The sequence below is a fragment of the Gadus morhua genome, chromosome 16 (assembly GCF_902167405.1).
Source record: "Gadus morhua chromosome 16, gadMor3.0, whole genome shotgun sequence".
NCBI classification, from domain to species: Eukaryota; Metazoa; Chordata; class Actinopteri; order Gadiformes; family Gadidae; genus Gadus; species Gadus morhua.
This window is the reverse complement of record NC_044063.1, coordinates 1,150,298-1,291,083: the sequence shown is the minus strand read 5'-3', so window position 1 is coordinate 1,291,083 and position 140,786 is coordinate 1,150,298. Positions and strand designations below refer to the sequence as shown.

Below are 140,786 nucleotides of genomic sequence, written 5' to 3'. Positions count from 1 at the left end.
CCACAGAGAGGTGGGGTCTGTAAACGAGGAAGAGGAGGGTTCCACAGAGAGGTGGGGACTGTAAACGAGGAAGAGGAGGGTTCCACAGAGAGGTGGGGTCTGTAAACGAGGAAGAGGAGGGTTCCACAGAGAGGTGGGGGCTGTAAACGAGGAAGAGGAGGGTTCCACAGAGAGGTGGGGGCTGTAAACGAAGAAGAGGAGGGTTCCACAGAGAGGTGGGGGCAGTAAACGAGGAAGAGGAGGGTTCCACAGACAGAGCCCTAGGGAACGCCTCCATTGCATATTTATCTTTATAAGTTCAATATGAACAAGTCAATATTTACACCAAATATTTTTTCAGCACTATCAGATTCATTATAATTGTTGGGAATTGTCATAATTGTTAGAATTTAGAAAGACAAGGATCAAATAGAGCAATATTTAATCCTTGATGTTCCCCAGGCGTGAGATGTAGGTCATACTGTTTTACCACAACCAGCCACCAATGTGCACGTGTAAATGAATAGCCTGTTCCATTTGTTGATGATGTCAGAGGTCCTGCTCCCATGGTTCTTGGGGCTGAGAGAAGCTTTATAGGAGCAGAGGAGAGCCTTAGCTCAGTCTGATGGACTGGAGGTCCTGGTTAGACCAGAGGCCGCAATGTCTGCTACATCTGTGAGATGTGAGGTCATGTTCTAGGCTCAGAGAGGGATTGGTAAGTGTGTGGCAGTCAGGTGTGGGGATCACACCAAATGTTCTGATGGAAAGTGTCTATATAAGATATGGGTCTTGTTTGTAACTTGAAGTGATCGATGTAGGTATATTCTTCTAAAAGACAACAAGGCGAATAACTTTCCTAAAAAAGGAACGAAGGCTCAATAATCTCCTGTGATGAACTTCTTCTGAGAGTGAAAGGTATCATGGTCAATTCAAGCCAGATTCCATATTTCGTACTGACTGCCTACCTGGACATGGGCTATCTGAAGTACTTATATTTTGTGATTGTTTTGATGCTGTACATTGTGATTGTGGTTGCAAATGCTTTTCTCATTGTAACTATTTGTATGAAAAGAAGCCTACATGAGCCTATGTATGTGTTTCTGTGTAGCCTGTTGGTTAATGAACTGTATGGTAGCGCTGGTCTATTTCCATTCCTCCTGCTGCAGATCACCTCAGACACTCACACCATATCTAGATCCATGTGTTTCCTTCAGATCTACTGCTTGTACACCTATGCCACTGTGGAGTTTAGTAACCTGGCTGTGATGTCCTATGATAGGTACCTTGCTATCTGCTGTCCTCTGCATTATAAGGCTCGGCTGACCTCTTGCAAGGTGGCTCTGTTGATCGCTCTCGTATGGCTCTACTCTCTTATCAAGTTCCTAGTTTCTACTTTTCTGACTTTCCGTTTAAAACTCTGTGGGAATGTCATAGACCGGATGTACTGTCAAATCTACTATGTGACCAAACTCGCGTGTTCTGATACCACAGTAAACAATGTCTGGGGTCTTTTTGCATCATTTGTGACCATTGGGGTTCCATTGATCCCCATCATGTTCTCCTACACCAAGATCCTCAGGGTTTGTGTCAATGGTTCTAAAGAGACCAGACAGAAAGCAGTCAGTACCTGCACCCCCCACATCGCCTCCCTACTGATCTTCACCTTTGGGTGTGGATTTGAAATATTTCAGAGTAGATATAATATGACCAGTGTTCCCAGGATATTGCGTATTGTTTTATCGCTGTACTTTGTAACAATCCAAGGACTCTTTAACCCTATCATTTATGGACTGAGGTTATCTAAAATAAGACAGATTTGTCTAAATGTGTTTTTCTGTCAGAAGATATAGATATCAATTTTTGATGTCTTCATATATATTCGATGTGTAATACCTAATGTGAATCCTACATCATTTTGTAGGATAGGTCATTCTTTACTTTTATTCTTTGCAAATAGTCGCACATAACTTTATGTCTATGATTCCCCCTTTGAAGGTGTAGTAGGTTCAATTTAAGATTAGTAAAGACAATGTGATAGACAGGCAAGATGAAGAGATGCCTTGATTGTCAAAAATGAGCCAGGATCATTCTAAAATCGTAATGGTCTCATACAGAGGCCTTTGTGGTCAACTAGGAACAGATGTCCACACTTTCACCCACAAAGAGCTAATGGACGGCAATGGCATTCCTTAAATAGTCACGCTCAAATTGTATCATTTGCATCTGAACTACAACAACTTTAACCATGCATTAATAAAATAAATACAATATTGTTCATGTTGTCTTGTATTTGGCCTTCTTCCCCAGTAAACCAGTGGTTTCCAAAGCTGTAGAGACAAGTCAAACTTACTAAAGATCCACTTCAACTACTGACCCTTCTGTGGTCACTGGTTTAGAAACACAAACCATGATGTAAGCTGATTTCATCTAGTTGCCCGGATCCAAAACTATTCCCTGGTTTGTTTTTAAGAACTTCAAAATCCTGATTTGCAATTTTGGCAATGGGACATAATTGCATAAACGTGTTTCATTCTTATTAATCATCATCATCATCCTTTTATTATTAGACTCAAGGTCCATTTAAAAACATACAATACAAGAAATAGACAACACACACATAAATAAGAATAAAAACATAAGTATTATGTATTATATATTAATAAAGGTTGAACTGACCACAAAACTTTTTTAAGCATTCCTCTGATCAACAAATTAATCTCTTTCAAGCTTGGTGTGTCATTTAAAATGGCTTAGTGTTTCCACTGGCTTCATTTGCAATATCTTATTGATAAAGGTTGAACTGAACACAAAACATTTTGAAATATTCCTCTGGTTCATGCTGCCCTAATACCATTCAAATTGCATGGTTATTCCCATGGACCTATAGCATATTCAACACCAGGTCATGGACCTATAGCATGTTCAACACCAGGTCATGGACCTATTGCATGATCAACACCAGGTCATGGACCTATAGTATGCTCAACACCAGGTCATGGACCTATAGCATGTTCAACACCAGGTCATGGACCTATAGCATGTTCAACACCAGGTCATGGACCTATAGCATGATCAACACCAGGTCATGGACCTATAGTATGTTCAACACCAGGTCATGGACCTATAGCATGTTCAACACCGGGTCATGGACCTATAGCATGTTCAACACCAGGTCATGGACCTATAGTATGATCAACACCAGGTCATGGACCTATAGCATGATCAACACCAGGTCATGGACCTATAGCATGTTCAACAGCAGGTCTGAAGTATTATGAGCCTCAGCATAGGCGGGGGCCTGGGGTTAGGGTTAACGTTAGGGTTAGTTGGTTAGGGTGAATAGAGAATAGAATAAATAATGTATTAATGAATGCCTTAGTTACCATGAACACCACTGCCTCAGTTGACATGTACACCAAGAGTATACATGAACACCATTAGTAAATTATTACTGGACCATTTGTTAATTTTTAGTGATTGCTTCTGAACTGCATAATGTTATTTGATGGTTCAATCTACAATAAGTAACAAATGTAATGTACTGAATCATACAATTTGCTTAATATGTCATCAAAGATTTAGGATACGTGCATATATGGAAATACTGGCTTCTCTGACACCAACACTACAGCCAGTAACTCCTCCTTTGAGTTTCTGCGCTCGGTTTGAACTCTTAGTTGTGGCCTGTGTGTAATGATCCACTATTCTCAGAGTCACCCTGTGTGCTATGATCCACTATTCTCAGAGTCACCCTGTGATTTATCATCCACTATTCTCAGAGTCACCTGGGTTGCCAGATGTGAAACTATTTAGCAGACAAACACAGTGTGCTGCAGCCATGGAAGCAAGCAAACCAACCAGATCCACTGAGATCAGACCAGATTCGACCTTACCTAAAAGCCTCATCCTCTTGCTAAAGCTCTGTTACCAATCCGTGCTGAAACACAAATCTTGGAGTTGCATTAGAAAGATGGAGACAACTCAGCGCCCAGAAGAGTTTCAACATTGATGCAACATGAGCTGGTTTATAATACACAAACAATAAATGAATGAGTAATGTATATGAGCTGATAGACTTACAGTGTAGGACTCTCAAAGATGTGCTCTACTTCCCTTAGCGCCCATGGTTGGCAAATGGAAACCTTTTTTTTTCACATTGTGCACCAATATCTTGTAGCATTGGATGATTGGGATAAAAAAAAACCTGTTGAAATTTATTTCATTTCTCCAATCAACTTTTTTTTTTAATCACTGTGTATCACTGATGATCCACTGATGATATGTCAACAATTTGCTGTAAATAGGTCAAACAACTACTCAAAAGTCAGAATTCAAAATTGGTGAAAATCTGGTCCGGGCGTAAAGGGGGTTGAACAGCTAACTGCTGAATGCCAGCGTAAGCACGACAGAACAACTCCCTCATAGGGGAGCAGAAGTGTGGATCCACACCTCCAATGAGACGGACACAGGCTGAAACTACACATCCACAGCCTTCCATGAGAGAGTTCTGGAGCACGGGAGGAGACCTCGCCCCACTGCAGATAGACGGGGTCTGTGTGGAGAGGGTCTCCTGCTTCAAGTTTCTGGGGGTGCAGGTCAGTAAGGACCTCACCTGGCAAACCAACACGGCTGTGGTGGTCGGGAAGGCTCAGCAGAGGCTATATTTTCTAAGACTACTGAGAAAATGCCAGGTGGGGACAAAGCTGCTGCAGACCTTCTACCACTCTGCTGTCTAAAGTGTACTGATGTTTGGCATTACGGTGTGGTACGCAAACTGCACAGCCAGAGACAGGAAAACCCTGCAGGGGGATATTAAGACAGCAGGAAAAATCATCGGCTGCCCCCTGCCCTCCATGGAGGACATTGCAACCTCCCAGGGGCTGAATAGGGCAAGAAGAATGATGAGTGACCCATCACACCCCGGAAATGGCCTCTTCCAACTCCTCCCTTCCGGTAGGAGACACAGGTCCCTTGGGAGCCGGACATACAGGCTGAGGAATACCTGCTACCCCTGGGCAATTTGTCTACTAAACGCCTGACCCCCCCCCCCCCCCCCCTGGACATGTGAAATCCTCTACCGTATTTTTTTTTTTTTAAATGCACATATATTTTATGTCTGCATATTTATTGTGCCTATTGCTGTTGTTTGTGTTTGCATTTTTCTTTTTGCACTGCTTTATTTTGCACTGTGGGTGGTGAGCACCAACCCAATTTCGTTGTACAAGTGCACAATGCACAATGACAATAAAGTCTGAAATCTGAAATCTTCACCGATCCAACAGCCAATATGCCCAGAAGCTGGTCAGAGACCTCTGTGCTTGCATTCAAATGGAAGAAACACACATTTAATTGATATTCTTTCAATAAACATTTTCACATTTTATTGAACCGTTATACTATCAACCTTAAATCAGCAACATAGGGAGATTAAAAAGATAATCAGAATGATGAATGGCTTTGTAAAGGGGCAGGCTAGCTTATGTGCATCATATTAAGTAACGTCTGATCTAACCCTAGCCCTGAACATAACCCTGCCACCATGACTCGACTCCTATTAACCCTTATTCTACTAAACTTATCCCCGTTCAAAACCCCTACTGACCCTGAACCAGAACCCTGCCTTAACCAGAAGGCTAGGGAGTCGTGTAATGTGGCCTGTGAAGCATTTGAAGACTGAAACTGGGATTAAGGAAAATATTTCAGAAATGTACTTAACCTTACAATAAGTGTTTTAAGAGGTCACACTTACTATCGTTATGTAAGGGAACAATAAACAATTATCTCCTTGGCTTTACTTATTGCAGACAACAACATTTCTACACATCTGTCTTATTTTAGATAACCTCAGTCCATAAATGATAGGGTTAAAGAGTGGTTGGATGGTGAGAAAGTACAGTGATAAAACTATGCGCATTATCCCGGGAATGCCGCTCATATTGAATCTACTCTGAAATACTTCAAAACAACACCCAAAAGAGAAATTGATCAGGGAGGCGATGTGGGGGGTGCAGGTACTGACTGCTTTCTGTCTGGTCTCTTTAGAACCATTAAAACAAACCCTGAGGATCTTGGTGTAGGAGAACAGGATGGGGATCAATGGAACAAAAACAGTCAGAAACATTGCAAAAAGTCCATAGATATTGTTAACTGTGGTGTCAGAACACGCCAGTTTGGTCACATAGTAGTTTTGACAGTATAGTCGGTCCATAACATTCCCACAGAGTTTTAGACGGAGATTCAGACAAAGAATTATTAGGAACTCGATAAAAGAGTACAGCCATACGAGAGCGATCAACAGAGCCACCTTTTTAGAGGTCAGCCGAGCCTCATAATGCAGAGGACAGCAGATAGCAAGGTACCTATCATAGGACATCACAGCCAGGTTACAAAACTCCACAGTTGCATACGTGTAGATGCAGTAGATCTGAAGGAAACACATGGATGTAGATATGGTGTGACTGTCTGAGGTGATCTGCAGCAGGAGGAAAGGAAATAGACCAGCGCTACCGTACAGCTGATTAACCAACAGGCTACACAGAAACACATACATAGGCTCATGTAGGCTCCTCTTCATACAAATAGTTACAATGAGAAAAGCATTCGCAACCACAATCACGATGTACAGCATCAAAACAATCACAAAATATAAGTACTTCAGATAGCCCATGTCAAAGTAGGCAGTCAGTATGAAATATGGAATCTGGCTTGAATTGACCATGATAAATTTCACTCTCAGCCGAAGTTTATCACAGGAGATTGGCATCCACACACTTACCACTCCACCTCTGAGCCTAGAACATGACCTCACCTCTTTAAATCTGTTTCAAATGAAAGAGGAAAGATGTAGCAGACATTGTGGCCTCTGCTTCAACCAGGACCTCCAGTCCGTCAGACTGAGCTAAGGATCTCCTCTGCTCATTTAAAGCTTCTCTCAACACCGGGAACCATGGGAGCAGGACCTCTGACATCATCAACCAGGGACCAAATGGAACCAGAGACATCTTTTACACGTACACATTGGTGCATAACTTCTTTATTAACTTCTTTATTTGTGGTTTTCAGCTGTGAAAACCACTGGTTTACTAGGAGATATGGGCAAATATAAGACAACATTAACAATATTGTATTTCTTTTATTTATGCATGGTTAAAGATATTGTGGTTCAGATTCAATTTGTGCGTGATTTGTTAAGGAATGCCATAGCCGTCCATTAGCTATAAGTGGGTGAAAGTGTGAATATCTGTTCCTAGTTGACCACAAAGCCCTCTGTATGAGACCATTACGAATTAAGACTGATCCTGGCTCATTCCTGACTCATTTCTGACCAATCAGGGCATCTCTTTCCTGATTGGCTAGAGGAATTCTTCTTGACAATGTATGACATTATCTTTATGACTCTTAAATCAAATCCTGTTACAACTTTTGAGGAAAAATCATGGACATAAAGACACATCAGAAGACACTTTCCATCAGAACATTTAGTGTGATCCCCATACCTAACCTCCATACACTTACTCCTTCCTCTCTGCGCCTAGAACATGACCTCACATCTTCAAAACTGTTACAAATGACAGGGGGAAGATGAAGCAGACATTGTGGGCTCTTCTTCAACCAGGACCTTCAGTCCGTCAGACACCTGAGACATCTTTTACACGTACACATTGGTGCATAACTTCTTTATTAACTTCAGAGTCACAGCTATTACTTTTAAAACAGATTTTTAAACCAGCTGTAATTAACTATAAGTCTTATTCTTAATTCTTAGTTGTAATTATTATTTCATGATAAATATAGTGTTAAGGGACGGACAGGTCGAGGGGACCCAAACGCTGGACACAGGGAGGCAGAGACGGAGTGAAAGGAAGTGGGATTTATTGGGACAAGGGGTAGACGACAAGCTGGTGCTAGGCAAGCGGTAGAAAGGCAGGCGAGGGTTCGGTAACGGAGTCAGTCAGGCAGGCAAGGACTCGGCGACAGGCGGGTAGTCAGGCAGGCAGGGGTTCGGCAACAGGTAGGCAGAGTGACGGACGGAGAACTAGGAAGAGGGAAGAGGGTTACGAGGAGAACAGGGAAAATGAACTGATCTTAGTAAATGCTAGTAGGACCGATACGAACTGGGAAGTTGTAAACGACGAACTGGCGACGGCTGATTGGAGAACCCAGGCCGAAGTAGGGAATGGATATTGCAGATTACAGACAGGTGTGTCGGGAGAATGAGGACCAATGGCGTCAAGCGGCCACTAAGTGGAGGTGTTTGACCGTGTAGCAGGACACGGCGTAACATAGCTATACAGAGCTTTAATGGGTTTGCCTTTCCGCCCTCATTACATAAGGTTCTTCTATCTTGATATTTGTTCGCTGGACAAGCTCAGGAATATGGGACAAAGAAAAGTCTCGTACCACTATAGTATTATAGTAGTGTATAGTTTAGTACTTATTAACTACTTCATATGTGTTACGATTGGCGAAAGGTTGGTTAGGACCCAGGATGCAGAGACAGAGTCAGTACGGACAATCCACGGTTTATTGTCAGTAAAGAATAACTCAAGAGATAACCAGCGTGCAAGGCGAAGACAGGAGCGGGTGGGCGTAGCTGGCGGAGGCACCGGAGAGTGTTGCAGTCCGGGGATCATCCACTGGCGAGGAACGAATGAAAGGATAACACGACGTTAGGAATCAAAGGATTAGGTTAGGGAATCAATGTATACACGTCAGCCAAAATACCGAATGAGACGGAATAATCTGGCGCCGACGAGAAGTCCCCGCCAGGCTTAAGAAGGCGTGTGATTAGTTGATGAAGTCCAGGTGTCCCACGTTGCGGTGCCCCGCTCAGCTCGCCACGCCCCTCACCTGTCTAAGAACCAATGTCTGGGGAGCAAATCATAGAGCAATCGCGACAGTACCCCCCCCTCAACGGACGCCTCCTGGCGGCCCACCAGGCCTATCTGGAAAACGTTCATAAAATTCCCTGATAAGCTCAGGATCCAAAATAAAGGATCGGGAGACCCAGGATCGCTCCTCCGGCCCGTACCCCTCCCAGTCCACCAGAAACTGGAACCCCCTACCCCGTCTGCGTACATCCAACAGTTCCCGGACAGAATAGGCCGGGTGGTCATCGATGAGCCGAGGGGGTGGAGGGGGTTCGGACGGAGGATTGAGAATGCTGGCAGAAACAGGCTTTAGCAGTGAAACGTGGAAGACTGGATGAACGTTGAGCGCAGGGGGTAGCTTGAGCTTGATAGCACACGGATTAATGATACCCGAAATCACATACGGACCAATGTACTTGGGTGTCAGCTTCTTACACTCAGTCTGAAGGGGCAGGTCCCGAGAGGAGAGCCAGACGCTCTGCCCCACCTGGTAGTCGGGAGCAGGAGTGCGGTGACGGTCCGCCATCTGCCTGTTCCGGGCCGCCGTGCGCGTGAGTGCCTCCCTCGCCTCGCGCCACACCCGGCGGATGCGCCGGAGATGTTCCTGGACTGACGGGACCGCCACCACTGTCTCCTGCACCGGGAAGAGTGGAGGCTGGAAGCCCATAGACACATGGAAGGGAGACATACCTGTGGCGGAGCAGACCAGAGAGTTCCTGGCGTATTCGATCCACGGCAGGTGAGTGGACCAGGAGACAGGGTGTTCAGCGGCGACGCAACGTAATGCCGACCCGAGGTCCTGGTTAGCTCGCTCTGTCTGGCCGTTAGTCTGTGGGTGGTAGCCGGAGGAGAGACTGGCAGACGCCCCTAACGCCTGACAAAACGCCTTCCAAACCCGTGAGGAGAACTGCGGTCCCCGGTCCGACACAATGTCCTGGGGGATACCGTGGAGCCGGAACACGTGCAGGACCAGCAGGTTCGCCGTCTCCAGAGCTGAGGGGAGTTTTGAGAGCGGAACAAAATGCACAGCCTTGGAGAAACGATCGACAATAGTCAGTATGACCGTATTACCGTCTGAGGACGGCAGACCAGTCACGAAGTCCACCGCTATGTGCGACCACGGCCGGTGTGGAACAGGTAGAGGACGCAGAAGACCAGCCGGAGCACGGTGTGATGATTTGCCGCGGGCACAGACGGAACAGGCAGCCACGAAATCCTTGGTGTCGGCAGCCATGGAGGACCACCAAAACTGCTGTCGGAGAAGAGAGAGACAGCGGAGAAACCCTGGATGGCAGGCAACTCTGGACTCGTGCCCCCACTGGAGAACGGGCGTGCGGGCCGCCGGCGGAACAAACATCCGACCCGGAGGGCAACCCTCGGGGGTAGGTAGTCCTTGCTGGGCATCCAGCACCACCCGCTCAATCCCCCATCGGGCTGCCCCGATGACACAGGCGGGAGAGAGAATCCTTTCCTCCTCCGACTGCAACACCGGGGAGTCGTACTGGCGAGAAAGAGCGTCTGCCTTGCCGTTCCTGGAACCAGGACGGTAGGTGAGGGTAAAATGAAACCGACCCAGGAAGAGAGCCCAACGCGCCTGGCGGGAGTTCAGCCTACGGGCGGTCTGGATGTAGGCCAGGTTCCGATGGTCCGTCCACACGATAAATGGATGCGCCGCTCCCTCCAACCAGTGCCTCCACTCCTGCAATGCCAGCACCACTGCTAGCAGCTCCCTGTTACCAACGTCATAGTTAGTCTCAGCCGAGCTAAGACGACGGGAGAAAAAGGAACAGGGATGTAATTTGTTGTCCAGCGCCGAGCGCTGGGACAACACTGCTCCCACCCCAGAGTTGGAGGCATCCACCTCCACCACGAACTGGACAGCTGGATCGGGATGACACAGTACTGGAGCCGAGGAGAACAATTTCTTAAGCCGCAGAAACGCGGACTGAGCCGTCTGCGGCCAACCGAAAGGAACCTTAGTGGAGGTTAATTGGGTTAGGGGAGCAGCCACCCGACTATAATCCCTTATGAACCTCCTATAAAAGTTGGCAAATCCCAGGAACCTCTGTAGCTGTTTCCGAGTGGTAGGAACCGGCCACTCAGAAACCGCCCTCACCTTCTCAGGATCCGCCTGCAGTTGACCCTTCTGCACCACGAAGCCCAGGAAACTGACCGAGTCGGTGTGGAAGGAACATTTCTCCGCCTTGACGAACAGCTTGTTCTCCCATAACCGCCGTAACACCAACCGAACCTGCTGCTTGTGTTCAGCGAGGTCCCTAGAAAAAATCAAAATGTCATCAAGATAGACTACTACAAATCGGTGTAACATATCCCGGAGAACGTCATTGATTAGAGCCTGGAAAACGGCTGGTGCATTTGTGAGCCCGAAAGGCATAACGAGATATTCGAAGTGACCCAGTGGAGTGTTGAATGCCGTCTTCCATTCGTCCCCCTCCCGGACGCGAACCAGATGGTAGGCGTTCCGGAGATCCAGCTTAGTGAAGATGGTGGCCTGGTGAAGAGGAGCAAAGGCAGAGTCAAGAAGCGGAAGAGGGTACTTGTTCTTGACCGTGATGTCGTTTATTACCCTGTAGTCCACACAGGGGCACAGGGATTTGTCCTTCTACTCCACAAAGAAGAATCCTGCTCCCACGGGAGAGGAAGAAGGACGAATGAGACCGTTCGCCAGTGACTCGGATATATAGTTCCCCATGGACTCTCTCTCCGGCTTAGACAAGTTGAACAGTTTGCTGGAAGGCAGGGGGGCACCGGGCAACAAGTCAATAGAGCAGTCATAGGGACGGTGAGGGGGCAGGGACAGGGCCCTATCCTTACTAAATACCTCCTTGAGGTCATGGTAAGAGGAGGGAACTCCAGAGAGGTCTATGGGGTCAGGTGAGTGAGGGGGAACGGCACACTTACTAGGGGGCGTGGCCGACCGAAGGCAGTGAGAATGACAAAAAGTGCTCCAGCTGACTAAGGATGAGGTGGACCAGTCAATGTGGGGGTTATGCAATCTCAGCCAGGGAAGACCGAGCACAACGGGGGAAGTAGGGGAGGGAATAACAAAAAAACTAATTAATTCTTGATGGTTGCCCGAGAGCAGGAGTGAAACAGGAGTGGTCCGGTGAGCGACCCGAGCCAAGAGGCGGCCATCCAAGGCAAAGACCTCCTTGGGCTCAGGGAGTAGGTCCAGTCTCAGCTGGGCCTGAGAACAAAAATCAAAGTCAATAAAGTTCTCATCAGAACCCGAGTCAATAAAAACAAAAAAAGACTCGAAGTGCTGAAGACCAGGTAACTGACCCGGAACTAGGATCCGCTTGGGGGAACCCGGAGGACCGGCTACTCGGCTCACCAGCGGCCCCCTGGAAGCTGGTGAGCCTGCCCTTTTACTGTCTGTGGGCATGCGTCAAGAGAATGACCCCCCTCCCCACAGTAAAGACAGAGATTGTTCCTAGTACGACGGCGACGTTCTGCAGAGGGCAACCGCATTCTCCCCACCTGCATGGGCTCGGGCCCGAGTCCTACATCGGTGGAAGAAGCGTTGGGAGCAGAACGAGACATGGGGTTAGACCGAGCGACCGGCCAACCGGTAGATCCAGAACCAAGAGCGGCGGACGGAGTGTCGGGATGATTGCGTCTCTCCCTCTGTCTCTCTCTTAATCGATTGTCCAAGCGGGAGGCTAAGGCAATGAGTTCGTCTAACGAGTTGGTCTCGTCCCTAACCGCGAGCTCGTCTCTAACACGGTCGGTTAGTCCCCTCAAAAAACGCTCTGTAAAGCCGTCTCATCCCACCCACTCTCCGCTGCGAGAATACGGAAACTTAATGCAAACTGAGCGACAGAGTCCGAGCCCTGACGCAGGGAGAGAAGTCGGCTGCTGGCCTCCTTTCCCCGAACTGGGTGGTGAAATACCCTCCGCATCTCGTTAAACAAAATCGGCATAGGAAAGCGCGAGAGAGGGTCTGTTAATAGAGTTCGCTACCGCCCAATCGGCGGCCTGGTCTGATAACAGACTCATCATAAAAGCAGTCTTAGTCCTGTCGCTGGCGTAAGACAACGGCTGCTGTTCGAAGACTAGGGTGCACTGGTGTAGAAATTGCCTACAACGGCCTAACTCCCCCGAATACCTGACCGGAGTAGGAATAAACGGTTCGCGGAGCTGACTGGGTGAGGCGACGTGCGCCGCAGCATGGAAGTCCGACGCGGAGGAGACTGCCGGTCCATGGATCGAGCCGGGAGCGGCTAAGGAGGAGACCTGGGAGCCAATCTGCTCCATAGGAGCTCCCAGCTCCGTCATGCCGACGGAGAAACCTCGAAGAACCTCAGAAAACTCCTGTAATGCGGCGTCGTGTTGACCGATCCTCGTGCCCTGCGAGGATAGCGCCTGCCGAACCTTGTCTGACTCCGCGGGGTCCATGTTGGCCAGATTATTCTGTTACGGTTGGCGAAAGGTTGGTTAGGACCCAGGATGCAGAGACAGAGTCAGTACGGACAATCCACGGTTTATTGTCAGTAAAGAATAACTCAAGAGATAACCAGCGTGCAAGGCGAAGACAGGAGCGGGTGGGCGTAGCTGGCGGAGGCACCGGAGAGTGTTGCAGTCCGGGGATCATCCACTGGCGAGGAACGAATGAAAGGATAACACGACGTTAGGAATCAAAGGATTAGGTTAGGGAATCAATGTATACACGTCAGCCAAAATACCGAATGAGACGGAATAATCTGGCGCCGACGAGAAGTCCCCGTCAGGCTTAAGAAGGCGTGTGATTAGTTGATGAAGTCCAGGTGTCCCACGTTGCGGTGCCCCGCTCAGCTCGCCACGCCCCTCACCTGTCTAAGAACCAATGTCTGGGGAGCAAATCATAGAGCAATCGCGACAATATGGTCCCTAATAACTGCATCATGAAGTTCATAATTACTAAATAATATCCTCCAGATTCACTACTTTATATAGCACATAATAACTACATCATATCGATTATATTTACTAATTAAAATCCTTCGGATTCACTACATTATATAGCACATCATATAGTTTGTAATTAATAATCAATATACTTATCATAACTACTTCATATGGTACATAATAACTATATCATAGCGTTTATTGTAACTAATTAATACAGCACATATTAATTACTTAATCAGTACATAATAACTATTGTGGCAGACGCCAGGGAGGGGTGGTGATTGAGGGGAGGTATGTGGCAGCATGCTGGCTCCACCCCCAAGCTTTACAAGGACTGCCTCCCTTAACGATGCAAGCCTGAGGTGCATTAGGCAGGAGTACTTGGGGATAAAAGGGAGCATGCAACCACATGGAGGGAGCCCTACTATGGAGTGCCTCTGCGTGAGCCTCTGCGAACTGTGTGTGGCCAAAGAGAGCAGGAAACCTGAACATTTACAGATTATTTGTGTACTGACCGCTTTGTGTGAGAACCCTCCCGGCGACGACCCCTGGACTACGGACTACAGACTACAGACTCTGGATTACCCTTTTCCCCACCCTGGTGACATTTGTTCGTCTATTCTGAATAAACCACCTTATTGAACTGCTCTCGGTGTGTGTGTATCATTTGACTTGGTGGCGTGGAAACCCCACACCCACTGGCCCGCTACACTATATAACTACAAAAATAATATATAGAATATACTTTGTGCAATCCCTTCTCCCAACATCCCAAAAGATTGTCTGCCTCACTACCTTCCTGGCTGGATTACCGCGTCCACTGGGACCTCCTCCATGCGGTCAGAAAAAGAAACAGAGAAAACTCCAATGAACGGCCAGAAAGACGCACAGCCTTCGTAGCAAGAGAACTGCGAAGGTTCAATGTCGACATTGCAGCCTTATCCGAGACCAGACTGGCGGAAGAAGGGAAACTGAGAGAAGAAAAGATATACCTTCTTTTGGAAGGGCAGGTCTGCTGGTGAACCAAGGATACACAGGGCTGGCTTTGCCATCAAAAACAACCTGGTAAGACAACTCAATGAACTGCCCCAAGGCATCAGCGAGCGCCTTATGACAGTCCGGCTAAAGCTTGAAAGCAACCGGATGGCCACTGTCGTGTGTGCATATGCTCCCACTCTGGACTCACAAGATGACATCAAAGAAGCCTTCTATGCCAGCCTAGGTAACATCTTGCCAGTCATCCCAAAAGAAGACCAAATCATCCTCCTTGGGGACTTCAGTGCCAGAGTGGATCGGGATTCTACAACATGGAGTGGCACCATGGGAGAAGAGGGGGTAGGGAATATGAACTCCATGCACCCTCGATCCAAGCCTTGGCATCTGATCGACTACGTTATTGTTCGAGCCAGGGACAGACGTGATGTGCATCTCACAAGCGCAATGACCAGTACGGATGGATGTTGGACAGACCATTGTGTCATCCGCTCTTCCATGGCCATCAGACTAATGCCCAAAAGAAGAGGGAGGAAAAAGCATTGCCGTCCCACCATAAACATCAAGAATGTTGACATTCAAGAGCTCCTCCAAGCTGCTTTATTTGATAGCCCACCACCAGCGTACCCTGACGACATCGAAGTACATTGGAACCTGCTGAAATCCACCATCCTAACCCTGGACAGGCAGTGCTGGGTCTTAAATCTAAGAGGCACCAGGACTGGTTTGATGACAATGACCAGGAAATCGAACATCTTATTTCCAAAAAACGGAACGCCTTTTGTGCATGGCAGAAGGACATCACTTGCCAAACCAAAAGGAAAGCTCACTCAACCGCTAGGGTCATTGTTCAAGGCAGAATAAGGGAACTCAGAAATAAGTGGTTGACAGAAGAAGCACAAGTATTCCAACATCTGGCGGACAAAGGAGACACGAGGGGTTTTTCTTCAATGCCACCAAAGCAATATATGGACCCAGCGACCGGTCGAAAGACAGAAGGAACATCTTGAAAACAGAGGAGGAGATCAAGGCACGCTGGAAGGGACACTTCAAGGATCTGTTAAACCAGAGAACAACAATTGAGGAGGAGGTCCTTAACAGTGTCCCAAAATACCCAGGGAAGGAAGGCTGATCCACAGAGTCCGCTGGAGGTCTGCGATGCCGTCTCAGCGATACAACAACAAAGCCAACGGCCCTGTTGGGATTCCTGCAGAAATCCTGAAGTTCAGAGGAGCTAAACTCCATCAGCACATACATGCCCTCATTATGACGATCTGGGACCAGGAGGTGATACCATCAGACCTCAGGGATGCACTGATTGTCATCCTTTTCAAGAAAGGTGACAAAGCAGATTGTGGCAACTACAGGGGAATCTCACTCCTATCTATCAACGGGACGATCATCAGCCTCCCTGAAACACAGTGTGGCTTACGTTCTGCCTGTGGCACAACTGATATGATCTAAACAACCAGACAGTTACACGGAAAAACAAATCACTATACATGGCCTTCATAGATCTAACAAAAGCCTTTGATTCAGTAACCGCCAGGCCGTTTGGACAATCCAATCCAAGTGTGGATGCCCAGAAAAGTATATCAGGATCCTGATATACTGCTCCATGACAACACGTCAGCAGCTGTCCTCTGCAATGGCTCTGAGACTGAACCTTTCAAGTTTGAAACTGGAGTCAAACAAGGCTGCACTATTGCCCAAACCCTTTTCACAGTCTTTATAGCAACCATCCTCCACCTCAATGGTAACAATCTACCCCCTGGCGTCCAGTTTGTCTTCAGAACAGATGCCAAACTGTTCAACCTAAACAGATTTAAAGCCAAATCAAAGCTCTCCCACTCTTCCATCATGGAGCTGCAATATGCCTATGACAATGCTACTGTGGCCCACACAGAAGACGATCTACAGATCATATTGAATGCTTTTGCTAGGGCTTACAAGCTCCTTGGACTGACCCTGAACATCAAAAAGACCCCTTTCTCCATCAGCCTCCACCTTCGCACCTCCGCCAACAATAACAATTTCAAATGAATGCCTTCTGAATGTGGACCGCTTTCCATATCTGGGTAGCCACCTCTCCTAAAAAGCAGACATTGACAGTGAAATACAAAATAGAATCTACTGTGCAAGTGGAGCTTTTGCAAAGCTCTGCAAAAGGGTCTTTGAGAATCCAGATCGGCTTGCTAGGACTAATTTGTTTATATATGAAGCAGTCTCCCTCCCGCACTCCTGTTTGGAGCAAAGACATGGACAACATATAGCAGGCATCTAAGATCTTTGGAGTCCTACCATCAGAGACACCTCAGAAAAATCCTGCATGTCAGCTGGGATGAGAAGCGGACAAACATCAGCATCCTGGACGATGCAAACATACACAGCATCACCACCACTATCACAAAGCATCGGCTGCGATGGACAGGCCATGTCATATGGGTGCCCGATACTCGCCTCCCAAAGCAGATACTCTACTCCCAGCTTTCAATTGGCCACCGTGCACCTGGAGGCCAGAAAAACATCACAAGGACAACATTAGGACAAACCTCAAACTGCACTACACAGATCCACCTGGAGAAACGGCCTGAGAGGGAAGGTGCCACTTTCCCTGAGGACCAACTTCGACAGGCGGCAAAACTCAAGCAGCAGCAAAGGAAGGAGGGGTTCACCACAAAACAGGCCCCCCCAATCCCTCCCCCTTGCACCCCACATCCATGCCCACACTGCAGTAGAGCATGTGGCTCCAGAATTGGCCTGATTAGTCATCTGAGGACCCACAAGAAGGATACCCCAGGATGACCATCAATCTCGACTCCCCATGATGATTATAACTACCTCATGAAGTACATATGAACTACTTTATATGGTGCATATTAACTAGCTCATATAATACATTATATCATATATATGTATATTTATATATGTATATTAACTACTTGAAATTGTATATATTTACTACTTCAGATAGAATAGTGCATTACTGATTAACGACTTTTTATAGTTGATATAGTTTATAACAACTAAATCATAGGGCAGCATAACTACTTGGTATAGTTTGTTATAACTACTTTATCCAATTCATGAAAACAACTTTAGATATATTATAACAACTAGTTCCTAAAGTAACTAATAATTAATTCACGTACTATATATTAAGTACCTTATTTTCCGCACTATAAGCCGCACTGGACTATAAGCCGCGGGTGTTTTAATGTTTAATTACCATATGCAAGGTTTCGTGCACAGAGGGGATTGTCGGGAAAGAGATGGCTGCTTGAGGAAGCTCCCATTTATTAACATTTCAACAAAGTTGCATATTTGCATAACGTATTCAAGTGTTACCATTTAGTGCAATAGTGGCTACAGAACATATACTGTGCTGTGTAAACGGTACTGTATCACATAGCGTAACAGACACACACATTTTTCAACTTTCAAACTTAAACGGTGCGCTCAGAGAGGTGGGGTCTGTAAACGAGGAAGAGGAGGGTTCCACAGAGAGGTGGGGGCTGTAAACGAGGAAGAGGAGGGTTCCAAAGACAGAGCCCTGGGGAATGCCTCCATTGTTTCCTCCAAGAGCACATCAAGAAGAGCAACAAATGAAGTATATCTTTATAAATTAAATATGAAAAAGTCATTATTTACACCAAATATTTTTTTTCACCACTATCAGAAGTAATTATTATAATTGTTGGGAAAGTAGTTAAGAATTTAGAAAAACAAGGATCATAAAGAGCAATATTTCATCCTTGATGTTCCCCAGGCGTGAGATGTTAGTCATACTGATTTATCACAACAAGCCACCAATGTGCACGTGTAAAAGATGTACCAGGTTCCAGTTGGTCCCTGGTTGATGATGTCAGAGGTCCTGCTCCCATGGTTCCTGGGGCTGAGAGAAGCTTTATAGGAGCAGAGGAGAGCCTTAGCTCAGTCTGACGGACTGGAGGTCCTGGTTAAACCAGAGGCCACAATGTCTGCTACATCTTCCCTCTTTCATTTGAAACTGTTTTAAAGATGTGAGGTCATGTTCTCGGCTCAGAGAGGGAGTGGTAAGTGTGTGGCAGTCAGGTGTGGGGATAACACTAAATGATCTGATGGAAAGTGTCTTCAGATGTCCAAGATGAGAGACGTCATCAGATATGAGTCTTATTTTTAGTTTGAAATAATTTATGTCGGGACATTCTTCTAAAAGACAACACGATAATATTCCTAAAACAGGAACATAGACCAATCTCCTGTGATTAACTTCTTCTGAGAGTGAAAGGTATCATGGTCAATTCAAGCCAGTTTCCATATTTCATACTGACTGCCTACCTGGACATGGGCTATCTGAAGTACTTATATTTTGTGATTGTTTTGATGCTGTACATTGTGATTGTGGTTGCAAATGCTTTTCTCATTCTAACAATTTGTATGAAGAGGAGCCTACATGAGCCTATGTATGTGTTTCTGTGTAGCCTGTTGGTTAATGAACTGTATGGTAGCGCTGGTCTATTTCCATTCCTCCTGCTGCAGATCACCTCAGACACTCACACCATATCTAGATCCATGTGTTTCCTTCAGATCTACTGCTTGTACACCTATGCATCTGTGGAGTTTTGTAACCTGGCTGTGATGTCCTATGATAGGTACCTTGCTATCTGCTGTCCTCTGCATTATAAGGCTCGGCTGACCTCTAACAAGGTGGCTCTGTTCATCGCTCTCATTTGGCTGTACTCTCTTATCAAGTTCTTAATTACTCTTTGTCTGAATCTTCGTTTAACGCTGTGTGGGAACGTAATTGACCGGCTGTACTGTCATAACTACTATGTGGTCAAACTGGCGTGTACTGAAACAAGCCTTAATAATATCTATGGGTTCATCTCCGGAACCCTGACTATCCTGGTTCCCCTCATCCCCATCCTGTTCTCCTACGCCAAGATCCTCAGGGTGTGTCTTTCCAGTTCCAAAGAGACCAGGCAGAAAGCCCCCACATCGCCTCCCTGATCAACTTCACCTTCGGCTGTTGTTTTGAGACGCTGCAAAGTAGATTCGACACAACTGGTGTTCCCAATCTTCTGCGTGTATTTTTATCCTTGTACTTTCTGATCGGCCAGCCACTATTTAACCCAATTATGTACGGATTTAGGATGTCGGAAATCAGAAATGCTAAAGTGTTTTCACTCATTAAATCTTGTATGTTTAAAATGTATTAATAAATTAGGTGAATGCTTACATATCATCATGATCATTTAAAGGTTGGGTATGGAATTCGCTTTTTTGGCCATTTTTGCAAAATTACTTGAAATCCTTATCATAACCCACTTACAGCCACTGAGTTAGAAGTACTGACATGAAAATTAAACAAGTTAATCATCTGTGGAACGGGCAGGGCTCGAAAAACTCCAGCCAATGATTTCCAGAGCCACCAAGTTGCATTGGACAGTAAGTACGTCAATCAAACGGTCGTACTGCACTCCCCCTCCCCCGCGCGCGACCCCTTCGTGCAGTACTCGTGACCCAGAGCTCGTGACCCAGAGCAAGCTCCTGTTTGTTGTTATCCGGCGGTAGCTACTGGAACTAGTTAATCCACATTTGGACCTAGCAGTAGAAGACAATTCTATTCGCCATGTTGTTTAACGAAAACCTACGCTAGCCCGGCTCGCTCTCGCGCATCTGTGTTCGCGCTCGTGCATGATTGCGCGTCCAGGTACTTGGAATGGGTGGAGTCAGAGTCAGCGTTGAAGGAGAGGGGGTAGGACCATTTGAGTTGTGTATTTTCAGAATCTGCTGGCGTTTCGCAAATCCCATGCCCAACCTTTAAGGTTTCATGTTATTTGTACCATCTTCTTAACACAGAGATCCAACTACCAACAGCTTCTCCCAATACCGATGTCTCAGGGACCACTGTACCAAACTCAAGGATTAGTTCAGTAAGTTATAGGTCGAAGTGAACGAAGCGATGAATAGTAGTTCACAAAGTGGTTAATAGTAGTTCACTGAGTGATCAGACGTAGTTCACCAAGTGGTTAGTAGTAGTTCACTAGTAATGAATGGTAGAATTTAACAAAGTGATAGCTCACTACCTGAACTGCTACTGCTGCTTCCCTTTTCCAAAGGGGAGGTTTGTGTATGGTCAGGGCACTGTTGGTTGTCATGAAGCCGCTCAAAGCACTTCATGACGATAGGGGTCAGTGCTACGGGGTGGGAGTCATTCAGGCAGGTGATGGAAGGTTTCTTGGGTAGGGGGACAATAGTCGTCTGTTTGAAGCAGGAGGGACTGTAGACTGTTTCAGGTTGAATATGGAGATGAAACCCTCCGCTAGCTGGACGGCGAAACCTCTGAAGACACGGCCTGGAAGGCCGCCTGGCACTGACGACTTCAGAGGAGTAACTGTTTATTAAACCCTCCTCAGGTCAGCCGTAGTGGGGGACAGAGTGCAGTGGGGGACAGAGTGCACCCAGGGCTAAGGGCAGAGGTCATGCTCTGAGCTTATCCCTTACCATGTTTATCTTGTTTTAGGCGCTGTCTGCAGGTTGGGAGGAGGGGGAGGAGGGCCGGGGAGGGGTTTATAGCGTCACTTAGTTGAGAGGAATAATAGTCAAGAGTCTGATCACCCCGGGTGGGAAACTTAACTAGTTAACTTAGTGATCAATAGTAGTTCAGTAAGTGATTAGTAGTACTTCACTAAGTGATCAGTAGTAGTTCACAAAGTGATCAGAAGTAGTTCACAAAGTGATCAGTACACACTTTTTGCTGGTGACTACAAGTGATAACACACACACACACACACACACACACACACACACACACACACACACACACACACACACACACACACACACACACACACACACACACACACACACACACACACACACGCACACACACACACACTTGATTCAACCATTTCAAACTATCAGAACAGCTGAGCTATTCCATATTTTATCTCAAATGTATTCAAACTTGATCACTTTAGCTATTTCTTTAACTCCTACACTTTATTTGTTTACAACCATTTTACATTTTTTAAATGGTGTGCATGTTGACATTATTTACTGCATTTAGACCCTGGAACTCTTTTCCAATATATCTTCCTTGATTCAAGGCATTCAATATTTCTTTACGTCGTAAACTATGTGGCTTCACTGAAACATATTTTCAACCTCACTTTACACTACAGCACTCAACGCATTTTCTGCAGGAAATGCATTTTCTAGTTTACTTAGTTATTTGCAGTTATTCACTCGTGGCTATTATTCATTAAAAGGTCTATCTTTACATACAGGACCTTAATAAGATCCTTCAAACATTTAAAAAAAAATTACTTTCTGAAAATTGTATCAACCAATATCTTTCTCTCACAAGTCCGTCTTCTCCAGCCCTGAACCTGTAGCCCGGCAGGAGCCCCCCAGGGGCCACCCACTGGTTGGGAACCCATGAAATAAAACCAGACAGCGTATTGGACAACACTCCAGTATTATTTCTTGTCTTCGTTTTTATACTGATAAAATTGAAGGCATCAGACGTGCCATCAATATCTCCAATTCAAACAAAAATGTTGGACTACCACCCTGTCCAGGCAAAAGTAACGTGGCAAGGGTGGCATGTTTTAATGTTATAGGCTCTAAGGGTGCACTCACACTAGGCCATCTGGCCATGGCCGTTGGCCGTTTTCACACCTAACCGTGCTCAACTAGCCCCATTGTTCTCTAGCCTGCACTCACACTAGGCCATCTGGCCATGGCCGTTGGCCATCGCAACTGTGGCCTGGCCACGGTAGGCTTTTGTACATACGTCATCGCGTCGTTACACGTCATCACCAAGCGTCCGCTGCATGGACCATAATAAAGTCTGCCGCAAGTCAGAGTTTTAACAACAATGGACAACAACACAAAGAACACAGTTCGCACTTTGCTGAGTCTGTTGCTTATTTGGAGCCAAAATGCCCAAATGGCTAACAGACACTCGACTTCTCTATGGGACTAACGTGAACCAACAGTTGAACCGCTTGACGCCATGTTTACCGTTTAATTGGAAAGAAGGCTCGTCGCCTTTATTATGTCCATGGTCGTCGCATGGACTATACGTCATCCAGCTCAGGTTGCGTAGCCGTGCGTGTGCGCGGGTCGGCTCATTAGCATCTGTACCGTGGCGGCCCGTACTGTAGCAGCACACCTCTCCCAAGTGGCCAAGTTGGCCTGGCCTGGCCAGACTGGCCACACTCACACTGTCATTTTTGACACGGTTAGGTGTGAAAACGGCCAGGGCCACGGCCAGATGGCCTAGTGTGAGTGCACCCTAGAACTCTTGCGGAAACTGTGACACAACTAAAGCCATCCACCTGTTGCCTTGATACTTTACCTACCAACCTCTTTAAGAATGTTTTTGACTGCCTAGTAATAGACATATTGCAGATAGTTAACAACTCTCTCCAGTCAGGCAATTTTCCAAAAGCTTTGACTACTGCTGTTATTAAACCACTTTTAAAAAAGCGGAGCCTAGATGCCTCTATTATTAACAACTACAGACCAATATCAAGTCTACCCTTCATAAGTAAAATCATTGAGAAAGTTGTCCTCCAGCAACTTAATCACTTCCTGGCATCAACTGGTTGCTATGACACCTTCCCATCAGGGTTTCGACCCCAGCACAGCACCGAGACCGCCCTTATTAAAGTTGTAAACGACATCCGTCTTAACACAGACTCTGGAAAAACCTCAATACTAATGCTACTAGATCTCAGTGCTGCATTCGACACTGTAGACCATACAATACTTTTGGACAGGTTAGAAAACTGGGTGGGGCTTTCAGGCACAGTATTAAATTTGTTCAGGTCCTACCTACAAAATAGGAACTACTTTGTGTCCATTGGCGACTTTGTATCAGAATCAACCAATGTGACATGTGGAGTCCCACAAGGTTCGATCTTAGGACCCTCTTTATTCATCATCTACATGCTCCCACTAGGGTAAATCATGCAAAATAACAATATTGACCATCATTGCTATGCTGATGACACGCAAATCTATGTATCGCTATCAACAAATGACTATCGGCCCATAGATCTGCTGTGCCAGTGCATTGAGCAAGTGAAAGACTTGATGTGCCGAAATTTCCTTCACCTCAATGAAGACATAACAGAGATAATTGTATTTGGTTCTAAAACGGAAAGGCTTAAAGTAACCCAACACCTTCACTCTCTGGCCCTGAAAACCTCAATCAAAGCCAGAAATCTAGGGGTTATCATGGATTCAGATTTACATTTCACATCAAATCTTAAAAATGTAGCAAGACTTAGAGGGCTCATGTCCCCCGAAGATTTACAAAAACTTGTACATGCCTTTATCACTAGTAAGCTTGATTACTGCAATGGTCTCCTTACAGGTCTCCCAAAACAAACTCTAGGGAAGCTTCAGCTTGTTCAGAATGCTGCTGCTAGAGTTCTAACAAAGACCAAAAAATTTGAAGATATTACACCAATTCTTAAATCATTACATTGGCTTCCTTTAGGTCAGAGAATTGATTTTAAAGTCATGTTGCTAATCTATAAATCACTTCATGGTTTAGGCCCAAAATATTTAACTGATATGCCTTCCACTACATAAGCCTTCTAGACCACTAAGATCTTCTGAGACCAATCTGTTAATTATCCCCAGAGTAAACATGAAACATGGGAAAGCAGGATTTAGTTACTATGCAACAAATAGCTGGAATAAACTCCCTGAGGATTTAAGACTTGCCCCAACTCTGAGCACCTTTAAAACAAGACTGAAGACTTTCATGTTTGCTTTAGCTTTCTTCTAAATCTTAAATACATTGCACTTTCTAAAAAGTTTTTTAACTTTGCCTTTATTTTCTATTTTATTACTAAAATGCCTTTTTAACTTTCTATTTTACTGATTTCTTTGCATATGATTTATTTTACTTATTTATTATTATATTTTATTGTATTGTATGATATTGTTTATATGTGAAGCACTTTGAGTCTGCCTTGTGTATGAACAGTACTATATAAATAAAGTTGCCTTGCCTTTCCTTGCCTTGTCTGCTCTAATCTTGAGGAATACTCAGACATTATAATTCCGCCCACAGAATTAGCATTTCACCAAGTTTTCAAAAAACAAAGGAAGCAGATGAGGTTGACGGGTTTTGTCAATGTAGTGAGGGTAGAATAAACCATTCAGGCTTCTCCAAATTAAGATATTTCAGTGCTTTCACTCATCTCTGTGTGAAAAGTGAATTTAAGCACAAAAAATACATCTTTACGGTGTCAGATTAACAGTTAATGTCATCTGCTTCCATTTTGGCTAACTTGGTCGAAGGCTAAATCTATCACATGCTAACAAGGTCAAATCCGGGTTTTTTGACAGTGCTTCTCATTGGACTATAGAAAATAACCTTATTTCCCCAAAGGTTGGACTTTTGCTTTAAAGATAAAGATAACTGTAGTCAAGCATTCGTTTTCATAGGTTTAGGGAATAGGACTTGCTGCTCTGGTCAACAGTTAAGCAGCAGTTTAAGATAATTAAACAACAAGCACGAAAACAATGGATTATTTATGTATGAACGTCAACATTTGAATCCAGGTATCCGAGTCATTTTCTGCCTGATAATATCAAACTGCTTTGAAAACATCTCTGCCCCCCAGACTCTACGGGGGTCTTAAGCATTACACGACAATCAGAGCAGACTTCAGCACCGTTTTCCAGACGGACGGGCTGCTTGCCTATTGGGCAGGATGGAGCCTCTCTATGTGATGGTCCCTGTTGACCAGAGCAGAGGTCCTGCTCCCATGGTTTCTGGGGTTGAGAGAAGCTTTATAGGAGCAGAGGAGAGCCTTAGCTCAGTCTGACGGACTGGAGGTTCTGGTTAGACCAGAGGCCACAATGTCTGCTACATCTTCCCTCTGTCATTTGAAACTGTTTTAAAGATGTGAGGTCATGTTCTAGGCTCAGAGAGGGAGTGGTAAGTGTGTGGAGGTCAGGTGTGGGGATCACACTAAACGTTCTGATGGAAAGTGTCTTCCGATGTCCCAGATGAGAGACGTTATCTGATATGAGTCTTACTTTTAGTCTGAAGTAATTGATGCAGGGATATTCTTCTAAAAGACATTATAGTCCTAAAACAGGAACAAAGACCAATCTCCTGTGATGTATCTTCTTCTGAGAGTGAAAGGTATCATGGTCAATTCAAGCCAGTTTCCATATTTCATACTGACTGCCTACCTGGACATGGGCTATCTGAAGTACTTATATTTTGTGATTGTTTTGTTGCTGTACATAATGATTGTGGTTGCAAATTCTTTTCTCATAGTAACTATTTGTATGAAGAGGAGCCTACATGAGCCTATGTATGTGTTTCTGTGTAGCCTGTTGGTTAATCAGCTGTATGGTAGCGCTGGTATATTTCCATTCCTTCTGCTGCAGATCACCTCAGACACTCACACCATATCTAGATCCATGTGTTTCCTACAGATCTACTGCTTGAACACCTATGCATCGGTGGAGTTTTGTAACCTGGCTGTGATGTCCTATGATAGGTACCTTGCTATCTGCTGTCCCCTGCATTATAAGGCTCGGCTGACCTCTAACAAGGTGGCTCTGTTCATCACTCTCATTTGGCTGTACTCTCTTATCAAGTTCCTAATAACTCTTTCTCTGAATCTCCGTTTAACGCTGTGTGGGAACGTCATTGACCGGCTGTCCTGTCATAACTACTATGTGGTCAAACTTGCGTGTACTGAAACAAGCCTTAATAATATCTATGGGTTCATCTCCGGAACCCTGACTATCCTGGTTCCCCTCATCCCCATCCTGTTCTCCTACGCCAAGATCCTCAGGGTGTGTCTTTCCAGTTCCAAAGAGACCAGGCAGAAAGCAGTCAGAACCTGCAGCCCCCACATCGCCTCCCTGATCAACTTCACCTTCGGCTGTTGTTTTGAGACGCTGCAAAGTAGATTCGATACAACTGGTGTTTTAAATCTTCTGCGTATATTTTTATCCTTTTACTTTCTGATCGGCCAGCCACTATTTAACCCAATTATGTACGGATTTAGAATGTCGGAAATCAGAAATGCTAAAGTGTTTTCTGTCATTAGATTGTGTACGTTTAAAATGTATTAATAAATTAGGTGAATGCTTACATATCATCATAATCATTTAAGGTGCCATGTTTATTTGTACCATCTTCTTTGCGCAGAGACCCACCTAGCCTACCTACAGCTTCTCCCAATACCGATGTCTCAGTGAACGTATGCCCAGTGCACCGAACTCAGGGATCAGTAGTCATTCACTAAGTAATTAGTAGTAGTTCACTAAGTCATAGGTAGAAGTTAACTAAGTGATAAATAGTAGTTCACGAAGTGGTTTGTGGCAGTTCACTAAGGGATCAGACCAGTGGTGTAGTCTATTTTATTGTAGTGGGTATACTGTGATGATTCCCTCCCAGCCTCGTACAAACCCGTCCCACCGGTACGTGTACGTGTGTGGCGCTTATGGGGTGTCGCACCACACTCACCAACGCAAGGGTCTACAATCCGCTGATTTAAGAGTATAACGATTATCAACAATCATGGAAAGCTGAGTAGGTTTATCAGTTTTAATAACAGTATGAACAAATAGAACACAAAAATGACAAGTTGTCCGTTGTATATCTATAGTAGCAATAGCACAGGCTAAACAAGGACAAAATCTACTCAAAATAATTTAATGAACTGTTTACAACCATGGCTAACCAGTCCATGAGAAGGAGACGACAGGAGACTAATGTTTCACTCTTTCAATTGCTCTAATTTGAGCTCTTACTGTTGTTATCTAACATACCATACAGTAATTGAATTGTGTAAAAGTGTGAAATTACTGCACCTTAAAAATGACCATGAATTAGCTATACTCTCATTTGCATAGTGATTAACATTATGAATTTCAATTGTGTATACCAACTGTATGTTGGCTGACATTTAACTAACTTTTTTTCCCTCCACTCTAACCAAGGATGCCTGTTTTTAAATTCCCTAGCCTGACACCCAGTCTGAAAGGCTTGACAGGGGTTCTCATCTAAAAGTAACAAGGAGATATAAAGTGGGATTAAAACATTGTCTTCTGTTTACTACTTGTTATGTGGTTTACACATTCATATGGGAGGACTGGACACACATACGCGCACGCACGCACGCACGCACACGCGAGAAGGAGGGGCTCGGCCCGCCAACTAATGCTGCGTTCGAGTATTCTCTGCGAACCGACTCGGATCTCGGATCTGACGCCACGCCCACACTTCAAGCGTTTTATTATTTCGCTCGGTCGTTGGAGGAAAACATGGACGCCACCCGGAAAGCTGTTATCGCGGTAGCATTGGCAGAGGACCAGGCGATACAATATAAGTAGGCTATAGGCCATAGTCAAGTCAAGTCAAGTTTATTTATATAGCACATTTAAAACAACAGTAGTTGATCAAAGTGCTGCACACAAATACAATATATTTGTGTACATAGGCAGAGATAAGGACGCAGTAAGGTATTGCAGTAATACGAGTGATTGAAATGTGGTCCAAGCACAATGAAAACAGTTCATACTTCAAGTCACAATGGGCGCAGCCATCTTGAATTCTGTCTCGGAATTTCGCTCGGTCACCACTGAGTTCAACCGGGGTCATCCCTATGTTCCCCGGGTCCTATGTTCCCCGCTCGGGGAACATAGGACCCTTTTTTAAAAAAAAAGGTCATATGCTCCCCGTTTTTCCCAAAAAGGGTCCTATGTTCCCCTGTAGCCATACATACCGGGGAGCATTGTACCCTTTTTGGGAAAAGCGGGGAACATAGGACCTTTTTCTGGGAAAAGGGTCCTATGTTCCCCGCAATCTATCAATCTTTAAAAATATTTAAACTTTGACGAGACATTCGCGTGATGACAGCCAATCGGCATTCAACAGCCTGGCCACTGAGTGACATGTGTAACGTAACAGCCAATCAGCGTTCAACCGGCCAACTCATATTGGCCGGTATCATCATAATCATTTAAGGTTTCATGTTATTTGTACCATCTTCTTAACACAGAGATCCAACTACCAACAGCTTCTCCCAATACCGATGTCTCAGGGACCACTGTACCAAACTCAAGGATTAGTTCAGTAAGTTATAGGTCGAAGTGAACGAAGCGATGAATAGTAGTTCACAAAGTGGTTGATAGTAGTTCACTGAGTGATCAGACGTAGTTCACCAAGTGGTTAGTAGTAGTTCACTAGTAATGAATGGTAGGAGTTAACTATGTGATAGTTCACTACGTGAACGTCTACCACCGCGTCCCTTTTCCAGAGGGGAGGTTTGTGTGCGGTCAGGGCACTGTTGGGTGTCATGAAGCCGCTCAAAGCACCTCATGACGATAGGGGTCAGTGCTACGGGGTGGGAGTCATTCAGGCAGCTGATGGAAGGTTTCTGGGGTAGGGGGACAATAGTCGTCTGTTTGAAGCAGGAGGGACTGCAGACTGTTTCAGGTTGAATATGGAGATGAAAACCTCCGCTAGCTGGACGGCGAAACCTCTGAAGACACGGCCTGGAAGGCCGCCTGGCCCTGACGACTTCAGAGGAGTAACTGTTTATTAAACCCTCCTCAGGTCAGCCGTAGTGGGGGACAGAGTGCAGTCGTCCTGGTCCTCAGCCCATCTCACAGTAGGGAGGCTGTTGCTGGCCTCAAACTGAGCGTAGAAGCTATGAGCTCTCCTGGGTTCTCTACTTTAGCTCCCTAAAGTAGCTCCCACCCCACACCACATGCGTCTGGGGTGGGAGCTGTGGTAGTTAGACTCCAGTTTGTCTCCTCAGGCTCTTTGGGCGTCTCTCATGGCCTGCCGTAGGTCAAATCTGGACTTCCTCAAATCCCCCTTAATGCAGGGCTAAGGGCAGAGGACGTGCTCTGAGCTTATCCCTTACCATGTTTATCTTGTTTCAGGCGCTGTCTGCAGGTTGGGAGGAGGGGGAGGAGGGCCGGGGAGGGGTTTATAGCGTCACTTAGTTGAGAGGAATAATAGTCAAGAGTCATCAACCCGGGTGGGAAACTTAACTAGTTCACTTAGTGATCAGTAGTAGTTCAGTCAGTGATTAGTAGTACTTCACTAAGTGATCAGTAGTAGTTCACAAAGTGATCAGAAGTAGTTGACAAAGTGATCAGTACACACTTTTCCTGGTGACTACAAGTGATCACACACACACACACACACACACACACACACACACACACACACACACACACACACACACACACACACACACACACACACACACACACACACACACACAGACTTGATTCAACCATTTCATCAGAACAGCTGAGCTATTCCATATTTTATCTCAAATGAATTCAAACTTGATCACTTTAGCTATTTGTTTAACTCCTACACTTAATTTGTTTACAACCATTTCACATTTTTTAAATGGTGTGCATGTTGACATTATTTACTGCATTTAGACCCTGGAACTCTTTTCCAATATATCTCCCTTGATTCAAGGGATTCAACATTTCTTTATGTCGCAAACTATGTGGCTTCACTAAAACCTATTTTCAACCTCCCTTTACACTACAGCACTCAACGCATTTTCTGCAGGAAATGCATTTTCTAGTTTACTTAGTTATTTGCAGTTATTCACTCGTGGCTAATATTCATTAAAAGGTCTATCTTTACATACAGGACCTTAATGAGCTCCCTTCAAACATTTAAAAATGTTTTACTTTCTAAAAATTGTATCAACCAATATCTTTCTCACACAAGTCCGCCATCTCCAGCCCTGAACCTGTAGCCCGGCAGGAGCCCCCCAGGGGCCCCAACCCACTGGTTGGGAACCCATGAAATAAAACCAGACAGCTTACTGGACAACACTCGTAATATTTCTTGTCTTCGTTTTTATACTGATAAAATTGAAGGCATCAGACGCGCCATCAATATCTCCACTTCAAACAAAAATGTTGGACTACCACCCTGTTCAGGCAAAAGTAACGTGGCAAGGGTGGCATGTTTTAATGTTATAGACTCTAAGGGCCCTATTTTAACGGTCTGAAACGCAAGTGGGAAGCGCAAAGCGCAAGTAGCTTTGTGGGCGGAGTGCCAGCTCCCGTCCACTTTAAGAGCCATGAGCGCATTTGAATCGACGAGTTGATATTTTGACAGCGCGTCTGCAGTCTCAGATGCACATGAATTTCAAAATGCAAATGGCTCAGTTTATTGCCAAATAATATGGCCTAATTCACACATGGAATAAGGGGTTTTCTTCCACAACTTCAGAAATACTGGGTCCTCAAATAAATTTCGGCAAAGAAAACGTATATGATATAACATATGATATGCGGTAACTGTGGTTCTATTTAATGATATACGCAATACATTATAAACATTGTTTCTTATCAGTATTGTATGCTATCCTAATATGCATGTGTCCCCGCGGTAATAGACATTGCCATTGATTGTATTATGCGTTACGTGTTTAGTTTGTGTGTGTTTAAACAGAGCACACACGCGCGCCCGCATTCATTCATTCTTTTTAACACTCACTCGCGGTAAAACAATGTTTTTCACGATCAAATACTCATCAATCCTAAAAGTTATGGGCATGTAGGCCTATACACGATGTCTGTGTCAAGAAAATATGTGTTTATCTGTACGGTGTTTGCAGATGCATTGATTTAAAAGTACAACTTATTACCGCTGCATCAGCTGTTCATTCCCAAATAATTTACCAAGAATGTGTGGCTAGGTAGATGGGAGAAGCAAAGTGTATGCGCGAGGTGCACAAGCAATCCGTATGCATCGCATGCGCCCTTAAAATAGCATCTGAACAACGCGCCACTGACTTTAAACCAGGTATTTCCTGGTCAGTAGCGCAATGGTATTCAGAAACGGCAAAATACCGTTTGCGCCAGAACACGCCTCCTCCGCCGCTTTTCCACTGCATGGTACCAGCTCGACACGACTCGACTCGACTCGACTCGACTCGACTCAGCTCGCCTTTTTTGCGTTTCCACCGCGAAAACATGGTATCTGGTACCTGAAGTGGCTGCTTTTTCTAGTACCGCCTTGCTCTAGGTTCCAAGCGGCTGAGCCGATGCTAAAAGGTGACGTCGGCAGACGGCCGGCCACTGATTGGCCAGAGTGTGACGAAGTCACGAGAGCGACATGGCAACCATGCTGGTAACAGCCATAGCAGCGCCGCAGCCAACATATTCCACTTCTTCAACATGCCAGCTAATAATACGAACACGAATACCATCGCATCGATGTTCTCCATTGTTGTTATGTGGGTTCTGTCCATGTGTGGGTTACGTAGGTGTTGTTTGCGTCGCGTACAAAAATACGTCACGGCCCTTTCGCGCAGCCGACCCCGCCCACGTCCCGGATGTACTATTTGCGGTGGAAAAGGACCCGCGCTGCTACCGCGTCGAGTCGTGTCGAGTCGTGTCGTGTCGAGTCGAGCTACATGTGCGGTGGAAAAGCGGCATATGTCACTTGCGCCGGATGCAAGAAGGGCCCTAAGGGTGCACTCACACTAGGCCATCTGGCCGTGGCCGTTGGCCGTTTTCACACCTAACCGTGCTCAACTGGCCCCCTGTTCTCTGGCCTGCACTCACACTAGGCCATCAGGCCGTGGCCATTGGCCATCGCAACTGTGGCCTGGCCAAGGTAGGCTCTTGTGAAAAGCGATTCACTCCGCTCAAAAAGCGGAGTGAATGGCAGCATGTTGCTGCAGTAGTGAACTCTGTCAGTGGCACGTAGCGCACAGTCCCAGAATTAAAATAGAAGTGGTCTGACATAAGGATACATATTTTTATATACCAATAAATCCAATAAATCGTCATGGTCCCTGAAGACCCACTCTCTCCGAATCCTGCCATTTGCATGGTCCTCCAGCAGTGCCATGGTGCAGCATTACCAGAGCCGGACAGTAACGGAGTACAATTTTGAGGGATCTGTACTTTACTCAATATCATTTTTGGGGAGTACTCATGACTTTACTCAAGTAAATTTGAGAGGCAAATATTGTACTCTTTACTCCGCTACATTTCTATCCATAAACGTGAGTACCTGTTACTTCTTATAAAAAAATAATAATAAAAGGAGAAAAGAAAAATCTCGGAAACCCTAAATTTGTTGTTTCCCTCTCAAACGTGATTGGATTGTGCAGGCGCCAATGATTAGGACAGCCTTCAGCCTATCAGCAATCACCTTCGCTTTCTGACAAAGTCAACTCCATGGTCAGATTTAGATGAGACGATTGTTGATTTGATTGATGAAAAAACAGAGAAACTCACACATACATACAATTGTTAGCTGAATTTTCTTTTCTGATATTACATATTTAAGTAAGCTCAGCACTTGTTTTTATGTTCTTGAGTATACTGTTATTCTGTATACTATTGTGCTATTGCCTTGTGGGCAAGTGAGAAATGTTAAATTAAGCAACATGGTAAAAAGATGAAAATGACTTGTTTTTACTTTCAATTCCTTTTACATTCTCCAAGGTATTAACATTTTTCATAACTCCATGTAAGACGTTTCTAAACATAAATGTAATTACTGTGGCAGTATTAATGCAATATTTAGAAAATGTACTCTTGTACTCTTGATACTCAAGTACTTTTAAAAACAAGTACTTCAGTATTTTTACTTAAGTAGACATCTGACTGTAGTACTTTTACTTGTACTTGAGTAAACTTTAGCAAGGGGTATCTGTACTTTTACTCCAGTAAGGAAGCTGTGTACTCTGTCCGCCTCTGAGCATTACGCACGGGGCTCACCGCTGTATTTATAGGGTTACAGTAATAAGACTGGCCGAGAACACCTTGGATAATCAGTTTGTAATCACCCACGTAAAATGTTCTTGAACATAACCCCTTTTTAATGCTTGATTTGTCATGAAAAGCACCAAGAGGAACGGACAATAATATAACGATTGTGATGAGGAGTATGTTGCTTGGTTTTCCACACTTGGGATTTAATTGACATTTGATTATGTGTCTACAGTGTCACATACAAATAGAGAATTTTCATTTTTAATTTTCATTTAGATTCTAAGGAGATGTTTCTGGAGTTATAACTGAGAAATAACGCAGTTGACTTAAATTATTCTGATTACATAGATTTAATGCATGATACAGGTTGAAATTAAACTTATGAAGGGCGATGATAAACATAATCGTTCTTCTCACTCTACATTTCTTCAGTCTGACTTCAGTTCACCACCACACCGTCTGTGTCGCTAATTCTCCTTTTCCTCCAAACCACGCGTACGCATGGGTCAGAGTTTGCTTAGGGCTGCGCACATTCTCCCGTCAAGATAGTTTTTTATAGATCACAACCTTTGCGTAGAAAGTCACGTACGCCACTTTCATCCCCGTTTTGTGCGTACGCAACGGTTATGAATGAGACCCCAGATATGTAGCAAGAACCTAGCCTCTCGCCATATTTATGAGGGTCACCAAAACCCCCTTTTTAAAAAAATCTGTTTCGATATAAATGAAGATCGAAGTGTGTTGATTTGTTAAATGTTTGAATGAAGGTTAAGAGTTTAAAATTGACCAAGTTACAAAGTCTGAAGTAGTTGTGTCAGAGACTGCAATGAGACCAACTGAAAATATATGAAGCGTATACTTAAAATCCAACTGTTTATTCTGAAAAAAGTATTAGCCTCAACACAAAATAAACCAGATATGTGAAAGCACCTAGCCTGTAACAATATAAACGGGGGTCCTAACTCACAAATGCCCGATACTTAACAATCATATTCCAATCCATTAATCATTTTAGCTCCAGTGTAATATGAAAAACCTTAACAGTTTAACCTCTACATTGTGTTCATGGTTAAATATTGACGTTAGGTTTCAAGATGTCAAAAATGGTTAACTTTTAATGATAGCCACCTCACCGGAAGTCAATGAGACCAACTTGAAATACAAGAAGCGGCTTTAAAATTAAATAGTTGATTCTGAAAAAAGTATAAATGATATTGAAATTTGTTTAGTTATAAACAAAGATCTAAGTGTGTGATTGGTAAATGTTTGAACGAAGGTTAAGGGTTAGAAATTGACCAAGTTGCAAAGTCTGAAATAATTGAAGTGTCCGAGAATTGGCTGACGGCTTCGCCATCCTCTCATTGACTTCCATTATAAAAATTTAAGGAATTAAGAGTTGGATATTTAAAAAGCTCTAAGATATTTCATTTAGGAAAGTAGTAGCACAAGAATCAGAGGAAATATGAACATTGTAAAAGTCGATTGGAGTCTCTAGGTGAAAAGCTGTGGAAGGAGTAGGAAACCAAATGTTGTAGAGAATAATAAAAAAAGAAAGAAAGAAAGAAAGAATAAAGCCTAAGAATAAAAAAATGTTGAGTGCTGCTTGCAGCACTCAACTAGCTATGAGATCATAATAATTAATAATATTTTGGTCTATATATATATATGTATAGTGAATTTTATGCATTTATTTTTCGTTTCTAGAAATAAAAAAGAATAGGACACAATTTATGAGCATTACATATAGGCTTATCATGTACTCTGTAGTGTGTCTATGTGTCCTAATGTCATTTACGGTGTTATTGTTCCTAGCTCCTCCCTATGGAGGGGTTACCATGGTCACCTGGTGTTTAGAGAACATGATGATGATTTCATAGGAAGATGTCACCCCTGTAGCTGGCGTCTCTCCCTCATGTTTGTGAGACCACTCTCAGCCTGACGCCAAAACACAGAGCTCAGACTGTCGTGTTTAATGCGGTGCTTTCAGCAGCACTTCTGGACCAGTGGAGCAACACAGTGGTTCCAGCCAACACAACAAGAAACGTGCTGCACAGGAAGGGGATTCAGGTGTACAGGAAACAAGGGGGTCTGAACAACACAATCTGAATAAAACCCACACTACCAGCCACGATTGAAATAAACAAAATACTTCCATATAATAAACATTGTTTGTTCATTGATTGTTGTACAACAGCCAATAAAGGACCCTTGTGGAACAGAACCAGACGTCATTATAAGACTTGAGGTATGAACCAGGGTTCAGCTGATTGGTCAGCTCCCCAGCCGGCGTGAGGCCGGATGCGGACTCCGGTCGACAGGTACGACCCGTAGGTGAGGCAGCGCCGGGCCGGGGCGGGGCGGGGCGGCGAGGAGCAGCTTCTGGATGGAGCGCTGGATCTCCTTGGTCCTGAGACCATACACCAGGGGGTGGAAGAGGGGGGGCAGCAGGGCGAACAGGGTGGAGTTCAGGAAGTTCCCCAGCACCGACACGCTGTCCCTCCGGTTGTACAGCACAGAGTAGAAGATGATGGTGGAGAAGTTGATGAAGATGATGAGGTGAGGAGCACAGGTGCTCAGGGCTTTCCGCTGCGAGGCCTTGGAGGCCCTCCAGCTGACGGATAAGATCTGCATGTAGGAGAGCAGCACGCAGACAAAGGGGAACAGCACCAGGCTGCAGACGATGAACAGGCCGTACACGTTGTCCAGGTCTCTTCTGAAGCACGCCAGCTTCACCACCACCAGGTTGTCACAGAACATCTTGTTGACGGCGAAGCGGCAGAGGGGCAGCTGAGACGTGAGGTACACCTGCACCGCCGTCAGCCCCACGGGGAACAGGTAGGCGGCGGCCAGCAGCACCCGGACCCGGCCGGGGGTGATGATGGTGTGGTACTGCAGCGGCTTGCAGATGGAGATGTAGCGGTCGTAAGCCATCACCGCCAGGATGGCGTAGGCACACAATGTATACACATTGACGAAGAGCACCTGCAGCAGACAGCCCCCGTAGGACATGAAGGGATCGCGGGACAGCAGGCTCTGCATCACCTTGGGACACACAGCGCACGAGCCCACGATGCCATTGAGAGCCAGGTGCAGCAGGAAGGTGTACATGGGCTTGTGGAGGTGGGGGTCACTGAGGATCAGAGCAATCAGAAGAACATTAGCACACAGGGTCAACACATACAGGAGCAGGCAGAGCACGAAGAAGACATAGTTCAGCAGGCCTGGGGGGCTGTAGGCAGTCAGAGACAGCGCCGTATAGAGGAAGCTCTGGTTCATGCTGATGAGGAGTACAAACCAATCACTGCATCAGTAAAAGCCCTGAGTGTCCAACACCTGAGACTAATGCCATGCTGCTCTACGTGGGCAACATAAGAAACACTTTGGACATTTAAAGGAGTAGGAGCTGTCTGTCTGTCAGTCTGTCTGCTCACTGTCTGTCTGTATACTCTGTTTGTCTGTCTGTCTGTCCTGGGTTGTGTTGCATCATTTTCTCTTCTTATAGTTTGATCTTAATACACATTACTTGCCCTTAGCCAATAAGAGCTGGTCATGTGACATACCTAGACAAACAAATCCCTGATGCCTAAAGTGGCCCAGACCTCCTTTAGGACTAATGATGAAGTGAAGGCAAATCAACCCAATCAACCCAATCAATATCTGTAGGATAAAAGGATAAAATTGTACATATGAACACAGTGCACAGAACCGTTTTGGAGTTCTGCTAAATGGTATATACCATCAGATTCAGCTTTCATTGGCCAAATAGTTAATACATGCAAGGATTTGATTTAGTGATTTTAGAGAGTTCGGAGAGCTTGATTTGTGCTGTGCAATAGTTTATGCCCGACTAACATGTTGTTGGACGTAGTGTAGTTGAACCATGGCAACCATTTGTTGTCTTGATAACCAAACTACATGGGGTCTAGCAGAGGTTCTGGGATGTCCTTCAGGTGGGCAGCAGCCAGCCTCTCAGAGGACTAGAGGTTTTAGTCAGGGCTCTCTGGGTCAGGAGTCTGTAGGGTACCCTAGGGTGGGGAACCAGGGTTCTCTGATGAGGTGAACCAGGGTTCCCCGATCATTGAACCAGGGTTCTCTGATGAGGTGAACCAGGGTTCTCTAACGAGGGGAACCAGGGTTCTCCGATCATTGAACCAGGGTTATCTGATGAGGTGAACTAGGGTTCTCTGATGAGGTGAACCAGGGTTCTCCGATCATTGAACCAGGGTTCTCTAGGGTTCTCTGATGTAGTGGTGAACCAGGGTTCGCCGATGTAGTGAACCAGGGTTCTCTGAAGTAGTGAACCAGGGTTCCCTGATGTTGTGTGGTGATGATTGTAGATTCAAATAATTTATTACATTTTAAAGTTATGATTTTAAATGAGATATTTTAAGTTCATTGGTTTATGCAGAAATGCTATATTTTGAATACTTATAAACAGAGAATAGAACTAGAAAATGCATTTCCTGCAGAAAATGTGGTGAGTGCTGTAGTGCAAGGTAAGGTTGAAAATATGTTTTAGTAAGGCCACATAGTTTAAGACGCAATGTAATGTTGAATGGCTTGAATCAAGTGAAAAGATTCTAACAGAGTTCAAGAGTGGAAATTGACGCAACACGGTAAACATGCACATGATAAACGCAATATAAAATGGATGGAAACAAATAAAGTGAAGAATTAAACAAATACCTAAAGTGACAAAGTTTGAATACATTTGAGATAAACAATAACATAGCTGAGCAGTGTGTATTTGTGTGTGTGTGTGTGTGTGTGTGTGTGTGTGTGTGTGTGTGTGTGTGTGTGTGTGTGTGTGTGTGTGTGTGTGTGTGTGTGTGTGTGGTAGTAACTTGGAAAAGTACTGAAAACCTGATCTGTATCGACCTCACTCTGGCCGTCACTACGGTCTAAAAAGGAATGTGTACATCGTTCTGCCTATCACCGAAACCATATGTCAAAATCGTCATGCCCATCACCTCCGGAAGCAGAACGTCCCACGCTTGTAAATAGCATGGATTGCTACCGGTTCGCCCTCTTTACATTGATCGCCTCACCGGACCAGGTAAGACGTTGATCTATTTTTCAGAGCTATAGCACACAGCCACAAGATCATAACCCACGGGTACAGGCGCCGTTGGGTCCATGTGGATCAGTGTGGACTGTGTAGTTAACTCTCTTACGTTAACGTGCAGATCACTTAACGTTGGACTGTAAATTGTCTTTTTAGTTTGTTTGGTAGAGCACTAGCGCACCCTAGCCAGCTGTCCGCAGCTGTGTGGTTTGTGTGAGCCCGCTAGGTTGCGTCCGCGAACTGGTGCGGGCCACCGCTGTGCTTTTTAGTTGCTGACACAAGGCGAGCCTTCGCGACGCGTTCATGCGTGCCTGCAGGCCACCTTTGCACTACGGGCAGATTGTTTGTTGCCGGTAGTATATTGTTTGAGTTAAAAACTCCCAGAGTGAAGTCTCCCTTATTTAAATCTTTGCACTACTCCACCGCTGTTGCAGCTGGTGAGTTAGTTTAGTCAGCTGGTGCATCCGTGCACTGGCGTGAGCCACTATAATTTGTATTGTTGGAGGCACAATATCGTGTCACATACTTTTGATTTGTGGTTAGCTTCTCTACTGGCATTTATAGGTAAGTAGCCAGGAAGAGTGGAGATTATTGTTTAAAAACATATAATTATTTAGAATTTTGGTGTACTGAATTAGTGTATGCTTACTGAATTAGCAATAAGTGTGCATTGTCATTATTCAGCCAATTACTGTCTTCACCTGGGTAGTCAGTGTAGGTAAACAAACAGAACCCTAAAGCCGCTGTTCGCAGCCGCAGGGGGGAGTGTGAGCCGGGTCAGGTAAGTACGCGCGCCCTTGCCGGCCACCAAGATGTACTCCTGACTTTGCGTCTGTAGAAGTGCTTAATCCAACTGCGCCCTATAGCCGCTGTCTGCAGCCGCTGGGGTAAGTGTGAGCCGGGTCAGGTGTGTTCTCGCGCCCGTGCCGGCTACCAGAGCGTGCTGGTTATTCGGTGTTCGGGGAAGTGCAATTTGCCAGAATGGCCCCACACCACTGCAGATCTGCAGCACGGCGATGAGCGCTGACGATGGGCACAGGAAGCGCACTGATTGAGTGGGGGCCGTCCACGTGCTGCAGGACGTAGACAACCCCAGCAGCAGTTGACCTGTCCAGGGGGGAGCGACTTCGCCGTGCCGACCAGGTACGCAGTCACGCGCAGGAGGGCAAGGCGGCGAGGCGACGCTCACCCCGTCGGTTGCCCCGATCCCGTAAGCTTGGGCATGAGCACACGCGCAGACATTCAAGAGATCGGTAGTATGAGTCTCCCCGTAGATCTGACGAAGAAGAGACCCCGAGGCCGGGGAAGCACCCCGCCCCGGCTGAGGCACCATGGGGCGGTAGCGCAGAGTCACGTCATATCCTCACAGTCCTCCAAGCACTAACAGAGAGGCTAGGCAGGCTGGAAGAGCAAAGAGGTCCGCCATCCCTACCATCAGGCCAGGAGGGTTTACCCTGACGCAGGCCTGACAGCCAGGATGAGCGAGAGGACGAGGCCAATGATTTGTTATCTCTCCTGGCATCACAGGCCACGGAGGACACAACAGGTGGAGCTGGCCGAGTCCACAGGGGTGGGGGAGATGCCCGTTAGCTCTCTGAGGTCCAGGGTGCTGAGCGCCGCTAACATCCTGGGCCTCCAGCCCCCCACACCGGACCCAGTCTCTCAGGGTGGTGTTTGGGAGGGCGTCTCGCACACTAGCCCCCCACTTTCTATAGTGGGGGGGGACTACACCAGGATGCTCACGTCCAGTTGGGGCAGGGCCTCGAAGTGGCCCCAGTTTAATGCAGGCTGCAGTCGGCAGCTTGCTTGATCGAGACCCTGAGTCATTTTCGGGTGGGCAAGCTGGTTACCGCCAACAGAGCCAAGAGACTGCTGGGCTTGATGGCTGCAGCAGCTGTAGTAGCTCCACTTGGTCTGCTGAGGTCTCGGCCCTTCCAGTGCTGGTTCAATGCTTTCCAACTCCACCCAAGAGACGACAGGCAGGTCGTCTGCGTGTTTCTCGAGCTTGCATTCGGGCCCTGCGTCCTTGGAGGAACAGGGAGTTCCTGCTCAGAGGTGTCCCCCTGGGGGGTCTTCAACACAGGAGACAGGTCATCTCGACAGATGCATCCCTAACAGGGTGGGGGGCTGTCTGGGAAGGACGTTCGGTAAGGGGCATTTGGCAACCTCCATGGACGTCAGAGCATATAAATGTCCTCGAACTGAAGGCCATTCACCTCGCCCTTCAGCGATTCCTGCCAGCGATACAGCGCAACCACGTTCTGGTGAGATCGGACAACACCTCATCGGTGTATCATGTCAAACACCAGGGGGGGACAAAGTCCCAGAGATGCCTCCAGGTGGCGGAGGAACTACTGACGTGGGCATGGCCACGACTTGCCTCAATAAGGGCTGTGCACATTCCGGGCATAGCAAGCAGTGCGGCCGACATGCTCTCCAGGACGGGACCACTCCCGGGAGAGTGGAGACTGCACACAGACGTTGTCAAACAGACCTGGATACGCTACGAGGTTGCGCAAGTGGATCTGTTTTCAACAGCGGAAACAACCCACTGCCCAGAGTGCTCCTCTCTCAGGGGGCAGGGGGGCAGTTTGGGCCTGGATGCTCTATCGCAAGAGTGGCCGACAGGCTTGTTGTACGCTTTTCCTCCGATCCCTCTCATCCCTCAGGTTCTGCAGAGGATCAAGGAGGGCCAACACACAGTCCTGCTGATTGCCCCACGTTGGCCAGCGAAACCCTGGTTTTCAGATCTGCTCCAGCTACTGCAGGGTCAGCCATGGCAGTTGCCAAGCAGGGCAGACCTGCTGGCACAATTGTAATTGTAATTGTTGCCATGGCGGCGCGCACAGACGCAGCGACTCACAGCTCTCCCTACTTGTGCCTTTTTTGTGTTTTTTTTTCGTGTGTTGTTCGTTCATTTACTTTTTCTACTAAACGCTACAGTCGTCTGGACTTACTGATTATCGGTTTCTGGAGCGGACCTTTGCAGGGCGCCCGTCGGTTTGTCACATTTATCACATTTGTCTTTTCGGTTTTCGGTTAATCAGTTGCAAATTGTTGCAAATTGGTTGCCATGGCGGCGCACGCAGCGGTTACTTTCTCTACTAAACACTACAGTCGTCTGGATTTACTGGATATCGGTTTCCAACTGAAGTTTATGGAGAAGATGACCATCCCCAGTGACTTTCATCGCACTCACAACATTCCTGAAGAGATAGCGAGACCAGCGGGATCTCGGTGGATTGTTATCGGGTCTGGCAGGCGACGCAGACGGCGACGTGAGAGAAAACAAAGGTGGGGCTGCAGGGCTGGGCTACTGAATAGGCTAAGGAAACAGCCTCTCAAACCTCCACTGCCGAGCCTCTACCTTACAAACGCCAGATCCCTGGTAAACAAAACGGACGATTTGGAAATACAGCTGGCTGGAAATCGCTATGTCCGCGAATGCTGCATGCTCATCATCGCAGAGACATGGCTGCATACACAAATCCCTGATGCCACGGTGCAACTAGCAGGACGCGCGCTACACGGATGCGATAGGAACAGTGACTCCGGAAAGAACAGAGGAGGGCTCTGCATCTATGTGAATGAAGGTTGGTGTAACAACAGCACTATTCTGGACAAACACTGTTCTCCTGACCTGGAGTTCATGTCAGTGAGATGCAGACCCTTTTTTCTACCTAGAGAACTAGCGGCTGTTGTCGACACTGCAGTCTACATACCACCGGACGCTAATGTAAACACGGCCCTCTCTCTGCTGCATTATGCCATCAATAACCACCAGCGCGCCCACCCCAATGGTGCCCACATTATTGCAGGGGACTTCAATAAAGCAAATCTCAAGACTGTTCTATCAAAAAATTCTATAAATTTGTAAAATGCCCAACAAGAGGAGAAAACACTCTGGATCATGTGTATTCCAACATCAAGCGTGCATACAGAGCCGTACCCCTCCCCCACCTGGGCCGGTCAGACCACCTCTCACTGCTCCTCACCCCCGCATACACCCCCCTCTGTCGACAAACAAAGCCCACGGAGAAGACCATTACCACCTGGCCCGAGGATGCCCTCCCCCGACTGCAGGACTGCTTTGAACAAACACAGTGGGAAGCCTTCTACCATGAAGACCTGGCTACATTCGTAGACACAGTACTGTCTTACATCAAGTACTGCATTGGGAATGTAACTGTGGAAAAGTGCATCCGGGTGTTCCCAAACCAGAAACCATGGATGACAAGCCAGGTCCGCACGCTCCTCCGGGCCCGTGACTCATCCTTCAGATCAGGTGACAGAGCATTGTACAGCGCCGCTCGCGCCGACCTGAGGAGAGGCATTAGGTGGGCCAAAGTAGAATACAAGAGGAGGATAGAGGAACAGCTCAACAACCCCCGGCAGGTGTAGCAGAGCATACAGACCGTCACCAATTACAGAGGCTGTGCTGTGACACCCGGGGACTCAGATGCGGCATTGGCAGAGGAGCTGAACAGCTTCTTTGCCCGCTTTGAGTCTTCCACACAGCACTCAGCCACATCACTCCAACCACCACTACAACCCCCATCAGCCTCCAGCACCCCCCCACTCACTCTTGAGGTACAGGACGTGAGGCGGGTGCTCAGTGCAGTTAACCCCAGGAAGGCTGCAGGCCAGATGGAGTACCAGGGAAGGTGCTCAAGGCATGTGCCAACCAGCTATCACAGGTCTTCACTGACATTTTCAACCTGTCTCTGGAACAAGCTGTAATCCCATCCTGTTTGAAATCTGCCACAATCATCCCAATCCCTAAAAAGTCACCCACTACCAGTCTCAATGACTTCCGCCCCATAGCACTCACCCCAGTCATCACCAAGTGCTTTGGAGAAACTGGTTTTGAGACACATCAAAGCCTGTCTCCTCCCCACCCTGGGCACACACCAGTTTGCATACCGGACTAACAGATCCACCGACGACGCAATAGCCATCGCTCTCCACTCAGCGCTGAGTCACCTGGAGAAAGAGGGAAGCTATGTCAGGATGCTCTTCATTGATTTCAGCTCAGCTTTTAACACCATAATGGCAGACATTCTGATCCCCAAGTTAATCAACCTGGGGCTCCCACCACCCACCTGCTCCTGGATTAAAGACTTTCTGGTCAACCGACCCCAGCAGGTGAAACTGGGTCCTCACCTCTCCTCCTCCCGGACTCTCAGCACTGGCTCTCCCCAGGGCTGTGTGCTGAGCCCACTACTTTACTCCCTCTACACATCAGACTGCAGTCCCACCCACCCAGATAACATCTTTGTTAAATTTGCTTATGACACAACGGTGGTGGGCCTTATAACAGGGGGAAACGAGGCGGCCTACAGAGATGAGGTCCTGAAACTTGGTGAGTGGTGTGTTTCTAACAACCTGGCACTGAACATCACCAAGACCAAGGAACTCATCCTGGACTTCCGACGGAACAGAGCCCCCCCTGCCCCCCTGTACATCAACGGTGAATGTGTGGAGCGAGTGCAGTCATTCAAATTCCTCGGAGTCCATATCTCTGCTGATCTCTCCTGGTCGGTCAACACCTCAGTGCTGGTCAAGAAGGCCCAGCAGCGGCAACACTTTCTGAGGGTGCTCAGGAGAGAGCATCTAAACGCACAGCTGCTGATGACCTTCTACCGTTCCACCATCGAGAGCCTGCTGACCTACGCTGTGTCAGTGTGGCACTCCAGCTGCACGGAGGCCGACAGGAAGAGACTGCAGAGGGTGGCAAGCGTTGCGCAAAAAATCATTGGCTGCCCTCTGCCTTCCTTAAGCACCATCTACGGCTCCCGCTGTCTCAGCAGGGCCAGAGGCATCCTGAAGGACACCACCCACCCCGGCTACCATCTCTTCAACCTGTTGCCCTCTGGCAGGCGCTTCAGGTCCATATATGCCAGAACAAATAGACTCAGGAACAGCTTCTTTCCTAAAGCTGTCACCATACTGAACTCAGTTCTGCACTGATGTTTTTTTTTTGTCTGTTGGTAGTCTTTACTGTGTATTTAAGTTTTACTGTGTATTTTAAATTTTTATTTATTTATTTATTTATTTATATTATATATTGCTTTTGTAATTATTATATATTTATATTCGATTACATGTATGCATGTATGGAGCTGCTCATTGCATTTCGTTGTACTTGTACAATGACAATAAAGCTTTCTATTATATTCTCTATTCTACAAGCAGGTGGGCAGATATTGCATCAGAACCCGGTCGCCCTGCGCCTTTGGGTTTGGCCAGTACAGAGTCACTGAGCGTTTAGATGCGTCTGTTCGGGAGACACTCGACAACGCTAGGGCTCCATCTACTAGAGCCAGCTATGCGCTCAGATGGAGAATTTTCTCAGGCTGGTGCCAGAGTATGGATATTGAGCCAGCAGCGGCTTGCCCTGTGCCTCCCGTGCTGCGTTTCTTGCAGTCCCAGCTGGACCAAGGCAAGGCGGTTAGTACGGTGAAAGTCTACGCTTCACCATTTCTGCTTTCCACCAGGGCACGAACAACGGGCCTCTCGGGAGGCATCCCTTGGTGGGCCAGTTCTTGAAGGGAGCATGCCGTTTGCGCCCAGCCCGTACACTACGGGCACCAGGCTTGGACCTCCCGATGGTTTTAGCATCACTCACTGAAGCTCCGTACGAGCCTATTGCGGATGCCGATCTACGCTCTTCATCACTTAAAACAGCATTCCTTTTAGCCCTCTGCTCAGCAAGACGGTTGGGGAGCTGTGTGCCCTCTCTGTCAGTGACGATTGCCTCAGGTGGAGGGAAGGTGGCACCAGTGTTTCACTGTGGCCAAATCCGGCCTTTCTGCCAAAGGTTGTTAATAGGCAGTCCATCAATCAGGTTTTGGATGCGTTTCAGCCCGCCTCTGCCTCACAGGCAGAGCAGGAGAGGTTGCTCACTTTGTACCCAGTGAGGGCCTTGAGAGCTTACCTGACCCATACACAGCCACTAAGGGGAGCACACTCCCAACTTTTCGTCTGCTACGGGGCAGCAAAGAGGGGCATACCTCTTTCGAAGCAGAGGCCGTCCCATTGGTTGGTAGACGTTATTTCCCATGCCTACAGAGCAAGCGGGATGCATGTCCCGCCTAGTATAAGGGCTCATTCAACCAGAAGTATGGCAACGTCCTGGGCTGCCCTCAGGGGAGTGCCAGCTGACGACATCTGTGCAGCGGCCTCATGGTCTACGCCATGCACGTTCACAAGGTTTTATAGGGTGGATGTAACTCGCCCGGCTTCGGTCGGCAATGCCGCCCTCATGCCCATGACCGAGCGAGGTTTTAACAATTAATTTTTAACAATTTTAACAATAGGTTCCTCGCGACCATTTTGGTATTAGTCATTCCTTTTTAGACCGTCGTGACGGTCAGAGTGAGGTCGATACAGATCGTAAGTTACGGACGTAACTGTGGATCTGTGAGACCGAGGGATGACCGTCACTATCTCCTGTCGCTCAGAACAGCCTGAGGCGATCAAGGTAGGAGGACGAACCGGTAGCAATCCATGCTATTTACAAGCGCGGGACGTTCTGCTTCCGGAGGTGATGGGCATGACGATTTTGACATATTGTTTCGGTGACAGGCAGAACGATATACTCATTCCTTTTTAGACCGTAGTGACGGTCATCCCTCGGTCTCACAGATCCATGATTACATCAGTAACTTACGATTTCCTTCCTTCCATAAGTTGAAAAAGTATTCCTTCTCATCTATTCAATCAAGATCAGCTCACAAATTGATGAGTTCTACACCGTTTTACTCTGTGGAGCCTCAGCTGTCATATGGCATATCATTTTCGTAGATTGCATCACGTGAAAAACATAATTTTAAAGCATTGTTGATAGCAGTTAGCTTCTACCGGATATGCACCAGATATGTAGCGAGCACCTAGCCTCTCGCCATATTTATGAGGGTCATCAAAAGCCCCTTTTTAAAAAAATCTGTTTAGATATCATCTTAAGTCAATGAGACCAACTGAAAATATATGAAGCGTATTTAAAATCCTGCTGTTGATTCTGAAAAAAGTATTAGCCTCAACACAAAATAAACCAGATACAGTATGTAAAAGCACCTAGCCTGTAGCAATATAAACGGGGGTCCTAACTCACAAATGCCCGACACTTAACAATCATATTCCAATCCATTAATTATTTTAGCTCCAGTGTAATATGAAAAACCTTAACAGTTTAAACTCTACATTGTGTTCATGGTTAAATATTGACGTTAGGTTTCAAGATGTCAAAAATGGTTAACTTTTAATGATAGCCACCTCACCGGAAGTCAATGAGACCAACTGGAAATATGAGAAGCGGCTTTAAAACTAAATAGTTGATTCTGAAAAAAGTATAAATGACATTGAAATTTGTTTAGTTATAAACAAAGATCTAATTGTGTGATTGGTAAATGTTTGAACGAAGGTTAAGGGTTAGAAATTGACCAAGTTGCAAAGTCTGAAATAATTGAAGTGTCCGAGAATTGGCTGACGGCTTCGCCATCCTCTCATTGACTTCCATTATAAAAATGTAAGGTATTAGGAGTTGGATATTTAAAAAGCTCTAAGATATTTTATTTAGGAAAGTAGTAGCACAAGAATCAGAGGAAATATGAACATTGTAAAAGTCGAATGGAGTCTCTAGGTGAAAAGCTGTGGAAGGAGTAGGAAACCAAATTTTGTAGAGTAATAAAAAAGAAAAAGAAAGAAAGAAAGAATAAAGCCTAAGAATAAAAAAAATGTTGAGCGCTGCTTGCAGCACTCAACTAGCTATGAGATTATAATAATTAATAATATTTTGGTCTATATATATATATGTATAGTGAATTTTATGTATTTATTTTTCGTTTCTAGAAATAAAAAAGAATAGGCCACAATTCAAGAGCATTACATATAGGCTTATCATGTACTCTGTAGTGTGTGTATGTGTCCTAATGTCATTTACGGTGTTATTGTTCCTAGCTCCTCCCTATGGAGGGGTTACCATGGTCACCTGGTGTTTAGAGAACATGATGATGATTTCATAGGAAGATGTCACCCCTGTAGCTGGCGTCTCTCCCTCATGTTTGTGAGACCACTCTCAGCCTGACGCCACAACACAGAGCTCAGACTGTCGTGTTTAATGAGGTGCTTTCAGCAGCACTTCTGGACCAGTGCAGCAACACAGTGGTTCCAGCCAACACAACAAGAAACGTGCTGCACAGGAAGGGGTTTCAGGTGTACAGGAAACAGGGGGGTCTGAACAACACAATCTGAATAAAACCCACACTACCAGCCACGATTGAAATAAACAAAATACTTCCATATAATAAACAGATTATTGTACAACAGCCAATAAAGGGCCCTTGTGGAACAGAACCAGACGTCATTATAAGACTTGAGGTATGAACCAGGGTTCAGCTGATTGGTCAGCTCCCCAGCCGCCGTGAGGCCGGATGCGGACTCCGGTCGACAGGTACGACCCGTAGGTGAGGCAGCGCCGGGCCGGGGCGGGGCGGGGCGGCGAGGAGCAGCTTCTGGATGGAGCGCTGGATCTCCTTGGTCCTGAGACCATACACCAGGGGGTGGAAGAGGGGGGGCAGCAGGGCGAACAGGGTGGAGTTCAGGAAGTTCCCCAGCACCGACACGCTGTCCCTCCGGTTGTACAGCACAGAGTAGAAGATGATGGTGGAGAAGTTGATGAAGATGATGAGGTGAGGAGCACAGGTGCTCAGGGCTTTCCGCTGCGAGGCCTTGGAGGCCCTCCAGCTGACGGATAAGATCTGCATGTAGGAGAGCAGCACGCAGACCAAGGGGAACAGCACCAGGCTGCAGACGATGAACAGGCCGTACACGTTGTCCAGGTCTCTTCTGAAGCACGCCAGCTTCACCACCACCAGGTTGTCACAGAACATCTTGTTGACGGCGAAGCGGCAGAGGGGCAGCTGAGACGTGAGGTACACCTGCACCGCCGTCAGCCCCACGGGGAACAGGTAGGCGGCGGCCAGCAGCACCCGGACCCGGCCGGGGGTGATGATGGTGTGGTACTGCAGCGGCTTGCAGATGGAGATGTAGCGGTCGTAAGCCATCACCGCCAGGATGGCGTAGGCACAGGACCCATACACATTGACGAAGAGCACCTGCAGCAGACAGCCCCCGTAGGACATGAAGGGATCGCGGGACAGCAGGCTCTGCATCACCTTGGGACACACAGCGCACGAGCCCACGATGCCATTGAGAGCCAGGTGCAGCAGGAAGGTGTACATGGGCTTGAGGAGGTTGGGGTCACTGAGGATCAGAGCAATCAGAAGAACATTAGCACACAGGGTCAACACATACAGGAGCAGGCAGAGCACGAAGAAGACATAGTTCAGCAGGCCTGGGGGGCTGTAGGCAGTCAGAGACAGCGCCGTATAGAGGAAGCTCTGGTTCATGCTGATGAGGAGTACAAACCAATCACTGCATCAGTAAAAGCCCTGAGTGTCCAACACCTGAGACTAATGCCATGCTGCTCTACGTGGGCAACATAAGAAACACTTTGGACATTTAAAGGAGTAGGAGCTGTCTGTCTGTCAGTCTGTCTGCTCACTGTCTGTCTGTTTACTCTCTGCTTTTCTGTCTCTCTGTCTGTCCTGGGTTGAGTGGCATCATCTTCTCATCTTTTATTGTGATCCTAATGTCCCATGACTTGCCCATAGCCAATAAGAACTTGTCACGTGACATACCTAGCCAAACCAATCCCTAAGGTGGCCCAGACCTCCTTTAGGCCTCATGAGGAGGTGAAGGAGGAGGAGAGGCCAAGACCTCCTTTAGGCCTCATGAGGAGGTGAAGGAGGAAGAGGAGAGGCCAAGACCTCCTTTAGGCCTCATGAGGGAGTGAAGGAGGAGGAGAGGCCAAGACCTCCTTGAGGCCTCATGAGGAGGTGAAGGAGGAGGAGGAGAGGCCAAGACCTCCTTGAAGCCTCATGAGGAGGTGAAGGAGGAGGAGGAGAGGCCCAGATCTCCTTGAGGCCTCATGAGGAGGTGAAGGAGGAGGAGGAGAGGCCAAGACCTCCTTTAGGCCTCATGAGGAGGTGAAGGAGGAGGAGGAGAGGCCAAGACCTCCTTTAGGCCTCATGAGGAGGTGAAGGAGGAAGAGGAGAGGCCCAGATCTCCTTGAGGCCTCATGAGGAGGTGAAGGAGGAGGAGGAGAGGCCAAGACCTCCTTTAGGCCTCATGAGGAGGTGAAGGAGGAAGAGGAGAGGCCCAGACCTCCTTGAGGCCTCATGAGGAGGTGAAGGAGGAGGAGGAGAGGCCAAGACCTCCTTTAGGCCTCATGAGGAGGTGAAGGAGGAGGAGGAGAGGCCCAGATCTCCTTGAGGCCTCATGAGGAGGTGAAGGAGGAGGAGGAGAGGCCAAGACCTCCTTGAGGCATCATGAGGAGGTGATCGGAGGAGGAGGAGAGGCCCAGATCTCCTTGAGGCCTCATGAGGGAGTGAAGGAGGAGGAGAGGCCAAGACCTCCTTGTGGCCTCCCTACATCAGAGAACCAGGGTTCTCTGGTAATTGAACCAGGGTTCACCAGGGTTCTCTGATGTAGTGAACCAGGGTTCACCAGGGTTCTCTGATGTAGTGAACCAGGGTTCTCCAGGGTTCTCTGATGTAGTGAACCAGGGTTCTCCAGGGTTCTCTGATGTAGTGAACCAGGGTTCTCCAGGGTTCTCTGATGTAGTGAACCAGGGTTCTCCAGGGTTCCCTGATGTAGTGAACCAGGGTTCTCCAGGGTTCTCTGATGTAGTGAACCAGGGTTCTCCAGGGTTCTCTGATGTAGTGAACCAGGGTTCTCCAGGGTTCTCTGATGTAGTGAACCAGGGTTCTCCAGGGTTCTCTGATGTAGTGAACCAGTGTAATCCAGGGTTCTCTGATGTAGTGAACCAGGGTTCTCCAGGGTTCTCTGATGTCGTGCCTGAGGGGTTCTCCGGTGGAGCCTCTTCCTGGCCCCAGCTGTCCCGGGGAGCTCATGATGACTGCGGGGTCGTCAGGTCAAAGTTCTCCAGCAGGGACCTTGAAGCTCTTCTTACAGCCTGCGATGTACTGATCCTCGTAGTTCTAAACTCCTTTTTCTTTTCACTTCACTTTCATACTTTGACAATTTTTTAATGAATCCTGTAAATAAATAGATATTTAAGGGTACATAGAATAAAAAGTTCTTGTTTATTGTATAGGTTGTATGATAGGTAGATACCGTATGGCACGGTATCTATGGTATATAATGTATGCATGTAGATTATGAAATATTTATATTATATTCTTGATATATTATTATATATATATTATTATATTATTAATTTATATGTATATGTTATGATGTGATATTATGATATGCACATTATTACATTATAATATATCTATATTATGATGTTATTTTGTAATGATGAACCAGAGAAGGCTGTGAGGCTCTCAGGTCTGGCCCTAATACTGTTGTCTTCTCTAGAGACTGAATGTTTCAAACGTCTCATCCTCGCCGTCCGTTTGACCTCATTAACCTTTCACACCCAGAGTGTCCACAGAGTAACTGCTGGTTAAAGCAACATAACATGCATCCCCTTGCTGACGCTGTTGTTCCGCTGGTCACTCCTGAGGACGGTCATCCCCACCGTCGGCAAGGAGACGCTGAAGCCAAACCACTCCGGAGGTCCTCCTCCACACGTGGGAGCGCACCGGCTAATTGGCTTCCAGGTGTTGCCCCTCCAGGTGGCCCCCAGTCCGGTAGTCCGGCCCGCTGAGACCCTCCAGCCCGCTGGGACCCTCCGGCCCGCTAACACCACGCCTCGGGGACGACTCCTTGCATCATGCTAACGAGGTCATTACCCGGACGTTTACATCGGACTCATAACAAACCTCTCGTCCTGCTGCAATTAATACAGAACCAATAAAGTTGTTATTATTATATCATCTACAAGCTGCAACATATCTTCATCAGACAACGATATAAGTATATATATATATATATATATATATATATATATATATATATATATATATATATATATATATATAGGCCTACAAAGGTGCATCTCAATTAATTAGAATATTGTGGAAAAGTAAATTAATTTCAATATTGTATGTTCTATGTAGATTCATTCAACCAAAAGTGAAATAAATGCTTTCTTTTTCAATAGGGACAGTGCACATTAATGAACATTGATGTTCAAACATCTTTGTAAACAGGCCGGTTTATAGCAGAGCTGCTAATTTGCATCCGTATTCCCTAAATATTTCCAGCCTTTGTTTGTATTAATCTTGATACAGAGTTTTGGGTTTTCATGAGCTGTAAGCCATAATCATCAAGATTAAAATACATAAAGGCTTGAAGTATTTCACTTTGGGTGCAATGAATCTCTATAATATAAGTTTCCCTTTTTTAATTGCATTATTTAAATCAACATTTCCACAATATTATAATTCATTGAGATGCACCTGTGTGTGTATATATATATATATATATATATATATATATATATATATATATATATATATATATTAGAGCTGTCAGTTAAATGCGTTATTAACGGCGTTAACGCAAACCAATTTTAACGGCGTTAAAAAATATCGAGCGATTAACGCAATTATTTTATTTAGAAAAAAAAAAAGGTATATATATTTTTTTTCTTTGGCTCAAAACAAAGAAGCAGTAGTCTGACTGCTGTGTTCAAATGACATTTGTTCAAAGCAGTCGTTTAATTGCACTATAGGCTCTTTTTTTGTATCGTCCTGTTTTGATCAGTATGCCAATGTTGTTATCAATAAAAAATCATTTGCACAAGGCAATCCGATGCACTTCACCATGTTGATAAGAGAATTAAAATGAGAAGAATTATGGGACAAAAAAATCAAGGGATATTTAGCATAGAAAAATAATTTGCGATTAATCGTGAGTTAACTATGACATTAATGCGATTAATCACGATTAAATATTTTAATCGCTTGACAGCTCTAATATATATATATTTATGTATCATCATCATCATCAACTTGTATTATTAGACTCAAGGTCCACTTTAAAAGACAAAAAATAGACAACACACATATGCATTAGAATAAAAACATTCCCGCCTCTTATAAAAGGCATTTATACCAATGTCTCCAAAGGTATGATAGCATACTGCACTATAACTTGGGGTTCGCAGCAGCATTATAATTAAATTCTTTCAGTCATTCAAGCGACCGATAAATCTGTACATATGGTGTCTCAATGAAGCTTGTAAGGTGTTAACTCCTGCATTCACAAGTAGCTCACTCTCACTTCTCCATCTTGGCTCTTTAAGAAAGATCCTAAGGCAATCATTGTAAGCAACCTGATGTCTGTCATACTTGATTTTTTGAGCTTACCCCATAAGGGGGCAGTATAAAGGAGAGTGCAATAAGCTCTAGAGTAGAGACATATCCTTACATGATCAAAACACTTATGAAATGTTCTTGCCAACATATTAGCTTGCTTGGGCATATAATGTACGAGAAATGTTGTCATCGTCAGACATTTGATCTGTTATAAAGGGCCTGAGGTATTGGCTTTATAACAAACACAAAGCTCTTCCCCAGAAAGATAACATTGTGGAAAATGGAGGTCCTTATCTCCCTTCGCCCTACATATCATCACACTGCTCTTGTTTGAATTATAATGCACATAATGTTTGACACCTTATTCTGTACACGTATTTAACAACCCAGCACTACTGGGAGAGAAAATGGCCGAATCATCTGCATACATTAGATGGTATATCACAGTGCTGCAAATCATACAGCCAGTTCCACAGCCGTTGGTCAGATAAACCGTTTATATACAGGTTGATGAGGGCTGGTGACAGTAGACCCCCATATATATATATATACAATATAATAATAATGATGAACCAGGGACAAGTAGGACTTTTTTGAAAGAGGAAATATACAGAAAACATTGATATCTTGTAATTGGACCATAGACTATATAAAGTCTTGCCTATTTTAAGGTGCATGGTCCAACGTCTAAATGGTTCTTCTTTTTATGGTAAAATTATCGCTCAAATGATCTGTGGTAATAAAAAAGCCCCTGAGAAACTTGACCGGTAAAACTCAGAAGGCAGGTGTCAAGGTACTATCCACAGAGACTTGATTTTTATATTTATATGTTTTGTATTTGTTGTATTTATTCACGTATGCAGACTTTGGATTTGGCATGAGCAAAACGATTAGTAAGAATCTGATTCTAGACAGTCAACCCTCCTACCGGGTAATATAGTTTGAATTATCTGAGAGCTTCGGTCATGTAAAAATGTAAGCATTCTTGAATATGTGTACAGCATGAATATATAATCAAACATATACATATACAGAGAGCAATATTTTCTGCATCATATGACTTGATAAGACATCATGTTTATGCTGTGTTTAACGAACTTCCTGCGTGTAAGATCCCTCTTTAGAGATAGTAGAAATAGCTTATAATCGTTTTTACATTGCATTAGACAACATAGTACTCTTTACTTTTCAGAACAGAATGCAGCATGAGTTGGGCTTTTCAGTGTATAACAAATAAATACGTTCGTTGGTGAATGAATATTACACGGGAAGTGAAGGTACAAGTGACTTAGTCTTTTTTGCCCCTTGAAATGAAACATTTTATTCACAGACATAGTTCTAAAGTCCGCCAGAAGAGGGCGCCCCCCCCCCCCTCAGCCAGGGGGAGGTGGAGGGGTTCTGGTGCTTGTGACGTCACGACCAAAGTGTTCCGAGAAGGAGTCCAGCAGGCGGGGCAGCAACTCCTCCACCGTCACCGCTCGGCCCAGCTCCTCGCTCACAGACGTCACGCCTTTACCCACAATGCCGCAGGGAACAATGTGTTTGAACCACGACAGATCTGTATTGACGTTGAGGGCCAGGCCGTGGGATGTGATGTAGCGGCCACAATGGATCCCTGGAGCACAGAACACAGCGTTTACACCTGATTAGTAAGAGTTTAAACCAGATACACAGACCAGGAGCACAGAACACAGCATTTACACCTGATTAGTAAGAGTTTAAACCAGATACACAGACCAGGAGCACAGAACACAGCATTTACACCTGATTAGTAAGAGTTGAAACCAGATACACAGACCAGGAGCACAGAACACAGCGTTTACACCTGATTAGTAAGAGTTTAAACCAGATACACAGACCTGGAGCACAGAACACAGCGTTTACACCTGATTAGTAAGAGTTTAAACCAGATACACAGACCAGGAGCACAGAACACAGCATTTACACCTGATTAGTGAGAGTTGAAACCAGATACACAGACCAGGAGTACAGAACAGAGCCTTTAAACCTGATTAGTAAGAGTTTAAACCAGATACACAGACCAGGAGTACAAAACACAGCGTTTACACCTGACTATTGTGATCTGAAACCAGATTAACAGACCAGGAGTACAGAACACAGTGTTACACCTGATTAGTAACACCAGATTAACACTATATTAACACCTGATTAGTGACGACAGTTGAAACCAGATTAACAGAAACCTGGAGTGGAGAACCAGACTGCTAGTAACTAGCAGTTTGAACCTTTTCAGGCTTCTACCTTTTCTCCATATTTTTTTCTCAGGTTCCGGTGTTAAACCGAATTCTGCGACCCACCGAAAAGTGTGACCCCATGGGGCGCTGTTGCTTATTTTCTGCAATATGCACGAGTTTGAAGCGTAGAAAGGCTTGACAAAAACATACATGAAACATAAGATCTCCCCCCAACCATTTACCTTTTTATTAAAGTGCTTAATAAATTAATTTGATTGATTTGATTAGCATTTTACAGACCCATACAATGGATAGGGCGTTTAGTAGCCTACGGTCCTTCACCGTTGCTTCTTTACCCATAAAAAGCTACAGTGTTAAATTAAGCTGATTTACCTTTGAGCATTTCCTATTATAGGCAACTGTGTAAAATGCTGTTTAGAATTAATGTCAGTATCAAGAAAAGAAAGATCCACCGGAGATCTTATGTTTTATTTATGTTTTTGTTATACTGCACACGTGCATGTTGCAGAAAATGTGCAACAGCGCCCCCTGGGGTCACACATTTCAGTGGGTCGCAGAATTCTGTGTAACACCGGCGCCCCTGAGTTGAAACCAGTTAATTTGAGTAAACTATTGTCTCATTAGTTGAGACACGTTTAGACAGTGTGTAGTGAAATGTGCCATTAGCCTCCTGTCAAGCCAATGAATAGGCTTTCGGATCACTAAATAGTACATTAATAGCCCTATTTTTCTATTGATAGATTTATTGATTGTTTGGTGAACTATGAGGCGATGTGTCCGGTGGCCCTGAACCCAGCTGAGGGGTCGTCGTTACGCACCGATAGCGCAGATCTTGTTGTCCCCAACCCACACTCCGGTGTCCGGGGAGGTCGACGCCTCGATGCCCAGTTGACCGCACAGCCCGATGACGGTCTGCTCCAGCTGACCGACGTACCAGCGCAAACTCTTCCTGAAGCCCCGGAGGTCAAGGACCGGGTAGCAGACCAGCTGGCCCGGCCCATGGAAGGTGATCAACCCGCCTCGGTTCGTCCGGAAGAACTCGGCTCCCAGGAGGGCCAGCCTGCGCTCCTCCTCGGCGGGGTAAGGGGCCTGGCGGATCCCGATGGTGTAGACCGGCGGGTGTTCGCACACCAGCAGGGCGTCGGGGGCCGGGCGGCTGGGATCTCGGTTACGGTGTCGCTGGACGAAGCGCTGCTGCTCTAGGAGCGCCTGGGAGTAGGAGATCCGCCCGAGCTGGACGAGCTGCACCGCGGCTCTGGGGCTCTGCATTCCGGGCAGTCTGACCCGGTCCCCCGGTCGGTCCAACCCGCTCTGTGGGTCAACGTGGAGAGGTCAGCCGGTCTCACTCAGACTTCAGACTCCCCAAGTCCCGGTTGTTGCTTGTTTTTTCCTCGTTATGTCGGGAAAGTATTGTAGTATTGTGGTAATGTGTATTACCGCCCCCTGCTGGGCGGGAGCGTTTAAAGATTCGATTCAAAGATGATATGAATTGTCTTGTTTAGTCCCACTAAAACCGTGTGTTATCCTCCTCAACCAAGCTGAATCAAGAGGCCGTATGACAGAGTTTTACCTTTATACGATGTTTTAAGAGTGAGTTCGCCTGAACTCCTCTTCACCGAATGTGTTTTTAGGTCCAATATTTTTGTGGTGCTTGCCCTATAAACTATGAACAATAAAAAATATATGCAATACTTTTGTTAGTTTCAAATATCAGGTTTTCTTGACTGGAGTAAACCCGTCGTCTGTCTCCCCCTGGCGGCCGACCACCGCCGACACACCAACATCCCTGGATCAGCTAACACACCAACAACCAGACATCCCTTGAAACCACCAAAAGAGGATAGGACGATATTGGCCCTAACCCTTAACCTAACTTAAGTGATCATTTTAGTTAAAATAATCAGTTCAGACCTCCTGTCCTTTACATCCAAACTGTTGATACTGCGATATAAACAAACGGAGAGCTCATGTAGATCTTAACAGTTTTTATTTCCTTCTATAAGAGTAAACTGATCTCAGTAACAGAATAATGACGTCAGATTAAGTTAGAGGATCGACTTTTCTCGGTCTTTCGAGAGAAAACAGGTGACCCCACGCACACGCACGCACACACACACACACACACACACACACACACACACACACACACACACACACACACACACACACACACACACACACACACACACACACACACACACACACACACACACACACACACACACACACACACACACACACACACACACACACACACACACACACAGAGTAGGGAGGGGGGGGGGGGGGGCGACGAGCCGACGGGGGGCGGGGTTGTTTGTTTTCAAACTGAACCAGAAGGAAAAGAGCAGCGAAGATGGCGGCCGCGGCGTCCGCCGAGCGTCCCGCTGAAGCAAAGGAGATGTGCCCGGGGAGCGGGCCTCTGCTCCGGCTCAGATCCGCGTCCGACCCGCAGGCCCGGGCCCCCACGGGCGAGCTGAAGTGTCCGGCGGGGTGCGGGGGGGACCTTCCCGGTCCCGGGCCCGCCGCCCTGCCCCGCTGCGGACTCTCCGCCTGCCTCCGCTGCTTCCAGCGGCCAAGGAGCGGTCCCCGCTGCCGGCTGCGGGGTTCCTGCCGGCGGCCGGGCAGCGAGACGGGCCCGGCGGTGGAGCCGGAACCCTGGGAGCCGAGCAGGAGGAGCCGCCCGGAGCGCTGCAGGAGCAGACTCGACCGGAGAAAAGGTTGGTTTTAGATTATAATTCGTAACATTTGGCTCCGTTCACTTAATTTGTCGGTAGGTCCATTTAGTGTTTAACTCCTCATCATGGAAGAACTGCTCTTAAAACCAATAACCCCCTTGGGCTCAGTAAAGTTGGATGTTTTCAAAGGACCCCCTCGGGTCCAGAGGTAGACCCCCTGGACCCCTCGGGTCCAGCAGTAGACCCCCAGTCCCCCGCCCGGTCTGCTCTTTGGAGTCCGGGTTGAGGGTCTAGAGGAGGTCGGGGTCTACCGTCGGGATCCAGGTCTACCGTCGGGATCCAGGTCTACCGTCGGGATCCAGGTCTTGTGAACTTGTCCGGACTTGTTTCCTCGGCTCATCTCTTTATCTCTATCTGGAATCTGCTCTCAACTTACTCCATCAAATTAGTTTTTTACATTTCTACAATAATGTCACCTTATCAACGTCACATATTATTATAACATTTATATCGTAGATAAGAGCTATAAGTCTTCATATCGCCATGTTGCTGAAATATTAGCTCACAACCAAACCAACCTCCTTCACGCTACGTGAACTATATGGTGTGGTTGGAGGTGGTCATGGTGGCTGATGGTGTTGTAGCTGAAGGTGGTGTAGCTGAAGGTGGGGTTATGGTGATGTGGCTGAAGGTGGGGATATGGTGATGTGGCTGAAGGTGATGTAGCTGAAGTTTGGGTTATGGTGATGTAGCTGAAGGTGGTGTAGCTGAAGGTGGGGTTATGGTGATGTGGCTGAAGTTTGGGTTATGATGTTGTAGCTGAAGGTGGTGTAGCTGAAGGTGGGGTTATGGTGATGTGGCTGAAGGTGGGGATATGGTGATGTGGCTGAAGGTGGTGTAGCTGAAGGTGATGTAGCTGAAGTTTGGGTTATGGTGATGTAGCTGAAGGTGGTGTAGCTGAAGGTGGGGTTATGGTGATGTAGCTGAAGGTGGGGTTATGGTGATGTGGCTGAAGGTGGGGTTAAGGTGATGTGGCTGAAGGTGGTGTAGCTGAAGGTGATGTAGCTGAAGTTTGGGTTATGATGTTGTAGATGAAGGTGGTGTAGCTGAAGGTGGGGTTATGGTGATGCGGCTGAAGGTGGGGATAAGGTGATGTGGCTGAAGGTGGTGTAGCTGAAGGTGATGTAGCTGAAGTTTGGGTTATGGTGATGTAGCTGAAGGTGTTGTAGCTGAAGGTGTTAGTAGTTGGTAGTTGGGTTCCTCTCCAGACAGCTCCAGCCCGATCCTCATGTTAATACAGCAGGGCCTGGCTGTAGTCCAGGGTCTGGTAGTTGCTGTCTGTTGCATTGTGGGTGTTCTAGTGGACTGGTTGATACAGAGTGGTATGATGGCTGTGGTTCTGCCGGACTGGTTGGTACAGTATGATGGCTATGGTTCCAGTATGATGGCTGTGGTTCCAGTACAATGGCGGTGGTTCCAGTATGATGGCTGTGGTTCCAGTACGATGGCTGTGGTTCCAGTATGATGGCTGTGGTTCCAGTATGATGGCTGTGGTTCCAGTACGATGGCGGTGGTTCCAGTACGATGGCTGTGGTTCAGTACGATGGCTGTGGTTCCAGTACGATGGCTGTGGTTCCAGTACGATGGCTGTGGTTCCAGTACGATGGCTGTGGTTCCAGTACGATGGCTGTGGTTCCAGTACGATGGCTGTGGTTCCAGTACGATGGCGGTGGTTCCAGCTGACTGGTTGTGTCTCCCCCTCAGACAGCTCGGAGGCGGGGTCCCAGGGCTCGCGGTGCGGGGGGATGACCTCCGATCAGCAGTCCAAGGTCAAGGTGAGTGGGCTGGAGGGGGCCGGCCCTGAGGGGGTCCATCCGTCTGGTCCAGAGGGCCGCCCGAACCGGGACCAGGTCGCTGGTTGCGGAGCGGGTGTGCAACGTTCCTGAAGATATACAGTGAGCTGTCCGTCACCCAAACCCTAACCCAACCCGTCCAACAGCCTCACACCCCAGACTAACTCTAGACTAGGGCGGGGCGATATTGCAAAGATTATTGTCACGATTATTTTTTCGATATTAATCACGATGTATAATTTGATACTGCTGAAGCCTGAAGGAACCAGTGTTCGTTAGTTAAACCATACACTTTTGTTTATTACCATATTTGTGATAAGGGAGCATAATCACATTTAAATAAAAACATTTAAATAAAAACACAAACATGTTTTATCTGCCCAAAGCAGAACAATATAAGGTTGCTTCGTAAAGCTTGCCTTGCAACCTATTGAAAATAAAATTAAAATAAAAGCTCTGACTTTTTTCACATTAAACTCCTTTGGCAGGGCTTCAGAAAACATCTTAAATCTTGTGGATGAACAAAGGCCCTGGCACATGAACTGAACTTTATATTAATACATAAAATATGAACTACGTAGTGCTTACGTAAGTGCAAAATGTAAACATTGTAAAACCAGATATTATGCTACATAAAATAATGTGTTTAAAACTTTAAAACTAAAAGATCTGTGAGTCCCATCAAACTCCTTTGGCAGGGAGGCAACAATCTCAAATGTTTGTAGAGGTTTATTCTGCTGTGTGATTGGCTGTCAGGGTAAATCCATATCAGAACCTTTTTTTTTTATATCGAGCATTTATGACTAATGCTTATCAACGTGAGTTTTTTTCGCGATTAATAATCGTAATCGAATTATTGCCCAGCCCTACTTTAGACCTAAACGATGTTAAGGTCAGGTTAACGTTGACATGGTCCATGTCCAGACAATGATCTTTGTTTAACTCACTGCCGACTGCCCCGGCCAACTGGTTTATTCCAGTATTTCCCACTAACAATCCAATCCACCAGTTTAGATTGTGTCAACTCGCCACAGCGCAGGCTCCCAGGCGGTTAGGACGTCCTGGTCACCTACAGCCTTGTGACTTCCTGTCCCTAGCGACCGGCTCCGGAACACTTCCTGTCCCTAGCGACCGGCTCCTGAAGACTTCCTGTCCCTAGCGACCGGCTCCTGAAGACTTCCTGTCCCTAGTGACCGGCTCCTGAACACTTCCTGTCCCTAGCGACCGGCTCCTGAACACTTCCTGTCCCTAGCGACCGGCTCCTGAAGACTTCCTGTCCCCAGCGACCGGCTCCTGAAGTCTTCCTGCCCTAGCGACCGGCTCCTGAACACTTCCTGTCCCTAGCGACCGGCTCCTGAACACTTCCTGTCCCTAGCGACCGGCTCCTGACGACTTCCTGTCCCTAGCGACCGGCTCCTGACGACTTCCTGTGTGTTTCAGGTGAAGGCGGTCCTGTCGGACTCGGAGAACGAGGAGCCGGTCGGGAAGAGGACCCGGAACGTCTCGGGAGCGCTCAGGAAGAGCAAAACCCCGTCGGCCTTCAGAGAGTAACACATTTATATATAGTAGAACATGGGTTTAATAATATTCATGGATAGTAGAACACTTATAAAATGTTTATATATAGTTGACCATAGGGCTGCAACAACGAATCGATAAAATCGATAAAAATCGATGACTAAATGCGTTGGCAACGAATTTGGTCGTCGATTCGTTGTGTCGCGCGATTAATAAGTTACTCATAGGCGCAGCACTGTTTACAGCCAGCCGCCGACAGGTTGGTTCACGGTTCATGCACGCCCGCAGCGAGCTGTGTGAGCGACCACAGCATGTATTTTGGTCATATCTTAAAACTGCGCTGTAGGCCTACATAAAAGTGTTGTACCTTCACTGTCTTTGGGTAAAAAAACTCCCTCAACTCAGTATCCTTCTAGTCCAACCGAAATCTCTGTCAGCTGCTGCTGCTGCAGACGTTGTGCAGACGGGCTCGGAGTCGGCACCGCGTGCATCAACAGTCATTCAAAGCAGCGGTAGTAATCACACAACCGGACGGTGTAGAAAGTCCCGTCAGTTAAAAATAGTAATCGGCAGGATATAGAGCTAGTTAGCTTAAAAAAAACAACTAACCAATGGTCACAAACAGTGTCAAATGTGATGTGTTCAGATCGGCTCAGTAATATGATGGATGCGTTCAAATGCAGCAGTAAAGAAAAAAAAAAAAAGAGATTTTGGTAAAAACTTGTTTTCCCAGTAATATAAAATAGATAGTAAAGATAGAATTATGACCTGTTTAATGTCCTATCTTGAACCATCGTCATCTTATCAGCAATTAAAGCAATATTACAAGTTCTATTTCAAGGAGTCTCGAAAATGGTTTCAATAGGTTTGACCGGTTAACCACGGACATCCCTTATATACATATAAAAGTATATCATACATTGTATGTTTTTTTTTTGTGTTATCCCAGTTATATTTTTTTAATCTTTTTATTATTTAATATTAGCCTACTTTTAATAGTTCCGGGACGTTGGAGCATTAACCTGGTGTTTTTACACTTCAGTCTGCACTGTGAATTTGAAGTAATGTTCCGTTTTTGAATAAAGATGCGGCAATTACAATGTTTTTTTTTATTTTTTATATCCGATTCATCGATTAATCGAAAAAATAATCGACAGATTAATCGATTATTAAAATAATCGTTAGTTGCAGCCCTAGTTGACCATGTATTAAATAATAACCCTAACGATGTAAATACCGCTAGATAACATATTAATACCGCTACGTAACATGTTCATACCGCTACGTAACATGTCAATGCCGCTAGATAACATGTCAATGCCGCTAGGTAACATGTTAATCCTGACCCCACAGCGCCTCCCAGAGGAGTCAGAGCTGTACTGCGTCGGTGGAAGGAGGCGGGAAGCGGCGGTTCCTCCCGCAGTCGTCCGTGATGAACGCGGTGAGTCGGAGGGGTTGACTCCTCGCAGATGGAGCCTCCTCTGCTGGTTGCACTGGGCGGCCCCCAGTAGACCCAGCAGCAGGCCGGTCCGTTCACCCGGTGTGTGGTTTGCAGGCGGGGGCGAGACACAGCTGTGTGGCGGGGATCCTGCTGTCCTCCGAGAACAGCCCGGCCGTCTCCTCGCCCGTCAGCGGCGACCGCCGGTTGGCCTGGCGCGGCCCGGCGACCTCCTTCCCCCCCCCCGCCCGGCCGGAGCGCAGCGTCAGCCCCGAGAGCAACGACAGCATCTCGGAGGAGCTCAACCACTTCAAGCCCATCGTGTGCTCCCCCTGCACGCCGCCCCGGCGCCTGGCCGACGGCCGGCTGCTGGAGCCCGCCGTCGTCAAGTCCACGCCGCGGAACCTGCTGCGGGGGCTGCAGAGCCCCACCAGCTACCAGGCCAGCCCAGCCGTGCTGCTCAAGTGGCGGCAGATCGAGCTGGACCGCCAGAGCCTGAGGGTCACCTCCAAGGCCACGCTGACCTGCAGCCCGCCGGGGGCCCCGGAGGAGGGCCCCCCCGCCCAGGGAGCGTTCCCGCTGCGCGCGCGGCGCCGGGTGTTCGGGCCGGCGGCGGAACCGGGGGACCTCAAGAGGACGGCGGTGAAGGACCCGCCCGGCCCCTGGAGGAGCAGGACCCCGGGGCCCCCCCTCCCCAAAGAGACGGAGACGCAGGACCACCCGGACCCCAGGAGAGGCAAGCACACCCAGAAGACCCGGCACACGGAGCCGCCGCCGCCGGACGGGAAGAGGGCCCGGGTCCTGCTGCAGCCGGCCCCCCCCGGGGCCCCCGGGGGCCCCTTCCCCCGCGTCCCGCCGGACCTGCCGGGCCGCACCCTGGCCCTGCGTCGCCGCACGCCGCTGGCCTGTGAGCAGCAGCCGGGGGGGAAGGCCCGCGCCCCGCGCTACCTGCTGCGGCCTCGCGTGGCCAAGCAGAGCCAGCGTCGCCAGAGCCCCCGCAGACCCAAGCGGCTCTCCAGGAAGTACTGAGGCCCCGGATGACTTATACCCATGATGCATTGCTTCCCACAGACCCTTAACAGGAACGGGCGAATGGCTTGTGTGCTATCATGATTGCTAACACCACCTCGTGGCTAACTATGCTAGCATAGTACCACAGTGTCTACGGACGGACACACTACAAGCCCCCCCAGGCCCTAGCGCAGACCTAGCCAAACCAGTCCCAGCAGAGTCTAAGATAGGCCAGCCAAAGTCAGCCTAGCCTAGCAAAGCCAAAACTAGCCTCAGCTAAGCAGCAGATTGTGAAGCAAGTCTTATGCCGTGTTCGACTTGGTGCACTGACGCCCTACATGAGACCTCGTTCCCACTGAGGCCAAAGTAGAACAGATCTTGTATCTGCTCACATGTGACTCACGTTTCTGAACAGTGTAAACAGCACCGTCACATGGATTCTGTTCCATTCTGATCCCAAATCAGAATGGAACAGATCAGCCTCCATTTGACTTCCCTATGCGGTAGAAGTAGTAGTGTGTAGTGTAGCCTAGCCTAGCTCGACCAAGCCTAGCTTAGCCAGACCCAGTGTAGTGTAGCCTAGCCTAGCCGAAACTGACATATCCTAGCCAGACCCAGTGTAGCGTAGCCAGACCTAGCGTAGCCTAGCTAGACCCAGCTTAGATCACCCTAGCCAATCTGTCTCTGTGAGGAGCTGTCTGCTACCCTGTGCTGCTTATTGGCATGTAGCATATGTCATCAGTGTGTAAAATTGTATTTTATCTGTGAATATACTGGTATGTTATCAGTATATATTCTGATATACAAAATATACAAATGAACACGCACCTAGCAAATCGTATTTATTGGTTTAAAATTCAACATGTGATTCATTGTTCTTAATGAAACCGAATTGTGATGTTTTGTTAAATGAACTTAAGCAATAGGAGGATGTTTTTTGAAAAAGGGCTATTTTTTACTGTATAATCACATTATTTTGAATTATTGTTGAACTGTGTTCTTAAATTTATGCCAAACTAGCTTGACCTTGAAATCTTTCTGATGCAAAATCTATCGAGAATGTTGAGACACGGGATTGTGTGATACATTAATATTAATACTGGCACAATACGATCTGCACAGCGCTCTTTCATATCTATATAGCCGGCGGTCGTACCCGGACAATAAAGAAGAGCTGTCATCTTGAGTTTGCTTTGAGTAACGTTTTCGGTTAGGCGCCAAAATCAAATACTAGAACTAGACTGTTTATTATATCAGAATTACGCTGAATGATTACAAAATGAATCAATAAATCATATATATTAAGATAAGGTGACACTTTGGTATTTTGCAATAAAAATGGTGTATGCTATCTCTAAAATATGTATAACGAACAGGATATTTGTAATAAGGATCCCTTAGCTTTTGGAGATGTATAACAGCCTCTTCAAAGAGTAGGGTCCTTCCACGGAGCGCTGGCTGGGACCCGACCAGGATCCTGAAGCCACTTCCTACAGTCGTTTGATGCAGGGTTGACCTTTTATAACAGGCCCTTATTTTACCACCAGGTGTGAGTGTGATTAGCCATTGCACTCCGTTTCAGAGTCGGCCCTGCGCTACATCTACAGATCCATCCTACATTCAATGCTGCTAAACTGGGGTTAGTCATTCTTCACTTAACGGGAGGGGAATGATCAATGTGATGGCCGTGTGTGGGGCCTCAGGGCTCATACTGATCCCCTGTAGATGGAAAAGTCCTTCATCCATGTTTACATGCGCATTTGTTTCGGTACCTTAATAATTGTTTAACATAACTAATATGAATGCATTTGAATCGTAATATATTGCAGCAGATAGTCTTCATATATTTATAATTAGATTAAGAAAATACAATACATGCTCCTTTCAATTGTTACTGTTATCCCTGACGAGAGGTCTGAGGAGACGGGTCAATACACTCTCTGACCAGTGGGCGGCGATAATACTAATAACGTCCCGCTGCACAGCTCCAGGCTCTCGCTGCGGTCTGCAAAGATACGCTTCTCGCGATAACACGAGCCGTCGGTGCGAGAGGTTTCTTAATGACGTAACCGCGGATGAATATACGACATCTCGGTGATTCGGCATTACTGGCCTCTCACTGCAAAGGGTTCCGGACGTCTCCACCTCATCTCGTCCCGTTGTCAGACTGAACCGGTCCGGTATCACCAGCACTGAAACTACAACCACTCCGAGGCGCCGACCGTGCATACTGGTTACAGTAGTTGACAGGAGACTGACCACTCTGCGATACGATGGTGAGTGGGGAGTTCACTGGGGTGTTGACTGTGAAGTGTGGTGTTCAGTGTAGCATCTGTCTGCACAGCTCTCTATTTATAACCGGGCCCCGCATGGCGGCAGATTATCTCAGCGGGCTGTGGTCGGATCGATCGTGGGGAGGACGTCTGGGTTTGATTTGAGTCGAATAGTGTATGGAGAGGACTGTCCCCGGGAGCCAGGCGTTCTGCGGGACGAGTCTCACCTGGGCGCCGCGGGGGGCCGTGCAGCCTGCAGTCTCCAGGGGGTTGAGCCACACGCACACTCTGCGGTCTCCTTTAACGTGTATAATAAAGCGCAGTGTTCGACACACACTAAAGTGTGTGTGTGTGTGTGTGTGTGTGTGTGTGTGTGTGTGTGTGTGTGTGTTACTGGTTGGCCATGACTGTGGCTACTGGCGACCACCTGGCCTCTTGTCAGCAGCCTCTGGTCTGAGGGGTCCTTCGCAGTCCACGGGGGGGCTTGTGGAGCAACAAGCACACAGTCCGCACTCTCATTAGATCCGCCCTCTATCTGTATCGCCGGTGTGGCTGTCGGTCTGAGGTAGCGAGGAAAACATTAATACATTCCCCGTCGTTTCTTAATGTGAGTGTCGTTGTTCGCCACGGAGGACGGTCTCTGTTGCTCCGTACTGCACCACAACGCCGCACCGCATTCTGCTCTTCTAGAACGGTACCCCCGCCCCCCCCCCCCCCCCCAGGCTTGGTGCAGTAACCGCAGTGGAGGCTCAACCAATGGGATGAGAGCCCCTAATTTAAAACACTGAGTGATTGGTGAAGCGTATTAGCACTTTATCTGTTATTTATGTTCAGCAGGAATTGAAAACTGCTCTTGACTTTGATAGGATTGTACCAGGCATCGTCTTTGAGAACCAGGATCCTATTCCCCTGAACAAAGTCGTGGTCATCTCCCTCCTACAGCAGGTTCAGTCGAGTCATGGCGGAGTCCTGCGGGCTCTTGGCTGCACAGCCCCGTCTCTGTTGTTCAGAGGTGGTTTCAAAGCTGAATGAAAGCAGTCCTTGTTTTCCTACCCCAGAGCCTCCCGGTGCTGCCAGACACTGGAAGGCTCTGGCCAGCTACCGTAGACATGATGCCCTGCAGTCCCCCCCCGGATGGTGAGTCATGAGGCAGGAGCACACGGCCTCGCCCCCCCCGGACCAAAGAGAAGGTTCCTCTCCTCGGCTCTCCAGAAGCTGATCCGACCTGCCGCGGACGGACCTCCTCGGTCTCCGGTGAAGGCTGTGTTGATCTGTTGGTAGCTGTGTTAGTGCCTGGAGAGGCTGTGAGCAGTCCAGTCAAAAGAGATTCCAATCTGAGCTATAGATATATATCTGTGTATCTCTAGCTATAGAATACCAGTAGGCGGTGAGGGCTGTATTCCCATGGAACCAGATAAAGTCAGCTACTGGTGTGCTACATTAGCGACCCTGTTCATGTCTCACTAATTATAGCAGCGTGTGTATTTCGGGCGCTGAGTGTTGCAGGCCTCACCGTACTCCGGCAGCACTGTGTTGTTCACGGCCCGGGGAGAGCCCGGGTAGGGAGTTCTACACCGTACGGTCCCACAGCCCCGCCAGCCCACAGAGCTGCTGCTGTTCTCAGCGCTGGCAGGACGGTCTGACGGGAGTTCACCGCTGGACTCGCCTCTGACTGGTTCTCTTACGTCTGTAGGGCTGGTCTCTCTCTCTCTCTCTCTCTCTCTCTCTCTCTCTCTCTCTCTCTCTCTCTCTCTCTCTCTCTCTCTCTCTCTCTCTCTCTCTCTCTCTCTCTCTCTCTCTCTCTCTCTCTCTCTCTCTCTCTCTCTCTCTCTCTCTCTCTCTCTCTCTCTCTCTCTCTCTCTCTCTCTCTCTCTCTCTCTCTCTCTCTCTCTCTCTCTCTCTCTCTCTACGTCTGGTCTCTACATCTGTAGGGTTGGTCTCTCTACGTCTGTGGGGTTGGTCTCTACATCTGTAGGGCTGGTCTCTCTACGTCTGTAGGGTTGGTCTCTCTACGTCTGTGGGGTTGGTCTCTGCATCTGTAGGGTTGGTCTCTCTATGTCTGTAGGGTTGGTCTCTACGTCTGTGGGGTTGGTCTCTACATCTGTAGGGCTGGTCTCTCTACGTCTGTAGGGTTGGTCTCTCTACGTCTGTGGGGTTGGTTTCCACATCTGTAGGGCTGGTCTCTCTACGTCTGGTCTGTCTGTAGGGTAGGTCTCTCTGTCTATATGGTTGGTCTCTGTAGGGTTGGTCTCTCTATGTCTGTAGGGTTGGTCTCTCTATGTCTGTAGGGCTGGTCTCTCTCTATGTCTGTAGGGCTGGTCTCTCTATGTCTGTAGGGCTGGTCTCTCTATGTCTGTAGGGCTGGTCTCTCTATGTCTGTAGGGCTGGTCTCTCTGTCTATGTCTGTAGGGCTGGTCTCTCTCTGTCTCTAGGGCTGGTCTCTCTCTATGTCTGTAGGGCTGGTCTCTCTATTTCTGTAGGGCTGGTCTCTCTCTCTATGTCTGTAGGGCTGGTCTCTCTCTATGTCTGTAGGGCTGGTCTCTGCGTCTGTAGGGTTGGTCTCTTTCTCTACGCCAGTAGGGTTGGTCTCTCTCTCTCTCTACGCCAGTAGGGTTAGTCTCTCTCTCTCTGTACACCAGTAGGGTTGGTCTCTACGTCTGGTCTCTCTATGACTCTAGGGTCTAGGGTCACATCACAGTCATGTGATTAGACTGGTGGTGACTTCCAAATCGTTCCACAAAATATAATATCTTTGGTTTTTGAATATCCTCTTTGATTTAAAATAATGTCATTTATATATTATTGCCTTGCCATTCCATAAGGTTAATATAGCGGTACGTTTGTATGAGGCTATAGAGAGTATTGTTCTAAAAGCTGTTTCTCCCCACAGGCTGACCAACTGACTGAGGAGCAGATTGCTGGTGAGTCGCCCCCTGCTGGTTGACCGGTGGAGCTGCAGGTGTCCCCTTCCAGCAAGATGTAGCGGACCATTGGGAAGGGCTTCTTAAACACGGCGCTGGCACTACCCCGTTTTCAGCCAATCACATGACTGCAGTCCCGACCTCTGAGGAATAAGTCCCGCCTCCGAGCCTCCTGGTTCCCTCGGTCAAACCTCTATGGGAAATGACATGGGGTTTGAGAATGATCATACATAACAATCTGTAGGTGGTGAAGAAGTAAAAGCTGCGTCACGTTTTGAACTACACACTTTTCCCATCTAGTTTCGACCGGGTTTTGGGATTGTCGGTGCCGTTAAAGTAGTAAACGACTATTAATACTACTTCAACGGCACCGACAATCTAAAAACCCAGTAACTGCAGTCATATGATGGGCTGAAAACGAGGGAGGCATCTGATTGGCTACAGAGAGTTCCTTGTTGAAAAAAGTGCATTTGTGAATCCAGCGACGTCAGGAGTGTCTCAAAAATCCACATAAATACAGACCAGTTCACACACAAATGCAAACAAGTTCACAAATGAAAAACGTCTTGTAAATTCAAGTGTAACAGTTTGTATATTAATGTAACAACATCCAAATACATTTTTGATAAAAATTGCAAATATTTTTTTAATATATATATATATATATATATATATATATATATATATATATATATATATATATATATATATATATATATATATATATATATATATATATATATATTACATTTATTTAAAACAAGACACATCTGTGTTTGGATCAGAAATGTGTTTGTGAAATAATTTGTGTAAGGATTTATTTTACAATTATACATACCGATTTCCATTTGTGTGTGCATTGAAATGTATTTGTGAGAAGAGAGTAATTTATATATAAATCACAAGAGAGAGTAATTTATATATAAATCACAAAATTCATTGTGAATACTTCTCTGTGCATTCATTATTAATGAGACTGTTGCAGTAACCGCAGTGGAGGCTCAACCAATGGGATGAGAGTCCCTAATTTAAAACACAGTGATTGGTGAAGCGTATTAGCACTTTATCTGTTATTTATGTTCAGCAGGAATTGAAAACTGCTCTTGACTTTGATAGGATTTTACCAGGCATCGTCTTTGAGAACCAGGATCCTATTCCCCTGAACAAAGTCCTGGTCATCTCCCTCCTACAGCAGGTTCAGTCGAGTCATGGCGGAGTCCTGCGGGCTCTTGGCTGTACAGCCCTGTCTCTGTTGTTCAGAGGTGGTTTCAAAGCTGAATGAAAGCACTCCTTGTTTTCCTACCCCAGATGCATGCTGGGTAGACCAGCCTAACCAGGCTTATCTACCCAGCATGCATCTAGGTGGGCCCTTCCACCTGTGATGTCACCAGGCAGGTGGCTGCTGGTCCCGGCTGAGGGTGTACCTTCAGCAGCCCTCGTACCTCCAGCCTCATGGCCCTGCCCCCCTTGTGTCCTCCTCCTCAGAGTTCAAGGAGGCGTTCTCCCTGTTCGATAAGGATGGAGACGGCACCATCACCACCAAAGAGCTGGGCACCGTGATGCGCTCTCTGGGCCAGAACCCCACGGAGGCGGAGCTACAGGACATGATCAACGAGGTGGACGCCGACGGTGAGGATCACTCTCCCACACACCGTCTGGAAGACCTCCTCCCAGACACTGACCGCATCCAGACCGTCTGGAAGACATCCAGACCGTCTGGAAGACCTCCTCCCTCCTCCCACACACTGACCACATCCAGACCGTCTGGAAGACCTCCTCCCAGACACTGACCGCATCCAGACCGTCTGGAAGACCTCCTCCCAGACACTGACCGCATCCAGACCGTCTGGAAGACCTCCCCCCAGACACTGACCGCATCCAGACCGTCTGGAAGACCTCCTCCCTCCTCCCACACACTGACCACACCCAGACCGTCTGGAAGACCTCCTCCTAGACACTGACCACATCCAGACCGTCTGGAAGACCTCCTCCCAGACACTGACCACACCCAGACCGTCTGGAAGACCTCCTCATACACTGACCACATCCAGACCGTCTGGAAGACCTCCTCCCACACACTGACCACATCCAGAACGTCTGGAAGACCTCCTCCCAGACACTGACCGCATCCAGACCGTCTGGAAGACCTCCTCCCAGACACTGACCACATCCAGACCGTCTGGAAGACCTCCTCCCAGACACTGACCGCATCCAGACCGTCTGGAAGACCTCCTCCCACACACTGACCACATCCAGACCGTCTGGAAGGCCTCCCAGATACTGACCGCATCCAGACCGTCGGGAAGACCTCCTCCCTCCTCCCACACACTGACCACATCCAGACCGTCTGGAAGACCTCCTCCCAGACACCGACCACACCCAGACCGTCTGGAAGACCTCCTCCCAGACCCTGACCACATCCAGACCGTCTGGAAGACCTCCTCCCAGACACTGACCACATCCAGACCGTCTGGAAGACCTCCTCCCTCCTCCCACACACTGACCACATCCAGACCGTCTGGAAGACCTCCTACTAGACACTGACCACATCCAGACCGTCTGGAAGACCTCCTCCCAGACACTGACCACATCCAGACTGTCTGGAAGACCTCCTCCCAGACACTGACCACATCCAGACTGTCTGGAAGACTTCTGCCCAGACACTGACCACATCCAGACCGTCTGGAAGACTTCCGCCCAGACACTCACCACATCCACACACCCAAACACTGGACAGCATGCCGGATGTCCTCCTGAAGCTCTGCAGATTCTGTGAAGATGGCGTGGACCGTCCACAGGGGAGGTCGAACCCACCGACCGAGGCTGAGCGATGCTGGCGTTTGGCTCACCCCCCTGCGGACCGTGCTTCTGTGCAGGTAACGGAACCATCGACTTCCCAGAGTTCCTGACCATGATGGCGCGGAAGATGAAGGACACAGACAGCGAGGAGGAGATCAGAGAAGCCTTCAGAGTCTTTGACAAGGTACAGTTCAGCTGCATCACTAGTGCTGTATGGTCTGGAGTACAAAGCCTTTAATAATCCGCGTGTTCACTATTTATGGTGGACTGGTTAGAAGGAGGATACCAGCAAATTTTCAATCATTAAATGAAGCCTGCTAATTGACAAAGGTTGCAACGGGTCACGGCAATTCTTCTTTGATCTGTTTCCAAAGCTGAGTAGGACTGGGTGTGACCTTCCAGCTAGTGATTTTAAATCTGGTTCTAGTCCGTCTGCTCGCTCATAACCTCGCCAACACCTGATTTGTTATTTTAAAGCCGTCCACTCTGTTGGACTGAGTTCCTCCTGAAATTCCTGCTCTGCAGAAATCCAAACAGGTGATGGAGAATCGTCGACCATGGCTCAAATATTTTGTTGGCTCTGACCAAAAGTTCAGCCGAATGCTGAACAGAGTTTTTACTAGAGTCAGGTTGAGGGCAGCGGTGTGACGTCAACGCAGAAAAGGAGCCCTGGAACGCAGAGATCTGGTCCGATGCACTCTTGCTTGTCTGAGCCTGGTCACCACATTGGTCAAGACATTGGCATTAATGCATAAATAAAGACGGTTTGGATCCGGCGCGTGTGAAGTCAAGGCGTATGGAGTAAAGTCCTTCTGACGGCTTATGGGACATCCAGACCTCAGTCTGGGTGTTAAAGCCAACCTCATCCCTCTACTCCAGTGATGAACCTCCCCAGTGTGTCTGTCCTCACCAGGGGGGGCGGTTCAGACTGGATCTGAACACCGGGTGACCCTGGGTCTGAGCGATGAGGGTCATCAGAGGAACCAGCTGCAGCCGGCTGGATTTACATTGTTTTCGACTCTGTGTGGGTGAAGGGATTTGTTCGGTGGAGTGTTAAGCACAACATCTGTTTGATGTTTGTTATGGTTAAAGCCTCCTTCGCCTCTCACAAATTCAGACGTAATCTCTCTCTCACATTCTCATGTATTATCACTTTACCAAAAGTAGGTCATAAGATCGAGTCTCTGCTTCAACACTCGAGCAACAACATATCTGTCGGTACAGTAGGGATGTTCTTAGAACCAAGTGGCAAGCACTAACAATCGCCAGGTTAACCCATTCCCCGTAAACAACAGATAGCTAGGATAAGATGCTACACGATGCTAAGTACTATTTTTAAGTGCAACATACAATAAGTGTGCATCCCCTCGCGACCGAAGAAGCTGTCCGTCCCAAGCAGGGAGTCACCAACCACAGGAACGTCTTCTGACCCCGTGGTGGTGCTGTGTCCGCTCTACCGCCCCCTGCAGGACGGGAACGGCTACATCAGCGCGGCGGAGCTGCGGCACGTAATGACCAACCTGGGGGAGAAGCTGACGGACGAGGAGGTGGACGAGATGATCCGCGAGGCTGACATCGACGGAGACGGACAGGTCAACTACGAGGGTGAGGACGCACGCACGCACTCACGCACGCACTCACGCACGCACGCACGCACGCGCGGGCACACACACACACAGAGAGTCCTTCATCACTCTTCCCATGTTTTCACTGTTCCTGTTAGGCCTGCTTATAATAATACACCAGCTGCCATATTCCTAAGATGTGTTCCTCCTAAAACGTTGTGTAATGTTGTTTTTATTCTTTTCCACAGAGTTCGTCCAGATGATGACTGCCAAGTGAAGGCTGCTCCACCTTCTACTGTCATCGCTTGTCCTGAGATCACTCTTGTCTTTAAGAAAGGAAATCTATCAAAACAAAGATCACACCGCCCCCCCCCCCGCCTCTATAACCTCTATCTAATCACTGTCGAGTTGGGATCACTCACGGCCTCCTTCTGAGCTGGCTCTAGACCGCGCCTCTGTAGCCTTCTGTAGAGAGGCTCAGGCCAGGCCAGCCTCCAGAGCGCTGAAGCCCCTTTCTCTTCCTCCCAGGGCACTGGGGCCTCTGGCTTCATTAGGGCCACAAGCTCCTGGCTTCATTAGGGCTCCTGGCTTCATTAGGGCCCCTAGCCTCTGGCTTCATTAGGGCCCCTAGGTTCATTAGGGCCCCTAGCACCAGGCCTCTGGCATCATTAGGGCCCCAAGCCCCAGGCTTCATTAGGGCCCTTGGCTTCATTAGGGCCCCTTGCACCAGGCTTCATTAGGGCCCCAAGCTTCATTAGGGCCCCTAGCACCAGGCTTCATTAGGCCCCTAGCATCAGGCTTCATTAGGGCCCCTAGGACCAGGCCTCTGGCATCATTAGGGCCCCTAGCACCAGGCTTCATTAGGGCCCCTAGCCTCTGGCTTCATTAGGGCACCGGGCTTCATTAGGGCCCCAGGCTTCATTAGGGCCCCTAGCACCAGGCTTCAATAGGGTCCCTAGCACCCGCGTAGTGGTAGAGGGCCCGTCTCCCAGGAGACCCCCGTACCCCTCACTCTCCCATTGGACTGCAGGCCCCCCCGGGGGCCCCATCGTCCCTGTATTGAACCGCGTCAGACGCTCTGCATGCGCCCTTCAGCGGCTGAACCCCAGAGATGTACTTGGATCGTGAACACACTGACGATATAAAATATATAAAGGATATATATGTACATATATATTTTCTCTCTAACATGTGTGGTGTCAGTGGGTGCTGAGTGGGGGCCATTTCTCCCGGGGGTCCGTTTGTCTGGAGATGTGACGACACTATGGGTGGGGGGCACTTTTAGAGGAGGGGTGGGTGCTGATGTTGTCGTTCAGAAGGAGCACTTCGCCCCTCAGCCTGCTGGGGGCGTTGTTGTGCGACGTGAAGATTCAGGAAGCGATAAAGTGGAGGACTGCAAAGATACTTAATCTGCAAACGGGTATCCTGATGACATTAATGTAATGCTTTTTAAATGTTATCCAATATTAATGTATTTACTCCAAACTTTGGTCACACGATATCTGTGTCTGTGTCAGTAGTGTGTTGCGTCGCCAGTTGTGGTAGATCGTTTATCGCCTTCGGTTTTGTGCCATAATCTCAACACCTCAAACCTGGATAAAGATGTGTGGTTAATTATAACATCAATATATTAATATTCAGTAAAAATATACCGCTCTTTGGTGTCTTCCATGAGATATTAGTTCTGAACGAAAGAGGAGCAGAGTCGGAGGTCGAGGCGGTCGTGGTATCGTCCTTCTCATGGTTTCAGTTCCCCGTTGTTCAGAGTACACTGCATATATCTATATCTATAAATATATTCCCAAATATTTTTCGTCAGAAGGCAATATATTTCCAGTTGGAGTTTCAGACGGGGGAGGGCAGCTTAGTGAAGACTTATAGCACCTGATGGGTTAAGTGGGTTATCTGAGGGTCGGGACGTCCTTCAGTCCTGTGAACTCGTTCGAAGCGGGCTTCATTTAAGAAGGGGGATATCTGAAATGTTGATGTGATATTTTAATGATCCAATAAATTGAACATGTGTGCAGACGTGCTGTTCAACTTTTTGATAACCACTCTGCCTCTATAACATGTTATTGAACCACTGTAATTTTATAACATGTTATTGCCTCAATATGCGCACTCCGGGCCTCTATAACGTGTTGTTGAACCACTCTGTGACTTTATAAAAGGTTAATGAACCACTCTGTGCCTCAATAACATGTAATTGGACTACTTTGTGCCTGTATAACATGTTATTCAGAGTGCCTCCATACCATGTTATTGAACCACTAGTAGTCCCAGCCGGGGACCGGGTCACCGGAGCTTCTGGAGGAGCTATCCCGGGCTACAAGATCTGTCTGGGGGCTCCTAGGACTACCCCAGGGGTCAATGGGGTCACCCTGCCCCCCCGCCTCTGTTCGTCTATCTCGGGGGTCAGCCACCTCTTCTTTGTAAAGGGCCATCTTTGGTTAGAAGTGGGGTGTGGATAGCTGCATGGGGCCGCATATTTGTTGTAATAGGCTATTTAGCTACTTTAGCAATTAAATAGCCTGTATAGGCATTGACAACAATTGGAGTTTATGCAATGAATACATGCAATTGCAATAAAACATAGGCTACAAAACAAAGCAAGATGTTACATCTAACAAGAAATGAGGGAGGAATGCAGGAAAAAGCGATTCTGTTTTTAAGTTGAAATTGAGTGGGCCTAGCTCTTCAGTTTCAGTCCATGTTTCTGCAAATGAAATGAATATCATTGCATCATAGAAAATATCAGCCTAACCCTGCTTTAAAATAACAACACTGGTAAACATTTCAAACAATTGAACTGTGGCTGCAGTTCAGTGCTAAGTCGTCTTGTTGAATGATTCCCAGCAACACATGGGGCCTGCATGAGGAAGAACAATATTAACTCAGGGTTACAACTTGCTATAATGAAATAATCAAACACCCCCTACCTTTCTCATCCAGTTTCATGGGATTTTGTTTCGGTTTGATGTTTTGTATATGTTATGGTTACATTGTTGCTTGTATATGGCATGATAAAATATTTTTCATGCCATTACAAGCAATATATTTTTACAAATTGATAATGTATTGTTGACTTAGGCTTGCAACAATCATAGGAAAATTAATCTCATAAATGTTAAATTGTTATTTTTTTGGCCAAAGGGCCGTAGGGGCGGGGCCAAAGGGCCTAGGGTGCCGGCCCCTGGTATACGCGGGTTAATCCAGAGCAGTGTTGGGTTGGGACATTAGTTGACCGTGCCGTGATTAGGTGGGAGTAAACGACAATTTAACAATTATTTATTCATATGGATGTTTTAGTAAACATCTTACCTTTTGTTGTTTATTTTAAAATCATAAAGGATGTGACTTATAAAAAAGTCACTGAACTCGAGGTATGTAGCATGACCGCTAGGGGGCGGTGTTTTATGACCTGTAATACGCGCTGTAGTCTCTTGGTGGGGTGGGAAATCTATGGAAGCATATATGTAGCAAAATTCAAATGGCAATGCAATTTGAAATTCAATAAGTCATTACATTATGCAATTGACAATTCATTATGCAATTTAATAATATAATTTGTAAATACGTTATTCAAAGTGTATTTTAAAATGCAAAGTGACAATGAAATGCTCAATACAATTTGCAAAAGTTATAACATCGAATAACATTGTCAATTTTTTTGAGTTCCTTTATTCAAATAAAGCTATATATAATATATATATATATATATATATATATATATATATTATAATATATAATAGCGTCCCCGTGATTGCACATCGCCACGCTCCGTGTGTTGCGTAATTCAAATTACATTTCAATCCGCAAAACACTGCAAAAGATTATGAAAAACGTTATGCAAAAGATTATGCAAAACGCTTTGCAAAAGATTGTTTTGAAAACAACTCAAAGAGGCATTGCAACGAGTCTTTTCACGATTTCCAACCATGGACCTATTCCAACAGCTGTCGGGCTGTTTCCCAAAGTGAAGGCTGCAGCCTTGCTAGGACGCGTCCTTGCTAGTCGCGTCCTATGGAGATGAGACTCGAGTGCTAGCTCGAGTGCTTCATAGCGTTTGTAACGTCGGACTTTGGGAACGACTTGGTAGTGTGGAAGCGCTTCCGCTTCCGCTTTTTAATACTGCGTGTCCGCTTGTAAACACATGTGCGCTTATGAATAAAACATGACAGCAATCAAGCTGATCGATATTTATTTGACCACAACGCATTAGAATACAAACAGTTTAGAAATAAGCTGAAATCTACCAGTTCAATAGCTTTGTGCAATACCTGTTGGATAAAGAATGTAACTAATATAGATAAAGTTTTCACGTTATAAATTCTAATCGGAATTGATTGAAAATGAAGACATTATTTTATTCTTTATCTTTGCATACCTACGATGGCTCATTGCATTCACTCAATAATAAAAATTTTCACCAGGTTATCTCATAATTATGAGATAATTATCTCATAATTATGAGATAGTATCTCATAATTACGAGATAATTATCTCATAATTATGAGATACTATCTCATAATAATCAGATGAACAATAATCAGATGAACAATAAAAAAAACAAAAGAAACATTCACTTTTGTTTGAAAAAAGAATGAATATATAATATAATATGCATCTTCTATAAGGAGGTGGTAAATACAGGATGCAACTCATGCAGTGTGAACCACAGTGGTATGGGGGGGGCTACCTAACTCTGCAAACTAGGTGTCTGTGGTCTATTTTGCATTCTGCAAGTCATTGCATTCTGCAAGTCATTGCATTCTGCAAGTCACTATCTCATAGTATCTCATAATTACAAGATAATTATCTCATAATTATGAGATACTATCTCATAATTATGAGATAATTATGAGATAACTGGTGTTCTGACCATCAGTAGTGTTGCCAGATTGGGCGGTTTCCCACCCAATTGAGCTGCTTAGGATGGCCGTCTGCGGGTAAAAATGGGTAAAAAGGGTATTTGGGTGGGTTTTTCTGCAGATTTCTGGCCATAGAAAGCAATAGAATTTAGTTAAAATTGGGCGGGATTGGGTGCTTCCAGGTGGATTTTGAGCATTTTTGGGCTGGACATCATCAGTCTCATCTGGCAAACGTGCAGTTGCACTAGTCCCAGGCTTGCTGAGGGTTGCTTTCGTGATATAGATGTACGTGCGTATGTCACGCAGCTAAAATGTTGCTTGACCATTTTGTGTCAAAAATTGTCCTACGTACGCAGCTACGCGCCTGTGGCTGCGCTGGATTTAGGAGTCCCAGGAAGGAAACCCAAACGTGTTTGGGTGCATGATAGAGCTTGGATCGGGTTAGATTAAATAATCTCGGATATAAATAACAATAATCGGGTTAAATAACTTCACATGGTGTGTCTGGTGTGTTTCCAGCATTCGTAGTGTTGATCAGCAGAGAAATAGTCCGCCAAGACGTTGAGGTTGCTTAGCAACCAGAGACTCTGTCCATGCAAGTGAACGGAGCGTTCACTCTTCGTCATAACTATCAAACCAATCATCCTTCACATTCACCGAGCGAACATTATGAAAGTAAAATGCACATTTCTCGCTAAAAATGTTTCCATAAACGCATTTAATGGCGTAACTATGTTACTATTTCCAACCAGAATAAAGAAAGATGTCGGCCGTATGCTTCTGTGCAAGCGTCACTACTCTCTACTATCTCATAATTACGAGATAGTATCTCATAATTACGAGATAATTATCTCATAATTATGAGATAACCTGGTGAAATTTTTATTATTGAGTGAATGCAATGAGCCATCGTACATACCGGTATTTGTTTATGTCCATTTTATATATGTGCGGATGGAAGCATATTCAATGTGTTTCAGTGTCATGGCAATCATGGAAATAATATGTTAAATATTCAAATAATGTGTGAGATCTGCAGTGATGGGCTTGTGTCACACTTCCACATTGTGCTTTGAACTCAGTAGTCGATTATATTTTGACTTGCAGAATGCAAAATAGACCACAGACACCTAGTTTGCAGAGTTAGGTAGCCCCCCCCATACCACTGTGGTTCACACTGCATGAGTTGCATCCTGTATTTACCACCTCCTTATAGAAGATGCATATTATATTATATATTCATTCTTTTTTCAAACAAAAGTGAATGTTTCTTTTGTTTTTTTTATTGTTCATCTGATTATTTTATGCCCTCTGTTCAGAGAGCAGAAACCTTTTCAGGAAGAGAAATTGTTAAATAAAATAGGTATACATACATAAAAACCTATTTATGTAAACATAAATAGGTATACATAAATAATGTAATCTTGTGAGCGAGTAAATTGACATTGGTGACAGCGGTGTTTAACACCAGCTACGTCCATGCAAAATATAGCAACGTTTCATTAAGTTGCAAAAACGTTTGAAAAGTGGCACAGGTCTTTAGGCTTGATTATTTGCATTAACATGATGAATCTATAAAAAGCAATACGGCACAAAATATTTCTGAAAACTAATATAACTTCACTTCATTCGAACGTGTACTGCTCTGCCATTTTCAAGAACCCGCCCAGTGAACGCAGAGGATTGTGGGTAGTTTTGGCTCGTGTAGGATGCAGCGATGCATCCTTGAAAAATCTCGGGCCTATCTCACAACTTCCTGGTTCGGCGTTCGATTTGGCCTTGACCGGGTAAAGTGACTTCCGGTCGCGTAGTCCATGATATTTGACAATGGCGCGGTCAAAAAACAAAAGCTTCTGTTGTGTACCTCTATGCGCCAATTCAAAACAAAAACAACCGTATTTACATTTCCACGACTTCCCAAATAATACCCAATACAGCAGTGGCGATCAGACGGAATGAAGGAGTTAATTTCGTAATTCAGAAGGGGAGTACACTGGTCTGTAGTCGGCATTTCTCAGCGGCTGATTATGACGACGGGAGTGCTACGCTGAATACTGGAGCTGTTCCTAGTCGTTTTGACTGGAACAGCTACACCACAGCCCCGAAAAAAACACCCGTGTATAAACGGGTGTCAGCTCGAAAAGCTGAAGGAGAGGACAAAACACAAACGGACCGGAGAGGTACCGGGGAACATGACTACGCGACACGCCCCCCTGCCGGTAAGTAGATGTGTGCTAACTAGCTGTTATGTCTGTTATTTGTGTTCAACACTTGTTGGGCTATTGTATAATTTTGCCAAACATGGCATGGTTAACGTTAAAACATTCAATCAACATCAGACGTACTGTTAAACTGGGGTTGCATATTAATTCAGATTCAGCTTTATTGGCCAGGTTTGCGAACAAACGAGGAATTTGACTTTGGTTTTTACTCTATGTACACTCAACCTATAGTTAATGCATAAAAAAGAAAAACAGAAAACAGTACAAATAAATTTAATAATAAGAAATATAAATAAACTTAAGTATACAGAATAACAATACAATAAAAAGAAAGGGTGAATACGAATGAATGGTAATGAAGACTGATTTGTCTTCTTTTTTTGTAGGTGCACTGGATGATGCCCTGGAGTATATTGCTGAGCTGGAGGCAAGGCTGCAAGAAATGTCCATGGGGCCACAAACTGTCCTCAACAGGTTTTGGGTGTCTGATCAGACCATGACATATTATACTCGGTTTCCATCTCAAGAAGTGTTTCAAGTGTTTTGGGAGTCTGTTTTGCCCCTCAACACAATATATTCTTTATTGGAGCAAAGCACAGAGGATTGGACAAGAGGCGATTCCAACACCACGCCCTTCAAGGAAGATTCCAGTCATTGATGAGTTTTTCATCTACTGTTGTAGAGTAGCAACTGGCCTTAAAGAACAGGTCATTGCTGACATCTTCCAGGTCAGCACAGCTGAGATGGTACCAACTCCAAGCTGGATATTCCCTCTAGGATGTGGGACATCAAAGGGCGAAACGTCAAATAAAAATGTGACTTTTTTTTTATATTGTAGTGATAACAGATGTATTCTAATATGCATATTTTCATAATGAGCAAGTTTAACAGAGTGCAAATTGCAAAACAAATGTCTTACCAGCATACGCTCTGTAGAGTGTGGACTTGACTCCAGTCTTCCCCACCGACTTGGGTTTCTTCACCACCAGGTCACTCACAGCCTCTGGATGGATTCCCTGAGGCGAACAACAATACAGGAAATGCTCATATACTCTAGACAAATACTGAAGTGTATGATTTGAACAGAGGACACAACAGCACACGTGGGTTCGAGGTCGATGCCACATCTGTGGTTGACTGGTACAGGCCAGGGAAGGTGGAACCACATCAAGGCCCAGCTGCACATAATGCGCTGTCTGGAACAGCAGAGCGGTTATATGGCTACAGAAGCCTTTGCCCGCAGCACAGCTACAGCTCTGAGAGACCCAGTTGTCCAACAGCCTCCAGGGTGATCTGTGAACACCATAAGAATTGAGTTACTGAACTTAGTAGGTAGGACCTTGATATAAGGCCATTGGAAACTGGCAAGGAGCCTGCAACCGCAGAAAAGCCATGTACAGTTCAGTGCAAAACTCTTGGGCCACCATTACATCTGTTGTTTTAGCAATGTTATAACATGAACTAGCCCAGATGTTTCTCCTTTTAATGCACTCAACACATTTCCTTTATTTACGGCTTGTGCCTTAATGAAGAGGAAGAAAAATACATAGGTCTACTCTGTACAGCCACAACATTGCAGCAAGCTAGGTGGGCCAAGTCTTAAGCACGCTACTGTTTGTAAGAAAGAACAATGAAAATGATCTGAACTTCAGAAGAAGAGGAAAACTGCAACTGCAGTTGTTAGTCCAGACAGACTATCAAAACTAACAGACTTGGGCCAACGGGCCCTAACTCAGCAGAAACCTGTAGTATGTGGGGCTCCTCATCGAGCGGTTGCATCTACCTCTCACTACCACCTTTCCATCAACTATATTTGACACTTAGCATATACATAATGTTAACAATATGTCGCTGATCGGAAGAAAACTGGTCAGCAAATAACTAGCTAAACCTATCCTTGGCTAAACTAATGCTAAAATGCTAACGCTAAACACGGAGACTTCATAGCCACCATGGCTAATTATATTCATAATATTATAGTCTACACGTAACAAATATGATCATTTTACACACATTTCACACACAGACAATATTTCTGACGATTTATATGGATCGTATATGGTTTGCTTGTCATCACAAAACATGAATGAGCAAGGCGGCCATTGAGTAGCCTACTGACAACAAAACACCTTAGACAACTTACCTTGATAATTGTGTACAAACTCCTCCACAAAAAACTTGTACCCCTGTGTCTCCACAATCTTCTGCACATCTTCGAATCGCAATTTGGGAATACCCACCAGGGAAGTGGCGAAGAAACGATCCAACGATCCAGCATTGACGGCAATACAAAAATGACTACGCCGGAAGAATGTTTACCCGGTGTGACGTCATTTCCGATTTTCGTGAGATAGGCCTCACAAATGGCGCGGCTTTCTAGTGTCCTCAACATTGGAACAGTGCTTGTCGGCGTTCTATGACGTAGCGTCCTTAAAAGGGCGGCCGTTGAGCATGCTTCCTTGACATTGGGAAACAGCCGGTGTGGGTACCAAATTGACTCGGCTGCCAGATCGACTCGGGGTCCTGCGCTTACAGATGACGTATCGACACTTGACGTATCGACACAAGCCAACGGACAAAACCCGGAAGGGTTGTTTATAAAAGGAGCTCAATCATGGACATAAAAAGAAGGCTCAGTCCGTTTTGGTTTTGATTTCATTGAACACATCCCGTTCTTTTGCACTAACAAAGCCATTGGAAACACGTCTAAGAGCACTGATGAATGCATATGTATCCCAGTTCCTGTTAGGGACTCTTATTCTGAAGGAGGGGAACGGAAGTATCTGCGTGTGGGTCGCTGTTTTGACTCTGTGTTGGGAGCGCTGGAAATAAAGTGGATCGCCCCGTTCAGTGAATGGAGTTAACCGATTCTTCTTTTATATATTACCCAAGTATAGGCAACAATAATTTGTACATTAGATTATTATTCATAGATTAGAAAACAAAAGGAGATCGTTAATACTTGGGAATAACATGGAAATGAATGAAACGCACATGCGCATTTAAAAGACAGCGTTTACAGGAAGTGCGTCATTATTGCTCATCTAGGACCCCGAGTCGATCTAGCAGCCGAGTCAATCCGACACCCACACCGTAGCCACGACAACAAGCGACGCATTCGGCAGATGGTCACCCGTTAACACTGTCACCAGTTGAACTGAAACACCGGGTTGCACACCCTTGTCCGGCGCAGGCATGTTTCTCGCTCTTTCGTACCCTGCATGCTGCTGCTCCTCTAGAGCTGCCGCTGCCTCCCGCAGCAGCTCCTCGACCAGATAGAGTGCCAAGTACTAGGTTGTGAATGATCAGCTTGTCTAACGAGGAAGTGACGTAGTTGCCGCCCAGACGCGATTGGCTGATACGTTTTGCAAAATCTTTTGCAAAATCTTTTGCAAAGCGTTTTGCATAATGTTTTGCAAAGCGTTTTGCATAATCTTTTGCAAAGCGTTTTGCATAATCTTTTGCAAAACGTTTGCAAAGACTTTCGCAAAACGTTCTGCAAAATCTTTTGCAAAGTGTTTTGTGGATTGAAATGTAATTTGAATTTCGCAACAAACGCGAATTTGAATAAAGGAACTGGCGAATTTGAATAAAGGAACTCAAAAAATGTGACAAAATGTTATTCTATTTAACTCAAAACAAAAGTATTTTCTTCAAGTATAATTATTTACAATTTCAACCACAAATTATATTAACTAAAAAAATCATGGACAATATGGAAAACTTTAATTTGAAAATTTTGAAAGTCATAGATGTCATTGCACCTTATAAGGTTAAAACGATTTCTGGAAAGCAAAAGGCACCCTGGAGAAAAGCTGCTTCTGTAACAGCACAGAAAAAGGAATGCAGGAAGGTTGAACGCATCTGGCGTAAAACAAAACTTCATATTCACCATGATATCTATAAAGAGAGCCTCCGTGCCTACAATTTAGACTTAAAAATTGCTAGAGAAACATTTTTCTCCAATATCATTAAAACCAACACTAATAATGCAAAAACCCTATTTGCAACTGTTGACAGACTGACCAACCCCCCAACAGAAATTCCACCTGATCTCCATTCCACGCAGAAATGCAATGAGTTTGCAGCTTTTTATATTGATAAAATTGAAGGTATCAGACGCGCCATCAATATCTCCACGTCAAACAAAAATGTTGGACTACCACCCTGTTCAGGTAAAAATTACGTGGCAAGGATGGCATGCTTTAATGTTATAGACTCTCAAAATCTTGTGGAAACTGTGACACAACTAAAGCCATCCACCTGTTGCCTTGATACTATACCTACCAACCTCTTTAAGAATGTTTTCGACTGCCTAGCAGTAGACATATTGCAGATAGTTAACAACTCTCTCCAGTCAGGCAAGTTCCCAAAAGCTTTGAAAACTGCAATTATTAAACCCCTTTTAAAAAAGCGGAGCCTAGATGCCTCTATTATTAACAACTACAGACCAATATCAAATCTACCCTTCATAAGTAAAATCATTGAGAAAGTTGTCCTCCAGCAACTAAATCACTTCCTGGGATCAACTGGTTGCTATGACACCTTCCAATCAGGATTTCGACCCCTGCACAGCACTGAGACCGCCCTTATTAAAGTTGTAAACGACATCCGTCTTAACACAGACTCTGGCAAAACCTCAATACTAATGCTACTTGACCTCAGTGCTGCATTCGACACTGTAGACCATAAATTACTTCTGGAAAGGTTAGAAAACTGGGTGGGGCTTTCAGGCACTGTCTTAAATTGGTTCAGGTCCTACCTACAAAATAGGAACTACTTTGTTTCCATTGGCGACTTTGTATCAGAATCAACCAACGTGACATGTGGAGTCCCACAAGGTTCGATCTTAGGACCCTCTTTATTCAACATCTACATGCTCCCACTAGGGCAAATCATGCAAAATAACAATATTGACCATCATTGCTATGCTGATGACACGCAAATCTATGTATCGCTATCACCAAATGACTATCGGCCCATAGATCTGCTGTGCCAGTGCATTGAGCAAGTGAAGGAATGGATGTGCCGAAATTTCCTTCAACTAAATGAGGACAAAACAGAGATAATTGTATTTGGTCCTAAAACGGAAAGGCTTAAAGTAACCCAACACCTTCACTCTCTGTCCCTGAAAACCTCAATCAAAGCCAGGAATCTAGGGGTTATCATGGATTCAGATTTACATTTTGACAGTCACATCAAATCAGTTACAAAATCGGCATATTATCACCTTAAAAATGTAGCAAGACTTAGAGGGCTCATGTCCACCGAAGACTTACAAAAAGTTGTACATGCCTTTATCACTAGTAAGCTTGATTACTGCAATGGTCTCCTCACAGGTCTTCCAAAACAAACTCTGAGGAAGCTTCAGCTTGTTCAGAATGCTGCTGCTAGAGTTCTAACAAAGACCAAAAGATTTGATCATATTACACCAATTCTGAAATCGTTACATTGGCTTCCTGTAGGTCAGAGAATTGATTTTAAAATCATGTTGCTAACCTATAAATCCCTACATGGTTTAGGCCCAAAATATTTAACTGATATGCTTCCACTACATCAGCCTTCTAGACCACTAAGATCCTCTGAGACCAATCTGTTAATTATCCCCAGAGTAAACACAAAACATGGGAAAGCAGGATTTAGTTACTATGCAACAAATAGCTGGAATAAACTCCCAGAGGATTTAAGACTTGCCCCAACTCTGAGCACCTTTAAAACAAGACTGAAGACTTTTATGTTTGCTATAGCTTTCTGCTAAAATCTTAAATACATTGCACTTTCTAAAAAGCTTTTTTAACTTTGCCTTTATTTTCTATTTTAATACTAAAATGCCTTTTTCTATATTAACCATTTCTTTGCATATGTTTTTCTTTTACTTATCTATTATTTTATTTTATTGTATGACAATGTTTATATGTGAAGCACTTTGAGTCTGCCTTGTGTATGAAAAGTGCTATATAAATAAAGTTGCCTTGCCTTGCCTTATATTGTTATAACTTTTGCAAATTTTATTGAGGATTTCATTGTCAATTTGCATATTAAAATACACTTTGAATAACGTATTTACAAATTGCATTATTAAATTGCATAATGAATTGTCAATTGCATAATGTCATGACTTATTGAATTGCAAATTGCAAATTGCATTACCATTTGAATTTTGCTGCATACATGTTTCCATATAAATCATCACATTTATCCCTTGCAGCATTCTGTTATTACATGCAAGTCATTCTGAATCTTAAACCCACACACTGTGAGCTATTGATCCCAGATCGGACATTATGGTGTTACAGCGGAGTACAAAATACCCTAACAAAACCCTAACAAAATGTTGTTCTACAAATCAGAAGCGGTAGAATTAGGTTGCGGTAGTAAAAGAGTGTCAATCTAAACATGAGGCGTATGAAGCTACATTATTAACTTTATAGCAAACCAACCAATGATAAAGATATATCTAACAACAACTATGTGCTGATAATTATTTTTTGTGTAAACCTTCCTCCGCTTACCTCAGTTCCATGTCTTAATCTTACATTTCTTAACCGTCCCCAACTTTAAAATATGCAGTCTTTGTCCCTTCAGATTCATCTGCACAGTTGAGTGATTATTTGATGGCAGTGATTGTCTTAATTACGTTCTCTTTGCAGTTATTGAGGTCAAAAGAGAAGAATCAATAGAAGGTTACCCACCTAAAGGGTTTCTGTCAATAACTAAAATAGAGTGGATTCTAATGAACAATGTCATTAGGGAAGACCGTCCTATTGTACCTTGTGATGTGTACACACACACACACACACACACACACACACACACACACACACACACACACACACACACACACACACACACACACACACAGGGCCGACGGACTGCGGGGACAAAGGGGACAGTTGTGGGGGGGCCCAAGGCAGAGGGGGGGCCCATGAAAAAAAAAAAAAAAAAATTACTTATCGGCCACGTCTTCCCCCCCCCCCCCCCGTCAACAATCGCCCCATAACCCCCCCCCGTCCCCCCGTCCCCCCCGTCAACAATCGCGCCATACCCCCCCCCCCCCCCCCCCCCCCCCCCCCGTCAACAATCGCTCCATACCCCCCCCCCCCCCCCCCCGTGAACAACTTAGCGCAGGGGGGCCCATTAGTACCTATAGTATAGGGGCCCAGGATTTGGTGCTACGGCCCTGCACACACACACACACACACACACACACACACACAAAGAGGAGCAAGGCACAAAAGCGATGATTGAGGTTCTCTTTGTCCACTGCTCCTTGTAAAGGATGTCTAGCTGTACAGATAAACAACCATCTCCTGTTCACTCTTCGGGGTTAAATGGGTCAGAAAAACCCTGCCGTACTGGCGAGCGGACGTGTTCAGGATTATATCATCACACGTCTCTCATTATTGGGTGAATGCTGCGGTGGTGAAGCATCAGACCTGCTTGTGTGTTGATGTCAACATGATATTGAATATGAGTATCTCTGCACTGGCTCCTAATAAGGAGGCTGAGATGGAGTCGACGGAGGGCTGATGTTCGCTCTGGCACACACGTCCTGTCACGTCTCCACCCTGGGTCTGGGTCCGATGTGGTTTCAAAGTCTCTGGGAAGACTTCCACATGTGTAAGGCTCACCATGTATTTATACAAGCACACATTTAATAATCATACATTTAACTATTGTACAAATCGGTTTGCTCTGCCATGATTGATCTGTGATGGCCCTGTGGTGAGCCTGAGAAGACAACCTCCTTCAGGGCCCAACATCAGACTGCAAGCGCGACTCAGTGGGAAGGAACCTCAACTTCCTGTCAGAGACAAGTACTTTGAAGATGCCGCCCGCAACCCATCGTATTAACGGTGCATACAAATGGAGTTTGAGGATGATGTTTTATCAAAACTCTTAAAGCTAGTATCTAGGAACGGACGACAGCCGCAGAACACGCCACCACACGGGCAGGGAAGGCTTCAGACAGCCGGCCCGCAGGCCACCGGAAACTACTTTAGCACTACTTTAGTCAACAACAAGAAATTGGAAACAGTCCTTGCCTCTCCTCTCCCTGCACACACATACACACACACTAAAACACACACTAAAACACACACACACACACACACACACATACATACACACGCACACACACACACACACACACACACACACACACACACACACACACACACACTAACACACACACACACATACAAACAACAAAAAAACACAAAACACTGTCTCTCCGAGACACACATACAGGTCTACTGGACAGACATGAATTATGCATAACGGTATGAAATAAGATGGGTAGGACTGACGCCAACAGTCTGTTCTGGAGTAGAAATTGAAACAGGAGAACAACAGCATAATGTCCCTCTTCAGGGGGGGGCATAATGTCGCTCTGGGACATTATGCCCCCCCCCCCCTGAGGAGGATGGCCCTTTGGCTCCTCCTTCATCCGACGCGACAGAAGGTCGGACCTCACCTAGTTCAGACGACACCTGGATCTTTATCCTGAGGGGAGACCATTCACAGCTGGTCAAACGTCATGTTGCTGACGCATGTGAGCTCACACACCGGGCACCGGCCGGGTTAACGGCATTAGACACGACAGGTGGGCTGGGGGCTGTTTGTGTGTGTTTACTGTGAGTGTGTGTGTGTGTGTGTGTGTGTGTGTGTGTGTGTGTGTGTGTGTGTGTGTGTGTGTGTGGGGGGGGGGGGGGGGGTAAGTGCGTGACATTTGGTCTGAATCCATTGTGTTGAGGAAAAGATTGCATGATAAGCAGAAGCAGGATGGCGTGTCCCACAGGACTCTCTTATGAAACCAGATCCACGGCTTTGTGTTCGTCTTCGGAATCTCAGTTTGGCCTGGTTGGTGTGTGCCCGGACTTCTCCTTTTGAACAACAACTTACCAACTTACTGCGTGTTAAACAGTGTGCAGCCTGTTTATGTTTGTCATTAGCTCAAACCACGAATCAAAAGCCTGTGCCTAAGATGAATGAAAACATGTGGCGGGGATTTTAGAATTTCATCATCAAAAACATCCGGACAGGGAACATAACCTCAACGGGTCAGTTGAAGACGCTGCGTAAATCGACCAGTCGCTCTGCGTAAAGCGACCTGAATCTCTGCGTAAAGCGCTCTGACACTCCTGGCGCCACGGGGCGTCCGGGGACCGAGGAGAAGGACGATACAGTGCGTGTTGAGGCGATCTCTGGTACTCCGTCACACGAAGTAACATCAACAACATCAGCTTCATCATCATCACCGAGGTGCAACGTGGTCTGTGTTCTTCTCCATCCCACATCACGGACAAACCGTCCCCTCACAAGTTGCGGTCGTGTGTGTGTGTGTGTGTGTGTGTGTGTGTGTGTGTGTGTGTGTGTGTGTGTGTGTGTGTGTGTGTGTGTGCGTGTATCTCTAAAATAACTCCGGAGGTGGAACCCAGAAGCTGCCTCTGATTCAAACTCGTCAATCAGAGCCCCGTGAGGACGGCTCATGTTGACAGCGTAGACCAACTTCATTTCCTTTTGTCGACTTGTTGACTCAGGGGGGCGGGGCCACAGCGAGGAAGGCGGGGCCACAGTGCGTCTGAGCCGGGGAGGGCGGGGCCAGAGGGCTCGCTGTGGGGAGCGGAACCGAAGACCGGCTGCGTGAAGGAGTGTAGGAGACTCCGAACATCTCTCAGCGGAGCGGAGTCAGAAAGTCATCTCTACTCTCCTCATACCGACGGAGGTGCGGACTCTGTCGAGGTACGTGGTGGTTATCTTAACACATCACTCACAGCTGTGAGGGAGACGCTGGTCAACCGGCTCTTCTCTTAATGAAGGGACTTAACGCGGGCACGTCGTTTATTTTGGAGTTTAATTCCTGAATGTTGAATGACAAAGTCTCCGCAGCATCGAGTCTCTCTGTGGTTCAACGTGTTGAGTCGCATCTCGTCCTGCTCCTCGTTCACAGATGGTCTCCGGACGGCAGCCCAGCGCGCCTCTGTGGTTGGACAAGGACTAATTGGTCTCCCACTGAGGAGAGTTACTGGTCCCACTGAGGAGAGTTACTGGTCACAGTGAGGAGTGTTACTGGTCCAACTGAGGAGAGTTACTGGTCCCAGTGAGGAGTGTTACTGGTCCCACTGAGGAGAGTTACTGGTCCCAGTGAGGAGTGTTACTGGTCCCACTGAGGAGAGTTACTGGTCCCAGTGAGGAGTGTTACTGGTCCCAGTGAGGAGTGTTACTGGTCCCAGTGAGGAGTGTTACTGGTCCAACTGAGGAGAGTTACTGGTCCCAGTGAGGAGTGTTACTGGTCCCAGTGAGGAGTGTTACTGGTCCCAGTGAGGAGTGTTACTGGTCCAACTGAGGAGTGTTACTGGTCCAACTGAGGAGAGTTACTGGTCCCAGTGAGGAGTGTTACTGGTCCCAGTGAGGAGTGTTACTGGTCCCAGTGAGGAGTGTTACTGGTCCAACTGAGGAGAGTTACTGGTCCCAGTTAGGAGTGTTACTGGTCCCAGTGAGGAGTGTTACTGGTCCCAGTTAGGAGTGTTACTGGTCCCAGTGAGGAGTGTTACTGGTCCCAGTGAACATAGCCCTACTGGTCCCAGTGAGGAGTGTTACTGGTCCCAGAGAGGAGTGTTACTGGTCCCAGTGACAGCCCTACTGGTCCCAGTGAGCAACATGCTGCTGAACGGCGGCTCGTGCGGTAACATCACGAATATCATCGTGCGCTCCGGGCCCGGCATGAGCATCTTCTTCTTCGTGGCGGCGGTGGCGGGCAACCTGCTGGCGCTCTTCATCCTGGGCGTGGCCCAGAGGAGGAGGAGCTCCAAGCCGTCGGCGTTCTGCATCCTGGTGACGGGGCTGGTGGTGACGGACCTGCTGGGCACCTGCCTGCTCAGCCCGCCCGTCTTCGTGTGCTACGCGCAGCAGCGGTCCCTGCTGGGGCTGACGGGCGGCCGCTCGCTCTGCGACCTCTTCGGCTTCGCCATGACCTTCTTCGGCCTGGCGCCCATGTTCATCCTGACGGCCATGGCGGTGGAGCGCTGCCTGGCCGTGTGCCGGCCCTACCTGTACGAGCAGCTGGCGCGGCGCTGCTTCACGCGCCTGGCACTGCTGCTCATCTACCTGTTCAGCGCTGCCTTCTGCCTGCTGCCCTTCGCGGGCGTGGGGCGCCACCGGCAGTACTGCCCCGGGACCTGGTGCTTCATCGACATGTCGGGCGGGCGGGGCGGGGCGGCGGGGCTGGCCTTCTCCCTGTCCTACTCCGCCCTCATGGCGCTGCTCATCGGGGTGGTGTTCGTGTGCAACGGCGCCGTGATCGTCGCCCTGTGCCGGATGCACCGGAGCCAGCGCACGCGCCGCGGCTCGGTGGTCTCGGGCCGCGGCACGGGGTCCCGCCGCCGCGCCCTGGGCTGGTTCGGCCAGGGGGAGGAGGAGCTGGACCACCTGATGCTGCTGGCCTCCATGACGCTCATCTTCGTGGTCTGCTCGCTGCCGCTCACGGTAAGTGTGTGTGTGTGTGTGTGTGTGTGTGTGTGTGTGTGTGTGTGTGTGTGTGTGTGTGTGTGTGTGTGTGTGTGTGTGTGTGTGTGTGTGTGTGTGTGTGTGTGTGTGTGTGTGTGTGTGTGTGTTGCGATGGAAAAATCCATATGTTTACTGTGAATCATTTAAGCTTTGTTTTCTATTGCCTTGTCCAGCCACCCTACCTGTTCCTAGTGTTACCTAACATTAACCTTTGACCCTGGGGTACACCAGTCACATTGAGCAGGGGTCCACTCATGCATTCCTCTGCTTGATGAGAACAAAGGAAACTCTTACTTCAGGTCAACATTTCCCTGATTTGATCATTAACAAGTGCATTGAAGGGAGGGGGTGACGGTGTTTAGATAGCTCTGTGGAGCTCTATTCTGGGCTCAGTGTGCTAGAGAGGAGACTAGTGTATGCAGACATTCAGAGGTTCTTTTCTTCTACTATTCTGGGCTTTTTATTCATTAGAGGTCTCTTCTTTCCTACACGCAATATCTCCTAAAGAAATTGCTGCGAGTGTGCGTGCGTGCGTGTGTCCGTGCGTGCGTGTGTCCGTGCGTGTGTGTGTCCGTGTGTCCGTGCATGCGTGCCTGGGTGCGTGCGTGCCTGGGTGCGTGTGTCCGTGCGTGCGTGCGTGCGTGCCTGGGTGCGTGCGTGCGTGCGTGCGTGCCTGGGTGCGTGTGTCCGTGCGTGCGTGCGTGCCTGGGTGCTTGTGTCCGTGCGTGCGTGTGTGCGTGCCTGGATGCTTGTGTCCGTGCGTGCGTGCGTGCCTGGGTGCTTGTGTCCGTGCGTGCCTGGGTGCGTGTGTCCGTGCGTGCGTGCGTGCCTGGGTGCATGTGTCCGTGCGTGCGTGCGTGCGTGCCTGGGTGCGTGTGTCCGTGCGTGCGTGCGTGCCTGGGTGCGTGTGTGTACACCTGCGTTTGAATAGCACAACACATGCTTGTCTCTCCTCTCTAAGCCAACACGCGCTGCCGCTCCTCAGAGGACTACTGAGTGACTACTGAGTGACTACTACTGAGTGACTACTGAGTGACTACTGAGTGACTACTACTGAGTGACTACTGAGTGACTACTGAGTTCACTCAGTAGTCACTCAGGACTACTGAGTGACTACTGAGTGACTACTACTGAGTGACTACTGAGTGACTACTACTGAGTGACTACTGAGTGACTACTGAGTTCTTTTTCCCGCTGGTTTGCATGGCGCCGGGGAGCGGCGGGAGGTCTGACATAACACTAATTTCCATCTCCCTCGCACTGAGCTGCCCACCGTGTGGCAGTGTGTGAACATTTGTGTGCGTAAGTGTGTTTCCAAATCATGTGCTTCAAAACCGATGGTACCGTCCATTAAAAGGTGTGTGTGTGTGTGTGTGTGTGTGTGTGTGTGTGTGTGTGTGTGTGTGTGTGTGTGTGTGTGTGTGTGTGTGTGTGTGTGTGTGTGTGTGTGTGTGTGTGTGTTGCCCCAGTTCCTGTTTTAAATGTTGTGGTAAATGCCATCCCTGGAGGGCGGGGCTGCTCCTCCTGTAGTGAGTTCTTCTCCTTTTTTTTGTCCTGACACATCTTCAAATCCATCTCTATGTATAGCAGTATGAGGTAGTATCTTTATCTGGCAGGAAGAGACGTAGGATGAGAAAACAGTTTTGGCGTCTGAAAACTGAGGTGCGTTCAGAATCGCAAACATAAGCGAACGTTCGCGAACGATTTTAAACATTTTCCGTTAAACGAACATAAGCAAGCAAACGTTTACGAACATAGGCAAACTGTCTGAAGAGGTAGTTCTCCACAAACAGAGATGGATCGCGGTGCTCTCTTCGGCTACGTGACATTCGTTGCCATGGCATTAAACTAAACTATATTGAAATCATTTACTCCTTTCCTACACAGAAAGCAATAGATAAAACGTTTCATATAGCCTATCTACACCCTTACTTAAACTGTTGTCTTTTGCATCCTAAAATGCGATTTGAACGTTATATCGCAGTAAGTGGGTACAACTTCGGTGACGTAGCCCTCTATTCTTGAATTGTCCGTACTGGTTGTCTGCAGTAGGCTTTCAAAGAGGTCGACCACTTGCAAACCCTCTTCTGTAAACTCTTCCATTAACATGGAGGCTGCCGCTAATACCATGGCCTTCGTATCCATTTTTTTCGTTTACAGTTTGTTTAGAACGGTGTTCAAAAATCGTTCAAAATTAATTGTTTAATGTCAACGCGTTCGTTGCGAACGTTCGCCTATGTTCGCTGAACTTGAACGCACCTCAGATGTTTACAGGAAGTCTCGTGGTTCTCTCCGTCTGGGCTGCAGAGCCAACTGTCAGATTAGCGCCGACCCCAACCGTAGTACCTCCAAACCACGTGTGTGTGTGTGTGTGTGTGTGTGTGTGTGTGTGTGTGTGTGTGTGTGTGTGTGTGTGTGTGTGTGTGTGTGTGTGTGTGTGTGTGTGTGTGTGTGTGTGTGTGTGTGTGTGTGTGTGTGAGCTGCACGTGTGTGTTTGTGTGTGTTCTCCCGTGAGCAACGAGCAGATCTGATGTGGTGTGAATGAAGATGACAGGGGAGAGGAGGTGGGCGTCTGAGGGGCTGAACACCTCCCAGCTGAGGTACCTTTGGCTGGGGGCCGACCCAGCTGCTACCTATAGCGCTAACACAATAACACAACAACGGTGCGTGTCTTGGTCTCCACCACCCCGGGCCAGACTCCACACCGCTCAAACATGACACACGCAGACACAAAGACCATCAGTCAGCGGGCTGTCCCTGAGCAAACATCCACAGGACACCCAGACATGATACCAGAACCGCCCGCCACTCATCAGGCAGGTGATTGGACAATGGACACACCTGCTCCAAAATAATCGTTTGTTCTATTTCATGGAGGCTACACCGTCTAGGCTTCGACTTATGACCGAGTTATGTTAACATAACTATATTGATAGAACAATAGTAACTATTGTTCTATCAATATAACATTCAGAGGCATTGGGTTGTCAGGTAGTTTCGTTCTGGTGTTTGCTCAGGATCTCTGGAACAAGAGCAGATTATTCTTTCCGGTACGTGTGTACTCTGACTTTCTTAGGCGTGACCGTTTCTCCAGCTCCCTCCAAGGTACTGCAGTGAGGCAGCGATAACAGGCAGACAGACAGACAGACAGGCAGGCAGGCAGGCAGGCAGGCAGACAGACAGACAGACAGACAGACAGACAGACAGACAGACTGACTGACTGACTGACTGACTGACTGACTGACTGACTGACTGACTGACTGACTGACTGACTGACTGACTGACTGACTGACTGACTGACTGACTGACTGACTGACTGACTGACTGACTGACTGACTGACCGACCCCCGCTGTGGTGGGGCAGGCACCTCTGACCCTACAATCAGGTCAAAGGTCACCAGCAGGACTGCTGTCCCCACCTCAGGGTTCCCCGCTGACCTCCAAGCAGGAGAGCGTCCTCTGTTACGTAAGGACCCCGATGGCCTGCGTTCCCCTCTCCAAAGCGTCCCTCCAGTCCCTGTATGACCCGCCATGAGGGCTGACCCCATGATGGTACCACAGCTCCCCTGCTTTCCTCCCAGGCCGCCGGGGAGTGAACGGTAGGAGAGCAGTGAGATGAACCCTAGTGTAGCCCTCGGCTCCCTGGGGAACAGGGTTTGAGAGACGGGGTTTACAGGCCAGAGGGGTGGTTGGTCTGCGACAGTACAACAGATTAGTGATGCTGTTACCCATGTGGTGCGTATTGTATTACAAGAACTCATAATAACGCTATATTTAGATGACTTTAATTTGTGGATAAAACTCTGGTTTGGATTTGGATTAAATTTCATTGGAATGTGTTCCTTTCTCCAAACATGATGTGCAGAAGGTGGAATGGATGTTATTATGTTATACTACTACTACTACTACTACTACTTATAATGCTAAACGAATACTAATCTATTACCGTCAATGATTTAACCTCTATGTACTTCAGTTGGTGTGAAGTCCTCTGCTGTAGCTCCTTCCCCATGAGGACTTTGAACCAAAGCCTTCCTCACTTCAGCCTCTCTCTGCTGGGGGACAACAAACATTACTTTGTTAAGTGGAGGAAGAAGTGTGTACTTCCTGTGTGTAATCCTCCCCTCCCTGGGAAGGCTCTGGAAGGTGAGGAGAGGGATGATGAGCCAGAGTCAGGCTGCAGACCGTCGAGTGTTCCCACAACGTTTCTGGAGTTCCATGGAACAGACCGTAAGCCTGTTCCATGGAAGTACAGGCTCCTCGGACAGCTGCAGGGTATCGGTCCGTTGATAACGCTGCCGTGACCCCTGGGCAAACCCATGCGGGGCTTCACTCTGCCGTCCGTGTCTCTTCTGCTCCTCGTCTTCGTCGGTTCAGCGCCGGGGGGGAAGGCCTCCCGTGCGGCCCCCAGTGGGATTCACTTCAGTTCTATTAGTAGTATTTGTGTTTCTTAATCACAGGCACAGTGTCAAAGGGCTCAGCAGGCCGTCTGCTTAGGGCCGTGTGCTGCAGGTGGAGCAGCCACTCTGTGTTCCACGGACGCTCTGCTTCGTGTGCGGAGCGTTGTAAGACGAGCACCAGGGCGGGGAGTGTGGGGGCGAGCCGACCACACTCGCCTCCATTGTCCTCGGCGGTGCTCTGGAAATGTAACAGGAGATGCTGCTCTGTGTGTACATAGCGCCGTGATGGAGCTCCAGGCAGGGTGGTGGTGTTCTAGGAGGGTGGTGGTGTTCTAGGGTGGTGGTGATGGAGCTCCAGGCAGGGTGGTGGTGTTCTAGGAGGGAGGTGGTGTTCTAGGAGGGCGGTGGTGTTCTAGGAGGGCGGTGGTGTTCTAGGAGGGTGGTGGTGTTCTAGGAGGGAGGTGGTGTTCTAGGAGGGCGGTGGTGTTCTAGGAGGGAGGTGGTGTTCTAGGAGGGAGGTGGTGTTCTAGGAGGGTGGTGGTGTTCTAGGAGGGAGGTGGTGTTCTAGGAGGGTGGTGGTGTTCTAGGAGGGAGGTGGTGTTCTAGGAGGGAGGTGGTGTTCTAGGAGGGCGGTGGTTCCCCTGGTCATGGATGGCCCTGGTGGATGAGCCTCAGCCAATACCCTTCCAGTGCTGGAGGTGAAGAACATGATGATGAAGAGGATGTGAGGGGAGCAGTGATCCTTCCTCCAAGGCGTTGATGATGAAGAGGAAGAGGATGATGATGATGATGATGATGATGGTGATGAGGAGAGGTGAGGGGAGCAGTGATCCTTCCTCCAAGGCGTTGATGATGAAGAGGATGATGATGAAGAGGATGATGATGATGATGATGATGGTGATGATGATGGTGATGGTGATGAGGAGAGGTGAGGGGAGCAGTGATCCTTCCTCCAAGGCGTTGATGATGAAGAGGATGATGATGATGATGATGATGATGGTGATGGTGATGAGGAGAGGTGAGGGGAGCAGTGATGTATTCACCTCGGTGTGTCTGATGACCGGGGTGTGGTGTGGTTGTGCTGCGGCCATTAGTCAATATGGAAATAGATTTGAGTGGCGCCGTCGGGTATCAGTCACACACTCAGAGAGAGGGAGACACACAGCTCACACACACACACACACACACACACACACACACACACACACACACACACACACACACACACACACACACACACACACACACACACACACACACACACACACACACACACTCTACCACACTCTCTCCCACTCTCTCCCACTCTCTCCCACTCTCTCCCACACTCTCTCCCACACTCTCACACACACTCTCTCACACACTCTCTCCCACACTCTCTCACACACTCTCTCACACACTCTCTCTCCCACTCTCTCCCACTCTCTCTCCCACACTCTCACACACACTCTCTCCCACACTCTCTCCCACACTCTCCCACACACTCTCACACACACTCTCTCACACACTCTCTCTCCCACTCTCTCCCACTCTCTCTCCCACACTCTCACACACACTCTCTCCCACACTCTCTCCCACACTCTCCCACACACTCTCACACACACTCTCTCACACACTCTCACACACACTCTCTCACACACTCTCTCACACACTCTCACACACATGGTTCAGAACAGAGAGAGAGAGGAAGATAAAACACTTTGATTATTATTGAGAATCACAACATTAGAAGCCATTTCCAAACTCTTCTGTGGTTTGAATGATGAACTCCAAAAAAACCCCCAATGTTTTAAAGACCTATTGGAGATTTGAATCATACTTGGAATCCCAGACTGACTCATTGAATGATGGGGTAATTGTTTCCACGTGATATCGATATAATGCTCAGATAAACTTCCTCTGAATTCCCTGTGTTTCTGTCGCTGAGCAGCGTTCATGACCCCCTCAGCTGGGCGGGGGTTTCCTTGGTGAGATGTGTGTCAGTATGTATCTGGATCTGTATGAATGCGTCCCACTTCACCTGAGATCCTGTATGAAGTCCCTCGGTTCCTGTCCAGGCCTGTAGACCGTGGTCCTTGTGGGTGGGTTTCTGCCTGTTTGTTAAGCAGAACCTCCTTGGCATCGAGCGCTCAGAGCCCTCTCTGTGGGGGGGCTGGCTCTGCCTGGGCGCGCCCCGCCACTCCGGTGGCGGAGAGCTGATGGAGCTGGGGTTCTGTTCCAAGGACCGTGCTGTAGAACCTGTAGCAGATGTTTTGCAAACGCTTTTTAAGATCTGCATTTCTCAATGGCCATAGTATTGAATACGTCCCTAGAATTAGTCACTTCCTTTAGGCTTAATAAGTCACTTCCTTTAGGCTTAATTAGTTTTCCTGCAACTCATTACTTATTTATTGACTCTGTATTGATCAATTATTCGCTGGCTGAATTAATGGTGCAGAGCCTGGGCAACATCCAGATGTTTGGTGGAGGGGAGTGGCTGGGCCACATCCAGATGTTTTGGTAGAGGCACTTAATACATTTGACTATAAAGTTAAAGAGTGCGTGTGTGCGCTAAGTGCGTGCGTGTGTGTGTGTGTGTAAAATCGATTGTGACCTTTCGATGAGAAGACACTTTCTCACGAATTCTGTCCTCAAACTGTGTGTGTGTGTGTGTGTGTGTGTGTGGGGGTGTGTGTGTGTGTTTGTGGGTGCGGTGTGTGTGTGTGTGTCTCATTTCCTCAGACTAGTGGTTGAGTATCTAAACCTCACTCCAGTCTGTCTTTTTCTCCAGTAAAGTTATGCCATAAGAAATATTTTAAACCAAAGTTCAGGAGAACTGCGGTCAGTGAATCCCATCTAGAAGAGCGTCAGGGAGGAGCATTCTGCTCTGAGGAACTTCCCAGACATGAGCCGTTGAGGGAGAGTGAGCAGCTGCCATCAGTGGGTGAAACGTCTTGTTCCTGTCTCGGTGGTTAAAGTTCTCATCCGTTGCATCATTGACGAAACTCAAACCCATGGGCGATACTCAGGATGTTCCCCCCCGAGGGAAACAACCGCTGGCCCCATCCGGGTCCCCCCCAACACCCCCTCGCCTGGCTCCGCCCGCCTAAGTACTACGTCGGGGTCTGCGGTATGTTACTGGGTTTTCTCCGTCCCAATTTTGTGCGTCCAATCAGCGAACAGAGCGAGTGGCTGAGAACAATGACGTTAAAGTCAGCTCTCGTTGACGGACATCTTCACGCACGGTGTTTGGTTTGTTTACAGCCTGCGGGCAACGTGACTCCCGGCCAAACGTTAGCGACTGGTTATGGCAGATCCAGAGTGGCACTGGGCAGATCCAATAGTTTTAAACTCCAACAGACACCCGCCTTCAAGTGAGTTCACGTTTGTCAATCGAGTAGGTCCAGACTCTCTGTGCAAATGAAATGAAGTACGAGAGACTGGTAGGACCAGGCTCAGGCCCAGCCCCCCCCCCCCCCCCCCCCCCCCCCACACACACACACACACACACACACATACACACCCCCTGGTAGACCTGCGTATCATTTCTGGGCCGAAACAAGATTAATTGGAACCATGAGTTGGACTGATCCCTATGAGCCGTGATGACCTGTAGCTGCAGGTCATCCGGTTTTGGGAATAGCCCCCCCCCCCCCGATAGATTAGCCCCACCTCTCAATTGTATATTGATTCAAAACTACAATACACCTAACACAGATCCATAACAACGATTTCCCATTACCAATGTTGTTTCTGTGCAGCCACTTTCCTCTCCAATAAGCAACAAGGCAACTCTGTTCAACAACGATGGATCCAAAACAAACGCCCAGCAATACAGCCAGCGGACAGGAAAAACAAAAACAGAACCAATCAGGTTTTATGCAGCCAGACAGGTTACAGTTCAAGTATTAAATATGTTGCAAGGGTTCATATCTAGCGGGGGAGGAGCCTATTGGAACAGGGCTCATTAGATCAGGATGAGGTCATTGATGGGTTTTCCACAGTGCAGCCAGGATGACAGGGGGAGGGGTGAGGAGGGGGGAGGGTTGGGTGAGGAGAGGGGGGAGGATGAGGAGAGGGGAGAGGGGGGGAGGGTTGGGTGAGGAGAGGGGGGATCGGGGGGAGGGTTGGGTGAGGAGGGGGGAGGGTGAGGAGAGGGGTAGGGTTGGGTGAGGAGAGGGGGGAGTGGGGTGAGGAGGGGGGAGGGTAGGGTGAGGAGGGGGGAGGGTGAGGAGAGGGGTAGCGTTGGGTGACTGCGGTGGTGATCTGAGTTGATGTGGACCAGCTCTCTGTTGAGGTGCATCAATAAAGCAATCATGTGAGTGCTCATGTAAGCACTCCGTTCCGTTCAGTAATCATGTGAGTGCTCATGTAAGCACTCCGCTCCGTTCAGTAATCATGTGAGTGTTCCTCCTGTTGGCTGAGGGGCGGCTCCTCAATCTCAAAGGGCTTCAGCAGCGGCCCTAGGATGTTGAAATGTCATTAAGGGAAAGCCCTAGAGGTACTGGGATCATGTACTGGGATCAGGCCTAGCTGTACTGGGATCAGCCCAAGCTGTACCGGCCTCATCCCAGATGTGCAGAAACCCCATGCCTGCCTGTTCAGTTCAGTCTCTGGATGGCCCTGTCAGGTCATGTCTTCATGGCTCACTGAACCGTACGAGGAGGATGATTCATGTTTGTTTGGTCGGTCTCTGAGGGCTCAGTGCATCTGGACTGCTCAGATAAGCAGAGCCAAGAACCCATCTGAATCTGAGTGTTTCCAGATAAGAACAATCTAGTCATCAATCCAGTAATTATCGAACATGAGGTAATTTCCCCGGTGACTCTGGTTCAAACCACAATCAGGTTGTTCTAGAATAACTTGTTTTTTGAGATGTAACAGTCCTGAAAAAGAAGTGGAAGTAATAATAATAATAATAATAATAATAATTCATTTTATTTGTTGAGCACTCTTCATTCTAGCAGAATCTCAGAGTGCTAAGTAAGTCCGTTCCTGACCCAGTGTTTGCTCGGTGCTTTCCCTCGGCTGACTGGGGGCTGTGGTTCGGCCAGCCTGGTGTGAAGGGACGGGACGAGTAGACTCGTGTTGTGATTGGTCCATTAGGTGTGAGGTCACTACAGACTGGCTGGATGTCCCCCTGTGTCTTTACACGCTGGGTGTCACCTGTCCTTCAACCTGAACTAGAGTTCTTAAACCAACCTTAACTACAGCCCCTGGCGGTTGGACAGCGCTCTCTTTACTGAGAACCCTCGGTTCCTTCAACAGTGGTGTGTCTGCCAGCAGAGCTATTGTTGTCTGCTTCACCGAGTCCCGATGGGAGGGAGATGGTTTGGTGGAAAGCTTCTCCAGTCTTCTCCACACACAAACCATCCCTTCTCCTTATCAATGTTGTCATCTATGCTATTTGCATATTTGTATAAACTCTTTCATTGGAGATAGGGCTGGGCGATATGGACAAAATCTTATATCACGATATGAGTAATTTTATATCACGATATGGATATATATCACGATATGGTATTTTTGAAGTAAATTAAAATAATAAATGGCTTAAAATAACCATACTTCACATTTGATCAGTTTTTTCTTTTATTTTGAACTTGAATTTCCATGCTTGCAAAGGAGTAAGTAGCGAACAATCTGTCATTAACTGCAGTGTCATATAGTGCAAACATCTTGTAAACATTGAACTGTTTTTTCAATACAAATAACATTTTTTTTTAAAGGTGTGCTTCACACCTGCCTGGCTGTCAGTCAGTGCAGTGTAATATAAAATATAAATCACAGCATCACACAAATATTTTAAATACTAATTATTCACTGCATACTACATAAAATAAAGTTATGTGCTGTGCAAATAGCTGGTGGTAAAAATAGAACTGTTTCTTCAATACAAATGAGATTTTTTTTCAAGTTAACAGGTGAGTCTCACACCTGCCTTGCTTCAGTCAGTGCAGTGCAATAACTTTTTTTTTTTTTTTCTCGGTATAAACGATATGGCCAAATCTCTCCCGGTAGACACTTTCATATCGTCCATGGTATGATATCGTCATATCGCCCAGCCCTAATTGGAGATGATATCTGACATTTAACCGGTTTTGTTTCTTCTTTTTCTGGAAACCAGTGTTTTCTTTTGATGATTGAGGAGTCCTGCAGTGTGTACGGTGAGGGTTAGTCCTCCAGTGTGTAGGGTGAGGGTTAGTCCTCCAGTGTGTAGGGTGAGGGTTAGTCCTCCAGTGTGTACGGTGAGGGTTAGTCCTCCAGTGTGTAGGGTGAGGGTTAGTCCTCCAACAGAGTGTAGGGTGAGGGTTAGTCCTCCAGTGTGTAGGGTGAGGGTTAGTCCTCCAACAGTGTGTAGGGTGAGGGTTAGTCCTCCAGTGTGTACGGTGAGGGTTAGTCCTCCAGTGTGTACGGTGAGGGTTAGTCCTCCAACAGTGTGTAGGGTGAGGGTTAGTCCTCCAGTGTGTACGGTGAGGGTTAGTCCTCCAGTGTGTAGGGTGAGGGTTAGTCCTCCAACAGTGTGTAGGCTGTGTTGTGGATCCGGTTCTTCATTCATAAAGTAAAGTGCACATCAGAACACAGCCGGGGCGTGGCCGGCCTAGGCTCCGCCTCCACAGGGCAAGAGGACATCCTGGGCCAGCCTGGGCCAGCCTGGGCCAGCCTGGGCCAGCCTGGGCCAGTCTGGGACCACCTGGGACCGCCTGGGACCGCCTGGGACCGCCTGGGCCCGCCTGGGACCGCCTGGGCCCGCCTGGGACCGCCTGGGACCGCCTGGGACCGCCTGGGACAGCCTGGGACAGTGCGGCCTGTTTTGTTGGCCTGCTTTACTTTACTTTACTTTATCATGGATCCCCATTAGCACGTGCCTCAACAGCATGGCTATTCTTCCTGGGGTCCTTCACACAGAAAAACACACAACATCATACACAACAACACTACAGATACACACATACATAGACAATAGTTCACTTACAAAAATTCAGAAGAATTTCAGAAATTACAGGTTAGTATTATGAATTGCATAATCAAGAGGGGGAAAAGGGTTAAAAACATACCCATTACAATGACTGTTCATTTGTGTACATAATGTACTAATAGTACCAAAAACACAACACAACCGGCACTGCTGTTATTCTATCATAGTTAAACACAGATCAGTCAAGTTCATGAAATATTGGCAGCCTGCCTGTCCCAGCTTGCCCTCTTCTTCTGCTCCGACTGGTTCTCCCGGTGGCTCTGCGCTGCTCCGGGGCTGTACTGGTTCTCATCGTCACTTACTGCTGGACATTGTTCCATTGAAGGTTCACCGCTCACCTAAACCTCAAGTGGTGAACTCGGAGCTCTCTCAAGCCCACAGAAACTCTTATTGTGGTGCGTTGAATGCCAACTGTTCTGGTTCCCACGGACACAACTTATTTTCTTTTGAAGAAATCGATATCGAAATATTGCATACTTCTCATCAACAACGCATTCTGCTTGTCTTTCTCCAAGCCTCCCTTCATCCCTGTTTCCATTTCCTTCTCCTCTCAAAGCGATTCCTTCCAATATGGACGAGGAATCAGAGCTGCTGTGACATATGTTGCCGATCTTGTTTGAAAGTGCCTCAAATGAAGTAGTACAGGTTTTTCTGCCCATGCATGAATGTACACCCAACAACCAAGAACTAACCCCGGGAACCGCACTCCTGGTTCCCAGGTTCTGTGACATTCACTACAGAGGTTCTGCCATATCACAGTAGGACTGCTGGATCAGAGTTTCTGCTATATCACAGTAGGACTGCTGGATCAGAGGTTCTGCCATATCACAGTAGGACTGCTGGATCAGAGGTTCTGCCATATCACAGTAGGACTGCTGGATCAGAGGTTCTGCTGTCACTCGGTTGGACTGCTGGATTAGAGGTTCTGCTATAACACAGTAGGACTGCTGGATCCCAATTTACCAGGTCTTAAAAGTATAATCTACAACAGAGAAAGTTTGTTGGACTTCTACAATTTTAAAAAGACACTCATGATATTTATTCTCTATAGTTGCCCTTCTAAGAATTAAGTTTTATTTAGGGGCCAATGAAACGTAATGAGGTGTGACCCATTTTACACACATTCACTGAGGGAGTTATTGAAACAGCCTTTATAACCACAGATGACCAAGAACTCTTCCTCAATCCTTTACTGAGTAACCGAGTTTCACAACGTTCAATGAAATGAAGCCCAACAGGAAGGCCCCGTTGACGCCTCCCTGTTCCACTCTGATCCGCCCCTGAGCTCAGAGGGAGGGCCTGAGGTGGAAGCATGTCATACTCAGGGACTTGCCTGTCCACTCACACCCAGACAACAAGGCGTTGTTTGAAGGCTCCTGCCTTAAGTCATGACAGCAGAATAATAACTCAGTACGCCGCAGTAAGAACTGAGGATCCGTTGTTCCCAAATTACCTTTCTGAAACATAAGTCTGGTCCCTAGATTAAACAGAGTAAACATTGACAAAATACACAAGTATTCTTCTACTGTCAGACACATGACAATAGTGGATATTATGGAGATTCTTTTTTGTGCAAATCCTTATAGTTCATTACATTATAGTACATTCATAACATTGAATCCTTGATCTCTTTATTCATATTATTCCATTAGTTGTGTGTTTGACTGAGCGTTGTGATCTCCTGCTGTCTGGTGTTGGTTTGAGTGACAGACCTGCGCCGCGTGGGCGGCTGTGGCGTGTTAAGATGGCCGCCGCCCCTCAGCCTGTGGTGAGCAGGACCCACAGGCTGAGGGGCGAGGGGAAGCACCCGTTAGGTCACAGCTAGCCTCCCTACCACGGGCAGTGCGGTGCATGAACTAGTTCAATGAACTAGTTCAATGAACTAGTTCATTGAACTAGTTCATTGAACGAGTACATTTTCTTATGAACTTTGAACTGAACTTGTGACATTCTGAATTGATGCTTAGGTCCAGATGACATTTTTATTTTAAATAGTTACTGCCTTAGTTGTGATGAATAAAACAGGTGTACAAATAATATCCACAACAATTTGAGATTGTAGTGATGGGCAGCTGGTAATGGAGGGGGTTCGTTTTAAAAGATAAGCACAGAATAGTTACTCCCACAGGTTTTCTTCGGTTAATAAAACAAACTCTTAATAAACTGAACATGAACCAGTTCAAAACTGAATTGGTGAACTATGAAATTGAATTTATTCATTTTGTTTTGCACAAACTCAACTTTGAATTAGTTAATGTGAAGTGTGAACTTGCACAACACTGACCACGGGATGTGCTTTTGAAGTTGCAGCAGTCTACATTTCAACCAGCTCGTACAGCTAGTATATGGGACATATATCAAGACTCACTCGTTCAGAGTTCACCTGGACCCTGCATAGCCCGCGCCCAGAGCTCCGAGAGCAGTGTGGTCTCTGCGTGTCTCTTATAGTTCATTCAGTCTGTAAACCAAACACGGGAGAGACGCATCTCAACGGGTTTTAATATCTGATGTGGCGACGGACGGATGGCGGGAAACAGGAACCAGCCGCTGAGCGGGTATCTCATAACACACAACGTGACTCATGATACTGAGAGTCTCATGATGAGAGCATGAGACTGGTGATACTGAGAGTCTCATGATGAGAGCATTAGACTGGTGATACAGAGAGTCTCATGATGAGAGCATGAGACTGGTGATACAGAGAGTCTCATGATGAGAGCATGAGACTGGTGATACAGAGAGTCTCATGATGAGAGCATGAGACTGGTGATACAGAGAGTCTCATGATGAGAGCATGAGACTGGTGATACAGAGACTCATGATGAGAGCATGAGACTGGCGATACAGAGAGTCTCATGATAAGAGCATGAGACTGATGATACTGAGAGTCTCATGATGAGAGCATGAGACTGGTGATACAGAGAGTCTCATGATGAGAGCATGAGACTGGTGATACTGAGAGTCTCATGATGAGAGCATGAGACTGGTGATACAGAGAGTCTCATGATGAGAGCATGAGACTGGTGATACTGAGAGTCTCATGATGAGAGCATGAGACTGGTGATACAGAGAGTCTCATGATGAGAGCATGACTCCGTCCCCAGGGTCGGCCCTTGAGGAAGACATCAGGAGAGGATTCTCATCCCGTGCCCCTTACTCATCATGAAGGACAAACCGTACCGCTGAGCCAATCATAAGGATATTAATAATCGAATAATGCAGCAGGGAGTCTTAAAATGTTGTGCTGCAAAGAGAGTCGATAATGCAGACATGCGTTTGGACGCCATTAGAAGGCTATCTACAGCGTGCATTAGCTCCTCAAACACAGCAGCACCACTCTTACCTCCGCCAGCCCTCAGTCTCATGACTGTATTGTCCTGTATCGAACCCGCCCCACTTAGCCCCAGCTAACGATCCAGGAGGGGAGTGGATCAGGCAGGAAGCCGTCCTCTGGGGCCAAGAGGTAAACGAGGTTCTGATCCATTATGGATGCCTTTCTCGAGTGCGTCCTGCTAATGGCCCCCATGACTCCAAGAGCCTCAATATTTACATGGAAACAGCGATACACCAACTTGGAATGAACGTGGGTGTGTGTGTGTGTGTGTGTGTGTTTGTGCGCGTGTGTGTGTGTGTGTGTGTACACAGTGCGTGGAGCTGCCTCCTCCAGTAAATCACCCACAGCGGCCTGGTCCTGACCATGCATCAACACGCTACTGTTTTAGGAGAGCCAGGCTGCATGCCTCGCGACCCCCCAGGCAGAGCGGGTCTGAGGGGTGCTGGTGTCTGCCCCCCCTCTGCCCAGAGTCCTCCTGCGGGCCTTAAGAGGCAGGGGGGCACGCGGCTCTGAGGTCCCGTCGTCACGGAGACGGATGTCTGTTTCCAGCGCCTCGTTAGTGTGTTGACGTTAGTAGGGCTCTGTTTGAACGGCGCTGCTTTGATGATATATGAACACAACCACAACCACGTTGGGGTTCCTCATCGGGTCGGGGCCCTGGGGGGGCCCTGGGGGGGGCCTGGGGGGGCCCTGGGGGGGGGCTGACGCCTCACCACTCTTATGGAGGAGGGGGACTGCCAGCAGCTGGATACAGCAGCACGCGCTGTGACTCACACATCTGTGTTTCACAGCATCGGGCAGAGATCTGTCAAGTGAGGAAAGGATCATTGTCACCTGATTAGGCAACTGAAGAACTGTGACCCAACCGCCTCCACAAGAATCAGTTCCTATAAACAGCGTCTGGTTCACAAGCATTGCTGAGTATTTATAGGATGGAAAGAGAACTACATGTCTTTCTTCCTCTCTATGGATGCATGTGTGATGGTTTGGCTGGGTTAGAGTGCCTCACAGCCACACTGCCTGAGTCTGCTGCTTCTCGGAAGAAACCTGTTCGCTTTGGCTCTGGACTCTAATGTGCCCTCTGACTTCACTCTCTTTCCTACTGGCTCACTCTCTCTTTCCCACTCACTCACTCTCTCTTTCCCACTCACTCACTCTCTCTTTCCCACTGACTCACTCTCTTTCCCACTGACTCACTCTCTTTCCCACTCGCTCACTCTCAATTTTCCAACAGATCACTCTCTTTCCTACTCTCTCTCTCTTTCCCACTCAATCACTCTCTTTCCCACTCACTCACTCTCTCTTTCCCACTCACTCACTCTCTCTTTCACTCTCTCTCTCTCTCTCTCTCTCTCTCTCTCTCTCTCTCTCTCTCTCTCTCTCTCTCTCTCTCTCTCTCTCTCTCTCTCTTTCACTCTCTCTCTTTCCCACTCACTCACTCTCTCTTTCCCACTCTCTCTCTCTCTCTCTCTCTCTCTCTCTCTCTCTCTCTCTCTCTCTTTCTCTCTCTCTCTCTCTCTCTCTCTCTCTCTCTCTCTCTCTCTCTCTCTCTCTCTCTCTCTCTCTCTCTCTCGCTCTTCTCTCTTTTCTCTTTTCTCTTTTCTCTCTCTCTCTCTCTCTCTCTCTCGACCCCTCTTCTCCGTTCTCTCTCTCTCCTCCTCATCCTCTCATCCTGGCCACCTGATCGGTTCCCCCCCCCCGGGGCTTAGCAACAGAAGAGGAAACGGTTACCGGGCCCCAGCTGCCCTCAATCCAGAGGGCGTTTCATTAGGGCCGTCGTGATGGAAACTTCATCCGGCCGGAATCATCCAGAACAACACGTGGATGGGGGGGGGGGGGCGCCCGGCTGTCTGCACCCGGCTCGGCCAGCCAATCAGAAACTTCTGTTTGTACGGGTCCTTCTGGTGTAGGGTCTGAAAGGCCGTCAGGTCAACATGTGTGCTGGTCGGTTGTCTCAGTCTCTCTTATGATATCCTTGTTATCATCACTTGCAGTAACCAGGGTAACCAAGATGATAAGGCTTGTATCGGTGGATCCTTGGGGTTTCAGCTCTCATGTGACATCGATTGTGCAGATAGCATGACGTGAAAAATATCGTTTTGAAGCACGTTAGCATTTAGCTTCTACCGGTATACACCGAATATGTAGAAGCAGCTAGCCTCTAGCCATATAAACGGGGGTCCCACAAGAAAACAACAAGAAATACCATGACCATTTAAGCTTAGCATTGTATTTCTCTCTAAAACTGTGAAAGGAGTCGGGCCCCAGAATTATAAAAGAGAATAATAAAAAAAAAAAGAAGAGCAATATTTGAGGGCTGCCTTTAGCACTCACACGGTGTACCTTCTGGTGGTGGATCACGGTCTCCTCTTCGTCCTCAGATCGCCGGCTTCATCAACGCCGTCCGGCCGTTGGCTGACGACGAGGGCAACCTGACGGCGTTCCGCTTCCACGCCTTCAACCCCATCGTGGACCCCTGGGTCTTCATCATCTGCCGCAAGTCGGTTCTGCGCCACTTCTACCTGCTGCTGCGCTGCCGCCTCGCACGCTGCGGCGTGAGGACCGCCGCGGCCAGCGCCCCGTCCTGCACGCCGGCCCGGTCCCAGCACCTTGGGGGCCCCGACCCGGCTGGCCGGCCCCTCACGGAGGGCTCCCCCCCCGGCCCGGGGTCCCGCTGCTGACCCGCGACCGGGGCTCTGAAGCTTAGCCCGTGATGCTACTGTGATGGATCCCTCCGAGACCCCCGGCCTGCGTCCTGGTCCCCCGGCCTCCCTCTGCAGGAGGGGGGATGGATTTGTTTTGGGGTCCAGGTCAGAGATCCGGGGGTGATGAATATGTTGTCTCTGTGGACAGTGGCTGTCAGCTCATGTGGGCCCTTGGTGACCAGAGGTGCTGGCCCTACGAGTGCCCAGCGGAGAGTGGAGCATTCGGACGGCCAGGAGAAGACTCCTCACTGAGGTGAGGAGGCTGAAGAGGGGACAGGAGACTGAGGACTTCAACAGAACGTTCTGGATGTTTGTATTGGGAACTACCTAATTGTAAAGTATGAATCGCGATTGTGTCACGGGGCACAGCACTTTAACCAGACTGAACCACTAACCTACTGTAAAAGACTAATGTTGAACCAAGTCTCGCATGCTGTATACAACCCTCATAGTGTAGAGCTTGTTGTCTGCGTGCATGCTTATACCAAACCCCCTGTAAGGCAACAAGACAGAATCGCATCCCGATCCATCTCCAGTGTTTTTGTGAGCCGGAAGTCCTGAGCTGACCCATGGCTGCTGACTGAAGGAGAGGAGATGTTAAGCCCAGCAGAACCTCTACAGCCATGGGGACATCAGGACTGGAAGGTGATGCTGTGGGAGGCTGCTGGGTTATTGAGAGGCCCAGCGATACTGCCTGGGAGACCCTGATACCAGGAGGGACACGCTTCAATTAGGTCAATCACTCTGAGGGGCCCACAATGCAGCATCATTTCTATAAAATCCTATCATCAGACACAAATCTATTATCATGCAGACGCTTATTGTATTCAACGGATCAATATTGTATACTTCCCTCAGAAACATTGATCTCAAACCAAGCTACCCCTTGCTTCAGCCTTGAATATGTGAAGTGAATTGTTTTGCTTTTGAAAACATTTGTACTGCCAGATCTGTGTGATCTAATGTCAAGGTGTTTGATGTGCGATGTTCTGTACTGACATCTCCAGAGTGTGTGTTGTGATTGCCAGACCACTGTTTGTAGATCATTTAATAACCTTTGACCTTCAAACTTATGCTGAGTGACCTTCTTTGAGTCAGCAGCGTTTCGTGACCTGCACATTTGGTCGTTTGTCGTCGGTATCAATGCATTCATTTTTGTCAAATAATAAATTAAGTTATAAAACGTGAATCTGCTTTGATCTCGTGGGATCATTTAAGTTTACTTTTCTATTTCCAGCAGTGTGCCGACCAAACCAAACTCTGCTCTTCCTTTAGTTAGCTTTTCTTTACAAGTGGGTCACTTCCAGCTTAAGTTTTCTTTTTGCGCAGGTTGGACTCTACGGTCCAGAGTCACAGTACAGGTTGGACTCTACGGTCCAGAGTCACAGTACAGGTTGGACTCTACGGTCCAGAGTCACAGTACAGGTTGGACTCTACGGCCCAGAGTCACAGTACAGGTTGGACTCTACGGTCCAGAGTCACAGTACAGGTTGGACTCTGCGGTCCAGAGTCACAGTACAGGTTGGACTCTACGGTCCAGAGTCACAGTAAAGGTTGGACTCTACGGTCCAGAGTCACAGTACAGGTTGGACTCTAAGGTCCAGAGTCACAGTACAGGTTGGACTCTACGGTCCAGAGTCACAGTACAGGCTGAGGTTGGACTCTACGGTCCAGAGTCACAGTACAGGCTGAGGTTGGACTCTACAGTCCAGAGTCAGGTTGGTATCAGTGGGCAGCCCAGCTGAGGATCTCTGGAGCTTCAGTGGGGAGGAGAACTGGATGACTTTAGCTTTAGACACCTTCCAAAAGCCCTATGTACAACAGTGAGATGATTCTGGTGGTTTGCTTACACAGCAGAATCCCCTGGCCCATCAGAGTGAGTCAGAGACACCAGAGCCGCGTCAGCAGGCTAAGATTACCCCGTTATCCTAACACACCCTAATCCCCCAGCCCAGGTCAGAGCGCTACAACACGTCCGAGAACAGCCAAACTCAACATGATTTCCCCAGAAGAATTGAGAAATTACGGATGGTAAAAATATTTGTAAGTGACGTTCACTCACCGAAATTGGTGGTCAACATTTCCATCGTTTGGTGAAAGTTAGTGAGGTGAATAATATGTAACTGATTTTAAGTTGGGTATGCGCCTTAAGATTTTCCATTATATTTAATCTACTGTATGAGTCAGACATTGCTATTTTGTTATTGGGTAAAAACAAATATTTTGAGGAACTTGGTATTGTGAAATTAAAAGTTGACTTCTCCATATTCACAAGCTCAATGACTAAGCATTAAAAAAAAATCAGTTCTTCAGGATTATTAATAGCGCTTGTTACATTATTTTGGCGGTAAAGTTTCTCAGAAATGTCTACATTTTAATGTTGAGGCTATACTATTGCAGCCGAAGGGTTAGCAACTAGCTATTGTTGATGCTACAGCGCCCCCGTGTGGCCTTCTCACAATCACAGCTCAGAGTTTATGGATCCAACCTTGTCAACACTCCGTGGACCTTCTCAATAAACATCCGGATGGCACTGTTTTAACACCTTTAATTATTTTTTTCCCACAATATTTCACAGCCAGATTGATTTAAAAACATCATCTTTCTCTGGCAGCAGGAAACCTTTCCCTTCCAACAGCTCCGGGTTCCCTAGAGGAGGCCGTCATTTGGAGAAGCTCCTGGCCTCGATGAGTTTGATGACCACGGCCTCCTGGGGCCTGAGGCTCAGCGCGCTCAGAGCCACCGACCCCATGCGGTCCAGGCCCGTGCCCACCATGAAGACCCCGGCGCTGGGCAGGCCGCCGGCCCAGTGGGGGTCCAGGCTCTGGGGGTCCGGTCCCACGTTCAGCACCACCAGGATCTGGACGCAGCCCCAGGAGCGCAGGAAGCCCAGGATGGGCGGAGCCAGGGTGGAGGAGGAGGAGTTGAAGGACAGCATGGTGAAGCTCCCGGAGACCAGAGCCTCCTCTCTGGCTTTGGAGAGGCTGAGGGAGGTGTAGAGAGCAAGAGCCAGGCGCCTCTCCCTGTCCTACAGCACCAGGGGGAGAGGAGGAGGTGTTAGGGGAGGGAGGTGTCCCTCAGCGCCCGCCCCTTAGCGCCCGCCCCTTAGCGCCCGCCCCTTAGCGCCCGCCCCTTAGCGCCCGCCGGGCTCCAGAGGACGACCTCACCGTGTTTGAAGACGGGACGTCCTGGTCTTCTGGCAACGTCACATTCTGCATGGGAGGAGGAAAGGATTTAAGCAGGAGGAAACAGATGGAGGCATCTGTCAAAAGGGGGGGGGGGGGGGGGGCGGGGGGGGGGGGGGGCGTACCCGAGTGCTGCTGAGCTCGTCGCCGGGCTGGAGGGCGGGGCTCCCGGGAAGAGTCATCATCAGCACCAGCAGAAGCTTCTGGAACTCGCTGGACGTTCTCCCTCCCATCTGTAGGAACACATGGCCTCAGTTCACCCCTTCACTGGAACATCACAGATACCACAACAAGCTGGCCTGGGTCTGAACGTGACGGTCTCCCATTCTCAGCCACAACCAGAGAAGTCCTCCTAGTAGATCACGTGACACCGATGGAGTCTAAGGCGCCGTCCACACAGAAACAATTTTTTGGTGAAAACCGTCCGGGCTGACCATCTAGACGGATCAAGACGTTTTCGGTGGCGGAAAATTCACTTTTTTGAAACCAGGTCCCAGGGAGGTTATGATCAAAACGTCCCTATGCGTTTTCGTGTGGACGCCTGACAAACGATGAAGTCTTCGCCCCCTCCCTAGGAGGGGAACCCAGAGTTCCGTCAAATTTGTTTGAATCGTTTTGTAGCTTTAACTGTACTTTACTAACTGTACACTATAAAGTATTTTCTGCTCAATCTAAAAGGTTTAAAAAACTGCTTTCTCCACCCGTCTTCTTTCATTGGTTGAGAACCAGCGCCACAGAGTGGCCTTGAAAATGTACTACAGCGTTTCTACAGCTAGATCCTAAACCCCTATTGACCATAGGCTCACCGTCCAGCTGGGCCAAACCGCGCCGGCGCCCTCCCGCAGACACGCCTCCATGCTTTCAGCCACTTCCTGTGCAGACAGGATGTGATGCGTGGGAGGGAGTATGGACCTCATCACCACCTCCACCAACGACCCGTTGAAGGAGCGGGTGGAGTTGAGCTCCTCTCCGGTCTGCCTCACCAGCACAATCCTGGGGTACAGCACACATTGAAACACACCCCCAAACACACAGTGTAACGAACCCCCAAACACAGAGTGTAACGAACCCCCAAACACCCCTCCATCCTTCACTCACACCCCTCTACCCGTCACTCACACCCCTCTACCCGTCACTCACACCCCTCTATCCGTCACTCACACCCCTCTATCCGTCACTCACACCCCTCTATCCGTCACTCACACCCCTCTATCCTTCACTCACACCCCTCTACCCGTCACACTCACACCCCTCTACCCGTCACTCACACCCCTCCTCCCGTCACTCACACCCCTCTACCCGTCACTCACACCCCTCTACCCGTCACTCACACCCCTCTACCCGTCACTCACACCCCTCTACCCGTCACTCACACCCCTCTACCCGTCACTCACACCTTTACCTGTCAGCACACGTCTCGTTTAACTCCCTGATGACCCTCCTCCACTCCGTCAGGGTCTAGACGCCGGAGAGCTTCAGGTTAGCCAGGGCAGAGATGGAGGGGGAGGGACGGGGAACGACTCCTTACCCGTTCTGAATAGGCTGGATCCGTGTCGCAGATCGCAAACCCGGCCACGCCCTTCTCCAGCCAGGACTTCAACGCATGCTGGGAGAAACCGTACAGCCATCCATTATTCTAAACTCCTGACTGGAACACACTCGCTGTAGACACCCTGCATCAAGTTACTCACTGCTGAACTAGAACTGTTGGATTTGGGATCAAACGGATGTGAACATCAAAGGCCAGGGCTCACCTGGACGGTGGAGAGACGCTCCAGAGACACGCTTGTGTCGTTCACTTCTGAAACCTCGGTTGATGCGGTGAAGTTCAGCTCACACAGGTCGAGCACCACCCTCAGGCCTGTAGGGAGTGGACATCACGTCACTCTACACATCATGTAGCGCTGACAGAAGACCTGCTTATGGGTTACATCTTTAGTATCGTGCTGTGTTTTCACTCACCGGCTTTGCTGCTCTCCTTGAGCAGGTGGTCCACCTGAGGCCCGGTCACCAGGCTGTCGTTGAGGACCGGGCCGTCGGGAGACGCCCCTGTGAGGAACAGGCCTTCCAGGACCACGGCCCCCACACCCAGGGACCTGATGTAGGCCAGCTGGGCGCACACCGCTGGGGAGGGGAGGGGACGGTGGGTTAAAGTAAACGAGGTTTCCTTTTCAATTAAAAGTAAGCAAATGTAGTTGTTTAAACGGTCCCTCACCCTCGATGCCTCGGAGACTCCCGGGCTGAGAGTCCATGAACAGGGCGGGCTGCAGCCGGTAGAATAGGGACTTCTGCCACCACCGCAGCGGGGGGGCCACCGGACGGGGGCTCTTCACCACGATAAAGATCGCCGTGCCGAGCATGGCGAGCCACGTCAGCCAGAAGAGTAGGACCAGGCGGGACCGGATCCTAGTCCACCGCGGGCCCCCGGCCGCCTCCTCCAGCTCCTCCTTGCTCAGAGGCCGCAGCACCGCGCGGGGCGCCGGGGACAGCAGCGGGGCAGCCTCCACGTCTCCCCGGGGGGGCGACTCGGGGTCGGCCGCCGCCACTATGCTGCCGTAAGCGGCGGGCTCTCCGGCGTTGAGACGCATCCTGCGGGACTGAGGGGGGAATCCAGGTCACACTTTTTATAATGTTTGCGTTGGTCCTCATGAACACATGTGTAGCATTTGCGGCAAATGGAATTAGCGTCGGATCGCTTCCCTACCGCGCTGTCCTCTAGGGACTCTCTTCTTGGCTCGTCCATGGGTCCCTGCAGACGGAGACGGTCCACAAGCTTGGTGCCTGGGGTTTACTGCGACTCTTCACGTCCCGGGAGTTAAACGAACAGGAAACCAGGAACCTCCTCCAGAGGCTGACGAATAGGTGATCAATTAACATAATTAGTCAGGTCTGAGGTACTAGACAGGCAGAACCACAACAGCAGGGACCAATGAAAACACGATTCACAACGATATCAATCATAGTGAAACATTGTTTCACATGGTTCAGGACAAGTTATTTATCACTAAAGATTGACTAAAAAGGTCCCTTTATGTAGACTGCGGTAGGAGGTCTCGTTCTGTCTCAGTCTGTCACTGAACAGCAACACGTCCGACTCACAGTGAGCTCTGAAGCTGCTGCTCTTTGCTCTCCAGCCTTCCCTCCTCGTCTTCCTCGTCCTTCGTCCTTCGTGGAGGCCGACCTGCTGTGTGCTCCTCCAGTTGTGCAGCTCTCTGATGTTGTGTTCACTGCTCCTCATCAGAGAGCAGGAGGTGGGAGGAGAACGTGGCCAGTGGAGGCCCTTCTGGTGTAATTACTACACAGAGGTGTCTCCTGCACCCTGACCACACATTCTGCTGGCCCATGACCCCCCCTGCTGGGCTGAGGACTCGGGGCCCCCTCCTGGTAATCTGTTTGGTACTAAAGTCTGATTTCTCACAGTAAGCTGAAAGTTGTGTGATTAATGGAGGGGTTGTGTGTTCGTGCAGGGTTTGAATTCCACACCCCTGGGCCAAGTGCCTCAGCGGCATTCAGGCACAAGTTCATCTGAATGAACTTCCTGGTTCAGGAGGTAGACCGATCAACAAACAAGTACCTTCTAGACTCAATCTATTCTTTGCTACCTTTATTCAATTATTATATCCAGCCTGTCGTCTTTCACAGAATTTAACCCTATGCTTATTTTGCAGATTATATTCTTAAGAAAACCTTATTTAATACATACATATTATTGCACATATTTGCCTTCTAGTTTCTATGGCACAGTAAACAATATGTTGCTCTAGAGTTTACGAGCATATTCTACAATGCTAAAGGGAGCCGCTAAGTAGCTGTGAGTGTGTTTCTTAGAACCCCCCCCTCTCTCTGGGTAAACGTCCTTCAAGTCTGCATCATTCCATCCATTCCAGACCACTGCTCTCACACTTGGCTGTGTAGACAACATCTACTGAGGGTAGAGCAGGCTTCGCTGCGCTTGCACGTGGACAGAGGTCACACGTTTTGCCGTGCAATGCACATTTGGGGCACCGGTGACCTCTGACCTTTCCTTTAACGGATATTGACCATGTTGTTGTTGATCTGTGGGACAAATATGATGGCTGCATCAGTGGTCGTGTGTCTCTGTCTCTGTCCGTCTCTTTTTCTGTCTCTCTGTCTCTGTTTCTGTCTCTGTCTCTCTGTCTCTGTCTCTGTCTCTGTCTCTGTCTCTCTGTCTGTCTCTGTCTCTCTGTCTCTGTTTCTGTCTCTGTCAGAGCGACACAGTTCTGACAAACCGAACTACATTATTTGTGCATATTTGTGAGATTCAAAACAATTCCGATCTAGTGCAACCAAGCCAGTTCCTCTTGGTCAGAGAGAGGGGCAATATGTCCTACTGACACATTGACTTTCAAATATGAGCGTCTAGTTTCGTTCTCTGCACAGAAAAGGCAACGTCAGACATCATTTTAATTTTTTTTATTGTACCAAGAAAAGAAGTCTGTGGGCTGTGATTGGTGGAGACGCTCGGTGTGACCCAGAGCTCTGAGCCCCCTCTGAACAGGAAGTGACCCGCTCTCTGAGCCTCTCTGAACAGGAAGTGACCCGCTCTCTGAGCCTCTCTGAACAGGAAGTGACCCGCTCTCTGAGCCTCTCTGAACAGGAGTTGATTGGCCGGTTCTCTGAGCAGACCTCAACCTGGAGCTGAGGACGCAGGGTCCGACTCAGACCAGGAACCGGGACCAGGCCCTCAGAGGGTGGAGGTCCTCAGAGAGTGGAGGTCCTCAGGGTGGAGGTCCTCAGAGGGTGGAGGTCCTCAGGGTGGAGGTCCTCAGAGGGGGGAGGTCCTCAGGGTGGAGGTCCTCAGAGGGGGGAGGTCCTCAGGGTGGAGGTCCTCAGAGGGTGGAGGTCCTCAGAGGGTGGAGGTCCTCAGGGTGGAGGTCCTCAGAGGGTGGAGGTCCTCATGGTGGAGGTCCCCAGGGTGGAGGTCCTCAGAGGGGGGAGGTCCTCAGGGTGGAGGTCCTCAGGGTGGAGGTGCTTAGAGGGTGGCGGTCCTCAGAGGGTGGAGGTCCTCATGGTGGAGGACCCAAGGTTGGAGGTCCTCAGGGTAGAGGTCCTCAGGGTGGAGGTCCTCAGGGTGGAGGTCTCCAGGGAGGAGGTCCTCATGGTGGAGGTCCTCATGGTGGAGGTCCTCAGAGGTCCTCAGGGTGGAGGTCCTCAGGGTGGAGGTCCCCAGGATCATTCACTGGAGCTGGAGTCTTTCTCCGGCTCCTCCTGGACGACGTCCTGATTGGTCAGAGGAGTCAGAGCTTCATTATTAACTGAGGAGCAGCGATACGCTCTCCTTCATGAGATCTGTGAGAGGACGAGTGTGGTGGACCCCCCAGATGATCTGTGAGAGGAACAGTGTGGTGGACCCCCCAGATGATCTGTGAGAGGACCAGTGTGGTGGACCCCCCAGATGATCTGTGAGAGGACCAGTGTGGTGGACCCCCCAGATGATCTGTGAGAGGACCAGTGTGGTGGACCCCCCAGATGATCTGTGAGAGGACCAGTGTGGTGGACCCCCCAGATGATCTGTGAGAGGACCAGTGTGGTGGACCCCCCAGATGATCTGTGAGAGGACCAGTGTGGTGGACACCCCAGATGGCAGGAGCATACATAGTCCCATCATGAGCACAAGGATCTGCATCTAGATCCAGATCTAGATCTGGATCTACACCTAGATAAATCTAGATCTGTGCTCCTGCCATAGATCTAGAAGTAGAAGATCAACATACAGCTACATCTAGATGTAGCTCTAGATGTGGATCTTTTAGATTTAGATGTAGATCTTCTACATGTAGATAATGTAGGTCGTGTAGATCATGTAGATCTTCTTCATCTAGATCATGTAGATCTCCTACATCTTGATGTAGCTCTAGATGTGGATCTTTTAGATCTAGATGTAGATCTTCTACATGTAGATAATGTAGGTTGTGTAGATCATGAAGATCTTCTTCATCTAGATGTAGCTCTCCGTGAGCGTTGCTCACCATTGGCTCCTGGCTCTTCCCAGCCAGGATGTGCTTCTGGTAGGCAGCGATGATGCAGTCGCGCCTGTAGAGAGAACACATGTTACAGCAGGTCTGCTGGTCCAGGTCCCTGGGAGTCCTCTCGCTCTAACAGCGGGGGTGTGTGAGGGGGCGCTGCTCACTTGCTGATGACCCCGCCCCCTGGTGGAAGCCCCTCCAGGTTCTCCGCCGTCAGGAACTTGATGACGTACAGCAGGTCAGGATCCTCGTTCCTGGACCTGATCAACGCGATGATGTCTGAAACGGATGATAGACGGATCAATAGTCACATCGTTAGGTTTCAGAACAAGTCTCACCACTCTGACTTTGGATGAGTGTTTGAAATCTGATTGCAGACGAGTTTAATGTGAATGGGGAGTTTCCCTTTCTTTCACTGCATGTTTTTCTCAACCAATCATGAGGCTGTTTATGCGTTCAAACTCGGCCCGCCGCTGTAAACTGTACAAAGGCTTCTAGTGACCCCTGTATAATTATACTGCTGCCTGCTTAGGAAGCATATCTCCCTGACAGGAAACCAGGCCTGAGGTCTGTGCAGGGTGAGGCAGGTGGTGCAGAGGACGGACGGTGTAGAACAGCCTTTAGAGGGGTGAAGGAACGCACCGCCCACTGTGAGGTCGATCTGTTTCTCCAGCGCCGCCTCCTCCTGCAGTGCCTTCTGGGACAGCTGGGGGGCGCCAGGGAAACACACCAGGATGATGCTCATGTTGTCCAGGCTTCCCTGTGGACAGGGGGGGGGGGTGTAAAGGAAGCAGGTAGGTGGCTCAATAACAAACAGAACATGCACTACTCTTACGACGAGACCTGAGTCTGGGGAGGAAGGGGCGCGGTAGCCATTATATATATAGGTAAATATATACATATAGAACATATAGAACCTTCTAAGGTTTGGAAGGTGAAGTTATTTAGTGCAGTGACTCAGGGGACAGCATCATACCACTGGTTAATGATGACGTCACACCAAACCACCTGTGACTAAGGATTACGCAGCTTTGCATCTCGTTAGTGAAGAGGTGCATTGTGGATGAGGTGGTGGTGGGGGTGATAACGGTGGCACCTGGCTGGTGTGGCAGTGTACTGGTGTGTAGTATAATCTAATCCTTCTTGTTCTCGTCCTCATCTTGTAGAGCCCTGCAGTGTTGTGGTGTCTTGTGGCTCTGTGGTGTTAATCCCTAATCCCGTCCCTCACATAGCCCTCTGCCCGTCCCGGCGGCCCTAAGTCCCCTATTTATAAACCCCCTCTCCTCTGGTCCGGCCCGCTGGACGGGCACGCTGCTCTGGTTACCAGGCAACGTAATCAGGGGAGCACCTGGGAAACCACCACCCTCTGCCCTCCACCTTCCCCTAGCCCGCCCGCGCTCCTTTGACGTCATTGGTTCATAAATCCCCCGGGAGCTGAAGGTGTCGCGGCGTCCCGCTGAGGCATGCTAGCTCAGAGCGACAGGAGGAAGCTCCGCGGGACGCGTACCAGCGCACACTGAACCTCCCACCCGTCCATCGGACCCGGTCTCACCTTGTAGAGGCAGAGGTCAAGGACCTGGCAGCAGATCTCCCTCAGGTCCTCGCAGACCACCAGCCGGCTCCTCACGAAGGCGCACAGCTCCTCGTTGCCGATGGCGTCCCAGACGCCGTCGCAGGCGAGGATGAGGAACTCGTCGCGGTCGGCGCTGCGCTCCATCTCGTACACCTCGGGCTCCGGGGACACCAGCTGCTCCGTCTGAGGCCGCCAGCCCACCTCCTTGAAGGTGAAGTCCCCCAGGGCGCGGGACACGGCCAGCGAGCCGTTGACGCGCTGCAGCGTCACGGAGCCGCCCGCGTTCTGGATGCGCTCGCGCTCCCGCGGGTTGCAGGGCTTGTGGTCCTCGGTGTAGAACGCCACGGCGCCGTCGCGGCACAGCAGGGTGCGCGAGTCGCCGCAGTTGATGAAGTAGAGGTGGTGCGGCGAGATCAGGATGGCCGCCGCCGTGGATCCGCTGCGCTCCCAGTCGTCCCGCCGGGTCAGCTGGTGCATGTGGGAGTCCAGCGCCAGGAAGGCACTGCCCACCCCCTCCTTCACCTCCTCGGGGTCCTCCTCCTCTCGCAGGGCCCCTGGGGAGCAGAGGAGCCGGGGTCAGAGGTCGTGATGGGGTTAGAGGTCGGGAGGGAGGTCGAGGTCAGAGGTCGTGGTGGGGTGAGGGGTCAGAGGTCGTGATTGTGTTAGAGGTTGTGATGGGGTCGGGATGGGGTTAGGGGTCGAGGTCAGATGTCGTGGGGTTAGAGGTCGTGATGGGGTCAGAGGTCAGGATGGGGTTGGAGGTCGTGATGGGGTTGCAGGTCGTGATGGGGTCAGAGGTCAGGATGGGGTTGGAGGTCGTGATGGGGTTGCAGGTCGTGATGGGGTTGCAGGTCGTGATGGGGTCAGAGGTCAGGATGGGGTTGCAGGTCGTGATGGGGTTAGAGGTTGGGATGGGGTTAGAGGTCGAGGTCAGAGGTTGTGGTGAGGTTAAATTGAGTTGGGGTTGTAATTAATGGTCACAGACCAGTTCATCTCCACCAAGCGTAATGTAAAGTATACTGGGCATGTTCACTGGTTTGGTCAGTTGTAAACCAGTTTAGCCAGTAGAAAACTAAACATGTGAAGACTTTTAAATGTAACATGATCTTCGCAGTGAGATCCCTTTCTTTTATATTTTTTACCTATCCGAGTTTGGATTGGTGAGATGTATCAGACAGAAGTACCCTAATTCAGTTCTATTGCCTTGATATCTATAGATCTATAGATCTACAGATCTGGATCGGGGTGGGTGTGCGTCTCCGGCCTACCTGAGGCCAGGATGTGGTCCAGCAGGTTCCTGGAGCAGTACTGGGCCACGCTGCTGCCGGCGTGGCCGTCGAACACGGCGTAGTAGCTCCAGGCCGCCAGAGGGGCCTTCAGAGCGGGCAGGCAGGTGTGGGCGTCCTCCATGGAGCTCCTCCAGCCCTGCATGCTGGCCACGGCGTAGCTGGTGCCCCGCCCGCACCCCCCCTCCGCCACCACCTTCTCCAGGACGGGCCGGTCCAGGTAGGGGCTGGGCGCCGCGTCCTCCCCGTCCGCGTCCCGGTCCTCGCCCGCGTCCCGTTCTCGCGGCCCCCCCTTGAAGAAGAAGGTGACCATCTTCTCGGTCTCCTTGGCCAGCTGGCGCAGGAAGGAGGGCACCTCCACGTTGCTGGCCCGCCTGGCGGTCCGCATGGCTCCGCGGAGCCGCTTCTCAAGCCTCTTCCCGGAGCTGCAGGCCCCCCGCCTCTTCCTGCCACGTCCGCTGCCCTGCGTCTTCCTCAACAGGTCCAGGGCCGCGGCGAGGAGCAGGGGGTCAGGAGACAGGAGGCGGAGCTCTGGAAGGACGTTATCGAGAGGACGGACTCTGGAACAGAGCTTCAGGAGGAGGCCGTTGGGGTCCGAGTGGGCCGGTCTGAGCTTCCGGAGGAGGCCATGGGGGTCCGAGTGGGCCGGTCTGAGCTTCAGGAGGAGGCCGTGGGGGTCCGAGGGGGCCGGTCTGAGCTTCAGGAGGAGGCCGTTGGGGTCCGAGTGGGCCGGTCTGAGCTTCAGGAGGAGGCCGTGGGGGTCCGAGGGGGCCGGTCTGAGCTTCAGGAGGAGGCCGTGGGGGTCCGAGGGGGGCTGCTCTGCTGAGTTTCAGGACGTCTTGGCATTCTGTTGTGAAGGTGTGTAGCTCTCCCGTCTCTCTCCGGTCTCTCTCCCTGTCTGGGATGTTAGTCCATCTGTTTCTGTTGGCTTATCCCTCAACCATTGCTCCGCCCATTCTGTCATTGTCCTCTGCATCCTCATTCCACTCCTGATTAATCTCTATCTCTCTCTATCTCTCTCTCTCTCTCTCTCTCTCTCTCTCTCTCTCTCTCTCTGTCTCTCGTTATCTCCCCCCTCCCTCCCCCCTCCCTCCCTTCCTCCCTCCTTTCCAGGTATCAAGGTTAAATTGGCATGACCTGTTTAAAGTGTCATAATGTGTGTGTGTGTGTGTGTGTGTGTGTGTGTGTGTGTGTGTGTGTGTGTGTGTGTGTGTGTGTGTGTGTGTGTGTGTGTGTGTGTGTGTGTGTGTGTGTGTGTGGGGACCAACTAAATACTTAATTTGTGAGATTCAAAACAATAGTTTATAAACCCTGTTTATTTTCGTGACAGAGAGGGACAATATGTCCTAATTACAAACTAACTAGCTGGAGATGTTAATCTCACAACATCAACATGTGCTGCAACACTGCCCTCTAGTGTCCGAGCCCCAGCATAACCTCTCCCAGTCTTAATCATGTATTATACATGGGCTGGCTTCAGCCTCCCACTCTATTGTTCCCCAAATCCAGTGGAATCAATTCAAAGACCAGTCTGGAAGGTACAGCTACATCGTCTCCCTCCTCATGTATTGGATATACACCGCAGAACACATGATTGTGGGGCATTGGGGCACTGGAGTGTATCCCTGGGCTTCTGTCCACCGTGCAGGCTGACGGACAGAAGTCTGTGGTCATATGTTTGGCCAAGAGGGCAGAACACAGAAATGGCTTTTCCTTTATCCTCTATCTCACATTAAAGGATTTAAGGCACGGACAAACTGCATATTGATCAGGGATCAGGATATCACTACACACACACGCACGCACACACACGCGCACACGACCGCGCCTGCACGAACACGCATACACACACTAGAATACCATCCTGCAGTCATGATCGGTAGATGGTTGATGAGAGGAAACATGAGAGCTAGAGAGAGTAGGGGCAGAAGGGAGAGGAGGGGGGAGGCGGAGGGGGGAGAGGCAGGGAGGGGCTGAGCTAGCCAGTCAGCAAGCGAGAGGCAGGGAGGAAGCTGCGCAGTAGAGAAAGAGAGAATGGAGGGAGGAGAGGGAGGGAGGGAGGGAGGGAGGGAGAGAGGCAGAGGTGGAGATCGGCGTCAGAGGAAGTGGACGAGGGGACTTTGGAGCGATGCCTTGATGGAGCATGGGCCAGGTTTTAGGATTCTCCCAGTGCCGTGAGTCTAGCGTTATCCTTCCTCGCCGGGGTTCTCCACGTCGCTGCATGTCTGTCTGCATGTCTGTCTGTCTGCTCGTCTGTCTGCCCGGGCGTCTGGCGTCTGTTGATGTGTCTGCTCAGCATCTCCCTGTTTGCATCCTTAACCACAGCGCAGCTGACTCCTCCTCTCTGCTCCTCCTCTCTGCTCCTCCTCTCTGCTCCTCCTCTCTGCTCCTCTCTGCTCCTCTGCTCCTCCTATATCCTCCTATATCCTCCCCTCCTCTGCTCCTCCTCTCTGCTCCTCCTCTCTGCTCCTCTCTGCTCCTCTCCCCTCCTCTCTCCTCCTCTCTCCTCCTCTCTCCTCCTCTCTGCTCCTCTCTGCTCCTCTCCCCTCCTCTCTCCTCCTCTCCTCCTCTCTCCTCCTCTCTCCTCCTCTCCTCTCCTCTCTCCTCCTCTCTCCTCCTCTCCTCTCCTCTCTCCTCCTCTTCTCTCCTCCTCTCCTCTCCTCTCTCCTCCTCTCTCCTCCTCTCCCCTCCTGCTGCACCTCCGTAAACCCACGGCCGCTGGACTGTGATGATGTCTTGGGTGGGCCCGTGCTTGTGTTGTCTCCCCTGTGTGTGTGTGTGTGTGTGTGTGTGTGTGTGTGTGTGTGTGTGTGTGTGTGTGTGTGTGTGTGTGTGTGTGTGTGTGTGTGTGTGTGTGTGTGTGTGTGGGGGCATGTTCACAGGCAGGAGGCTACGAAGGCGTCTCGGACCATCCTGGGTGAACAGTATTAATTCACCTTGTTGGTTTTCTGTGAGAGGGAGCGTGTGGATGGTGTGTTTGAGATGATGGTGTTGGCTGATCTCAGCCAGGGGATCTGGTGTGTTTGAGGCCTACAGGAGCCGGCTCACTCTGAATTAAATGAAGCATTTGTACCCAGCAGACGAGGAATGAGCAATAGCCTCCTTAATGGATCTCCTGAATGTTATTCTGTTTGCTAGCTGTGGACAAAAAGGGGCTAGCGGGTTAGCCGCAGCCTCGATGCATGAAGGCTGGAGGAGTGAGTGGGGAGTATGAGTACTTTATTACTGCTCATAATGGAGCAGCCCAATGAAGATCCTAGTCAGACAATATTCCACCCTACAGTAGTGGTGGTGGAACAGGTATAAGGCTGTGATATGTAAAACAACACGACGGGTCAGCACTGTGCGCTGGTTGTTTGTGTCCTGGACTATTCTATTCTACTTGGTTTCTTCCAGAGGAATACGGCTCAGTGGCCTCCACGCCGGACTCCACCCCCCCCTGCACTGATGGTACGTTCCAAACACAAAGGTTGACGTTGATTATACCGCTGCCTCCTCGTGGTGGTCTCCCGGGCCTCAGCCTCCTCATACTGTGATGGAGGGACAGGTGTCCTCGTTCGTAACATGACCCTTCAGATGGCGTTACCCAGAGTGCACCTCTCTGGGCTTCGTCAGATGACCCTGGGTCATGTTGCCTAACCCTAAAGAACCATTGATTGGTTTCCCAACAGGGCCCCCCTCCAAGGTCCCCTCCTCAAAGCCCATCCCAGTGTGTCCCGGTGTGAGGAGACCCTCCATCAAACAGCTTAGCTTTGCATCAGCTAGGCTAACGTTAGCTCCTCCTCCCCCTGGGAGCAGTAGTAATGCCTTTCACTGGACTCCTGTTATTCAATCAAAGGAGCACCCGAGTGCACCCGTTGTGTGTCTAAAGATTCTCCTCCTCTGTGTGTGTGCGAGTGTGTGTGTGCCTGCGTGTGCGTGTTCATGCACGTGTGTGTGTGTGCTTGCATCTTCATGCACGTGTGCGTGTGTGTGCCTGCGTGTGCATGCACGTTGCTGCACTTGTGTGTGCGTGTGTGCTTGTGTGTGTGCGTGCGTGCCTGCCTGTGCGTGCGTGTGTGCCGATGCGTGTGTGTGTGTGTGCGTGCTTGCGGGTCGGGCGCCCCCCCCCCAGGTGGGAACGAGGAGTCGGAGCTGTGCTCGCTGCAGACGGCCCGGGACTGGTCCGAGGACGAGGAGCTGGAGGAGGAGGAGCTAGAGGAGGAGGACGAGGGGCTGGGCTCCTCCCCGTCCCTCTGGGGGACGCCCCGGCAGAACTCCTACGAGCTCGGCTTCTCCTACTTCGCCATCGCCGAGGCGGAGGCGGCGGGCGCCTCCCGGCACCGCGACCGCCGCCGCACCCCGCCCCGCGCCGGCCGCGCCCTGCTGCTGCGGGCCGACACCCTGGAGGCCTTGCTGGACCCCCCCGACCCGGACTGGGACCCCCAGGCCTTCCTGGGGCTGGGGGACAGCGGGGAGACGGGGGAGACGGGGGAGACGGGGGAGACGGGGGAGACCCGGGGGGCTGGCGGCCAGCCCTCAGCAGGCCCGGCCCACCTCCCGGGCGCCGCACCCGGGAACCAAAGAGGGGAGACGGAGGGCGGCCCGCCCCCGCCCCCACACGCCTCCCCCCCCCCCCAGCAGGGGGAGGAGCCCCCGCGGAGCCCTCCTGGTGAGTCAGACCGCTGCGGGGAGGTGTGTCATCATGACATCATCGGCTCACCGGGCAGGGCAGGGTGCCGTCACCGTGACGATGACGCCAACTTCCTGTTTCCCAGACCCGTCGCCCCACCGACCGCAGCCGGCTGTCGCCATGGAGACCATCTCGGTGAAGCTGCTCACCTGTGTGGGCCCTCCAGGGGCGCGCGGAGCGGAGGCGGCGGCGGCCGGCCCTCGCGGGCCCCGGGGCCCCACTCAGGAACACCTGGCCAGCCTCCACTGGTTCTCAGCCCTCGGCCTGACGGAGGAGCAGGCGGTGTGCTTCCAGGAGGCAGGTAGGACCCCCCCCCCCCATCGTCCTGCTGGGGTTCTGGTTCTGCTGTCCTTCCTTCTGTCTCAGGAGGGTTCCTCAGGGTTCAGTCTGAGGAGGGTTCTGTCTGAGGGGGGTTCCTCAGGGTTCTGTCTCAGGAGGGTTCCTCAAGGTTCTGTCTCAGGAGGGTTCCTCAGGGTTCTGTCTCAGGAGGGTTCCTCAGGGTTCAGTCTGAGGAGGGTTCCTCAGGGTTCAGTCTGAGGAGGGTTCCTCAGGGTTCAGTCTGAGGAGGGTTCCTCAGGGTTCCTCAGGGTTCAGTCTGAGGAGGGTTCCTCAGGGTTCAGTCTGAGGAGGGTTCCTCAGGGTTCAGTCTGAGGAGGGTTCCTCAGGGTTCTGTCTGAGGAGGGTTCTGTCTGAGGGGGGTTCCTCAGGGTTCTGTCTCAGGAGGGTTCCTCAGGGTTCTGTCTGAGGAGGGTTCCTCAGGGTTCTATCTGAGGAGGGTTCCTCAGGGTTCTGTCTCAGGAGGGTTCCTCAGGGTTCTGTCTGAGGAGGGTTCCTCTGGGTTCTGTCTGAGGAGGGTTCCTCAGGGTTCTGTCTGAGGAGGGTTCCTCAGGGTTCTGTCTGAGGAGGGTTCCTCTGGGTTCTGTCTGAGGAGGGTTCCTCTGGGTTCTGTCCCAGGAGGGTTCCTCTGGGTTCTGTCTGAGGGGGGTTCCTCAGGGTTCTGTCTCAGGAGGGTTCCTCAGGGTTCTGTCTGAGGAGGGTTCCTCAGGGTTCTGTCTGAGGAGGGTTCCTCAGGGTTCTCTGTCTGAGGAGGGTTCTGGCTGAGGGGGGTTCCTCAGGGGTCTGTCTCAGGAGGGTTCCTCAGGGTTCTGTCTCAGGAGGGTTCCTCAGGGTTCTGTCTGAGGAGGGTTCCTCTGGGTTCTGTCTCAGGAGGGTTCCTCAGGGTTCTGTCTGAGGAGGGTTCCTCTGGGTTCTGTCTGAGGAGGGTTCCTCAAGGTTCTGTCTCAGGAGGGTTCCTCTGGGTTCTGTCTGAGGAGGGTTCCTCAGGGTTCTGTCTGAGGAGGGTTCCTCAGGGTTCTGTCTGAGGGGGGTTCCTCAGGGTTCCTCAGGGCTCTGTCTGAGGAGGGTTCCTCAGGGTTCTGTCTGAGGGGGGTTCCTCAGGGTTCCTCAGGGCTCAGTCTGAGGAGGGTACCTCAGGGCTCTCTGCGTGCACATCCCCCCCCCTCCTCCCCTCCGTGTCCTTGCCATGTTGCTGACGATCCATCCCATAATCAATAGCGCTGAGACAAAGACAGGCTCCCGTTCGGGGCGTCAGCTGATCAGAGGAACCTCAGTCCATAGTGTCCAGAGAGCCCTGACTCTCCCCAGGGAGAGGGACTCCCTGTGGAGGCCGTGGAGAACCCTCCAGAACCGCTCCCAGCGCTCAGCTCACGTTAAGGAGATGAAGAGCTGTGGGTTCCTGTTGTCATCGGTGACACTCCTTTGTTGGAGCTTACTGTGAGACTGGGGAAGAGTAGGGAAGACCCAGAGAGAGGAGGAGGAGGAGGAGGAGAGAGGAAGAGGTGTGATATTGAGCCGTTCTGCCGTTTGATATTGATGGAGTGGAGCCCGCCTCAGAATAGCAGCTGGTATTTTTAGGCTGAGATGGCGGGACATCGCCCAGGAGTACTACGTGATGGATGTGGGCCGCGCCCGCTGACAGCACTCAGATCGCCTTCCTTAACCCCCTGAAGGCAGCGTTAACGTGGTGCCCTGCCGACCCCGAGTCCTGTCCCCGACTCATGTTGTGGTGGTCTGTCCGCTGCTCTCAAGGGTTCCATGAGGAGTTTGAGGCTGGAGAACCACCAGCTGGGGAACCTGGTAGAACATCCCGGATAGAACCGACAGGTTGGCACGGCGTCAGGCTTAAGGGGGGGGGTGGTCTAGAGGGTCCTGGGGGGGGGGGGGGGGGTCTACAGGGTCCTGGGGGGGTCTACAGGGTCCTGGGGGGGGGGGGGGGGGTCTAGAGGGTCCTGGGGGGGTCTAGAGGGTCCTGGGGGCGGGGGGGGGGGTCTAGAGGGTCCTGGGGGGGTCTACAGGGTCCTCGGGGGGGGGGGGGGGGGTCTAGAGGGTCCTGGGGGGGGGGGGGGTGAGTCTAGAGGGTCCCCGGGGGGGGGGGGTGGGTCTAGAGGGTCCTGGGGGGGGGGGGGGGGGGTGAGTCTAGAGGGTCCTGGGGGGGTCTACAGGGTCCTGGCGGGGGGGGGGGGGTCTAGAGGGTCCTGGGGGGGTCTAGAGGGTCCTGGGGGGGTCTAGAGGGTCCTGGGTGGGGTGGGTCTAGAGGGTCCTGGGGGGGGGGGGGTGAGTCTAGAGGGTCCGGGGGGGGGGGGGTGAGTCTAGAGGGTCCTGGGGGGGGGGGGGGGGTGAGTCTAGAAGGTCCTGGGGGGGTCTACAGGGTCCTGGGGGGGGGGTCTAGAGGGTCCTGGGGGGGCGGGGCGTGGAGCAGAGTATTTTGGGCGCCGGGCCGGGGGGGGCTGCTGACGCTGCAGGGACTAAAACAGCCTCTGACCCAGGAGCAGGAGGCAGAGGCACCGAGACGCAGGAGGGACAGCAGCACACAGGCACCAGCATGGCCAGCAAAGGTGAGGGCAGCCCAGGGGACAGGGACCTCCACCCGGGGACAGGGACCTCCACCCAGGGACAGGGACCTCCACCCGGGGCAGGGACCTCCACCCAGGGACAGGGACCTCCACCCGGGGACAGAGACCTCCACCAGGGGACAGAGACCTCCACCAGGGGACAGAGACCTCCACCCGGGGACAGGGACCTCCACCAGGGGACAGGGGCCTCCACCAGGGGACAGACGCCTCCACCCGGGGACAGGGACCTCCACCAAGGGACAGACACCTCCACCAGGGGATAGAGACCTCCACCCGGGGACAGAGACCTCCACCCGGGGACAGGGACCTCCACCCGGGGACAGGGACCTCCACCCGGGGACAGGGACCTCCACCAGGGGATAGGACGGTGTTGTCTCTGCAGACAATGCTTTGGGGTCTGCGACAGCTGCTTAGCGGACTGTACTCTCTTGGCAGCAGGCCTGTCGGTGTAAGGTCCGACAGGGGAGCCGGGCAGTGGGACAGGGACCCTATTTAGTCTTCGCCTCAGAACCGTCAAAACTGGAAGAGTTTTGCTGAGTTTCAGTCCAAGAACTGGAGATAATCTCTGGGTGCTTTACTGAACTCGCTCTCGCTCTCGCTCTCGCTCTCTCTCTCTCTCTCTCTCTCTCCACAGAAGCTTATTTCCAGCACTATCTTGGATGGTGTTTAGCTGAGCGGCTCCTCCTTGTGTTCCACATAGCCGGCGTGTTCTCGGTGTGTTGAGGTCATGTTTCATCACAGCGAGTTCCTCACTATTTCCGGGGTCCGCTTGTTCAGCTGGCCAGGGTCGTCAGAGCAGACGTGATAAGTCATGTGTACGCCCCACGTCCCGGTCTGGAGGGGGACGGACTGCTGGGGCTCTGAGATGGTGCTACTGAGGGGTACCCCATCTACTGAGGCCAAATGAGTCGTTAAAACCATCATTGATTTGATGCAGTGTATATATATATAATGTAGTTCTATTGTCTATATAATCCAGCTTGTAAGTTTTGTACTTCACCTTACTGTGCTTTCGGCGATAGTAACTATAGTGCCCTGAGAGGAGTTCAGCACTGAGGCGATAGTGGCTAGAGGATCACTATCGCCTCAGTGCTGAACTCCTTTCTAAACTGTGATGGGGACAGGCGGTCTGCAGACTAGAGGATATTCACTTCCTTCCAAGTTCCCTTCGGTCGGTTCCTGGTCCCCAGACCCCCTGCTGTGACTGGAAGGTCATGAGGTGACCCCTTCTCATCCACCGCTGGGCTTTCTGGGATTTGGTCACTCTTGTTTTGTGCTTAATCATCCTTCAAATGAAACGCTATGGGACAAAAGTAGAGGACAACACAGGACAACCCAGGTCGACTGGCCCCAGACTCTGTGGGGGTCTGGGTCGGTCCTGGTAGCCCCAGGCGGTGGGGGTCTGGGTCGGTCCTGGTAGCCCCAGACTCTGTGGGGGGCTGGGTCGGTCCTGGTAGCCCCAGGCGGTGGGGGTCTGGGTCGGTCCTGGTAGCCCCAGACTCTGTGGGGGTCTGGGTCGGTCCTGGTAGCCCCAGGCGGTGGGGGTCTGGGTCGGTCCTGGTAGCCCCAGACTCTGTGGGGGGCTGGGTCGGTCCTGGTAGCCCCAGGCGGTGGGGGTCTGGGTCGGTCCTGGTAGCCCCAGACTCTGTGGGGGTCTGGGTCGGTCCTGGTAGCCCCAGGCGGTGGGGGTCTGGGTCGGTCCTGGTAGCCCCAGACTCTGTGGGGGTCTGGGTCGGTCCTGGTAGCCCCAGGCGGTGGGGGGCTTGGTCGGTCCTGCCGGTTCGTTCTGTGGTGACAGAGGACAGGTGTGTGGAGGAATCCTGTGCGTCAGCATCAGTAGAACCGCAGCCCTCTGCCGGCAGCGGCCTGTCGTTCCTCTCCGATGAGGGCACTGTTTTGTAGAGGCGGTTTTTTGTAGAGGCGTTTTTTTGTAGAGGCGGTTTTTAGAGGCTGTTTTGTAGAGGCTGTGTTTGGTGGAGGCTCTGTTTTGTAGAGGCTCTGTTGTGGAGGCTGTTCTGTAGAGGCAGTGTTTTGTAGAGGCAGTGTTTTGTAGAGGCAGTGTTTTGTAGAGGCAGTGTTTTTTAGAGGCTCTGTTGTGGAGGGTCTGTTGTGGAGGCTCTGTTTGGTGGAGGCTGTGTTTGGTGGAGGCTGTTTGGTGGAGGCTCTGTAGTGGAGGCCCTGTTTGGTGGAGGCTGTGTTTGGTGGAGGCTTTGTCAATAGCCTCGTCATCCGGTACACATAATGTCTTCTGATTATGCGATAATCTTTCACTAATGATATTCCAGTATGACCAGTCCATCCCACTAATGGAACGGAAGCAATACATTGATTGTCAAATATCTAAATTATATATCAATGTGTATGTGTGTGCGTGTGTATCCACATGAAGCTGTTCAGGATGGAGTCACATATTGTGCATATCGATTGAGTCAGTCATACATTGGAATGCAGCCTTGGTGGACGTGGTGTCTGTTTCCGCGGCAACAGAAGGAGACACCAACAGGGTGTGGATGGGGGGGGCGTTCTGATGTCTGTCAGCAGGTGCCGGCAGAGACACGCCCTCTTTCTCTCTTAGCTCCTCCTCCTTCCAGCTTTCTTTCTTTCGTGTCAGAGCCTATGTTTAGCATCTCCAGCCAGCTCCCTGAGTCTGCCTGTCGGCCTGTCTCACTGTGTCTCTGTCTCTGTCTCTTTCTGTGTTTGTGTCTCCCTCTCTTTGTCTCTCTCTGTGTCTCCCTCTCTCTCTCTCTTTCTCTCTCTCTCCTTGTCTCTCTTTGTCTCTCCTTGTGTCTCTTTGTTTCTCTGTGTCTTCCTCTCTCTACCTCTCCTTGTCTCTCTTTGTCTCTCTGTGTCTTCCTCTCTCTCCCTCTACTTGTCTCTCTTTGTCTCTCTGTGTGTATCTCTCTCTCCCTAACTTTGTCTCTCTGTGTGGTCTCTCTCCTTGTCTCTCTTTCTCTCTCTCTCTCTCTCTCTCTCTCTCTCTCTCTCTCTCTCTCTCTCTCTCTCTCTCTCTCTCTCTCTCTCTCTCTGTCTCTCTCTCTCTCTCTCTGTCTCTGTCTCTGTCTCTGTCTTTTTCTCTCTCTCTCTCTGTCTCTCTCTGTGTCTCCCTCTCTCTCCTTGTCTCTCCTTCTCTCTTTGTCTCTCTGTGTGTCTCCCTCTCTCTCCCACCCTTTGTCTCTCTGTGTGTCTCCCTCTCTCTACCTTGTCTCTCCTTGTCTCTCTTTGTCTCTCTGTGTGTCTCCCTCTCTCTCCCACCCTTTGTCTCTCTGTGTGTCTCCCTCTCTCTACCACTCCTTGTCTCTCTTTGTCTCGCTGTGTCTCCCTCTCTCTCCCACCCTTCTAACCCCCCCCCCCTCACCGCCCCTCCCCAGTGATGGATCTGATCTACTGGAAGGACACGGAGCGGTCGGGCATGGTGCTGACGGGGCTGGTGGTGGTCCTGCTGTCCCTGTTCCAGCTCAGCATCATCACCGTCGTCTCCACCCTCTCGCTCGCCGTCGTCTGCTTCGCCATCGCCGTGCGCGTCTACTACAAGACCCTGCACATCCTCAACTGGGCTGATGGGGAGCACCCCTTCAAGTACTATAGGCCTCCCCTGCATGTATCAAGTACTATAGGCCTCCACCTAATGTATCAACTACTATAGGCCTCCACCTAATGTATCAACTACTATAGGCCTCCACCTAATGTATCAAGTACTATTAGGCCTCCCCTGCATGTATCAGGTACTATAGGCCTCCCCTACATGTATCAAGTACTATAGGCCTCCACCTAATGTATCAACTACTATAGGCCTCCACCTAATGTATCAAGTACTATAGGCCTCCCCTGCATGTATCAAGTACTATAGGCCTCCCCTACATGTATCAAGTACTATAGGCCTCCCCTGCATGTATCAAGTACTATAGGCCTCCACCTAATGTATCAAGTACTATAGGCCTCCAACTAATGTATCAACTACTATAGGCCTCCACCTAATGTCGCAAGTACTATAGGCCTCCACCTAATGTATCAAGTACAATAGGCCTCCACCTAATGTATCAAGTACTATAGGCCTCCCCTACATGTATCAAGTACTATAGGCCTCCCCTGCATGTATCAAGTACTATAGGCCTCCAACTAATGTATCAACTACTATAGGCCTCCACCTAATGTCGCAAGTACTATAGGCCTCCACCTAATGTATCAAGTACAATAGGCCTCCACCTAATGTATCAAGTACTATAGGCCTCCCCTGCATGTATCAAGTACTGTAGGGCTCCACCTAATGTATCAAATACTATAGGCCTCCACCTAATGTATCAAGTACAATAGGCCTCCCCTGCATGTATCAAGTACTGTAGGGCTCCACCTAATGTTTCAAGTACTATAGGCCTCCCCTACATGTATCAAGTACTATAGGCCTCCCCTACATGTATCAAGTACTATAGGCCTCCCCTACATGTATCAAGTACTATAGGCCTCCCCTACATGTATCAAGTACTATAGGCCTCCACGTAATGTATCAAGTATTATAGGCCTCCACCTAATGTATCAAGTACTATAGGCCTCCACCTAATGTATCAAGTACTATAGGCATCCAACTAATGTATCAAATACTATAGGCCTCCACCTAATGTATCAAGTACCTATAGGTCTCCATCTAATGTATCAAGTACTATAGGCCTCCACCTAATGTATCAAGTACTATAGGCCTCCATCTAATGTATCAAGTACTATAGGCCTCCAACTAATGTATCAAGTACTATAGGCCTCCACCTAATGTATCAAGTACTATTAGGCCTCCACGTAATGTATCAAGTACTATAGGCCTCCCCTGCATGTATCAAGTAATATAGGCCTCCACTACATGTATCAAGTACCTTATGGCCTCCACCTAATGTATCCAGTACCTTATGGCCTCCACCTAATGTATCAAGTACCTTTCGGCCTCCACCTAATGTATCCAGTACCTTATGGCCTCCACCTAATGTATCCAGTACCTTATGGCCTCCACCTAATGTATCCAGTACCTTATGGCCTCCACTACATGTATCCAGTACCTTATGGCCTCCACCTAATGTATCCAGTACCTTATGGCCTCCACCTAATGTATCCCGTACCTTATGGCCTCCACCTAATGTATCCAGTACCTTATGGCCTCCACTGATGTATCAAATAACGATAGGGCTCCACCTAATGTATCAAGTACCTATAGGCCTCCACTAAACCGTGGGTCTGTCCACAGGAAGTACCTGGACATGGACATCGGTCTGAGTGGAGAGCAGGCCGAGCATGCTGTGCAGAAGGCCATCGTCATGGCGATGTCTGCGTTGGATACCCTGAAGAAACTAGTCTTTGTCGCCAACCTCATCGACTCCCTCAAGGTGTGTGTGTGTGTGTGTGTGTGTGTGTGTGTTACTCATTGATCCATATATACTAGATGCACTTGAAAGGACGTAGGCCTATTATTGTTTCTCTCTGTCTGTCTCTTTCTCTCCGTCTGTCTCTCTCTCTCTGTCTCTCTCTCTCTCTGTCTCTGTCTCTCTCTCTCTGTCTGTCTGTCTGTCTGTCTGTCTGTCTGTCTGTCTGTCTGTCTGTCTGTCTGTCTGTCTGTCTGTCTGTCTGTCTGTCTGTCTGTCTGTCTCTCTCTCTCTCTCTCTCTCTCTCTCTCTCTCTCTCTCTGTCTCTGTCTCTCTCTGTCTGTCTCTTTCTCTCTCTGTCTCTTTCTCTCTCTCTCTCTCTCTGTCTGTCTGTCTCTCTCTCTGTCTGTCTCTTTCTCCCTCTCTCTCTGTCTGTCTGTCTGTCTGTCTCCCTCTCTCTCTGTCTGTCTCTTTTTCTCTCTGACTGTCTCTCTGTCTCTGTCTCTCTGTCTCTGTGTCTCTTAACACTTACCATCTGTTACCATGCCAACCAACTCATCGAGTTCCATTGACACCCCATCTCCTCATCACTTTAGATCAGGACTGGACATCCTCTCCCTCCAGGTCCCATGAACCCTGCGATACTTTAGCAGGGAACTCCGTCTCCTAAGGCGTTGGTGTTGGTGTGTGGGCGGTGTCTCTCAGTCGCGGTTCTCTGTCGCCAGGCCCCTGCCCCCCCCCCCCCTTGAGTGGGGGGGGCCGGCCCCCCAGGAGTTAGTGGGTTGACCGGCCGACCGGGAGCCCGCTAAGCCCTCTCAACCCTGACCGACACGGCATGTCCCCCGGGCCGGGTGTCCTGTTTCAGCCCCCACTGCCCCCGGCCGTTGCGGGGACTGGGTTTAGGAGGCGGAGACCCCACGGCCTGCCACCAGTCGGTCTGCCCGGGGGCCACCAGTCGGTCTGCCCGGGGGCCACCAGTCGGTCAGCCCGGGGGCCACCAGTCGGTCTGCCCGGGGGCCACCAGTCGGTCAGCCCGGGGGCCACCAGTCGGTCAGCCCGGGGGCCACCAGTCGGTCTGCCCGGGGGCCACCAGTCAGTCTGCCCGGGGGCGACCACGCCTTCAAATATAACGCCTTTTATTGCGGCTAAAGTCAGTCTCTCTATTGAAGGCTCAGTAAAACATGACAGGACCCCGATCGAAACCAGAAGGGATTATTTATTCAAGACAGAATTCAAATAATTAATTTAAATGTACTTATTGTACCAGATTTGCTAATATGTGCTAAGCGTCTTTGAGTACCAAGAAAAGCGCTGTAAAATAACCGATGTATTATTATTAATGGTGGGCTAGCTAACCCCGACCTAGCTCTAGAGCTAACCCTGACCTAGCCCTAGAGCTAACCCTGACCTATCTCTAGGGCTAACCCTGACCTAGCCGTAGAGCTAACCCTGACCTAGCTCTAGCCAGACCTAGCTCTCGAGCTAACCCTGACCTAGCCGTAGAGCTAACCCTGACCTAGCCCTAGAGCTAACCCTGACCTAGCTCTAGGGCTTACCCTGACCTAGCTCTAGGGCTAACCCTGACCTAGCCGTAGAGCTAACCCTGACCTAGCCCTAGAGCTAACCCTGACCTAGCTCGAGAGCTAACCATGACCTAGCCCTAGAGCTAACCTGTACCTAGCCCAAGAGCTAAGCCTGAACCACCTCTGTAGCTAACCCTGCTGGTCCTCCTGTCCCCAGTTCCTGGTCCTGCTGTACCTGGCAACGTTCCTTGGGAAGATCTTCAACGGCCTCACCGTCTTCATCATGGGTGAGGCGCGGGCCTGAACCTCCTGTTAGGTGGTGTAGTAGGGGTGGTGTAGAAGATGTGGTGTAGTAGGGGTGGTGTAGTAGGGTTGGTAGTGTCGTGTTGACCATCTCCGTAGTGTTCACCATCTCAGACATGGCTGACACCTTCTCTCTCCGTCTCCCCAGGTGTTATCGCTATTTTCTCTCTGCCACTTTTCTACCAGCAGCGCCAGGTAACTCCTCCCCCTGATCATGAACACACACTACACGCACCACGGCACCACAGGCTTTAGCACACGCTGTGGGTTCTGCCTCCTAATGTCTTTCTGCTCGGGGCTATCCTGAATATTTCAGGAGCAGGTCGATAGCGCCATTGCGAAGATCCAGGCCAACGTCGACAACGTGAAGGACATGTGAGCATGGCGCCCCCCGCTGGCAGAACGCTGCCACTGCGCTTGCAGGAAGTCCTTCCTGGCAGGCGACGTGGTTCACTTTAGATATTTACCCATTCAACACTTCTAACCCACCATATTTCTTATCTCCTCTTTTCCAGTGTGCGCAGAATTCTCCAAGGGGGAGGCCCGACCCCGGACCCCACACCAGGTGGCGCCAAACCCAAGACCCAGTGACACGAAACAACGAAAATATAAAGAAAACGGACAAAAAACAAGGAGTTGGGAATGAAGAGGAAACTAAGTGGAGTTACAGGCTGTCACTCAGATGTCTTACCCAGCAGTCTGTGCTCGGGGGGGGGGGGGGGAGGGTTGGTCACACAGGGGAGGGTCCCGTGACGGACCAGGGTAACCCTGGGGGCTGGAGGGGGGTGGTTTGGGGGGTCTTAAGTGGCCGGCGTGTGCTGCTGTTACCCGGCACTAGGGGACAATCCCGGGCTTTTCCAGGGAGACTCGAAAACAGAACGCGGCCAAGAAAAGACTCAGTGTCGTGGTGACGGGCAGCTGCAGAGCCAATGAAACAAAGCCGTTCTTCAGTGGTGTGGGCAGCATGGTGACAACGGGGGGGAAGGAGGGGGGTTGTGAGTCAGACACCCAGAGGTCACCTACAGAATGACATCATCATCATCACATCCCACAAGGCTTCGTCTCCTCAGTCCAGACGGTGGTCGTCTCCAGCACCCCTCCCCCCCCCGGCCGTCAGGGTGCATGTGAGGGGAGGAGACGCAGACCGGAGACGGGTTCATTTCATGGCTGTGCGCGTTGTGTATATACAGAAACCGAGTGTGCGCGTGTGTTACGATGTGTGTGTCTGGGAGAATGTGTGTGTGAACGAAAAATCCTTTTAGAGAACGAGAGATTTGTGATTATCAACTGTTACACGCAAGCTATTAAAGCCCACCTGCTCTGAGCACCCAGCCACTCGCTCTGTCCTTCCTGTCTGAGCCTCCTCATTCATTCATTCATTCATTTATTCATTTCACCACACTGCCCGCAGGAGTGCACCACCCAAGAGGTGGAGGGGGACATCTTCAGGAGGAGAGCCTCCGTCAGGGGGAGGGGGGGAGGGTGAAGGTGGGTCAGATCCAGGGAAACTGCTAACCTTGGATCACCGTGACTATCGATGAAGAATCATTGAAAAAAGGGATGATGGGAATGACCCCCCCCCCCCCCCCCGCCTCGTGTCTCACTCTAAATGAGGAGTGTGAGGGTGAGAACTATTCAGTCGGTGCCTTTTCTAACTCAGCTAATAGAGCGCATGTTCTGGTTTCACTGTAACAGGAAACTGTCGTACATCAGCAACCCCCACACACACACACACACACACACACACACACACACACACACACACACACACACACACACACACACACACACACACACACACACACACACACACACACACACACACACAAACACACACACACAAACACACACTTCCCATAGCGAGCCTTTCCATCAGACCAAGGCTTGACTGGGATCTGTTTTGTACTTTCCACTGCACCTTTTTTGGGATCAGTGCTTCTGGATATTGACGGACTGAAGAACGGTGTGTTAGTTAAAGTAAAACTAGAGTGTACCACTTTTATTAATGGGAGATTTGTCGGGGAGATTCAGCCAATCACAGGAGCCCCTGGCCGCAGCTCTGCGACTGCTCAACCAATCTCCTCTCTGCGTCTGACGATGTCATGGCTCACCATTTATGGACATTTTCTACAGAGAAGATACAAACCTAATGTAACAGAAGACACAAACCTAATGTAACAAGACATAACCCTAATGTAACAGAAGAGACAGACCTAATGTAACAGAAGACACAAACCTAATGTAACAAGACATAACCCTAATGTAACAGAAGAGACAGACCTAATGTAACAGAAGACATAACCCTAATGTAACAGAAGACACAGGCCTAATGTAACAGAAGACATAACCCTAATGTAACAGAAGAGATAACCCTAATGTAACAGAAGACATAACCCTAGTGTAACAGAAGACACAGACCTAGGAGACGAACCTAATGTAACAGAAGACATAACCCTAATGTAACAGAAGACATAACCCTAATCTAACAGAAGACATAACCCTAATGTAACAGAAGACACAGACCTAATGTAACAGAGAAGACACAAACCTAATGTAGGGCCCATACCCCTGTTGATATATAAGATATACTTTGTCCCAAGTTCTGCTATACCCAGTCCAACGCGATACAGGCTTCAACCCATCCACTTTATACTTCCTCCAATATGCAAGTATTTAATCTAATAGGAATAATGCAGTAGAATGGAGTTTAGGGTAAATTAAATCTTCCTCTTCTGATTTTTATTTTATTTCAATTATTTATACTTTAAAGTCTTTAACTATTATATTTTTCATCTCTCTTAAATATCTTCTCTGCCTTCTCCTTTGTTTTCGTTTATACCATTAAAGGCCACTGATTGATTTCGTTTTTTATAAAATGACGAGTCCAGTGCAGTAAATAAACAACCGTTTGCTTACAACTCTGCCTACACAATTATTCCGATTTCATCTGAATAAATTCTGATGAAATCAGGATAAATCAGAAGGTGAGGTATAATTTATGACTGAGATGATCTGTTGTAGAGTTGCGTTCTGTTCACCGAGACGTCTTCTGAGGATTATTCCCTCCGTCCTGGTTCTGATTTCTCATAACGTAGGTTTTGCTTTAAGTTTCTTCGGAACATTGTGTGTTCTGGACATGATATCGATTTAGCAATAATAGAAAACGGATATCTTGGAAACCAATAAAATAAACATTTTGAAGGAAAATACGATGATGCAAACTCCTTAATTGATCATCCAGCCACCACTGGACCCTTGATTGTTTTTTAATCAATTATATTATATTTTTATGCACGGATTTTTGTTTCACACATTTTAAATTGTATCTGGATTTAACACCGACGACAACAACCAAACATGTTTAAAGTTGATGGGAGTTCCTCAGTTCGACACAAGGGGGCAGAAAAAGCCTGTCTTACACATTACTGAAGGGCATCTAGCTTATGATAGAAATAAGTCTATCATAAATCAGTCGCATTCATTTATAACTTAGAACTTGGAAAAATGACAGCCTAGTCCAAAGTTGCAGAGAGTCAGTGAACTCGATGTTGATTTATCGAGATGGATCATCCTACAGATGTTAACCTGCCTGATTCGGTCTGGTATTAAAATGAGTCCCAGTTTAGTTTAATGGTCAGCTCTTGAAATGTTGACGCTGGGCGTCCCGTTTAGGTGTTTCTCCCGATCAGCAGAACCAGTCTAGACCTGTGACTCATGCAATACTTAACTCACAGTTGATAAATAGCTCATGCGGTAATCTCGCTGACCTTTGGAAACCCAGTGGCTGTTATAGTGTGTTGTGTAGCCTCGTCTCTGCAGCAGCGGAGCTGTTATAGTGTGTGTGTAGCCTCGGTATCTGCAGCAGCGGAGCTGTTACAGTGTGTCGAGTAGCCTCGGTCTCTGCAGCAGTAGAGCTGTTACAGTGTGGTTGGTAGCCTCGGTCTCTGCAGCAGTAGAGCTGTTATAGTGTGTTGCGTAGCCTCGGTCTCTGCAGCAGTAGAGGTGTTACAGTGTGTTCTGTAGCCTCGGTCTCTGCAGCAGTAGAGGTGTTACAGTGTGTTGGGTAGCCTCGGTCTCGGCAGCAGTAGAGGTGTTACAGTTTGTTGGGTAGCCTCGGTCTCTGCAGCAGTAGAGCTGATTCCATAAGCAGCTTCAGCAGCTATTTATTCAAACTCAATCCAGAGGATCATGGAACGGGATGTTAGGTTATCATCCAGAATAAAGAGATCCACGGCACGCTGTCATCACCCGGGGAGGAGTCAGAGCACTGCACGCCGCCCATTGGACGGGAGGAGGGGTCAAACGTCATCGGTCACGTTGAGGCAATAGGCCACACCTCCAGGTTTAAAACCGCGGCTATGCTGAACCTCAGTGGGAGGGTGAGGCGTGTGCATGGCTCCGGGAGGACTACGCCAACTTCCAAACTCCGTGAAGGTTCAGATCCGTCGGTAGAGCAGGGCGAGCGGTCCACATGGTGCGTCCTTCACCTACCCCACGGAGGGGAGCGAGGTGAAGGCTCCGGACGATTGATCTGAATGCGGACTTTCGGACCCGATGGATTACCGCAAGGCGATGCCCCCCCCGGTGCCCCCCCACAACCTCCCGGCCACCCGCACGGGCCCCCAGGAACGGCTCCTCAAGTGCGTCCTCCTCGGTGATGGAGCGGTGGGCAAAACCAGCCTGGTGGTCAGCTACACCACCAACGGATACCCCACCAGATACGTCCCGACGGCTTTTGACGACTTCTCCGGTGAGGATGAGTGCGGGTTATTACTACTATGGAATATTGTATGTTTTACTAGTCTATGGAATAATGTAGGCTATGTTTTACAGAATAATGTATGTTTTACTATAATGTATGTTTT

General features: G+C 48.7%; 13 protein-coding genes and 1 pseudogene across 15 annotated transcripts in view; 8 read left to right on the top strand and 6 right to left on the bottom strand.

Annotated features, from left to right (window-relative positions):
- Positions 1–899: 899 nt before the first annotated feature.
- LOC115561028 (olfactory receptor 1509-like) lies at positions 900–1,829 on the top strand. The gene has a single exon (XM_030380799.1). The coding sequence runs from the start codon at positions 900–902 to the stop codon at positions 1,827–1,829; it is 930 nt and encodes a 309-aa protein (XP_030236659.1).
- A 3,577-nt stretch (positions 1,830–5,406) lies between these two features.
- On the bottom strand, positions 5,407–6,852 carry LOC115561743 (olfactory receptor 11A1-like). Its single transcript, XM_030381963.1, has one exon. The coding sequence runs from the start codon at positions 6,740–6,742 to the stop codon at positions 5,771–5,773; it is 972 nt and encodes a 323-aa protein (XP_030237823.1). The 5' UTR covers positions 6,743–6,852; the 3' UTR covers positions 5,407–5,770.
- Positions 6,853–19,028: 12,176 nt separating this feature from the next.
- LOC115561027 (olfactory receptor 1D2-like) lies at positions 19,029–21,115 on the top strand (annotated as a pseudogene).
- Positions 21,116–25,892: 4,777 nt separating this feature from the next.
- Positions 25,893–35,618, top strand: LOC115561026 (olfactory receptor 2G6-like). The gene is made up of 2 exons (XM_030380798.1): positions 25,893–26,844; positions 35,500–35,618. Exons 1-2 carry the CDS (start codon positions 25,893–25,895, stop codon positions 35,616–35,618), a joined length of 1,071 nt encoding a protein of 356 aa, XP_030236658.1.
- A 165-nt stretch (positions 35,619–35,783) lies between these two features.
- LOC115561025 (olfactory receptor 2AT4-like) lies at positions 35,784–36,820 on the bottom strand. The gene has a single exon (XM_030380797.1). The coding sequence runs from the start codon at positions 36,786–36,788 to the stop codon at positions 35,784–35,786; it is 1,005 nt and encodes a 334-aa protein (XP_030236657.1). The 5' UTR covers positions 36,789–36,820.
- Positions 36,821–47,981: 11,161 nt separating this feature from the next.
- Positions 47,982–49,141, bottom strand: LOC115561024 (olfactory receptor 2AT4-like). The gene has a single exon (XM_030380796.1). It carries the CDS (start codon positions 48,984–48,986, stop codon positions 47,982–47,984), a length of 1,005 nt encoding a protein of 334 aa, XP_030236656.1. The 5' UTR covers positions 48,987–49,141.
- Positions 49,142–53,354: 4,213 nt separating this feature from the next.
- Positions 53,355–56,594, bottom strand: lipt2 (lipoyl(octanoyl) transferase 2). Its single transcript, XM_030337080.1, has 2 exons — positions 55,906–56,594; positions 53,355–54,486 (listed from the first exon to the last, which is right to left on the bottom strand). Exons 1-2 carry the CDS (start codon positions 56,354–56,356, stop codon positions 54,245–54,247), a joined length of 693 nt encoding a protein of 230 aa, XP_030192940.1. The 5' UTR covers positions 56,357–56,594; the 3' UTR covers positions 53,355–54,244.
- Positions 56,595–57,376: 782 nt separating this feature from the next.
- On the top strand, positions 57,377–64,895 carry LOC115561469 (E3 ubiquitin-protein ligase RNF169). 2 transcript variants are annotated; one of them, XM_030381565.1, is made up of 5 exons: positions 57,380–57,807; positions 59,530–59,600; positions 61,059–61,165; positions 62,490–62,577; positions 62,692–64,895. In XM_030381565.1, exons 1-5 carry the CDS (start codon positions 57,444–57,446, stop codon positions 63,601–63,603), a joined length of 1,542 nt encoding a protein of 513 aa, XP_030237425.1. In that variant the 5' UTR covers positions 57,380–57,443; the 3' UTR covers positions 63,604–64,895. The 2 variants fall into 2 exon arrangements, with proteins under 2 accessions (XP_030237427.1, XP_030237425.1); XM_030381567.1 differs by lacking the exon at positions 61,059–61,165 and having other exon boundaries at positions 57,377–57,807.
- Positions 64,896–65,619: 724 nt separating this feature from the next.
- On the top strand, positions 65,620–75,218 carry calm3a (calmodulin 3a (phosphorylase kinase, delta)). The gene is made up of 6 exons (XM_030381426.1): positions 65,620–65,861; positions 68,749–68,779; positions 70,265–70,408; positions 71,656–71,762; positions 73,048–73,183; positions 73,392–75,218. The coding sequence occupies exons 1-6, from the start codon at positions 65,859–65,861 to the stop codon at positions 73,418–73,420; spliced, it is 450 nt and encodes a 149-aa protein (XP_030237286.1). The 5' UTR covers positions 65,620–65,858; the 3' UTR covers positions 73,421–75,218.
- Positions 75,219–89,822: 14,604 nt separating this feature from the next.
- On the top strand, positions 89,823–110,330 carry ptgir (prostaglandin I2 receptor). Of its 2 annotated transcripts, XM_030381246.1 has the most exons (3): positions 89,823–89,980; positions 90,189–91,723; positions 108,818–110,330. In XM_030381246.1, exons 2-3 carry the CDS (start codon positions 90,899–90,901, stop codon positions 109,115–109,117), a joined length of 1,125 nt encoding a protein of 374 aa, XP_030237106.1. In that variant the 5' UTR covers positions 89,823–89,980; positions 90,189–90,898; the 3' UTR covers positions 109,118–110,330. The 2 variants fall into 2 exon arrangements, with proteins under 2 accessions (XP_030237106.1, XP_030237107.1); XM_030381247.1 differs by having other exon boundaries at positions 89,837–91,723.
- Positions 110,331–111,672: 1,342 nt separating this feature from the next.
- LOC115561298 (4F2 cell-surface antigen heavy chain) lies at positions 111,673–115,628 on the bottom strand. Its single transcript, XM_030381245.1, has 11 exons — positions 115,426–115,628; positions 115,031–115,177; positions 114,542–114,923; positions 114,289–114,450; positions 114,081–114,187; positions 113,855–113,932; positions 113,729–113,784; positions 113,133–113,319; positions 112,452–112,559; positions 112,309–112,353; positions 111,673–112,169 (listed from the first exon to the last, which is right to left on the bottom strand). The coding sequence occupies exons 2-11, from the start codon at positions 115,067–115,069 to the stop codon at positions 111,804–111,806; spliced, it is 1,530 nt and encodes a 509-aa protein (XP_030237105.1). The 5' UTR covers positions 115,070–115,177; positions 115,426–115,628; the 3' UTR covers positions 111,673–111,803.
- A 1,132-nt stretch (positions 115,629–116,760) lies between these two features.
- On the bottom strand, positions 116,761–121,988 carry ppm1na (protein phosphatase, Mg2+/Mn2+ dependent, 1Na (putative)). The gene is made up of 6 exons (XM_030337441.1): positions 121,155–121,988; positions 119,866–120,440; positions 118,956–119,073; positions 118,478–118,592; positions 118,317–118,380; positions 116,761–117,567 (listed from the first exon to the last, which is right to left on the bottom strand). Exons 1-6 carry the CDS (start codon positions 121,558–121,560, stop codon positions 117,520–117,522), a joined length of 1,326 nt encoding a protein of 441 aa, XP_030193301.1. The 5' UTR covers positions 121,561–121,988; the 3' UTR covers positions 116,761–117,519.
- A 1,255-nt stretch (positions 121,989–123,243) lies between these two features.
- rtn2a (reticulon 2a) lies at positions 123,244–137,267 on the top strand. The gene is given in 10 exon segments (XM_030337449.1): positions 123,244–123,346; positions 124,569–124,622; positions 125,287–125,927; positions 125,929–126,145; positions 132,125–132,332; positions 133,981–134,119; positions 135,836–135,905; positions 136,070–136,116; positions 136,238–136,296; positions 136,437–137,267. Coding segments are annotated over 10 exon segments (1,542 nt in total). The 5' UTR covers positions 123,244–123,315; the 3' UTR covers positions 136,513–137,267.
- A 2,984-nt stretch (positions 137,268–140,251) lies between these two features.
- The window catches only part of rhoub (ras homolog family member Ub), a 6,529-nt gene continuing 5,994 nt past the window's right edge, over positions 140,252–140,786 (top strand). The window contains exon 1 of the mRNA XM_030337443.1: positions 140,252–140,671. Within this exon, the coding sequence (XP_030193303.1) occupies positions 140,476–140,671 (196 nt within the window). The 5' untranslated portion in view covers positions 140,252–140,475. The remainder of the gene's footprint in view (positions 140,672–140,786) is intronic.

Excerpts from the sequence above, each read along its gene's own strand:
- ppm1na (XM_030337441.1), bottom strand. The coding sequence starts at position 121,560 with ATGCGGACCGCCAGGCGGGCCAGCAACGTGGAGGTGCCCTCCTTCCTG. Across the intron at positions 119,074-119,865 it reads TTGACCTCTGCCTCTACAAG|GGAAGCCTGGACAACATGAG; the intron begins GTGAGACCGGGT and ends CCCTGTCCACAG. Across the intron at positions 118,381-118,477 it reads GGGGGCGGGGTCATCAGCAA|GCGCGACTGCATCATCGCTG; the intron begins GTGAGCAGCGCC and ends TTCTCTCTACAG.
- LOC115561024 (XM_030380796.1), bottom strand. The coding sequence starts at position 48,986 with ATGAACCAGAGCTTCCTCTATACGGCGCTGTCTCTGACTGCCTACAGC.
- LOC115561298 (XM_030381245.1), bottom strand. The coding sequence starts at position 115,069 with ATGGACGAGCCAAGAAGAGAGTCCCTAGAGGACAGCGCG. Across the intron at positions 113,785-113,854 it reads ATCCAGCCTATTCAGAACGG|ACCCTGACGGAGTGGAGGAG; the intron begins GTAAGGAGTCGT and ends TCCGGCGTCTAG. Across the intron at positions 112,170-112,308 it reads ACGTCCCGTCTTCAAACACG|GACAGGGAGAGGCGCCTGGC; the intron begins GTGAGGTCGTCC and ends CTGGTGCTGTAG.
- LOC115561025 (XM_030380797.1), bottom strand. The coding sequence starts at position 36,788 with ATGAACCAGAGCTTCCTCTATACGGCGCTGTCTCTGACTGCCTACAGC.
- calm3a (XM_030381426.1), top strand. Across the intron at positions 68,780-70,264 it reads GACTGAGGAGCAGATTGCTG|AGTTCAAGGAGGCGTTCTCC; the intron begins GTGAGTCGCCCC and ends CCTCCTCCTCAG. Across the intron at positions 70,409-71,655 it reads CAACGAGGTGGACGCCGACG|GTAACGGAACCATCGACTTC; the intron begins GTGAGGATCACT and ends GCTTCTGTGCAG.
- LOC115561743 (XM_030381963.1), bottom strand. The coding sequence starts at position 6,742 with ATGCCAATCTCCTGTGATAAACTTCGGCTGAGAGTGAAATTTATCATG.
- LOC115561026 (XM_030380798.1), top strand. The coding sequence starts at position 25,893 with ATGTATCTTCTTCTGAGAGTGAAAGGTATCATGGTCAATTCAAGCCAG. Across the intron at positions 26,845-35,499 it reads GTTTTCTGTCATTAGATTGT|CAGCACTTCTGGACCAGTGG; the intron begins GTACGTTTAAAA and ends CGGTGCTTTCAG.
- LOC115561028 (XM_030380799.1), top strand. The coding sequence starts at position 900 with ATGGTCAATTCAAGCCAGATTCCATATTTCGTACTGACTGCCTACCTG.
- ptgir (XM_030381246.1), top strand. The coding sequence starts at position 90,899 with ATGCTGCTGAACGGCGGCTCGTGCGGTAACATCACGAATATCATCGTG. Across the intron at positions 91,724-108,817 it reads TCTGCTCGCTGCCGCTCACG|ATCGCCGGCTTCATCAACGC; the intron begins GTAAGTGTGTGT and ends CTTCGTCCTCAG.
- LOC115561469 (XM_030381565.1), top strand. The coding sequence starts at position 57,444 with ATGGCGGCCGCGGCGTCCGCCGAGCGTCCCGCTGAAGCAAAGGAGATG. Across the intron at positions 57,808-59,529 it reads CAGACTCGACCGGAGAAAAG|ACAGCTCGGAGGCGGGGTCC; the intron begins GTTGGTTTTAGA and ends TCTCCCCCTCAG. Across the intron at positions 62,578-62,691 it reads AGTCGTCCGTGATGAACGCG|GCGGGGGCGAGACACAGCTG; the intron begins GTGAGTCGGAGG and ends TGTGGTTTGCAG.
- lipt2 (XM_030337080.1), bottom strand. The coding sequence starts at position 56,356 with ATGCAGAGCCCCAGAGCCGCGGTGCAGCTCGTCCAGCTCGGGCGGATC. Across the intron at positions 54,487-55,905 it reads CAACAAGATCTGCGCTATCG|GGATCCATTGTGGCCGCTAC; the intron begins GTGCGTAACGAC and ends TCTGTGCTCCAG.